The 104340-nt window shown below is 39.6% G+C and overlaps 2 protein-coding genes across 5 annotated transcripts; one reads left to right on the forward strand and one right to left on the reverse strand.

Moving 5' to 3' along the window:
• Positions 1–12565: 12565 nt before the first annotated feature.
• Positions 12566–13895, reverse strand: LOC127619808 (fatty acid-binding protein, heart-like). Its single transcript, XM_052092802.1, has 4 exons — positions 13730–13895; positions 13199–13374; positions 13006–13107; positions 12566–12810 (listed from the first exon to the last, which is right to left on the reverse strand). Exons 1-4 carry the CDS (start codon positions 13800–13802, stop codon positions 12757–12759), a joined length of 405 nt encoding a protein of 134 aa, XP_051948762.1. The 5' UTR covers positions 13803–13895; the 3' UTR covers positions 12566–12756.
• A 7907-nt stretch (positions 13896–21802) lies between these two features.
• On the forward strand, positions 21803–102754 carry LOC127620386 (phosphoprotein associated with glycosphingolipid-enriched microdomains 1-like). Of its 4 annotated transcripts, XM_052093608.1 has the most exons (9): positions 21803–22043; positions 29230–29381; positions 76280–76311; positions 80149–80355; positions 82236–82287; positions 85058–85154; positions 86178–86719; positions 93267–93323; positions 98204–102754. In XM_052093608.1, exons 4-9 carry the CDS (start codon positions 80204–80206, stop codon positions 98495–98497), a joined length of 1194 nt encoding a protein of 397 aa, XP_051949568.1. In that variant the 5' UTR covers positions 21803–22043; positions 29230–29381; positions 76280–76311; positions 80149–80203; the 3' UTR covers positions 98498–102754. The 4 variants fall into 4 exon arrangements, with proteins under 4 accessions (XP_051949568.1, XP_051949570.1, XP_051949569.1 ...); XM_052093610.1 differs by lacking the exon at positions 76280–76311; XM_052093609.1 differs by lacking the exon at positions 29230–29381.
• Positions 102755–104340: the final 1586 nt, after the last annotated feature.

Genomic DNA, 104340 nt, shown 5'->3' on the forward strand with positions numbered 1-104340 from the left:
GTACGACGCAATTCCCCAGGTGAAAAGGGCAGTTGCGCACCATCTATGCCTCGGTAGCCCTACCTCCTGGCGGGGTCGCCCCGTACTCCCATCCAAGCCCTGTAGGACAACATCCTCGCTTAACGCGAAGGCCTATACTACGGCTGGACGCGCTGCCTCCGCCCTGCATGCAATGGCCCTCCTGCAAGTCCACCAGGCCAAAGCTCTCAGAAACATGCACGGGGGTGGACCTGATCCTGATGTGCTGCAGGAACTGCGCTCAGCGACTGACCTCGCCCTGAGAGCGACGAAGGCCACAGCGCAGGCACTCGGACAGACGATGGCCACCCTAGTGGTCCAGGAACACCATCTTTGGCTCAACCTGGTCGAGATGCGTGAGGCTGACAAAAACCGCTTCCTGGACGCACCTGTCTCCCAGATTGGCCTTTTCGGTGACACCGTCGAGGACTTCAGCCCAACAGTTCTCCGCGGTGAAGAAGCAGGCGGAGGCCATTTAAGCACATCATGCCCGCCGCCAGACCTGCCGCTACGGGCCCTGCCCCATCTGCCCGCCGAGGGCATCCCCCTGCGAGGAAACCAGCTCCTGCTCAACCTCAACCAGGGCCCAGCTCTCAGCCGGCGGCGCACGCCCCGTCTCACGAACCCCCTCCAGGACCCGGAAGGCTCCCAAGCGTTCCTGAGACAGCCGACCCAGAGCCGAAGACGTTAGCTCCGGAGGTGGTAAGACCGCTCCGTCCCCGGTGGAGGGCCGAGAGGAGAATCCTTTGTTTTTCATTTGCCACACCCCTGACGGGGCTGTGGTACCCACATTCTCAATAAAGAGCTATTTCCTTTGCCTCTGGGTCACCTGGCCCGCAAATGCCGTTCTCACGGCAATGTGCTTTCAGATCACAACAGTCCGGTACACGGACGCGGCGATCCGCCTTCCGCCTGCCCACGACTGTCCCCGGCTGGCCGGTTCAGGCGAGTCCAGAGGGCGCCAACATCAGACCTCCTCCTCAGTCAAGAACCCGCCCCCTGCGGTGCGCGAGCAAGGTAAGTGCTTTGAGTCTATTCTCAGCACCTCAGCCTCAGGCCGCAACGAAGCCGCCCGATGCTGCATTACCTGTTCCGCCCGCTCGCGAGGCCCCACCGGTACGTCCAAAATACTCGTCCCTTTGGTGCCCCTAAGCGCAGAGCTGGGAAGCGTGGCTTTAAGCTTCCCAATGCATCACGCTGGCTGCACCGGACCATTCGACTTCGATTACGCAAATCAGTTTGCCCGGCTCCGCCCCCTTCAGGAGCGTCCGCTTTCCGCAGTACACGGCGAGCACGCCAATTCCTGCGCACAGAAATTGCGACCCTCTTAGCCAAGAGCGCAGTAGAGCCCGTCCCTCCAACCGAAATGAGGAAGGGTTTCTACAGCCCTTACTTCATTGTACCCAAGAAAGGCGTGACTTATGACCAATCCTGGACTTGCGAGTTTTCAATCGGGCCTTGTTAAAACTCCCGTTCAAAATGCTTACGCACAGAAATATTCTGGCTGGCGTTCAGCATCTAGATTGGTTCGCAGCGGTGGACCTGAAGGGCGCGTACTTCCACGTCTCAATTTTGCCACGACACCGACCCTTCCCTACGGTTGGCGTTCGACGGCCAGGCGTTTCAGTACAAAGTCCTCCCCTTCGGCCTGTCTCTGTCCCTCGGCGTCTTCACGAAGGTCGCAGAGGCGGCCCTTGCCCCGCTACGAGTAGCCGGCATCCGCATTCTCAACTACCTCGACGAGTGGCTCATCCTAGCACACTCTCGAGAGTTACTATGCACACACAGAGACCAGGTGCTCCGGCACCTCAGCGGCTGGGGCTTCAGGTCAACTGGGAAAAGAGCAAGCTCACTCCGGTTCAGAGCATCTCTTTTCTCGGGTTGGAGTTAGACTCAGTCTCAATGACAGCACGTCTCCGCGGCGGCGTGCTCAGTCGGTGCTGGACTGCCTCGCTTCCTTCAAGCCAGGCACAGTGGTCCCTCTAAAATTTTCCAGAGGCTCCTGGGGCATATGGCGTCCTCCTGGCGGTCGCGCGCTGGGGTTGATGCATATGAGACCACTCCAGCACTGGCTCCAGACTCGAGTCCCGAGACAAGCATGGCACCGCGGCACGCATCGGGTAAGGATCACCCCGCCTGCCTCAAAACACTCCGACCCTGGACAGACCTCTGCTTTTTACGGGCAGGAGTGCCCCTGCAGCAGGTGTCCCGACGCGTCCTGGTCACAACTGGCGCCTCCGGTCGGGTGGGGTGCCGTGTGCAGCGGGCGCGCAGCAGTGGGCCGTTGGAAAGGGGCCCCGCTGCGTTGGCACATCAATTGCCTGGAGTTGCTGACCGTCCTTCTTGCTCTCAGGAAGTTCCTCCCGTTAGTTCAGGACAAACATGTCCTCGTGAGATCGGACAGCACCACGGTGGTGGCGTACATAAATCGCCAAGGCGTGCGCTCCTGCCACATGTCACAACTTCGCCGCCGTCTCCTCCTATGGAGCCAGCAGCGACTCAAGTCGCTGCGTGCCACTCACATCCCTGCAAGCTCAGCGTCGTAGCGGACACGCTATCACGACAACGCCTGCCGGCGGGAGTGGAGGCTTCACCCCAGTCGGTCCAGCTGATTTGGGAGCGGTTTGGCAAGGCCCAGGTAGACCTGTTAGCCGCCCAGGAAACCTCCCACTGCCCGCTCTGGTATGCCCTAACAGAGGCTCCCCTCGGGACAGGCAGCTAGCACACAGCTGGCCCTCGGGGCTGCGCAAGTACGCATTTCCCCAGTGAGCCTTCTTGCACGGTGCTGTGCAAGGTCAGGGAGGACGAGGAGCAAGTCACGTTGGTGGCCCCCTACTGGCCCACTCGGACTTGGTTCTCGGAACTCAGGCTCCTCGCGACAGCTCCGCCCTGGCGAATTCCCTGAGAAAGGACCTCCTCTCTCAGGGGCCGGGGCACGCTCTGGCACCCGCCCAGATCTCTGGAACCTCCACGTCTGGTCCCTGGGCGGGCGCGGAAGAGCTAGCCGGCTTACGGCGACCGTTGTGAATACCATCAACCAAGCCAGAGCCCCTCTACCAGGCACATTTACGCCCTAAAGTGGTGCTTGTTACGCAGATTGGTGTTCTTCCGAGGCGAAGACCGCAGAGATCTTGCGATTAGGTCAGTGCTTCTGTTCCTACAGGAGAGGCTGGACAGGAGGCTGTCCCGTCCACCCTCAATGTGTATGTTGCGCTATCGCCGCCCACCCGCGATCCTGTAGGCGGCAAGTCTTTGGGTAAGCACGACCTGATCCTCAGGTTCCTGAGAGACGCCGGAGGTTGAATCCCTCCCGGCCAGGCCTAGTTCCCTCCTGGGATCTCTCGGTAGTCTTGGCAGGACTCCAGAGACCTCCCTTCGAGCCGCTCGAATCAGTTGGACTCAGGGCCCTCTCTCTTAAGAGCGGCTCTGCTGATCGGCTTCGCCTCCATTAAGAGGGTCGGGGACCTGCAAGCGTTCTCTGTCAGGGACACTTGCCTGGAGTTAGGTCCGGCAGATCGTCTGTGATCCTAAGACCGCTGACGGGCTATGTGCCCAAGGTTCCTACCACACCATTCGAGATCAGGTAGTGAACCTGCAAGCGCTGCCCGGGAGGAGGCAGACCCAGCCCTTTCGTTGCTGTGTCCAGTGCGCGCCCTGCGCATTTACCTGGACCGCACACAGAGCACCAGATGCTCTGAGCAGCTCTTTGTCTGCTTTGAGGGACGGCAGAAAGGGAATGTCGTCTCCAAACAGAGGCTCGCCCACTGGGTTGTCGATGCCATCACACTGGCTTATCACACCCAGGCCATGCCCCTACCCTTACGGGTCCGAGCTCACTCAACAAGGGGTGTTGCGTCCTCGTGGGCACTGGCCAAGGGCACCTCCCTAGCAGAAATCTGTAGAGCCGCGGGTTGGGCAACACCCAACACCTTCGCGAGGTTTTACAACCTCCGCGTTGAGTTGGTTGCGTCTCGTGTTCGGGTGGATCGCTTGCGCCCAGCGCCCTTTTCCTGACATCAAGGTAAAGTAGTGCGCCTTCTTCCCAGGGCGCCCCACTCCGAGTCGGGCCCCTGGTCGATTCCTCCCCAGCCCTCCGGGTCCAGCGGTTCAGCGGAGGAACTTCGCTGACCCAAGCCACTGCGGGTACCCTGATGGCCACCCCGTACTGGTATAGGGGCTCCACAGGTAAAATAAGAAGGCCTCCTGTTCGGACTCCCCTGTGTGTAATTCCACGGTTCTGTCCCCTTACGAGCGGACCCCGTGTCTCCCTTAGGCAGTTACAGCTGCCTCGGTCGCCGTGCTGTAGCAACTCCCCCCTTTCAAGGCTGGATCTACCACCGCACCATACTTTCCACACGAGCCCTAAGACGGCCGTGTGACGTGTCTACCACTTTTCCTAAGGGCAGGTGTGGTCTCTGCAGGGTCTGGGTAAGACCCCCTTCCCTATATGCGTGTAAGGGCCCCGGCCGTGATTGCTCTATCGCGAGAAACATAGAGAGAAATGAGGCTCAGCCAGGCTGGCCCGTTCCCATGTTGGAAAACATCGCCTTGTTCCCTCCCAGGGTAACTAGAAGGACTCCGATGTTCTTATGGGGCATTGGGGAAGAGTGCGTGCAGCCAGGTACAGATGATGCGTGGCACTGGATGAAATCCCTGCCGCCTCTGTATCGGCGGTCCACGTACAAGGTTCAGCGCATGGCAAGATTGGAATGGGTCCCCTAGTGTCGCTTCTCCGACACAAGCGTGGAGAGAGCGACAGAAGGAGAACGTTTGGTTACGTATGTAACCTCCGTTCCCCGAGGGAGGGAACGACACGTTGTGTCTTTCCTCCGCCATGTCACTGAACCGAGCCACTGTTGTGGCGGACCATTTCGGCTTTTCAGAAAAATCCTGAATGAACTCCCGTATTTGCGCCGCTTAAATACCCGTATGTCCGGGGGCGGGACATGCAAATACTGGCTGCCAACTCTCATTGGCCTTTTTTCATAGATCAGAGGTGAATATCGGCGCTCAAGAGAGACCCCTAGTGTCGCTTCTCCGACACAACGTGTCGTTCCCTCCCTCGGGGAACGGAGGTTACATACGTAACCAAACGTTCTTCCCGTGGCCAGGTGTAAATTTAGGAGGGAATTTAGGGTCTCGAAATATGTGACCTATGATCTAAATTAAACTGTCCTTATTAGGTAAGGAAATGTATAATGGAATTAGTCGTGTTCGACAACCATTATAAATTAGATAAATTACAAATATATACATATATACATGAGACAGGTTGGTAAGAATGTGAAATAACTGATCAATACAGTGAAGATGAACACTACGGAGTCTGTTGACAATACCTTAAGAACCATTTCATCCTTCTTTGGGGGCCGATTTGCTATCGGATTACCCCAAATATTTAATTTCATTTATGTTGCTCGGTTCTTGGTCAAAAATTTGTTACGTTGATTTTTTGATCTCTGTGTGAACTAATTTATTGTCTGTATGAATGGTGGGGTTAGCTGTGAGGCGAGGCCTTCTCACTCCTTCTCGGGACGTCGAGTTCCAAGTTTCCTTGGATCTCACATGGGAGGACCTGGCTGTCAGCGGAGTGACCAGACGAAGCACGTGCAGGCCGAAGGAGAGCAAGAGCAATAGGACAAGAGAGAGGTGTTCTTCCTGTTTGGAACTATTTGAACTGAAATTGGCCGCATCCCCAAAGGTGTCCTGCGCCAATCAGAAGTGACTTTTCAGAGTCACATGATCAACTGGGCTGTCTTTTCTGACAGTTGAGTTATGGTCCTTTGTTTCAGACTCTTAAGAATTTCCCGCTCAAAAATAGTGCATATTTAATCATGAGCTTTCTATCTTGAGAATGATACAAGAGGAATGATATTCATTGTCATTAGATTTTTCTTCATACACAAACAAAGTTTTACATACTAAACATGACATGTTTTTATGGATGTTATACGTGTAGGTAATAAAACATGAAATTTTCTGGTTACAAAATCATATTGGTTTTATACATCATTGCAATTTATCAAGTTAAACCTTATAGTTACCATTCTTAGTCAAATTAGATTAATCATACAAAATTAAAGATTATATTTATCAATTAGAGGTGATTGCACATCGCTACACACATTTTAGAGTTCACATTCAGTCTATAGTCCTTCATTTGTGTACAAACGTTACCACAGTTCAAAGTGATTTCAGCATTATCTAGCAAGGCTATATTAATATGAAATGTCTTAGAGTTCTTAGTCGTCCTTGTAACCTTACAAAAGAGAAGTCTGCTTTAACTGTGTGTGGAAGATCAGGTTGTAGATGGTCCTTTCTGACCAATTAGGATGCCTGGGCTGTTTGATTTTGTTTGATGATGGTGAAACATTCCAAACTGAAAGGTTGTTTTTTTTCCCCTAGATCCAGATATATGTTGTTTCAATTCTTCTGCATATACACTCACCTAAAGGATTATTAGGAACACATACTAATACTGTGTTTGACCCCCTTTCGCCTTCAGAACTGCCTTAATTCACGTGGCATTGATTCAACAAGGTGCTGAAAGCATTCTTTAGAAATGTTGGCCCATATTGATAGGATAGCATCTTGCAGTTGATGGAGATTTGTGGGATGCACATCCAGGGCACGAAGCTCCCATTCCACCACATCCCAAAGATGCTCTATTGGGTTGAGATCTGGTGACTGTGGGGGCCATTTTAGTACAGTGAACTCATTGTCATGTTCAAGAAACCAATTTGAAATGATTCGAGCTTTGTGACATGGTGCATTATCCTGCTGGAAGTAGCCATCAGAGGATGGGTACATGGTGGCCATAAAGGGATGGACATGGTCAGAAACAATGCTCAGGTAGGCCGTGGCATTTAAACGATGCCCAATTGGCACTAAGGGGCCTAAAGTGTGCCAAGAAAACATCCCCCACACCATTACACCACTACCACCAGCCTGCACAGTGGTAACAAGGCATGATGGATCCATGTTCTCATTCTGTTTACGCCAAATTCTGACTCGACCATCTGAATGTCTCAACAGAAATCGAGACTCATCAGACCAGGCAACATTTTTCCAGTCTTCAACTGTCCAATTTTGGTGAGCTCTTGCAAATTGTAGCCTCTTTTTCCTATTTGTAGTGGAGATGAGTGGTACCCAGTGGGGTCTTCTGCTGTTGTAGCCCATCCGCCTCAAGGTTGTGCGTGTTGTGGCTTCACAAATGCTTTGCTGCATACCTCGGCTGTAACGAGTGGTTATTTCAGGCAAAGTTGCTCTTCTATCAGCTTGAATCAGTCGGCCCATTCTCCTCTGACCTCTAGCATCAACAAGGCATTTTCAGCCCACAGGACTGCCGCATACTGGATGTTATTCCTTTTCACACCATTCTTTGTAAACCCTAGAAATGGTTGTGTGTGAAAATCCCAGTAACTGAGCAGATTGTGAAATACTCAGACCGGCCCGTCTGGCACCAACAACCATGCCATGCTCAAAATTGCTTAAATCACCTTTCTTTCCCATTCTGACATTCAGTTTGGAGTTCAGGAGATTGTCTTGACCAGGACCACACCCCTAAATGCATTGAAGCAACTGCCATGTGATTGGTTGATTAGATAATTGCATTAATGAGAAATTGAACAGGTGTTCCTAATAATCCTTTAGGTGAGTGTATAATCTTACAGAAACAATAACAAAGCCACATGCTTTCACAAGCAGGCAAAACAACCGATTGGCATGAGCCCACATCGCAAAGACAATGAGGTGATATACATTCATGCCAATCGACAACCAAGACGAGAACAGACACTTGTGTGAGAGTTAGGCAACACACACACCCGACACTTTACCGAAGTGACCGAACCTTTGCACAAACAAGAAGACAGCTCGCTCCCGGGGCGCAAATCGAGCGTAATACACATCCGCGGATGCAAGAGACAGACAAGGATTATTGACGCTAGTGCATGCAGCCAAGAAGAATAAATAATTACATAATTTTTAAGTGAACCATTCCTTTTTACTGAACTTTTTTCATCCAACATGAATCATCTCAATATCCTATGTCTTTCTTGCCACACAGACTTTCTCTTTTACTTTACATCATTTATTTTTTTTAGACAAAATAGAAAGATTTTTTATTTATTACATTTTTTGGGGGATTTCAGGACATTTCCAAAGACTGATACTGTGATAATGGATTATTTGGCACACAGATGTCCTTTAGTGTCTCTTTCAGCTTTTTATGTTCCAAGCTGGATTTGGAGTCCTAAAGGATTGTTGCATAGCAACGGGCCTCCCAGAAACTCCTGCTGATAACTGAAACATAGCAACACTGATTCCCATCAGGCATCTGAGGGAATGTGAACTCAAAACCCCTTTCCTGGCTTTGTCGACAGATTGATTTGTAAATTTAAAGCATTGTGCAACAACATTCAATCACTGAGCACTTTATTAAGAACACCTGTACACCTACTTATTCATGCGATTATCTAATCAGACAATCGTGTGGCAGGAGTGCAATGCATACAATGTTTTATCATGGTTCAGGAGATCAGAATCAAGAATCAACCGTCAGAATGGGTAAAAATGTGATCTCACTGATTTGGACCGTGGCATGATTGTTGGTGCCAGACCGGCTGGTTTGAGTATTTCTGTAACTGCTGGTCTCCTGGGATTTTCATGTGCAACAGTCTCTAGAGTTTACTCAGAATGGTGTCAAAAACAAGCGGCAGTTCTGCAGACAGAAACGTCTTGTTGATGAGAGAGGTCAACGGAGAATGGCTAGAATTGTTTGAGCTGACAGAAAGTCTATGTTAACTCAGATAACCACTCTGTACAATTGTAGTGAGCAGAATAGCAGCTCAGAATGCACAACATGCCAAACCTTGGGGCGGATGGGCTACAAGAGCAGAAGACCACATCAGACACTTTATTAGAACCATAGTGTTCTTAAAGTGTTCAGTGATGGTATGACTACTGTTATAAAGTAATAAATTGACAAATTAAAACACATAAGTCATTGGTAGGCTTTGTTAAGACTATATCCCTGATAAATTGACAATAACATTTCATAAATTCATATCCAGCCAGTCAAACATGTTATACTATAGTGCATGCATTACTTATAAGGCAACACATTTTATCATTTGCATTGTATTACCAACAACATTTACAAGCTTATTCAGGCATGATCATGATTTTTTTTTTAACTCAATAGACTCAATAGTTAATCTTTAAAAACACAATCTGTCTGGGAGAAAATTGAACTCGCTTTTAGAGCCACTGAGTGACATTTCACATCAGAACTGCCACAATATGTGTAATGAACCACCCAAAATGTCAAAAATGTGGCTACAGTCACATAACTTTGTTAGTGACTCATAGCCAAGGTCCATATGTAATACTCCCCAAGCATCAAATCCAAGAAAAAAATTGGTTTTGGTTTGTAAATAAAAGTTACACATCAGGCTGATAACTTTATAAGGAATTGCAATAAAAAAAAATTAAATGATTGTATTAACAATAATCTGAACCTCGCTGGTGTAAGCAATGCAAGGTTTTATATTAAAACCCTAAAAACGATCTACAAAAGAAACATCCATTAACTTTTACCTCAAAAGTTTATTAGAATGCCTTTATTTTTTTTCTGCAGAACTCCATGTGGCAACACATATGTGTAATATTCACCACAGAACAAATATCAGGGATAAAATGAGGATGTGTCTTCACATTTCTGTGGTAGGTATTTTACTGAGAGATGAAGACCAATATTGTATACGAAGCTGTGAGTGACACATTGCCCACTTTCTTTGTTAGAAATATACAATGGAAAACAGCTAAATTTTTCAGTTGTAACAAGGACAAAAATATACTTTTGTAATATAAGTAATACAAAATACATTTTCTCAATTCATTCACCATCGAGGATGGTTTGAAATGTTGGACCCTGCTAATAACAATGTTATGATGTGAAAACTCTGCAGGTTATATAACCTTCATGATGTGTAAAATAATTACTATATTTGTATATTAGAGGAAGCTTCTTTATTGCAGTGTGAGGGACTGTAACCTTGGCCCTGATCTCAGACACAGACCGATATGGTTGTGCAACAGCATTATCTGTTCCAGTGTGAAGAAAGGTTCGGAAGGGTGCAATCGATGTCCTGCTGTGCAGCTTTCCAGATGTTACCCAAAGGATGTGATTTAATTCCTGTAGTGTTATCTGTGCAAGCAAAACAGTCCCTAGGTCAACACACTTTGACAGGACCCCTTTGAATCCGCCTGACACACAATACTAAGCCATCCCGCAAGTTGTGCACACCCATAATGCAATACACAGACTCTGTATCTGTGCTGCCAGCATTGCTCCACCAATATGGAATTCTCAGATGCTGGCATCTATTGCTACTGTGTATTATAAACATGAAAAATTTGGCACAACATAAATCAGCCTCAAGCCATATTATTATCACTTTTAACTTTTTAAATGTGTTTTGTCCTTATAAATCTTTAATAATCTTCAGTCCAAACAGTATGACAAGTCCCCCAGAAGCACCTTATCAGAGGCAGAGATTCCAGACATTTAGGGCATTTAAAAGTGATAATCCTTAGAAATTTGGTGGGAATATAGCAGATGGCGTATCATTACTCTACACTAAGTTGTTAATGTCAGTCTTATCATTTTTCTTAAGCATCTGGGCCAAAGGCAATTTCCAAACATACAACCTATTGCTTGTAATCTAACTTCCCTGAGCTTTAGCTTCTTTGTTATGATAATAAACACCTTTTTATTAAGTAAATCATTCCATATGTTCTGCACTTCTGATCTCAGCATGGCCATAGGAGGTGCATCAGTCAAAACTATTTTAAATGGGGTAGGAAATGTCTATGTTTCAAAAATGTTGGAAAATTGAGAATGATAGAATTAAAATTCAACTTTATACATTCAAAACAACATTTCCAGTAGGCCTACCACCTTCCAACTTGCAAACTTTGTAAGGGAAAGGGTAATAGGAAAGTGCATTGTTTTTATTGAATAGGTTGTACAGAGAGAGCTGGCCCATTACCCACCTGTTTCAGCTGTTTTTGCAGTCAATTACAATCAGTGTATCTCTACACTTTCCTGTCCTGGGAACGTAGCCACTGGTGGAACATTCTCTGCTCTTTGTGTAGGTCAAAGGAATGACTCTGTGGGGACTCTGTGTGTGCCAGTTTCATTACGCATGCTAAAAATATGTTCAAAAAAGGAAATGTTTTACTAAAAGAAGGAAAGATATGCATATCCTCTGTAACCTTCAGCATAGTCAACTTTGTCATCAGTTCCTTGCATAACTCCCCTGCTTTCTTAAACTTAGGGCTGAGGGGAAGGGCCAAACTGTAGTCTGAACATGGACTCGCTAGAACCATTTTGATCACTATATGGTAATTTGTTGACAGTTAAAATGGAATGATGACACGATCTGTACATCAAGCAGTTAATTCATTACCCTCAAGGATTCTTGAATTTCCCAGCAATTTAACTTGCATCTCTTACAGTAAGATGTTAGGAATTGCATTACTAGTTCATTTGGGACTAGTTAATAAAGGTTAAGCTCAATCGACAGCATTTGTGGCATAATATTGATTACCACAAAAACAAATTTTGACTGGCTCCTCCTTTAAAAACTAAAAACACACAAAAATCTAGGTTTCAGTGAAACACTTACAATGTAAGTGAATGGGACAATACTTAAATGTTAAAATACTCACTGTTTCAAAAGTATAGCCACAAGATATAAACAATATGTGTTAATATGATTTTAGTGTGATAAAATCCCTTACTAACCTTTTCTGTGTAAAGTATTAGACAGTTTTACAAATTCCTTGCATTAACGATGTAATGTCAACAAAGCTAAAACCATCAAATGACTGTAAATATTATGATTTATATATTTCCAGCACAAATACATGAATTTTAACAGAAGAATTAATCTGTGCTTTTATCAAATTATAAACTTCACATTTCTTCCTTTAGACCCTCCAAAAATGAACCCCATTCACTTCTGTTTTATTTGCCTCAATGTATCCCAGACTTTTGCGCCTTTTTTTTTTTTAAAGAAAAGGAGGGAGTCAACATTATTTTTTGTGGTAATCAACATGCTTAATTAACTTGTATTGAACCCAGAATATTCCTTTAATTAGTTAGTCAGTTTGAGTTAGCATTGAGAATAACTTTCGAGAAACAATCATGAAATAATTTTGCACAAGATGAAAGAAAATTAAAACACAAATAATTATGACTTTTAATGGGAAAGTAGTTAATTTTGTGATTTTTGAGACGTTGATAGCATTTGACAGCTCTGTCAACAAAGTATCATTCTGTATTATTTAGTCTTTGTTGGCAATATCTTTGAGCCCTCCTCTTATGTGATATATTTAGTATTGTGCACATGTAGGATTCACATTACTGTGATTGGAAGCTACAGTAAGCCTATGGCTTAATTTTAAAAAAAAACGTTAACACTTTTATTTTGACTAAGCCGACCTTAAAGCAACAAGGATCAACAAACCACAACTCATCTGAAAGCAAATAAAAACAACTTTATTCAAAGCACCATGAAGACTTATAATAAATGCATTTTAAAATGGTCAGCCCACATTTGCTTTGGTGTCAAAAACAAAATTAGATTTTTGGTAAAAGCAATAATGTGTCACTTTGGCTTTTTGCTCATTGAACTGAGCCTGGCATCTTCAAATCCAGAATGGATAACCTCATGCCTCCTTCACATATGTCCGTACAGCCACAACATCGCCCATAGTGCATTTCTGGCAAAAAAAAGATGGTAAAAATAAATAAATAATCAAACTTGAGTACAAACATGTTCATTCAAATATTAATATGAAAATAAAAGAATCAAAATTCACAAATGTACTATAATATGTCTATGTTATTTTTTTATTAATGAAACTATTACGAAGTTATTTACAATTTCTTATTTTAAAATGAAATAGCATACTTACAGCTACTAATTTTCCATCTGTCACCTCCCTCTCTATCGTGGACTCTTTGCCATCCCAGTTCTGTTTTTGCACAAGTTTGCCATTCTCAATGGTCACGACGGTCTGGAGATAAAAATAAGAGAGGAATCCGTTAACTTATTATGTTAAAGAGCTTCAATACCGTTGAGGATATTCCAGTTATGCCATTACAAACCGTAGTCTTTCTATCATCTGCAGTGGTCTCCTCGAATGACTCGTTCAGTTTGAATTTCATCTCCGTAGTTTTGAAGGCGCTCTGTGATTTCATGCATATGAACCCTTCATCATCCAGACACACGACCAGATTCGGTTTGGTTCTGTTTCCCACCTGACGAGTAGCGAAACCCACACCTGAAAATGGAAAATAAACATCTTTATCACCACAACCATGGCCAAAAAGCCTCATATTAAAATCTGTTTCATGTGAAATTAACAAATCACATGTTAAAACCATGTCAGATTTTTGATAACTTTTTGGCAACACTGTTGTGCACATAAGCCATGTAAAAGCAAACCTCAGCAAACACAGAACGTTTGGATGGTTCTTCGGGAACCAATTCCTAACGTTCTAGAAACGTTCTTTTTTTATTATTACAATAACATGCAGCTTTATATAGTCGTAAACAGCTATGCATTTTCGTTATTAGTATTATTATTAAACTTTGATTTGAATTCTTGGTAGCGGTCTTAATTATTCAAAGCATACCTATTGCCTTCATGTACTCGTCAAAGTTTTCGCTGGTGGTCATCTTCCATGTTCCCACGAATTTATCAACCATTTTTCCTAATGATAACGTTCCGTTTCAACAAACTTTAAGTTCACAGCGCAAGTTTAATCTGATTTTCCGCTGAAAGACTGCAGCATTTTTCAACCATTTCTCCAGCACGTGCATGATCACGCAAGCCAATAGAATCATGAAACGTCACTTTCGTAGAGACCCTTAACCTTCTACTCCCAAAACGCAATTCAGAATTAGGGGAGGGTTCGCATTTTTTGGACCACAAATCACTTACTGGGCCAGAGGATAACAATCACAAGTGGTCATTCAGATAGACTGACTCATTTTAGAATGAAGGGACCCACTGTATATTAGGTGACCTTATGTACTTAATCATTTGATACAATGTACTTATTATGTACATACATGTTGTTGTATTGTAATTACATTTAAAGTACTTGCATTTAATTGCATTTGTAGTTACACTGTTAACTTTACCCCTAACCATACCGTTACCCCAAAACCGAACTCTAACCCTTAATCCTAAACATACCCTTACTCCTAAACCTGCCCCGTACCTCAACCTCAGTAGCAGCAAATGTGGGAATTTTGCAGAACAGCATGTAGTTACACAGTATATACATAGTCTTGTATGTATTTAATGTTAGTACACAGTAGTTAAGGGCTCCTAATATAAAGTGTGACAAAAAGAAGTGTTTGACAAACTATGGGACTTTCCTAACTGAAAATACATTTTGCAGATGATATTCTGGAATGTAAAGCACAAAATAGTACCAACCAGTTTATAGTTTTACTGGAAAATACCACATACACAAGAAAGCATAGGCTCGCTGTAAACCTAAATTCTTTCATTTGATTAATTACTTTGAATTGTATAACCTTTTGGAAAAAACTAATAATAACAAAAAAGCAACGCCTGGGCAGCTCAGCTATTATTGACATTCCACTCCTGGAGTGGCGAGTTCGAATCCAGGGCATGCTGAGTGAATCCAGCCAGGTCTCCTGAGCAACAAATTTGGACCAGTTGCTAGGGAGGGTAGAGTCACATGGGATAACCTCCTCATGGTCACTATAATGTGGTTATTGCCCTCAATGGGGCACGTAGTGAGATGTGCGTGGATGCCATGGAGAATAGCGTGTGCCTCCACATGCGCTACATCTCTGTGGTAACACAATCAATAAGCCACGTGATAAGATGCATGGATTGACGGTCTCAGACATGGAGGCAACTGAGATTCCTCCTCCAACACCCGGATTGGGGTGGGTCACTACACCACCAGAACACTTAGAGTGCATTGGAAATTGAAAAGAAAAAAAAAAAAAAAAAAAAGCAATGAAAAATTGTAAAGTTTATTAATTGGCAATGTTAATTATGTAATTAAAGTGCAGAAATGTGGCACTGAATGAATAATAATAAAATAATAGTAAATAGATAAACTGAAAAAATATTCCCTCACTGTCTGCTTTACCCCATCGTTCTGGATAGGTTAGTTTATGGTAAAAAAAAATTAAAAATTACTGGAAAAAAAAAACAAATGACAAAAAAACATTAGAGAACGTTCTGTGAGTCTATTTAGTTTGTCACACAAAAAAACAGCAATGTTCTGGGAAGGTTATTTTATGGTTTAAAAACAATAAAACCTAAAATAACCATTAGAGAACATTCTGTGTTGGTTCTTATTATGTTGTCACACAAAAATCTCCCTGCAATGTTCTGGGAACGCTAATTTAGGGTTACAAAAATAGAACCTAAATAGAATGTTCGTAATTGGTTCCTAAAAAATTACCTGACGGGAACCAAATTCGAACATTAGGGGAATGTTCTGTGTTTGCTGGGTATTAGCATAGACATAATAAAATAGGTTCATATATGTGTAATAACATACTTTTAGCCATGACTACAGACACGTATACTTTAATAATAGGGTACGTACAATTATCCAGCATGTAATAATGCACCTTTAGCCATGAAATAACTCATATAAGTGCATATACAATAAAATGAGTTAGTACATGTGTAATAACGCACTTTTAGCCATGAATATACACAATAACTCTTAATTTCCCTTATCAGATTCTATGACCATAAAGAATAATAATGCACAGCTATATTTGTAGTTGTAAATTTTTTGAGGAACATTTGAGTGCTCCTTGTCCACCACAATGTTTGGTTGATTAGGATGTTGCTAAAGTCTTCTGTGTGGTTGCTAGGTGATTGCTAACTGGTCCAAGTCAAAAGAGCCTGATTAGTATTCTGGTCACTAGATTAAAAAAAATAAAATAACATATGGACTTGGACCATATGTTTTAACATATGTTAATAATGTTAATTAAAAAAAACCTCCAATAAATATTTCAGCACCAAATGACAACAAAAATTCATGTTTTGTTTTGTTAGGTCTAATTAGATTCCCATGTTCATATAAGTGTTTGTCACTTAAACTGATCAGGATAGTGCATAAGAAGGGTCAGGCCTAGTTAGTTTCATAAGAATCCCACTAAAACCATGAGGACAAAAATGACCAAAAATCATATAAAGACATATACATTTTATTGTTTACGTACATAAATACACAACAGAAACACACAAAAATAGGCTACTTCTTGTCCCCTGCTTTAGCATTCCAGCGGGTCTGGAGCGCTGGGAGCATTTCTTGAGTGGTTAGTTTGGATCCTTTCATCACCACCCTCTCTCAATCCACTGCAAAAGACCACACTATGCATTATACTGAATATAATGTCAATCATAGGGTCTGACCGGCCATGCTTTACTCCTGTTATAATTTCACAATTCATATTTGTGGATGTGGCCTTTTCAGACTTAACCATGACGAGAAAATCTCTGTGGGACAGGAGCAGACATAAGATGTGAAAGAACACGAAGGAATGTATTGCTTGTTAATATGGACCTGACAGTTATGCAGTGCGGCTAACATAAGACTTATGAAGATTTCATTGAAAACACTTTTGATATGCAACATATTAAAAGACACACCTGAGGAATATCAGACAGGAATCCCTGTCATTACAGAGAAAGTAGCGGCTCATAATAAAGATGTCATGTACAAGGAGTGGACACTTTGTCTTTAAATGACAGAGTGAAGACAAATTCTAATACTTTCACCAACCTTCGGGAGTACATTTATGGCAAATGATAACAGAGACATTATTTAAACTGAGGTGAGACAACACCTTTCAACTGAGAGGGGCGCCAGAGTTGGCTAGAGCATCATTAAAATACCTACTAAGCCATGTTAAAAGCAGGGTAGTAAATTCACTTATTTTAGCTGTACAATGTGACAATGGCCAGCCCACAATAGTTCACTCTGGTATGAAGTTATATGTCAAATCTGGACAAGTAGGTATAGCTGCAGATTTGAGGGCAGAATCTCTCTCTGTGTCACTCACAGTTAAGGTTAGGGAAAGGATTTGGTTAGGGGCTCCCTATATCTTCAATGGCGATTTGCTTTGCTTGCAGCAATATCCTTCTCAATCTGGACTGGAGAACAGTCCAAGTGTCCAGAACTGCAAAGTACGGAGAAACGTACAGTTTTATCTAAATAAATACATGAAATATCTTACCATACACTTCGGATATCTGACTGATATTAAAGGACGACTAAAGGCTGCACACTGTTAACAAATGTACGTTTTCATACAGGACCGTTCAACATTCCAGACCATCATTTAAAGTGAATCAAGGTATATATAGTGTTCTTAGCTTGTAGAGCGGACATTAGATTCAAAGGGGCAAAACTGTACAATCATTTTTTTAACCGTCTTAAACACCACTTCTCCCATGGACGCGGCCATCTTGCTCTAAATTACCCTTGACCTGCTGATGACGTATGCAGCACGGGATTGCCAACATAAACTTTTATTCTTATAAAATAAAAAATATCAATGTATTGGTGCTTATTTGTTTCAAATCAAATGTGTTAAATTAGCTTAATTAAATGAGTTGTAAGGACAGTATGAATCACTGTCAGTCATCATGACTGCGCTGGATTGAGTATTTGCGAGAAAACACACTGGACACTGCCTCGTTTGTAGAACTAATAGCTAAATATATATATATAAAAAATAAATACAACATATTGAAAATTTCCGTAAAATTTCCGACAAAACGCGTATACATGTAACATTAGGCCTACGATTTGAATAATTTCCAAAAGCGTTTTATTGTCGAAATAAGCAACTTATCCAGTAGATGGCGTGAGTTAATAATGTAAAATGAGATACCCCACTTTTTGAGGCAGACTTTTGAAAGCTTTTAGTTTTTAGTTGACTGCCAACGTTCACGCATTGAGCGTGAGACTCACACAATTTACACTGTTCTCACGCTCTTACGCTACACGTCTCTTTCTCACACAGTGATAACGTCGCAGAGCAAAGAGGACACTGAAAGCGCACGGACAGACAAGACAGAGCAGATAGAAGCGAGTTATTCAGACCAATCCCATGCCAAGATGAACTCGTACTCCAAACTTAACTCAAAAGTTGGCAGCCCTGACTAAAGACAGTTCCATAGATTCAGCTTGTACACTTTTTCCTTTCCCTTACGCACAGATAAGGTCTACACCGTATATTAACTACTGAGATTCATTTTATTTGTTTGTTTTGGACTTTTGGTTAACATGCTTCCAATATTTTTTTGAATGGATGCTTAACATACCATATTATCTTTTACAGTTATATGTAAAATGTAATGTTAAGAACTATATTTCTCAAGTAGATCACAAGACCCCTAAGTTACGAATATTGCAAATATACTCATAGTATTGAGCAGTCTGAATTAAATGTAGTACAATATTTAAACTATTGCAGATAACTTTTTTTTTTTAAAAACAAATTGATGTATAGAAATAATTTTGATACAAATCCTTTGGCTGGCAAAGTTGTGTACAGTCTTAAAAGGCCTATATAAAAAGGCCTATACAGCTTGAGAAGTATCTTGAAAAACATCAAGATTTTGTGCCTTAGCATTATTAATTTATTATTATTATAACATTGTGGAGCACTTCTATTGCTAAATAAATACAAGCACAAGTCAGCACTTCAAGAGAAATGTGCTAACAATTTCCAACATTTATAGTGCAGTTTCTATCATATCAAATCATAATGTTTTGAGGAACTAATAAGTGGACTATTTTTGATGGTGTGAAAAGTTGTTAAAAGTTTCCTGCCACGTACACTTGCAGTGGTGTTTCGACAACACCCAGTTCTCTTAAGTTCAGATAACCAAAGAAGCCTGAACAACAAAACAAATTAGATCTATATTTAGACAGCAAGCTTGAAGTGTGAACTTCCTATATTCCTTCTCTTCTAAAAACAGTTTCTCTCTTCCTTACTGAAACAATGACAGTAAATTCTACAGGGAATAACTTAATTTAAATCACAATTTTTTTTTATCACAAAACAATGAGGGGGAACCCTCAAGGGATAAGGTCAGTATTTCAGAATATGGTTTGAAAGTTCTATTTTAGAATTGCTGTCAGTGCCTACTGTTTGTATAATTTTGTGTGCTCACCAGGAAGTTAGAGACCAAGCTGAGTACTCAATTTAGAAAGCAAGTGCTGTGTAGCTCAGCAGGGTGGGACATGCCACTGAAATTCTCAGTAATATCAATTACATTGCATACTGTTCCTAAGGTTCGCTGGGTAGTGCATTGCAAATTGTAGATTTGTGTAAATTTAAACTGTATTCCTGAGTTTTTAGTATTTGCCATTGTATAGTGAATAAAAAGAAAATGGGCAGATAATCTGGTGACACTTTTAAGGTTCTGCCATAATTAAAATATTTTGTAATTTATTTTACCATAAATGTTATATTTTCAGTTGAACTAAATTATAGCCAGAATTATAGTCAGCTTTTCAGTATGGCATGTTTAAGGTCTGTGTTAAAAAAAAACTATTGTTTAAAAAAAAAAAAAAAAAGGATAGCTAATTGCATAATTTGATTTAAAAGAAAAATCCTAAAATATGATAATGGGATCAAATAGGAATCCATTAAACTGGATAAACTGATATTTTTATTTTTCATTTTATGTTTTCAGAATTTGAGTTTATCAAAATTATAATATTTGAAATTATTATTAGTATTTAAGCCTCAGAGACCCACTGTACCAAAATTGCAAAACTTATGTACTTATAAATATATGGACTGTCAGTGATAAAATTATGGAGTAAGGAGCTCTTGGCTCTGTATGATGTACAAAACTAGCTCAGATGGGACTTGTATAGCACATTTTAATTACCACAGAGTCAAGTCTTAACTATCACCAAAACAGAACGAGACATTTTTGTCTGGAAGCACTTTTCATGGTGAGTTCAAAACTTGCCGCTGGTGTTGACGCTCTGATGCAAATCATTAACACAGCTTCATGTTTGCTGTAACAAAGTAGATAGCCACAGTCTACAGGCAGATTAACATTGCGGATGATGAGAGTTTAAGAGATTTAATGTGCATTGCAATGAAAATGCAACCGATGGGTAAACTAGTTCTTTCAATTTAACCTCCCACTTAAACTTTTGGAAACATTTAATGCTACTTGATTTGGTGATATATTAGTGCATTTCTTCTGGAAGGCTTTGCTTGGAAAATGTTAATAAAGCATTATATTGTTACATATTGTATTGTTTTCTTTCCTAAGATGTAAATAAAATGCATTTTGACAAGAAAATAAGCATATATAGTGTCAAATTTCAGCACTTTCAAAATCTGTGATTAATCACACTTAACTACAAAAAATTATACGTTCAATCGCAAATAAAATTTGTAATCGACTGACAGCACTCTATATGTATACACCAATTAGCCACAACATTAAAACCACCTGCCTAATATTGTGTAGGTCCCCCCATGCTGCCAAAACAACGCCAACCCACATCTCAGAATAGCATTCTGAAATGATAGTCTTCTCACCACAATTGTACAGAGTGGTTATCTGAGTTACCGTAGACTTTGTCAGTTCAAACTAGTCTGGATGTTTTCTGTTGACCTCTCTCATCAACAAAGTCCACAGAACTGACGCTCGCTGGATTTTTATTTTTAAGTTTTTTTGGCATCATTCTGAATAAATTCTAGTGACTGTTGTGTATAAAAATCCTAGGAGATCAGCAGTTACAGAAATACTCAAATCATTCAGATACAGGTCAGGAGCTTCAATTAATGTTCACATCAACCATCAGAATAGGGAAAATGTGATCTCAATGATTTGGAGAGTGGCATGATTGTTGGTGCCAGATGGGCTGGATTGAGTATCTCCTGGGATTTTCACACACAGTCAAAAATTTTTACTCAGAATGGTGCCAAAAACAAAAAACATCCAGTGAGCTGCAGTTCTGTGGATGAAAACACTATGTTGATGAGAGAGATCAGACTGATTTGAACTGACAAAGTCTAACTCAGATAACCGCTCTGTACAGTTGTAGTGAGAAGAATATAACTCAGAATGCTATTCTGAGATGCGGGTTGCTGCTGCTTTGGTGGCATGAGGGGGATCTACACAATATTAGCAGGTAGTTTTAAAGTTGAGGCTGATTGGTGTGTGTGTATATAGCATTAAGAATGGCTAAATACTAGGAAGATCCTTTAAAGACCCTCAGGCAATATTTGTAAAGTGCAACTGTGTGTGTGTGTATATATATATATATATATATATATATATATATATATATATATATATATATATATATATATATATTGAAGAAAATACATAATAAACATCAATGACTGTGTAAAAAATATATATTACAAATCTCATTCCCATCCATCCTTTTCACAATCTTTTGCGATTTTCATTAGGTTTATAAGTATACCCCATCACGAGAAAGATTTTTCTCTGACTAAAAATAAAAAAGGATTATTTAAAAAACATCTGTAAAAGCAGCCACCTGAAAACACCCAGCATGCTTTGTTGCAGAGGCATAACGACATTGCGAAAGCAAAACTACACATCCCGTGACACACTGCGGTGCTGCGATCTGTCACTCCACCCCTCCTCATGTTTGAAGTGCAGCGGAGGACAGAGAGGGGGCTGGAGGGAGTCACAGCAGTAGCCTACCGGACCGGTGTGTTGTGTCTGGCACACTGTGCGCACTGCAGCTCTCAAGCTTCACAGAAACCAACATCGCAGTCTTTTCTTTATTATATTTGAAATACGGCATGTTGCTCGGGTCATTTGTTTGAGCGCGAGTGCTGTTTTGTGCTTACGGAACCTGCTCGCATCATATAAACTCGCAATTGGAGAAACAGCTGATCTACGGATGCTCGTCTCAGGTAAGCGCTCTAATAACAACACAGCCCACTACATGACTGGAAAAGTCATCTCTGTAATAAGAACACATTAAGATTGCCATTACGTAGTACAGTACACAAAACTTCTGTCAAAGCTTTATATGCCGCAGCATGTGAGAGAGGAGCACATATACTGTGTATATATATATATATCAAGGCCTATATGAGTATAATATTTATATATGAATATATATTAGCATACTCATCCTTTAATGTAACACTACAATAAGGTTTCATTTGACTTTCATAACTAGCTAACAAAGTTTAAATCTGTAATCTTACAGACCTGATCTGGTAACACAAGCATTATTACAAGACAGCGAAGAATCAAAGGCAAATGAAATTGATCTGTGTAATAAGTACTAGATTTGATTAAATGTGTTAAATACAAAATAGACAGCATGCGCTTCCTGAACTGTATCTTTTCTCTCTTGCATACTCATTGTTTGTAATTGATCTTTTACTTTTATTGTGTTTAATATTTCCTGCTAAGAATGATTGGTTATTGTCCATGGTTTGTTCCATGAGGTATGTAATAAAGGCTAAACACATATCGCGAATAACTCATCATTATGGTTAATAAGATTATCTGCCAGATGGTTATCAGCAAGTCAGCAAACTGAAAATGTTCCCTCTCAGCACAAATAAAGGCCATTGCGACATAACAGCAACATGACAGCTCTGTACGCAGACAACATAGCAGGTTTAAGTGATCACGATGTATTGTCTTAAATCCATTGGTTTCCCCAGATCAAAGAAGCATCTAGAAACAAAAACAGTTTGATTGAGGTCAGACAAAGTGTTGCGCTTGACAGAAAGCCTAGCCCTGCACGTTTATTAGACAGATAGTATTTTCCTGGTTAGCTGAGTGTAGCTTCAGGTTGTGTTCCATGCTTTGCACTGGCACTCACTGCTTTGCAGACAGCAATGGCATTCTTTATAATCACAGTGTCTGCACCTGTACTTAACATTGGAATTTCCCCAGATTAATTGTTATTATAAAGTGATACGTTCACCCAAAACTGAAAATTCATGACAGAATTTTAATTTCCAGTGAACCATTCCTTCAAGGTTCCACATCGCAGAACCCAGATTTCACAGTTTGGTATTCTTAGATGACCACAGCGCATTGTCATTTAAAGTTTTCTTTTGTTAGAAGGTTGGACTTTGTTCTGGCCTTAGGGGTGTTTCTCAAAACCAATGCAGATGAGCACCAGTGGAAGAAGGCTTTTGAATTTTGGAGATATCATTTACCACAGCTCTAGGGCTTTATAGAGTTTTGCTCATGAATGTCAAAAGAAAGGGTGGGAGTGGAAGATCTAAGTTTTCCTCAAAGGGTTGGAAACTTTAACGGAACAGAGCTGAGAACTAGTTTGAACTGTGCAGTTTGAAGCTGTTTTTCCTATTCAGAAGAAGTCTGATTGGATTTAGGGATGTTTCTACAGCTGTGGCTGGTATGCATTACCAGGGACACTTCGTCTGTAGGTCTCTTCTCAATTGGGGGGAAGCTAAATCCTGCCTAATAGGACACAAATGGGGTACCATGCCCTAATGGAATATAAATCCCCATAAATGGATATTCCTTATAGGATTGTTGGGCTTAATGTTATTGTTCAGCACTAGCCACTGCGTATCACTTCATTGCTAAGATACACAGCAGCAGAAGGCAAGATGTGCCATTCAATGCCTGCAAGTTGAATAGAACCAGATGTTCTGTTTTTGATCATTGAGGAACAAACAAGAATGCAACAATCTCAGGTGCTTTCGTTCTCTCTCAGTGTTTTTTTTTAAACAGTAAAAGTGGAGAACAAACATAAAGAAGGTCAGTGATAGGTTATGTCAGCGACCTGAGTATATCTGTAGTCAAGGAAACAGGATGTGCTCAGATTTATTTAAAATTCTGTGTTTTTACACTTACACTCAAACTCAAGAAAAAGTTTGTAGACTGAGATTCAAATAATTTTTTTTTTATAGCAAATGCAGATCCATTAAAAAACCTGAATACTTTTAAATCTGAAATGCTACTTCAAATGACAGAGTACTCTCATATTACTCAAGTGGTCTGTTTAATCAGCAGTTTAATCTATCTATGAGTCACAGGTAATAAATCTGTAATATCATATAATTAATTAACAAGTTAGTTGGCAATAGAACTACTTGAGAAAAAGAATACTCATTAAGAATGATTTAATGGTGTTGATGAGCTATTGATTTACTTTACCTTTGCATTGACTGTACACTTTTATACATACGGTAAGTCATTTTTTAAAAGCTTTTGAAATTATTGATCTTTTGGTAATTCATTGTTGATTTTCATTGACATGTTTACATGCACATCATTTTCCAATTAAGGCTCATATTCTGGTTAAGCCTTAAAGGGTTGGTTCACCCAAAATGAAAATTCTCTCATCATTTACTCACTCTTATGCATCCCAAACAAAGATTTTTAGGAGATCTTTTCAGCTCTGTGGGTCCTTACAATACAAGTTAATGGTTTACCAAGACTTTGAAGCTCCAAAAAGCACATAAAGGCAGCATGAAAGTGGTTTAAGCAATGTCTTCAGAAGCAATTCAGTTGGTTTTGCATGAAAACAGAAAAAAATATCACTTTTTTTCTGCTATAAATCTTGACATCAGCAGTCTCCTTGGCGATAATGATGACTCTAACACCATCTAGTGCTCTGTCTATGCATCAAACCCTAGGAAGTGTAATCAAGCTTGAAATAATGGTCGTGCCTAGAGACTGCAATGGCAAGATGTACAGTGAAAAGGGAGTTATATTTTGGACTGATCTCACCCAAAATTGATGGATCACTTCAGAAGACATTGATTAAACCACTGGAGTCTTATGGATTACTTTTATGCTGCTTTTTTGTGATTTTTGGACCTTCAACATTCTGGTCACCATTCACTTGCATTGTATGGACCTACAGATCTGAAATGTTCTTCTTAAAATCTTAATTTTTGTTCAGCAGAAGACAGAAATTAATTCACATCTAGGATGGCATGAGGGTGAGTAAATGATGAGGAACTTTCATTTTTGGGTAAACTATCCCTTTAATTCTGATAAATACATTTACATGCTCCAGTGCTAATGGAAGATTCCTGTGTAATGCATGTCATCAGCATGTTCTGAAAAAAACTTATTTTCCTGCCATTCTCTTGAGGAGCCACCACAACATTAAAATCACCTGCATAATATCGTGTAGGTCCCCCTCGTTCCGCCAAAACAGCTCTGACCCATCGAGGCATGGACTCCACAAGACCTCTTAAGGTGTCCTGGGTTATCTGACACAAAGGCATTAGCAGCAGATCCTTCAAGTCTTGTAAGTTGCGAGGTTGAACCTCCGTGGATTGGACTTCTTTGTCCAACACATCCCATAGATGCTCAGTCGGATTTACGTCTGGGGAATTTGGAGGCCAAGTCAACACATTGAACTCTTTGTCAAGTTCCTCAAACCATTCCTGATCAATTTTTGCAGTGTGACAGGGCGCATTATCCTGATGAAAGCGGCCACTGCCATCAGGGAATACCATTGCCATGAAGAGATGTACGTGGTCTGCAACAATCTTTAGGTTGGTAGTAACATCCACATGAATGCCAGGACCCAAGGTTTCTCAGCAGAACATTGCCCAGAGCATCACACTGCATCCGGCGGCCTGCCTTCTTCCCATAATGTATTCTGCTGCCATCTTTTCCCCAGGTAAACGGTACACACAAACCCATCCGTCCACATGATCTAAATGAAAATGCATCAGACCAGGCCACTTTCTTCCATTGCTCCATGGTCCAGTTCTGACGCTCACATGCCCTTTGTAGGCACTTTCGGTGGTGCACAGGGGTCAGCATGGGCACTCTGACCGCTCTGCAGCTACGCAACCCCATATTCATCAAGCTGCGATGCACTGTGTGTTCTGACACCTTTCTGTCATGACAACATTAAGTTTTCAGCTATTTATGCTACAGTAGCTCTTCTGTGGGATCGGACCAGATGGGCTAGCGTTTGCTCCCCATGCATATCAATGAGCCTTGGATGCCCTTGACCCTGTCGCCAGTTCACAGGTTGCCATTCCTTGGACCACTTTTGGTAGGTACTAACCACTGTATACCAGGAACACCTACAAGACCTCCCGTTTTGGAGATGCTCTGACCCAGTCATCTAGCCATCACAATTCGGCCCTTGTCAAAGTCGCTCAGATCCTTACTCTTGCCCATTTTTCCGGCTTCCAAAACATGAAATTCAAGAACTCACTGTTCACTTGCTGCCTAATATATCCCATTCCTTGACAGGTGCAATTGTAATGAGATAATCTATGTTATTAATTTCACCTGTCAGTGGTTTTAATGTTGTGGCTGATCAGTGTATAAGAGATGCTCACTCTGGCCATTTATATGATGCTTTTTTGTAATTTTATCAACAAATTAATTCTAATTCAAAAATGATGCTTGAAAAATGATGACAAAAATATTCAGTTTCTTCCTTACTCTTTTGAGTATTTATCGATTCTTTTGAAGCTTCAACTATCTTCGTCTCTGAAATACCTCAATTTGAGCATGCACTGATATAAATCAATATGGGGTTTAATTTGATATTCCGAATACAGTGTTTGCTGGGTTGCCAAAACAAAATTAATTATATTCATCTTGTGTTCAGCACTTTGTACGTGCTAAATATTTATCATGCGTTTGTGCAGCGTGACTGAAGCCTGGTTTTCCCGCTAGTGTGCTCAGAGTGATGCAACTTGAAATAAATGATAGAAATAAGGTGTTAATTAAATAAGTTTAGTTTGATTAAAAATAGCTCATATCCAATGTAAACATGAAATTAAATCATGTTATATATTAATTAAATGCAATTGTATAATAAACCAACTTCGAGCATGTGGATGACTGCATTCGTCACTGACCACCGAATACCATTTTTGACCCAGTAAAACCCTGTTATATGAGACAGAACTCTGATTGATACAGTCATATGCCAGATGTCTCTTTCAGATTTCTGGAAACTGGAATATTGGCTTAATCTGTTGAATGCCTTTATATGACGCATACATAATGCCAAATGTAAAATTCAGTCATTTGATGTGAAAACTGTAAAAGGTAGACTGGGGTTGTTTTGAAATCACAGATCCTGTAAAGGACATTGTGTGTAGTATGTCTAATGTTGTGTTTGACTTTGGAATCTCTATATTTCAATATTTTATACAGAGATGCTGTAAATCGTCACAACTGATAGCCCGTCAGAGACAGAGAGAGAATGATTACTAAGGATGTTACTTTGACTAAACTGTAACCTAGTCAGTCAGATAAGCAAATGATAAAAGCCCATTCAAATTTTGGAATTCACCAACAGAAGACAGCTTCCTGATGACATTATGAGATATTTCTGTGAAGAGCAAATCTACACAGGCTCAAATAATTCCTCGAGTTACAAGATAACTTTGATGAGAGGAGTTTTGCATACTAGATACTAATCTACAGAAACACAAAGAGGCTTAGTGTTCCAGCACTAAATAAGTACCAAAACATTAATGGGTGCATGTTCATTTCACAGAGAACAAATTAGGTAAAAGCGTTAAGTACTGTAACTGTGTTAAATAAATGTGATGCCATTAAACATATTGAAATAATAAAATTTATTTTAAATATGATAAATATTCATTATTCTAGAAACCTCAAAGTGAGTGTATATTGAAGGGTTTATGCTTCAACAATACAAAAGCAAATATGTATGTATGACCAATATCTCACTGAGTTACTCAAATGTAATTCTGAAATGTTAAGTCTCTGCTTCTGTCCGTTTTATGTGGAGCTGATAATGTGGCATGTCAGACATGTTTGTCATGTCATGACATGTCTGGTCCCAGACATTGCTTGCTCTGTTATCAAATGAGGGGGCAATAGTAATTTTACATTTACATTTTATGCATTTGGCAGACGCTTTTATCCAAAGCGACTTACAGTGCATTTATTACAGGGACAATCCCCCAGAGCAACCTGGAGTTAGGTGCCTTGCTCAAGGGCACAATAGTGGTGGCTGTGGGGATCGAACCAGCGACCTTCTGATAGACAGTTATGCGCTTTAGCCCACTACGCCAATACCACTAATATTCTCAGGATAACAGCGAGGTTTGTTTGATTGTTGTTTTGTTGACTCCACTCACTCACTCTACACTGCTTAAATAGAACTAGCTTCCATGCCGAGGAGGAAGTGTCTGGTTCATTCACATAAACAGAGCAAATTTAATTGAACTAAATGAGTGGTGCTGGGAAGAAATGAGTGGTTCTGGTAAGAAAAAAAAAGCTTCTGTAGAGCATGCATAAAGTGACACATCAAGATCACCCTGTGTATCATTTGCCCCTTCCCCTGGTGTGCGGTCATGCTGGAGATAACTGGCCTCTTACAATAATCTCACATGTACTCATGACTTCAGTGGGCTGACTTACAAAGCCACAGACAAACATGTTGCTGCTTTTTATGGATTTACATGCCGAGTCTCCTTTATTAAGCTTAAAAAATATAATATATTACATTCTGTTTTGATGCTCATCTTCTTTTGTGAATAACACAAATTCAATATCAATATTAGCTGAGAAAAGCCCAAATAAAGATAATTCTAAGACTACATTATTGTGGCATAGGAGAAAAGCATTGATTAGGCAGTATAAAAGTGGCTTTAGTAGTCAATATATTATTATTTTCATATAATTGAAAATTAGAGTATCACTACCCTCCAGGCCACGACAATCCATTTTACAACAGTGTTGACTTAGGGGCTGTTCATTCACTCATTCCATCAGCAGTACTTTTTTTTTAATTGTTGGTTTATGTACACATGCCTCACATGGATGTCAATCGCTGTCGTATATTGCTGTTTTTACAGTACTTCGCATGAACGCCACATTTTTAAGGTACTACAGGCTACAGAGGGCATGAATTTACATTATATGTTCCATTTTTATTGTGCTGTATTGTAATTAATAGTACTAAATAGAGGTACAGCAAGACAAAATGTATGTGCCAATACCGATTTCAACAGTTTGGTTGTTAGCTTTAACAAATTTGTATTTTTCCTTGCAGTGTCAAGCTTTACTTTACATTTACATTACATTTATGCATTTGGCAGACGCTTTTATCCAAAGCGACTTACAGTGCACTTATTACAGGGACAATCCCCCCGGAGCAACCTGGAGTTAAGTGCCTTGCTCAAGGGCCCAACAGTGGCATTTTGGTGGTGCTGGGGCTTGAACCCCCGACCTTCTGGTCAGTAACCCTGAACCTCAACCACTGAGCCACCACTGCCCCATTAAGCTTTAAGGTGAGTAATCAAATTAGTTGTCTCCAAAGTATACTTCATGCATCATTGTTGCTGATTGCTCAGCATACAGTATGGATGATGAAAATTGTGTCATCAAAACAGCCGCGTGACTTGCTAGATTTTCTTGACTCGCGCACGCGGTCCTCGTCTGTGTGCATTGTCTGCGCATGCACTGGCCATCGAGTTTTAAGTGTTTTAGATAGTTTCTCATCACGTGAGCACATGTGATACAGTGAGCACTGCCGGGATGAGACTTTTTAGCATGAGAGTGAATCTGCACTTCGTTTACTGATGATTGTATGTGGCAGGGCGGAGGGCGGGACCGGGTGTGTATGATCACGACCCGGCCCCGCCCACCGCCCTGCCACATTGTACTATTCTAAACTGTATATAATGCTGAAAATAATGTATAATAATGCTAAGGGTCCTGATATTTGATAGTCCTGATAATGCCAAATGTAATGTCTGATTACTGAAAAAATAACATGAATCATAATAAAACCTACTACTTCACTCAATAACATTTCGGAATTTATTATATATTTTATTATATATTTATTAGTATTATAACCCATATTTTTTTTATTAATGACCAGTTTGACATTATAATATGACACAGTATTATTATTATTTTGAGGATTTGTTGTATACAATAGTAAGATACTGTATATCTGTCTTATTTATTTCACCTAATATTAATTTCACCTTATATTCTGACATTGCAGTGCATTGCTCATCATTTTGCAGAAGGTTGTATTTTTTGTAAGCATCATAGGCAACATTCGTAACAGTATTGTAACAGTGAACATACAATGCACGGTGGCCCCTCAACACACTAGAGAAACATTGCTGTTTATCAAGTGCTGAAACTTGACTTGGTGCACAACAATTCGGAATGATGTTAAACATTGTATCAGTCACTTCTTTGGAACCTGGACTTATAGAAACATAAGAAAACAATGGAAAAACAGAGCAGATGCATGCAAAACACATTTGGTTTGAACGGCCCCTAATCCGTTCACACGTGGGCAAAACAAGTCCAGGGCCCAACGCAATTGTGTGCAATTGTGGCAAAACCTTATTTTACTGGATAAGCATACACAAAAATTTTAAATGTATTTTTGAAAAGGATACTTTAGAAACATGTAACCAGTGACAATAATATTGGAAGTTTTGTGAGAGCATAGAATTGTGGATTCAGTACCGTAAACTAAATCAATTAAATGACATTTTATCCCCTTTTTCTCCAAATTTGGCATGCCCAATTCCCACTACTTAGTAGGTCCTCATGGTGTAGTGGTTACTCACCTGGTGGTGGAGGACAAGTCTCAGTTACCTCCGCTTCTGAGATGGTCAATCTGTGCATCTTATCACGTGGCTCGTTGTGCGCGACCCTGCGAAGACTCACAGCATGGGAGGCTCATGCTATTCTCCACGATCCACGCACAACTTACCATGCGCCCCATTGAGAGCGAGAACCACTCTTCGCGACGACGGCGAGGTTACCCCACTTCCCTAGCAACTGGGCCAATTTGGTTGCTTAGGAGACCTGGCTGGAGTCACTAACCACACCCTGGATTCGAACTTGCAACTCTAGGGGTGGTAGTAGTAGTAATTTAAAAAAATATATTTATTTATCTGATTAATCGAAGAAATAATCGAAGATTAATCAATTATCAAAATAATCGTTAGTTGCAGCAGGACACAGCAGCACACATACACTGTAATATATTCATCACACTGTGACCACACGACCACCACACCTGACACTGCAATGAAATCATAAGCATAATGTTGGGAGAAAAGCATGTACACATAGTTTTTCATTTCTAAAAAAACAGATAGGCTTTATTCTGTGACTGTTCTGAAGCAGGCAGCATGTAAGGTCATTGTTTGTCTGTCTCTCTATGTGTATGGCTGAATGGTTAGTTAAGGCAGAGAGGCTGAAACCCCTCTGTGTGTCATATAAACCCACTGGCTACATGCCAAACCTGGTCTACAGTGATTCAGACTTCCCACAGACCCAACATTCAGTCTAAAACCCTCTCCGTGAAACTAATCATAAACATAAAGGTAGACAAGGTGCTTAAAACTATTCACAGCAGTTGTTTCAAGACCAAAAGATTGACCTTCCATAAACACTAGTACTTCATGAATAGTATAATCATGGGAAGCGAATCAATGGGTTGGCTCCATAGTAGAGCTGAAATGATTGACAACTTCCAGATGCACTCTGAACTTTCTAAACAGCTTCAGGTGATGTAGATCACCTTTCCACGGATCACGGTAGATCATGGTTGCTGCAACTAGATTATAACGTGATGGCTCGCGACTTATTGTATCATAATATATGTGTCACTGTGCATTTCTTATCCACTTAACCACCGGCGCATCCTGCTGGATATTTTTGCCATTTTGGGGCATACAGATAAGTGTAAGACATACACTCACAATAACAACAAAACCTTGTGCTTTGTAAAATAAAGACAATAAAAAGGGTGAGCTTTCAGCAGACTCTGGGTTTGCGAGCATACGTCACAAAAAAGGAACTGAAACTCTGCGAATACTTATCACACAAACATGAAACATATGTCTAAAGAAAGCTTAAGATTTCTATTATTAAATAAAACAATTCAAATTAAAACAAACATTCTCATGCAATGTAATCTGTATGAAACAAAGCGATGTACATGTTTCAGCTGGGACTACGATGAACATTTGTATTTTGAAGAGAGACTTGATCCAGACGAGGATACAATTTTGGAAGTCATTTAGTTTTCTTTAATTGACATGCTATTTTATATAAACATGTTCATATTTTACTAGTGGGACTGTTTACAGACTTGCCAGACAGGATTCAGAGTATTGACATTTGAAATATGACTTCTAATAAGCAAGATTTAGTTACAGTTAAATGCTGTTTCGGCTAAAGCAGGTATTTAAATTGTATTATGTATAAATGCTGTATGATATAAATATATGATATGTAATATGATATAAAAATAATATGAATGTTTAGAATATATGTTATCTAGTGTTTATGCTGCCTCATTATCATCAACATCAACAACATCATTATCATCAACAAAGCTTGTGCTTGCAAATATGTGTTCAGGTTAAATGAGTAAAATGCACTTTAAATATGACCATATTAGAAAATCAGCATCTTATAATGATTTCTGAAGGATCATGTGACAATGACAACAGCAATAATGATGCTGAAAATTCAGCTTTGATCACAAATTGCATTTTACAATATATTCAAATAGAAAACAGTTCTTTTAAATTGTAAAAATAGTTCACACAATGTTTTTACTGTATTTTGGATTAAAAAAAAAAAGCAGCCTTGGTGAGCAGAAAAGACTTCCTCTAAAACTTTTACATGGTAGTGTAGGTCTAAAATTAAGTAAAGTCTTTATGTAACGAAAATGTATAGTCAGATTACTTCTTTTAACTTAAAACATGATTTTGATCATTAAGTCTCCTCACATTCATTCTCTTTCTGTCACATTCCTCAGTGATAGGACCAGGGGAGGGTCTTTTGTCTCCTCAGGTGTGAATTGCAATCAATATTCATGAGCATTCACGCCTCCTCGCATATTACCATGCGCCTCCTCGCATATTACCTTTCTAACACAAAAATTGTCTTACAAAAGTTAAATTACTATATTGTTTTGTATGAATGAGTGATCAGGATGGTTTTCACAAGCTCTAGGCTACAAGATCCAGTTCTCAAAAGGCTTGTGGATAAATGTTTAGTATGTGTTATATGGCCTTATTTCAATGACTTACAATTTTTTTCAAAAACCACGCATAAAATGTATTTTCCTCTATTTTCCTCTATTAAAACCTCTACATACATGTTGCTCACATATTATTGTTGCCCAGTTTGTGCTGAATACAGTGTTATCAGACTTTAGCCATTAATATGTTTTTAAGCAACTGAAAAAAGCACAAATGACAAGGCGTGTCAAAACTTCTCCAGGGCCCAAAACACCCTCAGAACCCAGAGGGTTAAACACTTAAATACAAAATACACTTATATTTAAGATACATTCTCTTAAAGCAAGTCTAAATATCTTATTTGTTGCTCCTCAAGTAAATGTATCTTGTTTTAAGGATTTTTAGAAAAGGATTTTTGGAAAACAAGACAAAAACATTGATATTGATAACAATAGGATTTTTTGAAGTGAATTTCTTTACTGAATTAAACTTAAAAAATATTTTTTTCCCTTTAAATCAGTGAATGTCATTTAGAGATATTTTTATTAGATTTTGCCCTCTTTATTGTTAGTAAGCTTGTTTAATACAACCTTTTAAGTTTAAGAGGTTAAAAAAGGTTAAGAGCAAATGATTAACCGTTGCAATAATCGTTGAATAATTGTTCTAATATTAGATTAATCGATTATCAAAATAATCATTAGTTGCAGCCCTGCTTGGCAGGTTGTTTTATTGTTGTGGCTGATCGGTGTATGCCTCTATGCAGCCTAGACTTTTTTTTTATTAACAAGCCCTCCCTTTTTCTCTTCCTTACGGAAATGTGCCGTTATCTACAGAGTGCATTTTAATAAAAGGCCTTGAAAAACAATAGCTAGCTAACAGAGAGCTGCCCAAGCCATCTTTACGCCCAAAAGACTTAAAAGAACAACAGTATTTTTATGCCCTGGCCCTTCACTTTGGAGTGACACTGGATCAACAGGACTTTTAAGAACAGGAAGTGGTTGAGAGGTTGGCAGTTGTGCTGTCTGATGGGTGGCTTTGGAACACAGGATACCTTTGCTGGAAATTATGCAAGAAGGCTGCTATGGGTAGGAAATGTAATGTTTAGTGTTTCTGAAATAGCATGCAGAAGTGAAAGACCTTATGAAATAGCTTGACGACTGCAGTAGTATTTCCTGTGTTGACATACTGCACCTTATGGAACAGTCTTTGCATCTGGAGCATGCCTATTATGCCTTAAAATGCTGTCTAGGTAGGTTTTGGAACAGAGTTGCAAATTGCAATCACTTTTAAAAAGATGAAACTGGATTGCAGAATTATGTCAAGTCATTTTTATTCCTATAGAGCTTTTCAAAACACAAATCGTTTAAAAGCAGCTTTACAGAAAATTATGCTGTAATATCTGTACTTTTTTTAAGTTCTCATTGAGCGGTTTAAATGAAAAATGTTTGCTCACAGGGACCCTAAAGACAAATCATTTTTAAAGCATGATTTTCAAGTTTTTCCTTTATTTTCATTTGAATTTTCTGTAAAGCTGCTTTGAAACAATGTGTGTTTTGAAAAGCTCTATAGGAATATAAATGAATTTTACACATTCATTACTCCCAATTTACTCATATATTTACGAAAGTTTCATGAATGAGGCCCAAATATATTAGTTACCTATGTGTAATACAAGTCATGTATTATTTGAGTAAGATGAGTAGACTCAATGTTTAAAACGAAAGGATATTCTTTGGACCATACGATTAATGATTAAGTGTCTTTGAAGTCCATCCCAAATTGTCTGTGGCAGTGCTTGTGTCACTTGCTCTGATAATGGTCCTGTAATATGAATAGGCCACATCATCGCATTTCCCTCATCATTTTGCTTTCAACAGTGTGTGTCACGGCAAGTCAGTAATGGGAGTGAGTAACAGCACATTAAAATGATCCGATTAGGGCCATTACCCATGTTATTTTATTATTTGTGACCGCTGTGCCCATCTCTGGGGTTGTTTTCCAACATAGAGTACAGTAGTGAGTAGGACATTAACTCTCCATTTAAAAGTGTTTGTAAGCAATATGAAAAGCAGGGGCTGGTGGCTTGCCAGAGCTAGACATTATGGAAATGTGCTGTGTTCAGCCTTGGACAATAGCTTGGGGCTCCATTGTGGACCGATTGTGAATCAAAGTACAAGCTTTGGGAAAGGACACCCACTCTAAAAGACCATGTGACTGACATCCCAGTAATGCATTGGCTTTGGTACGAACTGAAGGCATGCTTTGCTAAAATGGAAAACTGTATTTTTCAGTTTGCTCTTTAAAAGTTTAGGAAACCAAAATTGGCTTTCAATTAAATCCCATTGCTGTCTAGCTGAAAAAATTGCTATATCAAAGAGGTCTTTTTTCGGACTTTTCTCTCCAGTGGGTTATTATCTGAAACATGTTCCCGGTCCTACTTTTGAGTCTTGAGGTTCCTTGGTATGTCAAATGTTCCTGTGAGGGGGCTGCCCTCCGGGGAAAAGAGTCCTTTATTGTGTTTTTTTGTATGCACACTAATTAGTGTGACAGCCTTGGTCTACAGCCCATGGGTTAAATTGGGCCAGTACGGTCCGGAACGGTGTTCTGGCACCTTCAATTCCAAAAAAACAAAACAAAATGCTTGTTTGTCAAGCCATCCCATTTATTGTATTCTTTGTTGAGGTTTTTGTTTGATTCATTTGACACATTCCATCTCTATTTATTTATCATACAAGTTAATTATGCTTCACTCTAGTCTGTTGCTGGCTTGTAGAGTCAGCATTTATGGGAGCAGCATGAGACTGCGTGCCCCCGCAAATAGATGCGTGTTTCGCTTCTGTACCATGCCATGGTCCAATCTCTATTTCAAAGAATTGTATCAACTGCTCACCCATTTCATCTTTGATACACTGATATATAGTAACGATTTTGTTTAGTAGTTCAAAATTTGTATACATGAAGGGGTTTTGAATCCAAAATCACTCACATCCAAAGCATCAATAATATTGATCAATATATCATACAACCTAAGATCAAATGACCACTCGACCAACACACATGTGTTAATGTTATGTGTTCTCCATTTTTGCTGATGTGGTTTTTTTTCTTTTGGAAAAAATATTTAGCAAATTTACAGTGGGATTCACTTGTGAAAATGCTTCTTCATGCCACAGTGAAGAATTTTAAACTCTTTTATAATTGAATGCAAATGTTTTCATTACAATATGAGTAAAAGGTAGTTGTGTAGAAGGTGTTTGTTTCCCCCGTTAAGAAAAATGTACTTTTACTTTTAAATTGTTACATAATTAGATTTAAGTTTAGCTTGTTCTATAACAGGGGTGGGCAACTATGTTGGTAAATAAAACATTTTATTCTCAAAAATTATTATTTTATTCTCCATTTACACGCTAAAAGGATCCTGATATGGGCCTTGTCAATGGTTTGACTTTCCATTCAGCACACAACTGATTATAACAGGCTGAGGCTGTATGACTGTGGTAAATGATTACTGCAAGAGTTAGATTAACATACAGGTGCAAAGGGACTTTGTAAATTGAAAATACATATAAATATTTGTCTCTTGCTTGCTTTTGCTAGGGTGTCAATGATTACCCCTTCAAGTGTCAGTGATGCTGAGATCTACTTGCCCTAGGTTGAGGGTTGGTCATCTTATAGAACATACCTGGGCAACTTACAGCCCGCGGGCCGAATCCTGCCCTCCACATGGTTTAATGTGGCCCGTGGCTCTTTTATCCTAAAAGCATTTATTTTTAGAATATGTATTTTACAAAAATACTTTTGTATAATTTTTACATTTTTTTATGGGGGGTTGCGACATCACCCAAATGTAGGATTCCCCCGCCTCCAAAATCCCAATTTAACCTGCTACAGCCATTATTAAAATGATAAAGGCCTCCGTTTCTGATGCTTTCAATACTATTTGCTCTACAAAACAATTACTGGTCATGCTAAAGGATTGGTGGTGAGGATTATGCTAATTCATACCAATGTGATATTGTGAATGAGTAATATTCTATAACTCTTCTGAATTAATCAGTCTCTCTCTCTCTCTCGCTCTCTCTCTCTCACTCACTCTCTCTCATAAGTTCCTTATGCTTGTATGCCTGGATAATCTGTCCAAATGATACCAGTGTTTGTCAGTGATTGCCTAATGGAGCAGCCCCCTCTCTCTTTTTCATTTTTCTGGATCTGATAGATGCAGATGGTCTGAAAGAGCTGCAGTTTTCTCTCTTGCTGGCTTAGTTAAATGAATACAGCAACACATTTTATCAGACCAGACTCCTATAAGATTTTCTGATGCAGTCTTTGCCATTATCTTTAATCATTGTGTCAAAGGTAATGCTGCTATAAAATGCTGTTTTAGAGTTGAACTTTTGATCCAGCCAGTTGGATAATGTGTAACCTTTAATCATATTCCTCAGCTCTCTTAAAGTTCTTCCGCTGTAGCTCCCAAGTCTCCCTTAAGCTTGTGCACCAGTTCAAACGTATTAAAACTTGGCATATCAAGTCATGACAGATTTCTCTCCAATGACACCAAATGTCATCGTTTGTACTTTTTCTCTTAACCAATCAAGTCACATTAAGTTTAAAAATGCGAAGCGCAAATGAGATATGGGCAATATTTAAAGTAAATAATGACAATTTTGGTCTGTTTCTTACACAAAGCTTTTTTATGCCCTCAAAAGACTATAGCAAATGAGTTGTATATACAATTTGTAAGGCCGAAGCATACGCTACGCTAGAACGTGAACTCAAAGGCTTCTAGCTCAGTTTTGTGCGTTGTTGCTATCCGAATTGTGTAAGACTGCAAATTCATAACTCAACTAAAGTGCGTTGCATTCTCTACATTGCCACAAGGGGCGCCATAGTGTACATTTAGTTACAATAGTGTGAACTGTCCATTTCTACAGTGAGTTTTCTCATTCAAGCCAACTATTGTCATGTTTTGGAACAGGTTGAAGAGAATATTGCTGAGCGAGGTCTATGGGCCTCATTCATGAAACTTTTGTAAATATGTTAGTAAATTGGGAGTAATGAATGCCTAAAATGAACCTTTACGAAAACTTTCCTCCCGATTCACAAATGCTGCTTACACCCCAGATTTGTTCGTAAATGCATGTATGTTGGTTAATTCCAAACATTCGTAAATAGGGGGCGTGTTCACGTTCAGTCACAATTATCATAATCCACTGCCATGAAATTGCCATGTAAGGAATGAAACAGGCTCGCTAGTAAATGCTGTTAACATCTATGTGGAACAGGAATGAATGTAGTGCATTCACATCATAACATTTTGATTAAAATAACACAATAGCATCTCAAAGAAAGTGAGGAACTTATTGCGTGTTTTTCTATCCTCGGATGCTCTTTTGTGAACAGTTCAAAAAGTCAATAAAAGTGGTTTGAAATGAGTGTAAAAAATGTTCAGCCCACCTAGGATGTCCACCACCATTAACCTTCTCTGGAGTGCATCGCCTGCACCATTTGTGAAAATTCTGGGGTAAATCATGATGGTGACAGAGATATACTTGCAAATGGAAGAATCTTCAGAGAAATTAATAGAATGCCTGAAGAAGATCTTTGCCCGAAACGGTATATGATTACAGATTTGCAACTTATACGACAATGTGCAATGCACATTTACCATGTTATCGTATCCTCAACAAGTAACGTTAGAGGGGAGTTTTTTTCACATCTTTCCATAAACTCTTCACCCCATGTAAAGCACTTCTTCTGGATATATGATTTAAAATGAATGAAGCAGAGTTGGGAATTAACTATACTTTAAAGAAATAAATGCAAGCATCAAACAAATGTTTCTATTTTAAGTATAGGATATGGTTTAATAAGAAATCAAATCTTTTTTTGTAATAATTTATTTTATTTGTTTAAGGTTAATTTAGCAAATGTAACTTAAATACTTACTGTATTTCATTTCACTTTATCAAAACATAAACATGGCAGCTTGTTTGAAAGAACATAACCTATTCAGATGTCTTACGCATGACTTTGAAGCAAATGTTAATATTGTTCGTACCAACTAATATTTTGAAAATATGAACATTTTCATGATCTGAGACTTTACTTGTGTGAATGAATGTGGCCCAATATATTTAGCTACTTACCTGAATAACAACAACACGTACAGTTTTATGGCAAAAACATACCTCACTTGGGTACTGAAGTTGGTTTCTGCCACAGTAAAGCAAGGACGCATTTTAAGTGTGTTCATTCACCAGTGTTGGCAACGCATTAGCCAAGTGCTCACATTTGCGTATACGTACTTACGCTAAGTATTTTTCTGGTGTTATGGCACTTTTATGGTGCTTTTTTCCTAGTCACTGTATGCTTTAATTGTATAGAAAAGAGCAGCTTGAACATTTTTGTTCTGTGGATGAAAGAATGGCATACAGGTTACAACAATATGATGAAAATGATGACAGATTTTTAATTAACTTTAAGCTTATAGGTGAGCATTTAAGGCAAAGGTCAAATATATGGTTTGGTGAAGGCTAGATCACTGTCTTTTAGATACTACTGATCTCAAAACTGAGCTCCAGTTACCAAGGCTGTGAATTCTCTGGAGCAGAGAGCCCCATTGAGCACTATTTTCAAATAATGAGGAAGCATGTGCTTTTGCAGAACAGAAGAGAAAGCAGAAGACAGCCTGTGGAAAACCTTTGTTTGTACTAATCTAAGGAGAAGTTCAAACCAGGACGTTCCTAGCTGTCATAGTATCCATACTACCTCATGTGAATTTTGATATTTCACAGGTAATTATAATCAAAACATTTAGAGGCTCAGAAAGGAAGAAAGAGGAGGGGGAGGTTGGGTGACTCAGGGCTTTTTTTGATATAGCAGAAAATGGAGAACAAATGCTGGTAGGAAGTAAAAATGGAATGGACTGCTGTTCTGAGGTCAGTGATTCAGGATGAACAGAGGGGAAATCCCAACGATAATAACACACCAGGAGATGACTGAGAGAGACCTTACAAAAGAAAATAGGGTTATGTAGGGCAAGGCATTGGTTTATTATTTTTTCATTTAATGTTTTCAGAGCTTTCCAGAGGGCTTCACTTAACTCAACAATCTCTATGCTAATTTTCATGCGTAGACACATTTTGGGCCAGGCAACACATTTTTGATTTCAGACTTTAAACAGTTTAGGGCTGGCCACTATTTAAAGGTGTATCGTGTCATTTCTACGCCACTGTCAACACCAAATGTCATAGCAAACATAATGGCTGTTTTCAAACAGGTTTCCCCAACACTCCCCCTGTCCTCCATTGAGGAACCAGGTGTAAATGCTTCTTGTTTTACAAACCTAATTGACTGGCAGTATTAAAATAGTCTGCATTTGACTGATACTAAACAGTACTACTGATGTTTATTTAGCTGTTTATTTGATTTTTATTCTTTATTTAAATGGTCATCAATTGACTGATACTAAACATACAGAACTGAGGTTTATTTAGCTATTTATTGTATTTTTGTTTATTATTTTAGTGTTAATTTCTAGAATTTGTTGACAATGTATAATAATAATGTAAAATATTCTTTGATAATAATATTTGTTTAAAAAAAGCAGCTTTCTGAGTACCTTTACATAGTCATATCAGTGCAAAATCGGTGCACAATCCACATAGTTTTCATTCCAGCTCAAAAATTAACTATATCGGGTCAGTCGGTATCGTATTGGTCTAAAAAAATCCCATAACGGTCAAGCTCTAATCACATTACTATACCTACTTTTTGCTAAATTATTTGTAACACTTTCTATAAATTGTAATTGTAACCACAATTATAATACATTATTATACTTACCTATTCATAGTTATACCTTAGAGTATAAAGTATTAGAACACATTCCACTACATAATATTTTATCTGCAGTTAAGTTATAACGTATTATATTTGTAACATATATTAGGTGTGTTTTATAGGTAAAACTATAAAGGCAATGTCTTCCTGGTGAAATTCATATCAGAAGTAAAACAAAGTTTATAAGTTCATAGGCACTGACGTTTTTGCCTTGTTCCCCGCACAATGCTATTTTATGTCATCTAAACAAATGGACCTGAAGAGGACATGAGTTAACATGTGAGCCGAAAGTGAACCTTCGGGCTCACATGTTTTTGTGACACCACAAAAACCAATTACATCAATCAATCTGGTTTTCTGAGAAATCAACCTAGGAATGGCTTACTTATAGTTTACTCCACACATTAAACTGTGATAGGAGAAATTATTTTTACATAAAAAAAATTACACAGCCCCTCAGATTAAGGGGTTGGAAGAGTTTCTCTTACATATCCCCCTCTTTCTCAATCACATTCCTTCAAAATTCAGACAGGCCATTAGAGACCTTCGCTTTTCATTGCCTTCTAGGTTTATAAGTGAAGGAAAGCATAGGCATATAAATCCTCAGCTAACCTGTCTGTCATGTTTTTCTGTGAGAAAATAAAAATTTTCTCTCTTGACCCATTTGTCATTGGACAGGAGCATGAAATAACAGGACCCTATAACACATACACACACTAAATAAATTCACAATAACACACACTCCCCTTGACTTTGAAATTCCACTGCAGCTGTTCTTGCCTTTTAACTGCCGCTTAGCAGAAATAATTGGTTCAGAACGTTCCGGAGAGTGACTTTGCGACCAAATCTCAGTGAGAGCCAAGAGGCCAGCAAGAGGAACAGACCATCAAAACAGATGCCTCATGTTCCCTCCAAAACTACTGTGAATGAGCCTTTATGGTTTGGACTGGTGCTAAAATCTGTCACATTACACTTGCACTTTTTCTTCATTCTGATTTCTCACAAAACACACAGTTCTCCATCATTTAAAGGGATATTTTACCCCTCAAAAATGTATTCTTTGATTATTTACTCACCCTCATGTTTTTCGAAACATGAATTTGGCTATTTTTTTACCGTGGAACACAAAACAACAACAGTTCATAGTGACTACATCTGACAAGCTTAAAAAAATGACCAAAGAACATCATAGAAGTATCAGTTTTTCTATATGCGCCATGCTTTAGTTGAACGTCTTTGTCTGCTGCAGCAAGATCTCGTGCAGAAGCACCATGTTTTTAAGACACTTTGTCAAGTTAAAAAGAACATAAACTTTTAAAAACGTGTCTGGAGACACCTGCGTTCTGCTTTATTCATTACATACATCTAGCTTTTTAGTGCAAGAATGCATTCGATCTGAAGACCCCTTAAGAGTTCAAGGTGAGTCAAATGCTATTAAGTTGTTTTACATGCACTTTAAGTATGTTTTGGTATGATTCATCTGTTGCTAATGGTTCTCACGAACATGCTTGACCCATTGTCTGTTTATTTAATGTGCTTTCTTTTGATCTCTCTAATTACTTAGCCTGTCTGTGCTGGGATTTAAGGAGGATGCAGTTATTTTTTTGATGACATGACCTGTGTGTTTTGCATTTTAATGCAGAGTAATGGAGCTGCTCAGAGATGGGTGGGTAGATAGATGCCCACTGTTTGCCAGATGGGCACTCAGAGTCTCCATTCACCTTTTAATCCCTGAGTTAGCATTCCCGACAGCAATCCCAGAGAGCTATCCAAGTTTGAAATTTTGGCCAAAGTGTTGGAGGGTTTGGGAAACTTTTACCCAAAATAAACTGACTTTTGAATCTGTATGTTTTTTTTTAGGCTGGGAATGTTTCGTAGTTGACAATAATTTGGGTGTACTAGCATGCACCATAAATTTTATGTTCTCTTTTTTGTGGTTAAAGGAATTTCCTGTATTTCCTGTTTCCATTTTATTGAGAAGAAAAGTTTACATTAACATGAAAAAAGGAAATTTTGATTCCCAGAGAAGAATTGTATTACTCAAAGATTCCTCTTTTGTTGCTCATGAGACTCAATTGAGGTATCAACTGACTCCAACTGAACTAATATTCCTTAGGAGATATAGAAAATAGAAAGAAAAAAAGAATTGATGAATACAGAGCTATGACTTTTTTTGAGGCTAGCATAGAGATAATTTGGTCTTGGAAGAATTTTATGAGAAATGTTCATGAGTATGAATGAGTTCATATTGAAATCTTGACTTTTGGTTGCACACTTTGGTACTTTGGCAGATCTGAGCACAGTTTGAGGCATTGTTGAGATTGAAACTCTAGAGGACACATATGTGAGATTACTGATAGTCTCCATTTGATTATATTTAATCGCATTGCTGTCTATGATAAACAATGAAGATATTACAATGATTTGATTTGTGCCCCCTATAGATTTGGTCTCTGATGCTTTCTTTGTACCAGCTCTAGGGTTAATGTTGGCAGCTGTGGCAGCCATAAAGTTAAGGATTATAGGAGAGTAATAAGAAATGAAAAGGGGTGGCCACTCATAGCATGGTACTTCCTTGTCAGTGTCAACTCTTGTTTTTCAAAGGGTTTCAGTGATTGGACACAGATGTAGCAGCTGGAAATAGACCATAGCCAAACTGTGTTTTATACTTCCACATGCCAACATGACACTTTATTTCCACATTCTCTGGTGTATCACTGAGTTACATTGTGTTGCAACATCCATTCAAGGCCCAGTCAAACTTAATTTGAGGCTTAATTAACTGTGTAGTGTGAATTAGTTTTGTATGGGAAGTAAAGTGCCACTGTCTCTCTAACAGTGCAGACCATTATCTCAGAGGGCCAGACAGATGGGAGACAGATTTACATCACCAGCCATAGTCCATCACTAGTGATCACAGCATCACGCAGAACGTTTGCAGGAAGGAGTCAAGAGAAAGAGGATCTAAATGCAGGCTTATTTAATAAAAAGGAAAATAAACACAGGAAACTAAAACATGAAATCAGAACAAAACGTTACATCCATGAAGGGTAACAACTGACAAAGAACACAGGAAAACGTCTCGGGTTATGACTATAACCCTTGTTCCCTGAGAAGGGAACGAGACACTGCGTCGTTGAAAACGACTCTTTGGGGAACGCTCCTTAGCGTGCGCCTCTGAATTATGAATGAAACTATTCCAATCTTGATTGGTGTTGCGTCATGGCGTAACATGTGACGGCATAACCGGATGCATAAAAGTGACGCCGGTACACATACACATTAGCCTAGCGATGAAGCAAGCCGCTCTCAGGCCTTGAGGGCGTGGCAGGGCGACGCAGTGTCTCGTTCCCTTCTCAGGGAACAAGGGTTATAGTCATAACCCGAGGCGTTCCCTTCGAGGGAACTCGCACTGCGTCGTTGAAAACGACTCTTTGGGGAACGAATGCCCACTAGGCCACGCACCGAAAAAAGGCCTGCCCTAGGGTGAAACTGAACTCAGGCACTCAGCTAGGGCGAGAGCACACGTCGCCAGGCGTACTAGGGAGGTGCAGACTGTAAAACCTGATGAAAGTGTGCGGGGTAGCCCAACCGGCTGCCTCACAGATCTCCTGGAGGGGTACTCCCGATAAGAGAGCCCTAGAGGACGCCATGCCTCTAGTTGAATGAGCCCTCACGGCCAAAGGTGAAGGCAAATTAGCACCTTGTAGGCGAGATAATAGCCTGAACAATCCAATTACTAATGGTTTGTTTCGAGGCAGGAGCCCCTTCTTAGGTGACCCAAAGCACACTAACAGTTGGTCCGACCTCCTCCAAGAAGAGGACCTCTCGAGGTAAACACTCAAAGCTCTGACAGGGCAGAGCAAATGGAGCCTCTCTTCTTCTGCCGACACATGAGGTGGAGGATAAAAAGCCTGCAGGACCGTGAGACCGTGCCGTGTTAGGCGGCACCTTAGGCACATAGCCAGGTCTCGGGTGTAAAATGGCTTTAACTCCGCCAGGGGCAAACTCCAAGCAAGCTGGCGTCACTGCCAGGGCTTGAAGATCACCCACCCTCTTTAGAGAGGTAATAGCTAAGAGAAAAGCCATCTTGAGCGTCAGGTCCTTGGGCTGAAGCTGACTGAAGGGGTTCGAAGGGGGCCAGGGATAACCCTTCGAGAACCACCGCCAGGTCCCAGGCAGGAACCCTGGACCTGGTTGTCAGTCTCATCCTCCATGTACCACGGAGAAAACGAATGACCAGCTGGTGCCTCCCAGAGGCCCATCACTCAGTGGTGCATGGAGCGCGAAATGGCAGCCACGTACACCTTAAGTGTGGAAGGGAGAGACCACAGAGAAGCGATCTTGAAGAAACTCCAGAACTGAAGCCACCGGGCAGTTAACTGGATCTAATTCATGTTCTCTACACCAAGTGGAGAACACATTCCACTTGAGGCCATATAATCTCCTAGTAGATGGAGCCCTAGAGCTAAGTATGGTTTCAACCACCCCGCTGATAGACCAGCATTTAGGTACTGAACCCCTCAGGGGCCAGACCCACAGTTTCCACAGCTCTGGGCGAGGGTGGAAGACTGTGCCCCCGCCTGAGACAACAGATCCCTCCTCAGAGGAATCTGCCATGGCGGAGCTATCAGGAGTGAAATTATGTCTGAGAACCATACTCGGGCCGGCCACATGGGGGCAACCAGAAGTAGACTGATGCCCTCTTGGCGGACCCTTTCCAGGACTCCGGGAGCAGAGCGATCGGGAAATGCGTACAGGCTGAAGCCTCGGCCAAGCCTGTACCATGGCGTCCAACCCCAGTGGGGCTGGATGTGAGAGGGAGAACCAAAGTGGACAGTGGGGCGTCTCTCGAGACGCGAATAGATCCACTTCTGATGGTCCAAATTTGTCCCATATCAACTTCACCTCTGGATGAAGTCTCCATTCCCGGGCCTCAGCCCCTGCCTCGACAGGATGTCTGCTCCCTGATTCTGAACCCCGGAATATACATGCTCTGATAGACAGTATTTTCCCTTGGGACCAAAGAATTATCTGATGCGCCAGTCTGCACAGAGGCGCGATCTGAGTCCTCCTTGTCGGTTCAGATAAGCTACCACTGATGTATTGTCCGAGCGTACTAGGACATGGTAACCTTTGATGTCTGGAAGGAAGCTCCTCAGAGCCCTGAACACAGCCAACATCTCTAGACAGTTTATGTGCCAAGAATGATGATGGTCCTGCCACAGACCCCTAGCAAAGCGGCCGTCCATGACCAGCGCCCCAGCCAGTGAGGGAGGCGTCTGTCGAAGCGGTTTTCCGGCGACATGGCGCTCCCAACACTGGCCCTAGGGACAGGAACCAAGGTTTCTTCCATATTAGCAGAGAACGAAGGCATCTGCGCATTACTCTGATTATACTGAAATGGATTCCCCTTGGGGAAAACACCTTGGCTTTCAGCCACCACTGGAGGGGCCTCATGTGTAGAAGGCCCAAAGGTATCAAGTTGGATGCAGCTGCCATGAGGCCCAGCAGTCTTTGAAACTGCTTTACAGTGATGGCCTGGCCTAGTTTTAACCCGGACACCATCGCCAGAACGGACTCGATACGTGCAGGAGACATGCGTGCCTGCATCTTAACAGAGTCCCACACAACACCCAGAAACGTTGTGCACTGGGATGGTTGTAACACACTCTTTTGTGTTGAGTCTCAACCCCAAACTTCGAATATGGCCAAGGGCGACATCTCGATGCCGAACCGCCATTTCTCGAGACTGGGCCAGAATGAGCCAGTCATCGATAAAATTCAGTATCGCGGATGCCCTGAAGTCTCAGAGGAGCAGGAGCTGCATCCATACATTTGGTGAATGTGCGGGGAGAGAGTGCTAGGCGAGCGGAAGAACCCGATATTGGTAAGCTTAGCCCCGAGCGAACCTCAGGAACCTCCTGTGACATGGAAGGATGGGTACATGAAAATAGAGCGTCTTTTAGCTCTATCGTGACAAACCAGTCCTCGGATCTGATCTGACTCACGATGACAGGAATGGTAAGCATTTTGAACCTGAACCTCCTCAAAGGCCGGTTCAAAACTGTGAGATCTAAAATCGGCCTCAACCCCCATCCTTTTTTTTTTTTTTTTTTGGAACTATAAAGTACCGGCTGTAAAGACCGGACTCCCTGTCTGAATGAGGAACACATTCTATGGCCTCCTTCAGCAGCAGAGATTGCACTTCTTGTTCCATCACCTGAGCCTGCTCGGAACCACTGTAGTCTGCACCACCCCAGAGAATTTGGGGGCGGTGCCCGAACTGCAGTTTGTACCCTGATTTTATTATATGCAGGACCCATGCAGATATGTTGGGAAGATGATTCCATGCCTCTACAAAATCTACTACGGGAACCAGCCTCTCGAGGCTGGTCTCGAGTGTTTTCGAGCACTGTTCTCGACTTCCTGAAGCGAGATACCGGCAGGATTTAGTCGATACAGTCCTTGTGACCACAATTGATGTGTGTTTTTTATTTTTGAAATTGATGTGGCCCGAGCGTCAGAGGCGGCGGGAACCGACACCGATTTCCTGAGGACTCCGCTGCGAGAGCAACCTCGGTTGCTCTGCAGCGAGAGGGGACAGCCCTCCGAGGTTCTACCACCTCGGTAGGACCTCTTTCCGAAGCTTCCACTAAGGGAACCAGCCTCTCGGCTGGTCTCGGGTGTTTTTCAAGCACTGTTCTCGACTTCCTGAAGCGAAAGACCGGCAGGATTTAGTCGATCACGGTTTCTGTGACCACCACTGATGCTTGTTTTTTTTTTTGACACGAACGGCGCGGTGTGCGTTCAGCTGGAAATTGATGTGGCCCGAAGCGTCAGAGGCGGCGGAACCGACACCGATTTCCTGAGGACTCCGCTGCAGAGCAACCTCGGTTGCTCTGCAGCGGGGGGGGACAGCCCTCCGAGGTTCTACCACCTCGGTAGGACCTCTTTCCTGAAGCTTCAACTAAGGGAACCACTGTTCCCGACTTCCTGAAGCGGGAAACCGGCAGGATTTAGTCGATACGGTTCTTGTGACCACAATTGATGCTTGTTGTTTTTTTGTTTTTTTTTTGACACGAGCGTTCGCTGTGCGTTCAGCTGGAAATTGATGTGGCCCGAGCGTCAGAGGCGGCGGAAACCAACACCGATTGTGTGCGGCCATGTAAGCCCTACTTATTAAAGCAGATGTATCTCTGCAGGGCTTACTAGGCAGCGCCGGGGTTTTAGCCCATAGACCGTGCCCCCAAAACATCATCTGTAATCAAACACTGGGGCTGGAGATACGGGACGAATGCGGTTTACCCCACGATCTCGTTTTAGATATCTTTGTGGAGATCGGGGATAAGCGGCAAACCCGGCGCTGAGTTTGTGATCTGTGCCGCAGGAAACGCACGTCTAATTGCTTTCAACTTGCGTTCCCTGCTCATTTTGTGGCCAGCTGATATTCAGTCTGGCCACGGCACGCGTCACAACCTCAATCAGCTCCTCATAAGCTTGGCCAAAAACTGGCGTGCTTGGCTCACGGTCGTCCGCATCGATGCTGAGCATATCCACTTCCTCGGAAGCAGTGAGCTCAAGCAAGGGGACCTGATCATGGGCAGAAGATGCCGCGACGCGGGCTTCTGCACCACTCACAGTAGGCTCGGGATCCTCAAACGAAGAATGAGAATCTGCCGCAGCAGTCTCATTCTCATCTGCAAAATCCCGCTGCGAACCCCGCGATTTCAATCGCCGCGCTGCCTCAACAGACGCGGGACCAAAACCGTGGGGAACGCGAGCCTGACCGTGTTCATCGAAGCACGCCAACCGGGAGCGCAGCACTCTCATGGGTAGTGCTTCACAACTTTCACAGGCAGATCCCTCGAGAGCTGCCTGTGCGTGCTATAGCTCCCAAACAGTTCACACATAAAGCGTGTGTGTCCCTACACGTAATGAAACGAGGGCAGGAGTGCACGCACTTCTTGAACTGTTCGGTGGCCATAATATTTTTAAATCAGACAAACAACACCAAATAAGACAAACAATTTCAACATAGGGCGCTTGCTGAAGAGCGAAAGCTAATGTGTATGTGTACCGGCGTCACTTTTATGCATCTGGTTATGCCGTCACATGTTACGTCATGACGCAACACCAATCAAGATTGGAATAGTTTCATTCATAATTCAGAGGCGCATGCTAAGGAGCGTTCCCCAAAGAGTCGTTTTCAACGACGCAGTGCGAGTTCCCTCGGAAGGGAACTAAGGGATTAAATACACAAGGGACAAATGAGGAAACAAGGAACACCTGGGAATAATAAACACAAGAACCAATGAAACAAAGACAAAGATAAGCACTACAAAACCTTTGATCAAAACACAGGACAGGCAGGGAACAATAAACATACATGGCGACCCCTAGTGGTCACCAGAGCTTCAGCGGCTCCTGAAGCTCCTTAACATATAAACACAAAAAACAAGTTAATGGGAGCAGGAGGTGGAGGCTCAAGGGGTGGATCCACTGGGGGCAGAGGCTCAAGGGGCGGAGCCACAGGAGTCTCAGGGAATAGAATCTCAGGAGGCGGAGGATCAAGGGGCGGAGATGGAGCAATGGTAGGCAAGGGCTCAGAGGTTATGGCAGCTGTGGACCCAGAGGACTCAGAGGTCAGAGCTGCTGGGGATTCAGAGGGCTCACAGTTCTGAGCAGCTGGGGACTCAGAAAGCAAGGCACTAGGGAGCAAGTCAATAGGGAGCAAGGCAGCAGGGAACTCAGAGGGCTCAGAGGCCAGGGAAGCTGAGGATTCAAGAGGCAGAGCCATAGGAAAATTGAGAGGCAGAGCCATGAAAGACTTGAAGGTTACTGGGGCCTGGACAGGCTCGTTGACAGCCACAGGGAACTGGACATGCTTGTTGACAGCCTCAGGAAACTGGACTGGCTCGTCGAAAGCCTCAGGGAATGGGACCGAGCCAATGTCTGCAGGAAACAGGACAGGCTCGTCAACAGCCTCAAGGAATAGGACAGAGTCAATGTCTGCAGGGAACAGGACAGACTCGTCAACAGCCTCAGGGAACTGGACAGGCTCATTGACAGCCTCATGGAACGGGACAGGCTCGTCGACAGCCTCAAGGAATAGGACGGGCTCGTTGACAGCCTCAGGGAACTGGACAGGCTTGTTGACAGCCTCTGGGAACTGGACATGCTCGTCAACAGCCTCAGGGAATGGGGTAGGCTCATCAACAGATTCAGGGAAAGGGACAGGCTTGTCGACAGCCTCAGGGAACTGGACAGGATCGTCGACAGCCTCAGGGAAATGGACAGGATCGTCGACAGCTCAGGGAACTGGACAGGCTCGTCGACAGCCTCAGGGAATGGGATAGGCTCGTCGACGCCTCAGGGAACTGGACAGGATCGTCGACAGCCTCAGGGAATGGGACAGGCTTGTCGACAGCCTCACTGAAATGGACAGGATCGTCGACAGACTCAGGAAATGGGACAGGATCGTCGACAGCCTCAGTGAATGGGACAGGATCGTCGACAGCTCAGGGAACTGGACAGGCTCATTGACAGCCTCAGGGAATGGGACAGGCTCGTCGACAGCCTCAGGGAAGGGGAAAGAGTCAATGTCTGCAGGGAACATAACAGGCTCATCGACAACCTCAGGGAACTGGACAGGCTTGTCGACAGCCTCCGTAGTCAGCAGTGCTGACAGTGACAGGGGAACGACCTCCGTGGCCGTGAGCACTGACAGTGGCAGAAACAGGGAAATTACCTCTGAGGCCATGGGCACTGGCAGTGATAGGGAAACGACGTTCATGGCCATGGGCACTGGCACTGGCAGTAACAGGGATGACCTCCGTGGTCGTGAGCACAGGCAGTGACAGAGAAATGGCCTCTGTGGCCATGGGAACTGGCAGTGACAGGGGAACGGCTTCCGTGGGCTTGGGCACTGGCTGTGACAGTGACAGGGGAACAACCTCTGTGGCCATGGGCACTGGTAGTGACAGGAAAATGAACCTACTTGGTCGTGAGCACAGGCAGCGACAAGGGAACAGCCTCCGTGGCCATGGGCACTGGCAGTGACAGGGGAATGACCTCTGTGGTTGTGAGCACAGGCAGTGACAGGGAAACGATCTCCATGGTTGTGAGCACAGGCAGTGACAGGAATGTAGGTTTCAGGCACTGCCACAACCGAGGCTTCTGGGTCTGGGATGGTCGAGGCTTCAGCCGCTGGCTCTGGGACGGTCGAGGCTTCAACCACTGGCTCCTTGACCATGACAGGCATGGGCGCTGGCTCGTGGACCTTGGTAGATGTGGGCGCTGGCTCGTGGACTGCGGGTGCTGCCTCCTGGACCGTGGAAGGCATGGCCGCTGACAGCGGCGAGGGATTACTGTCATACCCCACAGTGTAAGGAGAGAATGTGAGCCTCAAGGCATAATCAATTAATTCCATCAGGGAAAGTTCACATCTGCCTCCAGGCAGACAGGATTTCACAGGCTCTTTAAGTCCAAAATGATAACAGTCTTTTAACGCAATGTCTCCCCAATTGAAATCCTGGGCGAGTCTGCAGAAACGCTCAGTATACTGCTCAATGGTATCATCACCTTGTTTGAGAGACAGTAATGTAAAGCCGATAGATCCATAGTGATGGTCAGTTGTTCTGTAACGTTTGCATGAAGGAGTCAAACAGGAAAACCAATTCCAATAAACAACTAATAAACACAAGAACCAATGAAACAAAGACAATGAAAAGAACTACAAAACCCATAATTAAAACACTAGCTAGGCAGGGAACCATAAACATACATTGTGACCCCTAGTGGATAACAGGGTAATCGTGAAACACTATTGAAAGCTCACCGAAAAAGAGAAAGAGTGAGAAAGAGATGTGGACTGTCTTGACAGTCATAGTCTTTATCTAAAACATAGTCTTTATATCAAAACTTTTTAAATAATTTTTTTTAAACAGGTATTCCAGCTATTACTCAGAGATGAGACTGTTACTGAAGCTCCGTTTTAAAGCCTAGTGTGCTACCTACCTAGACAGCATATTAGGCATTATAGGTGTACAAAGGCTGTTCCAAACGCAGCATAATTATGCAGCCTTAGGAGCCATTCAGAAAGAATGTTTTTTTTTTAATTTTTTTAAATGTTTCATCAAATGAAATAGAATGCATGTGATTCGAGATGTGTTTTTGAAGTTCTTTGAACTCGACATGGCATCTTACAAATGCGGCACTCCTGTGTGAGATGCCGAAATAATAGCGAGATCTACTTACGTAACCATTAATTATTCAAGCCTGGTGCATGCTACGAACACCAGCTTCGAAAAGTTAAGTGAAGTTTACTGTTATTTACCTGTAAAATTTGATCAAATTAACAAATAATTATGACAAGGTTTTCTACTTCAGGATTACATGTGTACATGGTGATACATTGTAGAGATATCTGTCAATCATAAATAATATTTACTTATAAGCTAGAGCATTTATGTTTACATGTTTGAATGTAGAATTTACTTAATACTTCTATGTTCTCACTTAAAATAACTTCACTATCTTGATCTTGAGAGCCCCAATCACCTTTGCTTTATTCACCTGTCATTAGTGAGAGTCTTCTCATTGCCCCATTTGGTCCTCCTTGTCCGAGGCTCCCCGCGGCATGGATGCCCTGGCACACAGCTGGCCTCGGGGGCTGCGCAAGTATGCGTTTCCCCCAATGAGCCTTGCTGCACAGACATTGAGCAAAGTCATGGAGGATGGGCAGCAAGTCCTAGTGGTTGTGCCATACTATTGGTTCTCAGACCTGATGCTCCTTGGTGCATCCCCCTGAGGCAGGACCTTCTCACTCAGGGGCAGGGCACGCTCTGGCACCCGCTGCCAGACCTCTGGAATCTCCATGTCTGGCTCCTGGACAGGATGCGGAAGACCTAGCAGGCCTTCTACCAGCGGTGATAGACATGATCACTCAGGCCAGAGCCCCATCTAAAAGGCTGCTGTATGCTCTGAAATGGCGTCTCTTCTCAAACTGGTGTTCTTCCCGTGGGGAATATCCATGGAGTTGCGCGGTTGGATCTGTGCTGTTCGTCCTACAGGAGTGGCTGGAGAGATGGCTCTCTCCTTCTACCCTGAAGGTGTACATGGCTGCCAAAGCAGCATATCACGATACAATGGATGGGAGGCCTTCATGACAGTATGACGTGATTACCAGGTTCCTCAAGGGTGCGAGGAGATTAAATGTTCCTAGCCAGCACCTAATTCCCTCTTGGGATCTCTCTGTGGTCCTACCTGCCTTACAGAGAATCCCCTATGAGCCCCTGGAGCAGGCCGAAGCACTTTGTCTCTGAAGATGGCCCTCCTGGTGGTGTTCACTTCTATCAAGGGAGTGGGGGATCTACAAGCGCTCTCTATCACCAGCGAATGCCTGGAGTTTGGGCCGGCTCACTCTCACGTGATCTTGAGACCCTGGCGTGGTTACGTGCCCAAAGTTCCCACAACTCCACTGACCAGATGGTGAACTTACAAGTGCTCCCCTCTGAGGAGGAATACCCAGACTTTTCATTCCTATGTCCAGTGCACACCCTGCGCATCTATCTAGACCGCACGCAGAGCTTTAGATGCTCGGAGCAGCTCTTTGTCTGCTTTGAAGGTAGAAGGGGAAAGCTGTGTGGATGCCATTTTCTTGGCTTACCAATCCCAAGACCTGCTGTTCCCCTTGGGAGTCCAGGCGCACTCCACAAGAGGTGTTGTGTCCTCCTGGGCACTGGCGATGGCACCTCTCTAGCGGACATCTTCCCTCTCTCCTGGAGAGGGAAGAGTGCTTCTCCAGCACTATCCTAGCAGGTGCTCAGTGGGAAATTGCTTGATAGAAAAATCAAGAAAGGCCACAGCCTGTAGCCTCCTCGGGTAAGTGCCTCCTCCCACCCTTATCGGGATCCTAAATTCACTGGAAGGACACGACGTGGTCGAGAGCTCAATGCGAGGGACGCAGCAGCTTGCCCGTGTCCACTCCTCCATACTTCGTGACACAGCTCAGCGCCTACGGCATTTCGTATAGGTACCCCTAGTGTCACTTCATCGACACACAGAGCTGAGCCGACCGCTGACATGGCTGGGACTCTCTCTCGGCTTCTCAGCATAAATATGAATGAATGATGAACGACATCTTTTATACATGTTTGTCCGGGGGTGGAGAGTGGCATGCAAATTCCACTCGCCGATTTTCATTGGCCTTTTCTGAATAAAGCAAAGGTGATTGGCACTCTCAAGATCGAACCCCTAGTGTCACTACATCGACACAACATTTCTCCTTCATTCTCTATTTCCTCTCTCTTGCTTCTTTTTTCCGTTGCTTTCTTGCTCTCATCCTAAATGAGCCCTCATCAAAGAACTTGTATATTGCTTGTTGGCAGGTGCAGGGTTTTTATGACTGCTCAGTGATTTTCTGTCATAAAAACACCTCACATGGTATCGATTTGTGAGCTCATAAAGCAATGGGGTGTACCTTTGGGGTGGCTTTTTTAAATGAAAATTCCTAAAAGAAATGCAGGCTAAGAAATTACTCCTTTTGAAGTAAGCACTGACTTTTACAGTCTTGCAGTATTTCACCATTCTGTTTGCCTGCAAAAAATATATATTAAAAGTTATTTATCAGACTTTAACACCAGTTTTTATAAATGTACACCCAAATGTTATGATCAGTTGATTCCTCTACAAAAGAGATAAATTACCTGTTTCAAGTATCAAGTGTATTTGTCACTTTCTCAATACCATACCTGCCAACACTCTGGATTTTACTGGGTTTCTCCCGTTTTTCCACCCCTCCTCCCACTGTACTCCCGATTTTACAATATCTCCTGATAAATTCACGATTTTCCACATCCACACTTTGCTCATGAGAATGTATTAGACCTCCAGGGTTGCCAGCCGTCTCGTTAAATGTGATCGACCCATATTTAAATATGAAATTATTTGTCCTGTAAAGCTAGTCAGATGGCGTCAAGGCAAAATTGTTCCAGATCGTTAATTTAACATTGATATAAGGATAAAGGGTCATCTGAAAAGTCCACACACTGTGCTGAAATGTGCTAAAACTGTGAAAGAAGTGGTAAGGGACCGTCTGAAAAGTCCACACATTGTGCTAAAATGGTGGATATTTTAATTGAAAAACAGGCCGGTACTGCCGCTCCCTATATACATATTACACAGTTTGCATACTGCACCTACTCCCTGCGGGGCCTCCATCTTAATCTAGAGTGGTACCAGGAACCAGAAACTCCACAGGCTGCAGTTTTTTGCACATGTGAACCACATACCCCGACAGAAAGAAAGTGAAAACGAGTGAACTGAATTTTATACAGGTTGAAGGAGTGTATGTCTTTTATGTTTTGGGAAACTCCACTCCATTCAGAATCATGCAAGAGATGAAACCTTAGGCTAGAATTTTGCCTTATTGAACAGACCCTGATTTCTGCACATGTCAAAAGCTAAAATAAATATTTTGAAATCTCTGATGACCACAGCAAAATAATCTAAGGGCTAAATATCTGTAATAGATGCTAAGGTTATTGCTCAAAGCAGTTTTTCTTAGTCATGTTAGAAATTGCAATATGAGGAAACAGAAACTTTTTAAATGAACCACAAAAACGGTTTGAAACCACACAAGAGGAGAGGAAGTTGTAGTTATCATTTTAACTGCAGCTTATGTTCACAACATGCCAGAGTCCATTGTTTCTTTCTTTTGGTTTAAGTGCCTGTTAAGTTTGAATGAGGTCTAAAAATTTGGTCTTAACAGGTTTACCTAACACTGAGATGCTGTATTAATCTCTTATTGACCTTGAAATGCATTGTCCCAAGTAGATTATCAAGCAAGCACAAGAACATTGTCTCTGTCACTCGTCCTTCAAATTAATAAAAAACTTTGAATGCAACAGATGTGTAGATGTGGTCTCTGAAGGAAAGTGGAAGCAACAAACTTATGTCTTCCTTTATTCATCTTCTGCTATTGTTTCTCTTTTGAAGCAGATATGACAGCATATTAATCCACTACAAATTAAGTTCACACATATTTAAAGGTGATGCGTGTAATTTTTACAAATACTTTCTCCTATCCCATGCAGCTTAATATACAAGGGCAACTATACAGTAAGTAAACCACTCATACATTTAGGTCTTTTTCCCAAAAAAGTGTAACACTGTGGTACTTTTAAACATTGCTATGTAGAGCAAAATTTGTGTGGAATTGGAGAAGGACTACCTGTTTGTTTGACCGTTAGAGTGTCCAATTCGTCAAGCACGAAACTTACATCTTTGCAATAGTTGTAATTCTTTTAAGCAACATGCTAGCAAAACTTCATGTTTTATACAACCTGGACTTTAGGACCCTTTGAAATATGTTTTATTTTCTTTCCTAATTTCGTTTAATTTTTTCCCAAATTCGGTGTTTTCCGTTTTATTTTCACTGAATTCCGGGTTTTAAATTTGAATTGCATTTTACTATTTGCATTTTAAAAAAACGGTCTAATCAAATGAATTCATAGGATTTTAATGAGAACAGAACATAAATTGCATTATTTGTATTAAATTAAGTGCATCAGTACTGATCCTCACAGCACAATACAAAACCCAACATTGCAGTTTTTTTAGAGCATCACAGTATTAATGCCAGCAGTGATGAAAATCTTGCTTGTGATATATTGCTTAAATATTATTAAATTATTATTGATGTATTATTATTATCATTACTACTACTACTTCATTGACTATAACATTTTATTATACAGAAGTAATATATTTCTATTAAGTTTTTTAATGTCTAGTCAAAAGGAGCTTTTATTTTGATGGAAAACTGGATGTTTTTGATGGCTTCACTTCTCACCTCTGGAAAAGCAGTATAATATATGGGCTAATGTGCTTATTAAACTGCAAAAGGCAATGATTTAATTATTTAAAATATAGTCTGCATGTGCTGCGCTTCACAGTGAATAAAGTGCTCTGCTCTTTGTCATTAATACACACAAATAGCATGCATGATGTTAATTATGTGTTAATGTACGAGTGACTGGCTTCTTACATTCACTTATTGTTGATGTTCACACAGACCATATATTTGTTTAATTAAATCTCATCCATTTGTGGTTAAATCGTCACACTAGGTCATATCATGTTGTCAATCATTTTAAAAAAACGTCAAATCGATTTAAAAACAGTCATTATTTTTGCAGTTCCGTTTGGTCATGCGAGTGTTGAAGAAATTACACTTCACCTTTTATGTAAGACTGTAAATCTCCAATTTATCACCAAGGACATATTTCCAGAGTCAGGCGTCATTGCACTACTATATTGCTGCTCCATAAGACCATTCCTCCAATGCAATTGGGAATGCTGCTGCGTATTCCTCTTGGATTCCAGTGAGGACTCATGCTGTTTTTTGAAGTCTTGCTCTAATATTTCTGTGCTTCTGAACTTATGTTTCCTGTGGCCTTGTGCTCTGTCTGGTTTATTTCAGGCCTGAGGACAAGGCACTAACCTTGAAAGGGTCCCTTGAAATACCTCATGGTGGTGGCATTAAGACATGGATTTGCTCTCTCTTTAATTATGAGGGGCTGTACGGACTGTTTACAGTGAATGATTTGAAAGGAACTAATCAATCATCCTGTTTGTGAACTCCAGTGGGAGCCTCAACAAGAATTATATTTGCAGGAGCACTAGTGCTTTCTGAGAATACGGTCTAAAGTATGTGAACACCAATCATTGGACTAAATGTCTCTTTTTTAACAGTTCAAGCAGCTTTTGAAAGAAATACTATTTCTTCTACATTATTACTGCATTCTTATTTCCACTGAATAAAAAAAAAAAAGTCTAATGTAACTTGGAAACAGATACACATATCTTGACTTCACTAACAAGGATTACGTCCCTTATTTTCTTATTGGCTTTTGATTTTAAAGGTTGTGTGTGTAATTTTCTCAATATTACAAATTTTCTCCAATCCCAATTGAATATGCAGAGACAGACTCTGTGGCGCTTTTAACACTGACTTAGACAATGGTGTGAGTTTGGGGTGAGATGACCTGTTTGTCCAACAAATGGAAGACAGGAGAATTATTTGGGAAACTGTTTGAAAAATAAAGGCATTATTCTAACATTATAGTTTGATGACAAGTGGCACTGAAATTACACAATTCACCTTTAATGTAAGACCATAAATCTCCAATTTATTATTGGGGCAAAAATAAATAAATAAATAAATATTCCCGAAATTCAAAATTTGAGGGCAAAAAATGCCCTCGTAATTAATTCATATGTTTATTTGTAACTTCGGATTATTCTTAATATAATAGTGCTGTTATAAATATAATGACATAAAATGTGAGTTGATGTTGATTTAATTTTTAAGGTAGGAGGTAAAACATTCTCAAAGTCTTGAACATTTTTATTAATGAATGGCGTGTTTGACTTAAACAACATAAACACAGATGGTTTTAAAGGGTTAAAAAAATATGCCCTTGTAAAGGTAAAAAATGCCCCTGCAAATCAAATCCATAGGGCAAATATTTCTCCTTAATGTAAAAGTTAATTTCTGACAGTGAAAGCCATCTTTCTTGAGTCAGCATCAGTTCCGCTCAATATTCCTCTTGTATTCCTGTGACAGAGAAATTAAACTCTTCACCTTTACATTTGAAAAGAACAGAATAGAATTTACAAGTAACGTTAGAGAGTAAAGTGGGGGGTGGGATCGGAAAACGACCCAAATCAGATACAAACTCAGGTTACCCGCACATCCCCACCAGGCTACATCTCCGACATCATGTCCCTTAATTTCATATTTACTTGATCTCTTCTCAGCCCAGCTTTTTCAGTCATTCAGATGGTTATCGTCAGTACAGGATTGAGGTCAGAACCCCTCGATAGATATGACATTTTCCAGCGTGTGGAAGAAAATACGATAGCTATTACAAAACCATTTGAACAGAATTATTAATGACCCTGTAGGTTTGTGGAAAATATGAAAACCTAGCTGCCGGACAGTGCACTGGGATTTGGGTGCTTTATCATATTTCCCTCTAACAACTTGGGCTTTGAACGGCTGCTCAAATTACATCCTGATAGAGTGATCAGGAAGAATGCCAGACAGACATGATGGGCAATATGTCAACGCTGAAGAATGGTGAAGGAGATAGTGTGTGTGTGTATGTGTGTGAGAGCAAGTTTTACAAGATCTGCTTTAAGTGTTTAGGGAATTAATGCGGTGGTAGAAGACATGAAGGCAGTAAATTGAGATGTAATTGCTGCTAATGGAAGGTGGTTTTTCAAAACCTTCTGGACAACTCCCAGTGACAAAGAGAGCATGTGAAGAGCTTTGGGGCTCTTGGGCCACAGGTGTGGAGTAACACTAGCTTTGTGTCATCACCTGATTACAAATAATCAATAATCAATAAATAAAATAGGTTTGCACTGCCTGAAGAAAAACAAAAACTTGCAAGGCCTGACTACCCCCCCTGGAGTCACGAGTTCGAATCCAGGGTGTACTGAGTGACTCCAGCCAGGTCTCCTAAGCAATAAAATTGGCCCGGTTGCTAGGGAGGGTAGAGTCACATGAGGTAACCTCCTTGTGGTCGCTTTAATGTGGTTCTTGCTCTCTGTGGGGCGCGTGGTGAGTTGTGCGTGGATGACGCGGAGAATAGCATGAAGCCTCCACACGCGCTACATCTCCGTGGTAGTGCACTCAAGCCACGTGATAAGAAGCTCTGATTGACTGTCTCAGACGCGCGGAGGCAAATGAGATTCGTCCTCTGCCACCTGGATTGAGGTGAGTCACTATACCACCATGAGGACTTTGAGTGCATTGGGAAAATTGGAGACAAAAGGGGAGAAAAAAAGAAAAAAAAACTTGCAAGGTTGCAAAATATTTGTGTTAAAGTGTTAAGCAAGTTTAGGTTTCAGGCTTTGGTTCTGTTTATATCCTTTGAACATTATTTGTAATGAATGTATGTGTTTGTATGGCAGTGCTCATAACCCCAAAGACGATGTGAGGTTTTGTTGTTGATGGCAGCAAGATAGATCACTTAGCCTAGCCAATAAAAATAGTCTATCCCATTTTGTTTATTTATTTTTTACATGAAGTCACAATGGTCAAGAAAGAGAAGTCGGAGATTTCAAATTGTAATTATTTTGACAAAGTTGAAGACAAAACCCTGATGGGTGACATCAGAAACTCGTAATTATGGCTATTCTGACATGAAAGTGTCATGAAAAGACATAATAATGGCAAAATCATAAGAAATCGTACAAACTGGCTCATACAAAAACTTGACTAACATAGAGAAAATAAACAAACCAACAAACATTGTTATATATATATATATATATATATATATATATATATATATATATATATATATATATATATATATTAGTTTTTTGCCCTGACGCTTGAATCATGAATGCGGCTTCAAGATCGCTGTAGATTCATATTGTGGAGGTTTAGAGTTTAAGGTATTTAATGTCCATTGCAATGAATATGCAAACTATGTGGAGACTAGTTCTTTCAATTAGTCAACCTCCCACTTATACTTTGGGAAACTTTTAATGTTACTTGAATTGGTGATATATTAGTGCATTTCTATCTATATATTATGGAATTCTTTGTTTGGAAAATGTTAATATAGCATTATGTTGTTACATATTGTTTTGTTTTCTTTCCTCAAAAGGAAATAAATGCATTTTGACAAGAAAATTATTATACATAGGTGAAATTTCAGCTCTTTCAAAATCTGCAATTAATCGTGATAAACTATGTCAAATTATGCAATAAATCACGATTCCATTTTTATTTCGACTAACAGCACTACTAGTGATAGAATATATATAGAATGATATTTGGTTGTTTTGAAATGACTGTTTAACCTTATTTGCTTGGCCAGTAAATAGTATTAACTTTTATTAACTAATTGTTTTTCAAGTAATATTGTATTAAATAAGTGTTTGTTTCACTTTCAAAATTTTGTGTACATCTGATTTGCTCTCGTTAAATTGTATTGTTTATCGGCATTTATATCGGCCATTAGGCATCCTGCTCTTAAGATCTCTGTAATTGATTTTGTTTTAACAGGGGAATACAATAAAACCTGCTTAGAGGATGTGCGTTTATGAAACGCTTTTATAATTTCTTTTTAAAACTCTTTAATTAATATTTAAATAAGTACATTTGACATTCTAACTGCTATGCTAGTTACTGTGACATACTTGAGGAGTGGTTGTTGCAGGGTGGGACTAATCGTGGAGCACTGAAACCTAATCAGATCAGGCTGTAAAAACATCATTTTGTTGACGCTTGTAACCGTTTGAATCAACAGCTTGGGTGTACAATCAAATAGTTGCCACAGAAAGGGAGAGAAGTATGGTAAAGTCCCTCCCCTGCATGTAAAGTGCTTTCTGCTAGATAATCGATTGCTTGCAAATCTGCAGCATTGACTACAACCAACTGAGCACCTAAAAGAGTCAAACTTGGCTAGCTAAAGCTTCACAGCTTGCTAATGTATTCTCCTGCTCAGACTGAGCTCTGATTAGCAGGCAGATTTAATTGGTTAATTTCTATTCTGTTACCAGACATATATGTCACCTCAGTGCAGCTGAATTGCTCCTTATAATGTATTCAGCACAGTTTTGATTCATTTACTCCCATAAAATTCTGCTTTTTAAACAAAGCTGGGGGGCTTTCTTAACATATGCCCTTCTTTAGGATTAAGACCCCAATCAGAGGTAAAATTACTAGTTATATACCGGTACGGGCTGATTAATGGGTCGATATTTGGCCATTTTCCAATTATTGATTTAAAAAAAATTATATTGATGTAATGCAATATCATTTGTTGTCATTAAGTTGTATTTTATCGCTTTTATTGCATTATATCATCCATCGGCCACTATGTTTTATAGAAATCTGCTATTGGAAATCCCATATGGTCGACCACTTTAAATTATACCTTCTAACTAAACATTTCTTAAATCTGATGTGACTCAAAATGGCATGTTTAAAACAGATGTTGCAAATGGTGGTAGAAATGGTTTTCCTCCATTATAATCTTCTTTATCATTCAAATGACCCTTTCATCTATGCTGAGGTCATTCCATTTCCATTTCCCCACCTTTACGGGGTTATTATTTGGTCATGCATATTGTGGAAGCGAAGAACGTGATGAGAGAGTGGGATAGGGAGAAAGAGACATCTAAACAAAAGCAATATGGATTCATATTCTATTGTGGCTCTGTGATAAATGGTGGGCATGAAAGGTCAATGTAAATGTCAGCAGAGTTACAGTATACACTAACCTCCCTTCTACACACACATACATGCACTCATGCAACATACACACACTTGTTTGACCAGCACCCCCACTCTGTGCACCAAATCAAATAAATCAGGCAGAGGGGGGACGATACTGTTCTGAGGTGCTCTGCACAGCCCATCCTCCCCCCACACCTTCCCTCATCCTGCCCTCATCTCAAAGCAAATAAATCATACAGAGGTGCAGCCCAATCCTGCAAACACCCTCTCTCTCCTTTTGTCTCGCATTTCCACAAGAAAGGGCGGTGGACCATTTCTCCAGTTACTTGAATAGCTTGATTGCAAAATATCTTGGTTTATTACATGATTCTCTGCTTGAGAATGCCATGATTGGTCGATCATGGCATTCTGTGGTCAAGTATTTTTCAAATATTTGTAATGACCGCTGAACTGTATAATTGACCGTTGTCCCTGTCAACCAATTTCCAACATAGCTGTACTACATCTTTTCTTTTTGACTAGATAAGATAATAAGATTAAGCTAAAAGCAAAAACTGTAGGTCGAATGTTTTCTAGATGTATTTTTCAATCTTAGATTGGAATTTAATTGTGAATCAAATCAATTTGAATCGTTTTAAGTTTGGAAAATTGTTTTTGAATCTAATCGAAAACCCTTGAATAATGAATCAAATTGATTCACTTTCAACCCAAAAATTCACACCCTAGCAAGATGTACAGTGAAAAAATGAGTTTGGAGCATTTTGATCACAAAACCAATTGGATTGCTTCAGAAGACATGGATTAAACCACTGGAGTCTTATAGATTTTAAGATGCCTTTTTGTGCTTTTTGGAACTACAGAGTTTTCCATTACAATGGTCACCATTCACTGTAATTGTATGGACCTACAGAGTTGAAATATTCTTCTAAAAATCTTTGTGCGTGTTCTGCACAAGAAAAAAAGTAATCCACATCTGTGATGGCATGAATGTGAGTAAATTATGAGAGAATTTTCATTTTTGGGTGAACTAATCCTGTGGATGGGGTCTGTGTTGGGGTTGCAAGATATTGACCTCAGCTAAGTGTAAAGGCAGCTTTTAATAAACCCATTTGCTGCTATTGCCCTTATAAAGAAATATAAAGAAATGTAATTTGTCCAGTGTTTTCATCATCCACTGCATTAAAGCAATTATTGCTCTGCAGTAACCCGTCTGATAGGCTGATGTGTGTCAAAGCATGGCTGGTGATTGGGCGTGGTCCTGATCATGGCTTTGAAGTTGTGACATGTCAATGTGATCTCATATCACATTCATTTTTGTACTTTTGGAAAGACGAACTATATTAATATATTGACAGAATCACATACAAATATTTGATATTGTACATTTCAATGTATATCCAAGTGTACTGTACAATAAAGTGTATGTACATTTTAGGTACAAATACCTTTGAATACTAATGAGATCACACTGGGTATGTGTGTAAAATGATGATGAAGGAATATTCACATGTTCTGTGTGGGCAGCCCTGATGCTCTACATTGTTATTAATTCCTTCAAAGGTGGCATACTTGTACCTTCACTGCAGAGCAGAAGGAAAGCAGGGCAGGAGTTAGTCTCATACTGTGCTCTAATCCCTTTATCTGCACAGCGATGCCTTTCACCAGAGCACCAGTGTAAGACAGCAAAGTTATCGGCATCTCTATCAATCTTAGATGTATAGTCTCTCATTGAGAGGCATGTTCAGCCTGTTAATCTAATATGCTCTGTCTCACTAAGACAACTCTCTCTCTCCCTCTCTCTCCCTCTCTCTCTCTCTCTCTTTCTCTCTCTCTCTGTCTGCCTCTCCTTCTTGCTCTCTTTGTTTCTCAATTAAAGTTTTTTATTTTAGATTAGTGTGGCATGACAAAAAAATACATTTGTATTGCAAAACAGTGAAAAATAAGTAAAAATCTTAAGATAACTTAAGTTAATAGATAGTATTAAAATAAAACAATAATAATAAAAAATAATGCATAGTAAGATTAGACAGCCTATGTCACAAAATAATAAATTATAAATGTCAAATTAATAAAACTAATTAATAAAAATGATAGAGTAAGGATGAAAAAAAATATATTTATTTATTTTTAATTATTGTAAAAAAGTATATACACCTATCAGCCACAACATTAAAACCACCTGCCTAATATTGTGTAGGTCCCACTCATGCTGCCAAAACAGCACCAACCCACATCTCAGAATAGCATTCTTAGATGACCAATTGTGAACACAACTGTGGTGAGCAGATGATATTCTTCTCGCCAGAATTGTACAGAGTGGTTATCTGAGTTACTGTAGAATTTGTCAGTTCAAACCAGTCTGGCCATTCTCTGTTGACCTCTCTCATCAACAAGGTGTTTCCATCCACAGAACTTCCGCTCAGTGGATGTTTTTTGTTTTTGGCACCATTCAGAGTAAATTCTAGAGACTGTTGTGTGTGAAAATCCCAGGAGACCATCAGTTATACTCAATCCAGCCCATCTGGCACCAATAATCATGCCACGCTCCAAATCACTGAGATCACATTTTTTCCCCATTCTGATGGTTGATGTGAACATTAACTGATGCTTCTGGCCCATATCTACATAATTATATGCACTGCACTGCTCCCACACGATTGGCTGATTAGATAATCGCATGGGTGATTGTTGGTGCCAGACGGGCACAACATTTTTTATAAATTTATAAGAAAATGATAAATAGTAACAATAGCTATTGTTACTATTGTTACGTCAAATATTACTACTGCTATTGTTAAAAACTATAATAAAAAAAAAGTTTTTTTGATAATGTTGGTGAAACATACCGTACCAAGTTACCACAGTTTTATTGCAATTACACGTGAACTAACTCCTATTTATATATAATATATATAGTACCTATTGATAAGAGATTCAAATCTCTCATAGTTTTTCTGAAACAAGTGTGGGGAAATACACTTGACTAGCACCTAACTATCTCCCTCCAATGCCTCATTCAACATACACATGCACTTCCAGTATTGTGGGAGCCATTTTGCAGGGTGCTAGTATTGTTTGGCCGCCTGCTGTCAACATTGTTCAGTTGTCCAGTGCTGGTTTAGATGTTTTAAAGGATGAGATAAGGTCAAAAATAAACTGGGACGCTCCCTGAAACTGTGGCAACTTGTCACTGTTCATCTATCACTGCTGAATGTGATTAGCATTTTAAAACATTGCGACTGCTTTGCCAAATCTCTGCAACACACACTGATCATTTTCTTGTTCTGCTTGATCAGCACCTGAGCATTTGTTATCTTTAGCACTATGGCAGGCAAATTTGATGTCTGTTTGTTTGCTTTGAGTATGCTTAGCTTTCATTTAATCTCTCTCATAAATTAGCTGTGTCAAATTCTTTTACATAAAGAAATAATTCACCTAAAAATGTAAATGTTGTCATTAGTTACTCACCCTCATGTCACTCCAAACACAAATTATAATTTTTTCGTCTATGGAGCACAAAAGGAGATGTTAGGCCGAATGTTTGCCTTAGTCACCTTAACTTTCATTTAATTTTTTTTTTCTCCATTTAATGAAAGTGAGTTGTATCATTCTGCTTGAGATCTCCTTTTGTGATCCACAGAAGAAAGAAAGTCATATGGGTTTGAAACAACATGCGGAGAGTGTTGGGTGTAAGGCATTACTAAGTAATTAATTACTGTAATTACATTTTTCATTTCAATTTTCATTTAAAAAATGTAAGTAAGGGATTACTCTTAATTCTTCAGTAATTTAATTACAGTTACTTCTGATGAAATCGTATGAAATACTTTATAGACTATAGAACAAATACAACAATAGTGAATTTAAAATAGAAATGTAGCATCTAATGTTAAAATGTACGTTTTCTAATTTAATGCAGCCCCCTTAAATTCTTTGGCCAGTTCATTAATAATTTATTTAATTTTATATGATTTATTTGAAAGAATTAAAAGAACCATTTCATGTCTATCCTTGTATTTTTCATCTGGTTGAGGTTGATAAGGGTTTTAGAAAGTAATTAGTAATAAGTAATGCAGTTAATTTTCAGACAGAGTAATTAGTAAAGTTTTTAGAAAATGTAATTAGTAATTAATTACTTTTTAAAGTAACTTACCCAACACTGCATGCGGGTGAGTATATAATGACAGAATTTTCATTTTTGGGTGAATTGCAAATGCACAGCTTCTTTTTTATGTTCATTGTGGACTAAAGTGAGTGTGAGATTTGCTTGTGAGAGACAGCATTAAAGCATGTGAATGAGATTTACACTGGCTGTTTTGGACATACAGCCAAGTGAGCAAAGGCCTCACTCATTTGCCTCCAAAAAAGGGGGGATATTGTGAAGAGAGGCTGAATTAGAAAAGACAAAGAGGGAAAAAAAGGAGTCTGTAGGAATCTGCCAAAGACACAAAATCCCAATACAGGGTTCATTTTCACACGCACCCCCTTCCCACCCCCACAAATTCCATGAAATTGCATCATTTACTACACTTGTAAAACACTTTTTGGTTTGTGTTGTATTTTTAGTACTTCAATCTCAAAACACCATTTTTTACAGGTTTAATTTTGTGTGGTTGTGGATGTTTATTGCTTACATTTTCCCCAGATCTTCTACTAGAACATTAACGCTGAGCCTACACCGTTTATTACAAAATAAATGTCATGCCTTAGGTAAACTGTTACAAAATTTTGCATTAAATCAATTTAAATAGTTCCATGGTAGAAAAACATAACATTTAATCTAGTTTGGGTATGTGTTGGTAAGAAGGTTTACAAGCTATGTGTGAATGTGTGGCTTTGTTCGGAGTAGCATAGTGCCTATCATACTATGTGTTACGATCCCCTGTTGTCTGCCCTGTGTCCTCTGTTTCTCTAGTCACGTTCATGTCACGTTTCCTTGTGGTCTGCCCCGTGTTTTCCGTTTCACCCTCGCCAGTCACGTTCCATGTCACTCTTCCTTGTTGTCCGTCCCGTGTTTTCTCTTTCACCAAACACGCTCCCTGTCATGTCTTCCTTGTTGTCCGCCTGTGTTTCACTGTCTCTGTTAAAACTACACTTCCCTTCTTCCTCACTCCTCATCACCGCTGTCACAGCGTTATTGTCCGCACCTGTCGCTTATTTTGTTATTACTGTGTCTGTCTACTTAAACCCCGTCGTTTCCTCTCTCCGTTGTCGATCGTTACCGTTTCATGTTCATGTCTATGCCTATGTGTATTCTCCATTCGTGTTTTCTCCAGGTTTTCCAGCCCTTCGTGGATGTTCTGTCGACTCGCGTTCAGCTTTATGTTAGTTTGTGTTTGTGTTTACTTTTCCCCTCGTGGACTTTTTATTTGTTCCTGAGTTTGTTTATTTTTGTGTAATAATAAAGCCGCATTTGGATCCGCACACCCGTCTGCCTTTCCCTTATTTCCACGCATCATTACACTATGTTACTATTTCTGCAGTAAATAGTGTGTCAAAAGAGTTTGGTTTTGTAAGTAAAAATCCCATTCTTTTTTTTAATTCTGGTATACATTTGATTACCTAATAAGGACAGTTTAATTCAGTCCATAGCTCACATATTTCGAGACTCTAAATTCCCTCCTAAATGTCGCATTTCCTTTATTCCCTACATGTAATGGTGGTAAAATACGTGCAAAATACCCTATACATAACTGACCCTGTCCACATCTCTAAATTATATATCTAATACCCTACAGAGTGATTATCTGAGTTACCGTAGAATTTCTGTCAGCTCGAACTAGTCTGACCACTCTCCGTTGATCTTTCTTATAAACATGGTGTTTCTGTCCGCAGAACTTCCGCTCACTGGATGTTTTTTGTTTTTGGCACCATTCTGAGTAAATTCTAGAGACTGTTGCTTGTGAAAATCCCAGAAGACCAGCAGTTACAGAAATACTCAAACCAGCCCGTCTGGCACCAACAATCATGCCACGGTCAAAATCACAGAGATCACATATTTTTCCCTCTTCTGGTGGTTGATGTGAAAATTTACTGAAGCTCCTCAACTGTATCTGCATGATGTTATGCATTGCACTGCTGCCACATGATTGCCTGATTAGATAATCACATGAATAAGTAGATGGAGAGGTATTCCTAATAAAGTGAGTATACTTTAAATATATTGATTCTGAAATTGTCTTTAATGCGTTACAAAATTTGCAATGCTTTATAGAAATGTAGTTCATTCCCGCATTAAAAATGCTATGTACACAGTCTTGTACCTTTGTCTTTTTGTCTGATTTCCATTTACTTTGGAAAATGGCTGAAAAAGTAAGAAGGCACTGTAATAATATAAGCATCAACTTTCTTGACTCATTATTTTATCGGACTAAGTTACGATTATTTTTACACAAAATAGGATTATAACTAAAAAGGAAAACTAACATAGCTTGCAAAACATGATGAAAAATGTATTAGCGATGTTTCAGTCACAACCTTCATCAGGCTTCCATCTAACCAGACACAATTGGATTAAAATACAAAATAAATTACTAGTCTGCATTGTAATCCAATTATGTATACTAATGTATTAATTACCCAAATTATACTGCACACCACTTGCTAAATTAAAGGAATAGTCCACCCAAGAATCTCAATTCACTGTAATTTACTCATGTGACATGAAATGAGGAAAAGTATATTTGGGTGAACTATTCCTTTAAGCATGCAGTGTGTAAGGTCATGTGACAGTAGTATGGAATACATCTTGAAATATTTATTGTTGCATTATGTGTTCTGTTTCACATACTATTTTTAAAGATAGCTGGCAGGTTACAGTATATACACTGCAAGTATTCAGAAAGCAGTAAGCTTGTATTCCATTCCATAGCATGTGTCTATGTATAATTGCATGTTAGTGTGTGGTTATTGAGTGTAGACATTGAGGGAGGTCGAAGCAGGCCAATGGTACATGCAGTAGGAAATGACAGTGTCTCAAGAGACAGGCAGTAATGGGACAGCCCTCTAGAGTATAATCACTCTGTCTGTGGGAGAACAGCTGATGCTACACACTCAACACACTGCACTGGACACTAGGGTGTTAGTTTCATAACTGATGGACTTTTCTGTCTCATTTCAGAGAAATACATAACATGGCTCCCCTTTCTTATTTTTCTTAATATTTCTCTATTTTTAGTAGAATAGGGTGCACCTTTTTAAAGCCATTGAACACCCATAATGGGATAAATCGATACACCGGGCCCAACACCAGTGCCTGGCCTCACTGATGCAATTGTGTCTGACTTGGAGCAAATCCCAGCAGCTATTTTCAACATTTAGTGGAAAGCTGTTAGGGAGGACCAACTTACTTTTAATGCCAATTGTTTTGCAAATAAATGTTAAACAAGCACATATGAATGGTTTATTCAGGTTTCCACATACCTATATATAGTCTATCTCAAAAGCAAACTTTGTCTTCATCTGTGATAGTGGAAGTGCTCAGCTGACCTTCGCACAGATTGGCTCAGTTATTAGTTGGGACATTTGTATATGCCACTGCAAGGTCCCTTTCTATGCAAACCAATAGGGGATCAATTTCCATGCCAGCTGATTAACCCATTGGATGAGTGCTGTTGCCATAGAGACACAAAGTCGGTTGATCAAATGTGGCTGTTTTAATTAGAAGGGCCCTCTGGCTTGCGCTCGGCTTGGAGCGTGCTGATTGGTTAGTTGGTTGCTGCAAGGCACAAATGACATCCACTGACCCAGGGAAATTGTTTCCTGTTCATCTACCCTCAAGACTACTCATAATGAAACCGTACACTGTTCATTAGCTCTCTGTTATGGCATTATCTTGTCTTGAGGGGCATCCTCTTCTCATAGGAACATGTGAATACTGTGGATCATATTTTTTCTTGTCCAGGACAAACCAGGCTGTCCTCTTCCCTCATCCTATCGATTTTCTCTCAGACACATGGCCTTGTAACCAGACAAGATGGCCAGCAGCCTTGCCTCATCCTCTCTATGATCATGCCTCAGTTGGGTGTGAGCAGGGGGTTGGGGTGAAAACTGCATGCAGATTTAAACATCATATTGGTCAGTTGTGGTAAGCTACATTTATCTAGGGTCGGACTTGCTGTTGCGATAAAATAGAAGAGTCAGGATTTGAGAGTTGGAAGGGGGTTCCCTTTAAAACGAGCACAAACACAAAGTAATCGGATGTATAGATCATTAGATAATTCACATGAAGCACAATGTAAACAAAGCACATAATGTGCTATCTGGCTAAAACACATTAGCTTCCCTGGATCAGATGACTTCATTGGAAATTATGTAGTATGATTTACAGCATCATGGAACGATAAACCAATCTTATTAGGATTCAGATCACTACAACCACAGGTGGAAGCCATTCAAATACAGGCAGAAAGGATCATTTACTCTAATTACATATGGCCACCAGGAGATGGCGCCAAGTACATGACACAGACTTAATGATGGCTCAAATGACACAGAACTGAATTTTTAAATGATGATGAACTAAAAGATGGACTAAAAGTTGCAAAAGCCCAATTGGTGTTGGTATTATAATTTGTATTGTAATGTTCAGTTTCTCTAGGGTCAGACTTGCTGTTGCCTGGGTTTGAGTATTGGAAAAAATTTGTTGCCTGGGTTTGAGTATTGGAAACTTGTCCTGAATCCATTCTTAAAGGGTCTTCTGGCCTGAAGCACACTGAGTTTCTTTATGACATGATGACATGCACCCATGTGTCCAGCATTTCGCCAGAGAGCGAAATATGTCAAATGAGAGAAGCTGTGAAACTGTTGGCTTATTAAAAGGTAATGGCCTTCTGATTGAGCTGCATTATTCTAGTTGGGTCCTAATGCATGTGGGTTGTTGACAAATAACGTCCATTAACCTTTTTAATTCCACATTTTAGGTTAAAACTGTATTAGGGAAAAAGCATATATATTTTAGGTGTTGTAACTGGTCACCATTTCATGGTTTTTAATCATTTTTAATCACCATTTAACCTTTTGTGAACCCTTTTCTGTTTACTTAAAGCTTAAGGCTGCCACTGCTTGACATTTCATGTCAACTACCAAAATATTTGAACATTTTAGGCTTCATAATATCTTGCCCAAAATATCAACTTTTTCCACACATAGTATACTGCAATATACTGCAGTATTACATTGTTCTTTTTTAGGGCAAGCTCCTACCTCCATTACAGATGAGTTATTATCACAGCCTCTGTCAGCAGAAAAACTTATGATAACAGAGCATCTGAAAAAGTCCTTATTGCATTACTGCTGCTCCTATGCAATTATATATTCAAGAGATGCCTCTTGCATTCACATGAGAATCTTTTATTGGATTGGTTTCTTAGGAGAAATCCAGCTATGCTTATACACAAAATACTCACAGCCTCTCTGTGACCCCTGGGGAGGAAAATATTTGCTGTATGGTTGTATAAAGTAACTTCAAGACAAATATACTGTATATAAGTATACTTGTTTTTCACTGCACCTTTTATAGATACAGTGATACAAATGTAGACACATACAGTCAGGTCCATAAATATTGGGACATCGACACAATTCGAATCTTTTTGGCTCTATACACCACCACAATGGATTTGAAATGAAACGAACAAGATGTGCTTTAACTGCAGACTTTCAGCTTTAATTTGAGGGTATTTACATCTAAATCAGGTGAACGGTGTAGGAATTACAACAGTTTGTACTTTTTAAGGGACCAAAAGTAATGGGACAGATTAACAATCATAAATCAAACTTTCACTTTTTAATACTTGGTTGCAAATCCTTTGCAGTCAATTACAGCCTGAAGTCTGGAATGCATAGACATCACCAGACGCTGGGTTTCATCCCTGGTGATGCTCTGCCAGGCCTCTACTGCAACTGTCTTCAGTTCTTGCTTGTTCTTGGGGCATTTTCCCTTCAGTTTTGTCTTCAGCAAGTGAAATGCATGCCCAATCAGATTCAGGTCAGGTGATTGACTTGGCCATTGCATAACATTCCACTTCTTTCCCTTAAAAAACTCTTTGGTTGCTTTCGCAGTATGCTTCGGGTCATTGTCCATCTGTACTGTGAAGCGCCGTCCAATGAGTTCTGAAGCATTTGGCTGAATATGAGCAGATAATATTTCCCGAAACACTTCAGAATTCATCCTGCTGCTTTTGTCAGCAGTCACGTCATCAATAAATACAAGAGAACCAGTTCCATTGGCAGCCATACATGCCCACGCCATGACACTACCACCACCATGCTTCACTGATGAGGTGGTATGCTTTGGATCATGAGCAGTTCCTTTCCTTCTCCATACTACTTCTCTTCCCATCACTCTGGTACAAGTTAATCTTTGTCTCATCTGTCCATAGGATGTTGTTCCAGAACTGTGAAGGCTTTTTTAGATGTTGTTTGGCAAACTCTAATCTGGCCTTCCTGTTTTTGAGGCTCACCAATGGTTTACATCTTGTGGTGAACCCTCTGTATTCACTCTGGTGAAGTCTTCTCTTGATTGATGACTTTGACACACATACACCTACCTCCTGGAGTGTGTTCTTGATCTGGCCAACTGTTGTGAAGGGTGTTTTCTTTACCAGGGAAAGAATTCTTCGGTCATCCACCACAGTTGTATTCTGTGGTCTTCCGGGTGCGTTCTTTCTTTTTAAGAATGTTCCAAACAGTTGATTTGGCCACACCTAATGTTTTTGCTATCTCTCTGATGGGTTTGTTTAGATTTTTCAGCCTAATGATGGCTTGCTTCACTGATAGTGACAGCTCTTTGGATCTCATATTGAGAGTTGACAGCAACAGATTCCAAACGCAAATAGCACACTTGAAATGAACTCTGGACCTTTTATCTGCTCCTTGTAAATGGGATAATGAGGGAATAACACACACCTGGCCATGGAACAGCTGAGCAGCCAATTGTCCCATTACTTTTGGTCCCTTAAAAAGTGGGAGGCACATATACAAACTGTTGTAATTCCTACACCGTTCACCTGATTTGGATGTAAATACCCTCAAATTAAAGCTGAAAGTCTGCAGTTAAAGCACATCTTGTTTGTTTCATTTCAAATCCATTGTGGTGGTGTGTATGAAGCCAAAAAGATTAGAATTGTGTCGATGTTCCAATATTTATGGACCTGACTGTATATGAAGTAGGGGTGGTAATCAGCAAGAACCTGGTGATACAATATATTGTTATCTGGAACCGATATGATAACATTGAGATACATTGAGAAACTGTGATATATTGTTTCTCTCTTGTTTCTCATTCATCTTCATTGTACTTTGCTTAACAAGGGCTGAACTTCCAGCTTCAGTGTAGAGCCATAGAAGTTGTGTTGAACTTGGCCATGTTTGTGTCAGCAACAAATAATAATAATAATAACTGAGGATTATAAATCATTGACCTAATGCCGCTGTAACTTTAATGGTGGTCAATGTCTTTTTTTAAGTAAAATATTGTGATACTTACAAATATTTTATGTTTTTCCCCTACATATATATGCATTTTGTCTGTCTGAATACTAAAGGTAAGGGGTCCAGATGGACTTAGGTCTTGCACTTCAATGCGACTGGCAAAGAAGTGATCAATTGCTTTCTCAAAGCTTGTTGCCAAAGGCCACAGTTGCTCGTTTGGAACTGCAGCCTTTCCAAACACATTCCCCCATCAAATGGCTTTTCCAGTCCCTTATTTTATATGGCATGAAACACACAATCCTAACATTCCTTGTGAAGGAATTGTTTCCTTTTTTACTTCTTCAGTCATACAGTTTGTTGGGAATGGGCCTCACATTCATAAGCTATAGCCATTTTTTAATGGTGCCCGCTAAGGCAAGCATCACTATTACTATTGGTTATATTTACGGTTAGAAACCCCTAAACATAAGTATTAAATTTTGCGTGTAACTGGTCCCATTTTTGTGCTACAGAAATAAATGATACCTCAAATCATATGACTTCTAAGTGACTTCTAAGTGATTGGACTTACAATTTCCACCTGGCGGGCGATAAAACGTGCGAACAATTCCCATAAACTTATATTGAAGGAGGGACCTGAGACTTATCAATAGTCCAGAATATAATAGAAACTTGTTGGTGGGCTATTTTGACTTGAACCAGTAAGCAACCATTCAAAACACCCCAGCAACTACCTAGCAACCAATGAAATGCACTAAGATCACCTTAGCATCCGCATAGCAATACCTTTGCAACCACCCACGACCCCAACACCCCTAGTATTGTGGTGGTGAAATGTAAAAATTTTGATTTCCTCTTATGTCCACCAATCTTCATCTGTGTTAATCTTCTACTCCCTGATGTGCCATGCAGTACATTCATTAGAGTGAATCATCACACAAACTTCAGATCATTGGTTGCTATAGTTACTTTGGAGCAATTTTGTGAGGATCTAGATGATGGTGCATTTTCCTCTGCTCTCCATCTCGAACAAACACACAAACAGATTTGGTAGAGCAGCTGAACGTCACACGCTGGTGCATACATGCATTTCAGCAGATGTTTAAGATGCGCTTATGCTGAGAGACTCATAAGAGCTCTGACACGAGAAAGAGTAGAAAAGACAATGATCCATACTCTTCATCAGAATGTCAATGCACAATTTATTATGCTTCTGAACATTTCTCCTACTTGCTGAGGGCTGCTGATAGGTTCAATAGAAGCTATATTCCAAAACCCAGTGAGCTGCCTCCATAGGAAGTATTTTAAGCATCATAGGTGTGGTCCTGATGCAAAGGCTGTTTCAAAACATAATTATGCTGCTTCCCAAGATACCTTGTTTTGGCCATATTCTAAGGCAGCATCGCAGAGAAGTCCATATTATTTCAATATGGAATTTTTAAATATCATTCAATATGGAAAAGTATTGATAAAAACGGTTTAATTTAATTCAACTACACTGAAAAAAGGGAAAGCAGTACACTTGAAATCAACAATGGTGTTCTCTCAACATGATTTTTACTGCTTGCTCAATTAACCTATTGAAAATGAGCAAATGCAACACAATTCTTAAGCATTTGGTCTCAACCTTATACATTGTGTACAATTAATCAATGTTCACTTGATCCAATTGTGTTGTTGGGACTATGTGAATAATATTTGTTGCATCAATATATTGCTGAAACCATGCAGGGGATATCCAGTTCCCAGCTAATGGTCAGGTCGAGGTTATACATTACTACTGAAAAATCAGTGTGAATTGCTTTTCTCATGAAGCAAATACAGAGGGATCATTTATCCATATAATGACTGATTGGGGCTCTTTAAACTATGAACAGCAGCATACTTGTCATACAGTACAAAATATAGACAGTATATATACAGTATAATATGCTTATGTGTTTGTTGTTAGATTGCAAAAATATTGCAAGGTTCAATAGAGTTATTTGAACAGATCAAATTTAAGTTACATTAACTCAATTCATTTAGGTTATTGCTACACAAAGTATTTGAGTAGAGCCTACATTTCAATTGTATATGAAATAAACTCAGTTTCTTTGTGTGGAACCAATGCCCACAATTTAATTTATTTAAAAATAGTGTATTTTACCCAAAAGTGTTGCCATCTATATTTATGCTTATTAGAGTATTGCTTCATTCAGTACTCTTTAATCACCTGTATTTAAACCATTGCAAGATGAGTCTTCTGTGTGCTTTGCTTGTGGAGTGCTATTTAAGACACACCCAACAAGTTGCTGGATATGTAAAACTTACCAAGTCAGTCACATACAATGGACCGTTTCCGTTAGAATGCTGCCATAGAAGGCAGTAGCCTATACAGGCTGTAGGCAGTGAATTAGCTTACTACTGTAGGATTTGGAACAGAGCTATAGGTTTTGCATAGTATGATGCTTTATGTAACCGAATATAATTTAAGATCAGTCAATTATGAGTTTGAATATACACGTATGTGATAATTCAGGATCACACTTGTCAGCATGTTCTGCACATTGTGTTGTCAAGTACTGTGTTTGAGACCTGTATTCTTGAATGTAATGGCTTGCTCTTTCTCTCTCTTTCCATTTCACTGCAGGCAACAATCACTGGAGTCATACAAGTGTTCAGGTATGACTCGTTTATAATTTTTGGTACAGAGAATTGTGCAAGACTTGATTTTTAATGATGCGTTCTTGTTTTTACAGCGTAACGCTACTTTTGGCCATATAGTGTAAGATATGGTTTCTTACATGTTTTTTTTTAATGCAAAATAGAGGCTTACAGAAAACTGTGAGAAGTCTTTATTTGTAAGACAGGCCTGTACGCACTTTTGAAGAGCTGTTTAACAGAACGTTTTTAGGATTAGTTCTCGAAACCGTTAATATGTAAATGCCTATGCTCAAGTCACATTTGCATAGGATTTCAACAGGCTTTTTCATCATTCACAGTCCTGCACTCTTTATTATGGTATGCATTTTAATAGACTATAGGTTAAGCATATTTGGATTAAAAACAAGACAAAATAATATAAATCCAAAATTTGTCCAGATTTGTTCAGAAGGAATGCCAGGTTACTATACTACTTTTTTTTGTGAGTGAGTGAGGAGGAAAGACTCACCCCTCAGAGAGGGAGCTAAGCTGTCCATCTCCTCTTCCTCCTCTCACACAAAAGATCAGACTGGCTGCCTTGGCCTCAGTCTCCACTGGGATGCCAGTGGATCCGATTGTTATCTGTCTATTCAGCTTGTTGAGGTGGGGCCCTGCATCACACATCATCCTGGACCAGGGCTCTGTTGAATCTGGCTTGCTGTCAAATGAAACTATCCTACATGTTTGGGTTCCTGAGTGAAAAATCCCAAGAGCCATTTGTTCAGAAGAAGGTTGAGTTGACTGCAGTATTGTAGGAGAGTGGTGTATTTGCTTTTGGAATGTCTGGGTTCATCTGCCCCCTTGTGGTTGTTGATTTGCATTGCACATGCACTGATCTTACCCTTGAGATTAGTTTTGTTGGTGTAACCTAATGTATTCAGGTTGAATCAGTGATGGTAAATAACATTTTGACTTGAATAAAACCAGTTCATTTAGATGTTATCACATAATGCACCTTTTTTCAGTTTGGGGACAAAGAATTGTACCAGTTAGGGATGATTGGAAATTTATAACATGACATCTGAGATTTTTATCTAGATAGGATTATCGGTACAATTTATTTTAAAGGTTGGGTCTTGTGACATCATTTTCACTTTACATCCATACAGTAGGAACAATATGGCTATGTTTGTGATAGCATACTAATAACATTTTCTTGCTATTTCTTCACACCTGACTATGTATACTATGCATATTATGCACATTTTCTGCATCTACTGCATTTGCCAAAATGTGCAGTAAACAGCAGACCAAACTGCACAAACTGAGTACTTTTTTTATTAAATATTTTATCAGACTGTCCATTTTTGACTAATGAATTTCCATGATTTTTCAAGTAATTCGTGACTGGATTAAAGGAATTAAAACATATTTTTTAGAGCGATTTCTAGCCAATGAAATATTTTAGAGCCAAGCATACTGAGAAAAAATTATATTCTTTATAGAAATATCCATGAATTTTCCATTCATTCTTGACTGCTGGATAAGTATTTTATTGAAAAACAATAAGCACAAGAGGCTGCAATTTTACTGACTAAATATTTAATCTGCATGTTCACATACATACTATATATACAGTGAGGAAAATAAGTATTTGAACACCCTGCTATTTTGCAAGTTCTCCCACTTGGAAATCATGGGGGGGTCTGAAATTGTCATCGTAGGTGCATGTCCACTGTGAGAGACATAATCTAAAAAAAAAAATCCAGAAATCACAATATATGATTTTTTAACTATTTTTTTGTATGATACAGCTGCAAATAAGTATTTGAACACCTGTCTATCAGCTAGAATTCTGACCCTCAAAGACCTGTTAGTCTGCCTTTAAAATGTCCACCTCCACTCCATTTATTATCCTAAATTAGATGCACTTGTTTGAGGTCGTTAGCTGCATAAAGACACCTGTCCACCCCATACAATCAGTAAGAATCCAACTACTAACATGGCCAAGACCAAAGAGCTGTCCAAAGACACTAGAGACAAAATTGCACACCTCCACAAGGCTGGAAAGGGCTACGGGAAATTGCCAAGCAGCTTGGTGAAAAAAGGTCCACTGTTGGAGCAATCATTAGAAAATGGAAGAAGCTAAACATGACTGTCAATCTCCCTCGGACTGGGGCTCCATGGAAGATCTCACCTCGTGGGGTCTCAATGATCCTAAGAAAGGTGAGAAATCAGCCCAGAACTACACGGGAGGAGCTGGTCAATGACCTGAAAAGAGCTGGGACCACCGTTTCCAAGGTTACTGTTGGTAATACACTAAGACGTCATGGTTTGAAATCATGCATGGCACGGAAGGTTCCCCTGCTTAAACCAGCACATGTCAAGGCCCGTCTTAAGTTTGCCAATGACCATTTGGATGATCCAGGGGAGTCATGGGAGAAAGTCATGTGGTCAGATGAGACCAAAATAGAACTTTTTGGTCATAATTCCACTAACCGTGTTTGGAGGAAGAAGAATGATGAGTACCATCCCAAGAACACCATCCCTACTGTGACGCATGGGGGTGGTAGCATCATGCTTTGGGGGTGTTTTTCTGCACATGGGACAGGGCGACTGCACTGTATTAAGGAGAGGATCACCGGGGCCATGTATTGCGAGATTTTGGGGAACAACCTCCTTCCCTCAGTTAGAGCATTGAAGATGGGTTGAGGCTGGGTCTTCCAACATGACAATGACCCGAAGCACACAGCCAGGATAACCAAGGAGTGGCTCTGTAAGAAGCATATCAAGGTTCTGGCGTGGCCTAGCCAGTCTCCAGACCTAAACCCAATAGAGAATCTTTGGAGGGAGCTCAAACTCCGTGTTTCTCAGCGACAGCCCAGAAACCTGACTGATCTAGAGAAGATCTGTGTGGAGGAGTGGGCCAAAATCCCTCCTGCAGTGTGTGCAAACCTGGTGAAAAACTACAGGAAACGTTTGACCTCTGTAATTGCAAACAAAGGCTACTGTACCAAATATTAACATTGATTTTCTCAGGTGTTCAAATACTTATTTGCAGCTGTATCATACAAATAAATAGTTAAAAAATCATACATTGTGATTTCTGGATTTTTTTTTTTTTAGATTATGTCTCTCACAGTGGACATGCACCTATGACAATTTCAGACCCCTCTATGATTTCTAAGTGGGAGAACTTGCAAAATAGCAGGGTGTTCAAATACTTATTTTCCTCACTGTATATATATCATTAAATTGCAGCCTTTGCTGTTTAGTAATCACACTAGGACACATCTGTGATTTAATTTGTGCACTGAATGTTTACAGAATGACATCTGTCCATCAGATAGTATCATTTTTTGTTCATGAGCACAGTATCGGACCCGATTCCAATACCAGTGTCAATGTCGAGACATCCCTAATATTAACTATAAAAATTCCCATGACTTTCCCATTACTGTTTACCTTTTTTTTATATACTTTTCCAGGCCTGAAACATTCCATTTAAAAATTCCCAGCTATATCCATGTTTTTCACGACCGTGAGAATCCTGTAAGACATTTTTACGCTTTCCAAGATGATTACCGAATGCCACTAACTTGCATCATAATGAAGTCATTTAACAAAAATGAAATGTTTAGCATGGAATAATCTCTATTCTTTCAGTAAGCAGTTAGCTGGTATTCCATTCCAAACACAGCATATGACTTCTTGATTTGGAAGAGAAAGTTCTCAAACGTGATGAGGTTGCAGATTTTTCTAATCCGGCCTACTGATTTCATCAAGTCTTTTATTGAACTGTCATAACGTAAAACTGTTTTTTCTTCTTCTTCTTCTTCTTAACCCCCTACATTCTTTCTCCATTTTTGTGTCCAGCCTATGCAGTGAGGAGTGTTTGGTCCATGAAGGTCACTCATCATTGTGATGCATAATGGCTCCTGCGCTGAGTGCTATGTTGGGGTCAGAGGTTGTGGGCACAGCAGTGCTGGCTACAGGGGAGCTGGCACTTGTTGGCACACTCACGGGACTCTCTGCTTTCCTGCTGCTCTCCATTCTGCTGCTGCTGTGTGCAGGTTGCCAGGGGTGAGTAACATTACACATTAAAACATTTGCATTTATTGATAACTCTGGTATTTGTATTGCACACTCATGGTTTTTAAATAATAATTTCAAAATACTCTTCTAAACCTTACATTTTAGGCGTACGATGCTGATACCTAAATAGCTGATAGAATACCAGTACATATCAAAAATTTAATATAATGGTTGCAAATGTGCAGGCCCACACAGGATCTGTGCCCCCATAATACCGTTCTACAAATCCCTCGCTCTTCTGCTGAACACAAAGATTTTTAGATAGTGATGGACGATACAGCTAAAAAATGTATTACGGTATAATGTTTCATATCATTCAGTATCGATAATTATTGATACATTTTAATAACCTTTTTTAAACAAAGACCAGTAGTACTGATAATCAGTAGTAAAAATTATTGTAGTCAAAAACAAAATACAATTCAAACAAATATCTTCTTTCTTATATCTTATATGAAGATTAAATAAATAAGTGTTGGCAGATGACATGCTGCATATTCCAAAGGGTGGAAGCGGTTAAGGTGATGAAATAAGTTGCTTGTGGTTCTGTACTTGGCCAGGACGTTTTATTTTTGCAAAGCTTACACACAACGGTGTTCTGATGTTGGTCAGACGTAAAGAAACCAAAAAACTGACACACTGGTGAGCTGACGTGTCCTTTTTTTATTCATAATCTCCTCATCGCCAGCAGGCACAGCACTCATTTTCGCAATTCGCATGTGTTCGTGTGTTCTGATGTCACATGGCGATGGCGCAACCAAACCCCACTGCAACGCAACTTGTTATTGGCTGTTTGCTTGTCACTCGTAGCACGCTCCTTTATCAAGCCATATGATAGGCTGTATATGATCTAGGGACGGAAAATGCTTGAAGGTTGTTCATGCAACCAAACTTCATGTTTGTGAAACTTCAAGTGAAACTATCTAGCGTTATATAAAAAAAAAAATTATATCTTTATTGATAAAGGTGTACCGTCGATAAATACCGATACCGTTTTATCGCCCAGCCCTAATTTTAGAAGAATATTTCAGTTCTATAGGTCCATAAAATGTAGAGAGGGTGCTAAACATTGAAGCTCTAAAAGCATATAAAGGCAGCATTAAAGTAAACTATGTGACTCCAGTGGTTAAATCCATATCTTCAAAAGGGATGTGTGGGTGAGAAACATATACATTTGAAGTATTTTTTTTTAACTTTCAAAACAGACCTCCTAAGCACTCTTCTCTCTTAAGAGTTCTTCTTCTTTTGCTTTTAGTGATTTGTATTCTTTATGCATATCGCCACCTACTGGGCAGGGAGGAGAATTTATAGTAAAAAAAGGACTTAAAAATGGATCTGTTTCTCACCCACACCTATCATATCACTTCAGAAGATATGGATTTAACCACTGGAGTCCCATGGATTACTTTTATGCTGCATGTATGTGCTTTTTGGAGCTTCAAAGTTCTGCCAACCATTCACTTGAATTAAATGGACCTACAGATCTGAAATATTCTTTTTTGTTTGTGTTCTGCAAAAGAAAGAAAGGCATACACATATGGGATGGCATGAGGGTGAGTACATTAGAGAATATTTTTTTTTTGGGTGAAATATACCTTTAATACAAGATATGAATTCAACTCATGTAACCCACAGTAAACTCCAAATGTTGGTGTCCTTGATGCAGACAAAACCTAATCCTTGATTCAATGCTATGTTAAGGGTGATTACAAAAAAAGCTATGTTGTCTAGCCTAAGGCTTAATATGTGTCTTGGAATTAGTTGTTTTATGTTGATGTACAAAGACAAGATTACAGGCCGTAGATTCACAGCCAAAGCAACAGACTTAATCAAAATTTCTCAGTAATTCTTTCCCACTGTCTCGACAGGCAGAAAAAAGTGAGCGGGCACCCCGGAGACCATGAAAACCTGATGAATGGGGTATGTAAGCATGTGTTACCGTGATGCTTTTCATCTAAGGGATTTTTACAGAACCCTACAGAGTCCCTGTGAACTAGTCCTCTTTTTATACTTTCAAAAGGCATTTTCAATTACACCAGAGTCCAAAGATTCACACTTCAATAGCTTGGTCCAAACCTGCTTGGTTTACTTCTGCGAGTTAGAAACGTATTACTTTAATACCAATTATGAACCGTTCTAGACTTCACATTAACCCAGGCTACCCTTGGAAAACCACTTTCACAACAACCAAACAAACCAAACTTTGACGTCAGATAGACTCGGGACCACACCAAACGCCCTAGTCTGAAAGTGCCCTCAGAGTGTTTTTGGCATTAGTGTTGTAGAAAGCTGAGGTTTTGTTGTCATGAGAATGTGTGACTGCTGTGCTTAAGGGCCTGATGAAGTCTGGGAAGAGGAGAGGAGAATAGACGGTCATTGTGAGGTCTGGGGTTTGTGGGAGGAAAGCATGAAGCAGACAAATTAACATTTTTCTTTGGCCTCAGGGAGATGAGAAACTTCATGCATGAGTCGCCTTTCTCTCTCTGCGTCTGCCGAAGCTGTACTCTGAGTAGGTGTCTTCTATGAAAATTATCATAAAGAGTTCAAGAGTTTACGAGATGTTTAGGAATCAAGAGATTAGTGTGACCTACTGAGGGCATAATTGACACACTTACCCACATACATATACAGCTGTATAGACAGGACCCATGGGAATGTAACTAACTGGCATTACATGAGAGGAGGGGAGGCTGCCAGCTTGCGTTTATGGTTTGTTGGCTGACTGTTGTGGCTTTTGGAGCACATACAGTGAATGCATGGATCATGAGTGCACATCATAGCCAGATGTTGTGTTTGTTATGTTCATCAGGTTTATGTTTACTGATATGTTTACCACATCTTTATGGTATGATATGCACGCTAAATTTGCATGGTGTGCACTGTGATAATAGCCTCCTGTAAGCTGTAAAATATTATACAAATGGGAAGAATGACAGGCATTGGTTATGCATATGTCGGTAAGGGACTTTTCACAAATAGGATACAAAATAGAGCCCAAACTCTTAAAAAAAAAAAAATTTCATGTAAAATTTAGTTTTCTTTTTCAAAAAGTTGTCAGTGAAAGGAGGTGCTTAACCATCAGAAAATGATGATCGTTAAGCTCAGGATGTCAAATAAAATATAATATTATGTTATGTTATATCATATTATATTTAATCTTGTCAATTGATATTTTTTTTTTTATCAAATTAATTACATGGTATGCTGATGAATTAATCGCATATTTAAATTTTTGCTGAGAACTTATCTCAAATAACAATAATAATGATATAATTATAGTTAAATAATTATAAATATATCCGTTATAAACAAATAATAATTCAGATCTTTTAAATGCATTAAATTATTGTGGCAGAGTTCATCATTGATAAGACAAGACAAGAAGTGGCTTTAGAATACAATATATTGTTTATTTCCAAATTCTTTTACTTAAGACAATCATTGGCCTACAGTTCACAGCAATCCATTTTGCAAATGAATTCATCAGTCAGTTTGAGATATTATATTTAGTAAATAATTGCATAGATCGTATTGCGTTCAGATTTTTAATTTTAGAAATAGTTTCTAAATATGTTTATCAATTTTAAATTGTTCAAAGACAGGTCTTTTTTCTGCCCATTTGACTTTATGTATATAATAACGTGCCATAATAATAATTAAATAACATATAAATAGTAGATTTTATCTTTATCAATTGAGAAACACTTTAGCATCACATCACTTTCTTTAAAATTAACAAGCTTCGTTTTGGAAATAATTTTCTAAATCTCTCCAAAATACTTGTAACTTAGGACTCTCCCAAAATAAATTATTAATAGTTTCAGGGGCACTTTTTCAAAAACACAATAATCTTCCACAAGACTTATAACTTTAACTTTAAACTTTAACTTTAAAGTTGAAGACTTTTAATCTTCAACTTTAAAGCGCTGTACTACCAGTGTCTTAACTGGGTATAATCCCTGCCCTCCATTCAAGGACTGTACACATCCAGAATAACGGAAATGGATGGAGAAATCACCCTGACCCATCTTACCCAGCCCACTAACTTTTTGACCTTCTGGCCTGCGCTACAGAGCACTGAGCACCAGAATTGTCAGGCACAAGAACAGTTTTTTCCCTCAGGCTATCCATCTTATTAACAGTTAAAACTGCCCCATTGAGCAATAATTATGTGCAATACACAGCTTAGTCAATACAGTCTGTTCTGTATTTGTGAAACGTGATACGTATTATTTAAAGCAAGTGTGAACGTTTGCTAAATGCTTATGCAAAGGTCTGACATCATCTCTCTCAGCATATAAAAACTTCTGTCGTTTTGACAGATATCTGGTGGTTAACCTTTTGCAAGATAATGCACACCTCGTCTGTGAATGTATCGAATGTATAGTTCACTTAAATAGCAGTGTCTGTCACAGTCTGACAGGTTAAATAGGGTCTTTGTCTTGCCTTGACAATGTGAGTGGCTCTCAGCTTTAACCTCCTGTATCTGAAGGACTTCATCACCCTGGCAACAGGCTTATTCAAAAGGCTGCCACTAGGTGGTCGCATAGGGCCAACATATAGAGACAAACAAAGAGCTTGAGTGTCTTTGTCTCTGGTCTCCTTACAGCATGCCAGATGAAATGTGATTGCATCACTCAATAGCATTTAGGTGACAATGTGGATAAAATTATAACATGTTTCTTTGTAGGTGTCAGAAAAGGAAACATGTAGCCAGTCAGCAGAGAGTCATGGTACTGACCTGGCCATCAGCAGCTCCCATAATGGGCCTCTTACAAGTGGTACAGGTAACAGACCTCCAAAATATATATTTTGAATTGTAACTTACTATGAAATTTGTTCAAATGTGGTCTCATTCGCTAATTATTGCGTACAAGTTGTGCACTCATGTACGTACACAGAAATGGTTCTCACACAAAATTTCCACCAGATTTATAGCAGGTGTGTACACACATTTTTTTTCCACCCTCGTTCTGGTGTTGTTGAATCTGGATTATTCTAAATGATGGAGTGCATGCCCGTAGTTAGTAATACATTTGCATAAACACTCCCAAACAATCTCCACATAAGGACTTTTCGCACTTCTTTTGTACCGCCATTGGTCACTCTCTGCAAATGCATTCTTTTTTTTCTCTCCCCTTTTCTCCCCAATTTGGAATGCTCAATTCCCAATGCACTCTAAGCCCTCGTAGTAGCATAGTGACTCACCTCAATCCCGGTGGCGGATGAACGAATCTCAGTTGCCACCACAGCTGAGACCGTCACTCTGCGCATCTTATCTCATGGCTTGTTGAGCGCGTTACCGCGGAGACATAGCGCGTGTGGAGGCTTCACACTATTCTCTGCGGCATCCATGCACAACTCACCACGCGCCCCACCGAGAGCGAGAACCACATTATAGCAACCATGAGGAGGTTACCCCATGTGACTCTACCCTCCCTAGTAACCAGGCCAATTTGGTTGCTTAGGAGACCTGGCTGGAGTCACTCAGCAGGTCCTTGATTCAAACTCGTGACTCCAGGGGTGGTAGTCAGCATCTTTACTTGCTGAGCTACCCAGGCCCCCGCAAATGCATTCTTAAGGGTTGTTCACACTGAGCATGTTTTTGCTGCCATCTGCACACTTTCCATTGTTTTTCTATGTAAAAATGTGCCAGACGGACATCTTTGACCATTGTGCCAGGTCTCTATGTTTTTTCGCGTTCAAACACGTCTGGTCTAAACAATGCCTCATATAGGTTTTTAGCACAAATATGTGCATATGCACGACTAATGAATAATGCACATTGTCTCCTTTCACGCTGTCCACAGTACTCACAGACACAATGGACACCAGTCCCCAGCCTTCAGAGGACATGCTGTCCAGCCAATCAGAAATCAGATCCTCAAAGTGCCACCAGGACCGTGAGTTACCCAGCATTCCACCCACCGATGTCCTCAAAGCCACCGTGGTTGATGGTCAGGCTGCCTTAGGGGATGGCACGTATGAGGTGGTGAAGAACAGCGCCTCCCGGGACGTCAGTGTTGAGGACTCACTGTACGAGACGGTGAAAGAGCTGAAGGACAGTGGTCTCCCCAATGGTACGATGAGCCCTGAGGAACCGCCTGCACCCCTTCTTAATGGTCACCCCAGTCCTGCTACATCAGATCGCACTGTCCTGCCCAATGGTGTGGAGTACGCCTCTATCAACCTCAGCAAAAAAAGCAGATATAGCACCGACATGGAGGCCAGGCGCTCAGCTGCCATTGTGGATGCCATTGTGGAGCCAGAGGATGAAAAACCACCTCCCATACCAGATAAAGTGCTTGATGAGAATGACAACCAACAGATTAATGATCTTCCAAATGGTCAGGTGGGGGCTACCAAACAGTTTTTTCACTAGATGCCTCCATTTATAGTAGGTATACTATAGATATACCTACCATACTTCAGTCATGACATTTCTTGGAATGATTTAGCATGTTAATGTGGGTATGACATAGTGATAAGATTTGTTCTTGGTGGAATAGATCTGCTACGCTGCTGCTGCTGCAGAGCTTGTACAAAGACTTGCTACTGCTAGAACATACACAGACATATAATGTTAATATGTGGACATGCTGCTCCTGCATAATTACATAGAAGACATGCTGCATCAAGCATAGAGGACCATGTAATAGATCTAGACAGGTGCAGCTAGGGAGGAGGGTTTCAGAAAAAACTCTTGCAGCGTTTTGCAGTGAAAACGGAAAAACTGAGCAATTTAAATGCTAGTCAAAGAGAGAGTTGATTGGCTAACAGATAACAAGTTCAAAGAACGTAGCTTTCACCATGTAGTTTCATGACTAAACTTCAAGTAATTTGTCCTGTTGAGCAAAGTCCCTTTAAAGGGATAGTTCACCCAAAAATTAAAATTCTCTCATCATTTACTCACTTTCATGCGTCTCTCTTTCCCTGTCTGCCTCTGTCTCCTCTCCTTAAATACTCCCGCTGCCCCTCACTGGAATGCGAGACCGGTGTGGCACACAAGTGGAACTCATTCACCACTTATCTTCACGGCCTCGCTCTGCCCAGACGCCGCTCGGCCCCACCCTGCTCACCACAATGTTTAACCACTGGAGTTGAATGGATTACTTTTATGCTGCCCTTTGTAATTGCTTATAACTGAATGGTGCGACCATTCCTACAGCCTATACTATTTCTCCTTTTCATTGGAGTGGTCTTTCACCTCCTGCTTATAATATCTCCATGTTGAGAAAACACTATCAAAAAAGTACCAAAAAGAACCATTGTATTTTCATGTTATTTTGAACATGATCCTTGTTTACATGATACAAATTATTACCATGGTGATTTGGACATGTGCCATTGTAATACCATGCTGCCTCCTGCAATTATTCAAACTCTAATTTAAAAGTTCACCATTTCCACATACTCTGGAATAATTGCCCCAAAAAAATTTATTTTTTTCACAAATCTCCCAAATAAAAAAAGACTCCAATTATTCATCAATAATACTGTATATGTTTACAATCTTATGATAAATTTAACTTTATTTTTAAATATAAAATTTTTAAGCATTTCATTATGCTCACTCCATCTCCCTCCAAAAAATCTTATTTATTCCACTAGATGGCAGCAAGAACTAGAAAAAATATTTATTTCTCTATCACCTTCCTTCACAAAAGTGGTGTAGGTGGTGCTCTAATTCATTTTACCCCTCAAAGATGTGCTTGTCCATAGACATTCAGTCTAATTTTCTGTTCATGTTCAACCCCCCATTGTTTCATCGCACATCTGGGCCTCTGAGTGGAATAGATGTCATTAGAAAGCTGAGATGCTTCCCTTTGCGATGATATATAAAATAGTCGTTCACATATATTTCTGATGATTTGTTTTGCATACTTTTCCTGTTGGTCCGCATATTTTGTTCTGGACATCTATGTTATAACATTGGATTATTAACATAAGCCAGCTCACAGACAAATAAAAATGGCAATTGTTTTTAGAAAACTGCCTAAGGTAAAAGTAGATATAAACGTTTTAGCTATTTGGGGCTTACAACACCAGTGAAGGGTGCATAAAGAGACATTTGTATTTGATGTATTTGTACTTACTAATATCAAAGTTCACTTAGTGATTTTTTAGAAAATCTTTCAAACTGTGCTATTAGGGCAACAAAATTAACCATAGGGCAAAACAAACTATACAGTCATATTCCTGAGAATGAGAGCTTTCATTTGATATATGATTTGATTAAGTGCTATTTGAAAACTTTTTATATTCATATTAATATTTCTTCCACATGACCTCTAGGTGGTGCAGATTTGCTATGCAAATGCTTTAAGTCCTTATTTCCTTGTTTTCTGGAATATAAATACAAAAGTGATGGTTATCGATGAAAAATTCAGATTCTAAACTTTCAAACGATATGCCTGACTTACAGTATGAATTCGGAGACTTTTTAAGTGTAAACCTTTTTTGAGACATAGTGCCCCCTTTTGGTCCCGATCCCCTTTTGGAGTTGAAGCGGCTAAGGGTTTAAAAAAAAGGATTACAGCACACATCATCAGTTGATATAATTCAGTAATCATGTTCTATGTTCTTCAGAAGTGATGCGACCTATAGCACATATAGCAGAAAATAAACAGAAATCATCTTATAAGCAGACTGAAGGGACTTCGCTACTGTTCCTGCAATCCAAACTAAGAGAATACAGGAGATCAATAACAAACAGAATGTTTTCTGTTTTATTACAATCTTTTAAAATGTGTGCTCCGTATATATATATGTGCCTGTAGCATACTAATGAAGCCATCTGTAGAGAGCAAACAGGCTGCTGCTGCACCCGCAACATTACTGTGTCGCCATTGTCGAGGTAGCCCTGCTCCTCCTTTGTTCATCACTCCCTCTTGCACTCTCACTCTGTCAGTCTCTCTCTCTCATACACCATTCGCTCTCTGTACTTCTGTTGTTATCATTTAGCATTTTTTAGTTTGTTTTTTGCGCTCTGTCTTTCTGCTCCCTTATACTCAAAATCAGTTAAATCAGGCTAAGTGCCAAATACATGTCTGTTTATACACAGTTCAGTTATAAATGATTGACAACTGCATTTTATAACTCTCAACTGGTTGGACGGGAACCATAAATGGGCTGCAAATCTGTTCTGATAGCAGGATAAACAATGCTAGATGGAAGTAATAAAATGAAACTAAAAATCTAATGCCTAGTTAGTATGAGATGATCAAATTTATAAAATTCAGTGTTTGCAATGCAATAGCTGCTGTCTTCTGCACACACACAGCTTGTCTTGTGTATGTTGCGTTGTTTCATGTGGTGTTTTTGGTGGTGTGGTGTTTTTGATGTACAAGTGTAATGGGGCAGCAGTGATTTATTGTATCGGCCACACGTGTTCATCTGTAATATATACGCACAGACATCAGTGTGTTTCAGCTGCCCACTATCTGACAGCTCACCTTCATGATGAATTATAAAATAGTTTGTGTTTACAGGTACATCAGTCTGTGTTTGAGCAAGACACACTGTCAAGTGAAGCCAGGACACCCACGGTGACACACACAAGCTGTATAAACATGCATGCACATGTGAGACTGTCATACAGACATCAGACGCAATGCATAATTAGTTTACTGTGCAGATCATTACATTTTTCATTGTCTATTTGGTTATTTGAGCTTTATTTGGCTGAGCAGTGCCATTTATTTGGCTGAGCAGTGTCATTATGTATTAGTGTCCATGTCACCGCTAGTGCGATTGAGGGCAGCTGTCTTAGATAAACTGTGATATCAGCACATCAACACTCAAAAGTCTCTTGCTAAAGGGAAAGACTTTTATTGTTAGCGCTGAAGCCTTGTTTGAGGATGCATGGGTGCACGCTGATATTTGTGAAAACAAATACTAATTGACACGATTGAATGCAACACTACAGGCAACTGTCTCATGTCCGCTTCCTTCTGTCAGCAACCTGTCACACACACTGTCCTCTCTGTCATTTCTGTCTCCCTCTCTGGCTATCTTTAATCAGTGTTATTATTGTAATCAAAAACCAAAACAAAGACTAAATGTAAACATTTATCTATTTTTGCTAACAATAAGCTAACAATTTAAAAACTCAAACTAAACTGAAACGAATTGTCATGGCGCCACAGCTGAGTCAAATAAATTGACCACTTATTATTTACAGTATCACTTTTTGATGTACAATATTTTATTACATTTAACATTTAACTCTTTAAGCTCTGAGGGTGTTTTTAAAGATGTCCTGTTTCAGTGGCATATCCAAAATTAAAGGCTTATAACTCGGCAAAAAAAAAGGAGGTTCAAGTGTTTGATATCATTTTAAATAAAACTTAAAAAACAAATTATGATATAGATTATATTTAAATTCTGTGACCCTCAAACTGCTAAAATATTTTTTTCTTATTTTTCTGATTTTACATTATATATTTCAGGGTGTAAATAAGGTAGCTCTTGTTTTCTTCCGAATTATATCACTTGTAACTGAGTAAAGTTTTGTGTTGATATAACAAAGCAATCAAAAGTAATAGCATTATAAAAATAGTTTATCCTAGTGTTCAAAAACATCTCCAAGTTTCCAAAAGGCTCTCCAAAATAAATTAAACATAATAATTGTACATAAGAACTAATGCAAATACAACAATGACTAAAATGCTCTCTCTCCAAAGCATTCAGGCTTGAGTAACAAGATCTCATTCAGTTCCATTTTGTGTCATTTGAGCCACTATTGACTGTACTTGGCACCATCTCCTGGTGGCCATATGCAATTAGAGTGAACAATCCTCTCTGCCCATATTTGAATGACTTTCAGCTCTGGTTGCAATCTGAATCCTATTACGATTGGTTTAGCATTCCGTTACGTTAGACAACATACTACATCATTTCCGATGAAGTCATATGATCAAGGTAAACTAACTAGTTTTTAGCCAGATAGCACATTATATTGTGTGGATTATCTAATGATCTATGTATTCGATGACATTATGTGTTTATTTTAAACATAACCTGTATTGGTATGTGATATTTTATGTTCTGATTATTTTACATGTAGATAAAAGCAAAAACGCGACATATAAGCATAGGGTTGGGGGTTATAATGTTGTATAAAATGTTTTGTAAAACCTGTTTACATTTAACATGTGTTGAAGTCATATACTTAGCTATCACTTGCTATATTTTTGTCTGTGAGTAAAACAAATAGGCTGGTTGTATATTCTACTCTTTGAGAGCTTTCCAACGACATATGACACATTGCTTTTTGATCAGTTTGATGTTTTTAGCGATCACAATAATATGTGCAGTGCATATTTTCTTTTATAAATTATCAAAGCAGGACACTTCTAATTTGTCTGCAAATTTCAAATCACTTGTTAAATTTTGGTTATAATGCCTACATGCATTGTAAAGTACAGCTTCTAAGCTTTAAAACGATACATATTTTGTGTTGATCAAGACTGTAGTCAATAATATTTTGACAATAATGTTTTTATCAGCGCCGGTGGGCCAACCGATCTTAAAGGGTTAAAGCATTTTTTAATCTAACATGAATTACTGTAGTATTGAATTTCTATAAGTCTTTAGAAATCACACAGAACAGAATAAAACAGGTTTAATGTCAAATTAAGTAAATGTGTTGACTGTGTTAAATACATTAAAGGGTATTAAACATATCTAGGTACCTGTATCTCATTTAACCTCTTAAGTTTGGCAGCTCTCAAAAAAGAAATAAGAAAATACTAAAAGGTCGAAAGTTCTGCTACTGAAATCGGTCTGTGCTTTCCAATTTGTATCACTGCCCCCTGTGGCCGAGGCTGTCCACAGAGGGACACCCAAAAATTTTATTTAATTTCAGCTGTAAATGTAATACAGTCAACAGGAATGCACATTTTATTAACCCTACCCACTAACCCAACCCTGAACCTATCCGTTGAAGTAAACATGCAATTGTAGAGAAAATACATAAACTATCGAAAGCAACATGTCAATTTCCATGTGATCATGTTGACTGAAACTAGTAAACACAAAAATCTAAACCAAAACAAAACCTCATATTGTCAAAACTAAATTAAACTAAAGTGAATGGACAAATAGATATAAAAGCTCAATTCAAAATACCCTATCTCAAACCACTGTCTGATAAAGACCAGTACAGGGTTTTAAGGGCGTCCAATGATTGCTAATTTCTTATATGATAAAGTCAATAGAGGAGACCCTTTAATTAATATAGAGGGGCGGACAGAGACAACGGCAAGAGTGAATTAGCAGATAAGCTATATTGAAACATTTGTTAGTTGCGATGAGGTCAGGGGTGTCTTTGTGGAGCTACACGAATGTGCTCAAAGGCTATTAAAATAATTGCTTAGCTAATTAAACCAGTATCAAAGCACATCTGGCGAGCCCCTCCTTGCACATTTTTTGCAATAATATCAAAGCAACACAAACTTTTAAGTTCATGGGGAAAAAGAGGCTTGAACATTTTGCACTAAAACCGCTTATAATTAATCTCAAAGGGGTTATAGCAAATTTCACACTTATTGGTAATCTCTCTGTCAGTGAAGTGACTGGCACAGCGATTGATATTCTTTTTCAACAGCCAAGGTGTCCGTTATTGATCCGCTTTAGGATTTAATTTGTTAATTAATGACTCTGTTATTGATTCTCTTTGTAAATATACAACTACTCTTGCCAAGAGAGGAACTGTACATTTGATTTCAGTCATTAACTCTTAAGTAATGAATGAGCTGCTCTGTTTTGCATCAATCAGTCCTTGACACTAGCATGTGTCAGCTGATGTGAGCCATTTCCTCTGCTGCTGTATCTTTAAATTGATTAAGTAAAGAGTGATTTTAACTAATGATCTTGTTTCAATCATTGTCTTACAGTTACACTCCCCATTGTCGACTCCAGAGCTTCAGGACCATGCATTGCCGGACAGCGAGGTAAGACCTTGTACGATGCCATCATCTCAGAGCCCCTTGAAATGACCAACTTAAAATGTTTTTTTTTGCTTTTTGTTTTTATTTGACCAATTACTAATTAGTTGGGCTGTAAATGTAATATATTATTTTAATACAATAAAAAAAGACATCCAGTTAATGCATATGTCATAGACCAACCATTTAAAAAAATAGCGCAAACGGAATGCGAGAACACATCCTGTGTACACACCCCCTGAGACACAGTGGAGTTAGTTATAGGCTTATATTCAATTATATGGAAATAAAACAAATTATATTGACTTCAAAAAACACTTTTTGTAATGTCAGTTCAGTGCTTAAAGGAATATTCCGGGTTTATTACAAGTTAAGATCAATCAACAGTATTTGTGGCATAATATTGATTACCACATACAGTACATACAGGTGAAACTCGAAAAATTAGAATATCGTGCAAAAGTTCATTAATTTCAGTAATTCAACTTAAAAGGTGAAACTAATATATTATATAGACTCATTACAAGCAAAGTAAGATATTTCAAGCCTTTATTTGATATAATTTTGATGATTATGGCTTACAGCTTATGAAAACCCCAAATTCAGAATCTCAGAAAATTAGAATATTGTGAAAAGGTTCAGTATTGTAGGCTCAAAGTGTCACACTCTAATCAGCTAAACACCTGCAAAGGGTTCCTGAGCCTTTAAATGGTCTCTCAGTCTGGTTCAGTTGAATTCACAATCATGGGGAAGACTGCTGACCTGACAGTTGTGCAGAAAACCATCATTGACACCCTCCACAAGGAGGGAAAGCCTCAAAAGGTAATTGCAAAAGAAGTTGGATGTTCTCAAAGTGCTGTATCAAAGCACATTAATAGAAAGTTAAGTGGAAGGGAAAAGTGTGGAAGAAAAAGGTGCACAAGCAGCAGGGATGACCGTAGCCTGGAGAGGATTGTCAGGAAAAGGCCATTCAAATGTGTGGGGAGCTTCACAAGGAGTGGACTGAGGCTGGAGTTACTGCATCAAGAGCCACCACACACAGACGGGTCCTGGACATGGGCTTCAAATGTCAAACGTCTTACCTGGGCTAAAGAAAAAAGAACTGGTCTGTTGCTCAGTGGTCCAAAGTCCTCTTTTCTGATGAGAGCAAATTTTGCATCTCATTTGGAAACCAAGGTCCCAGAGTCTGGAGGAAGAATGGAGAGGCACACAATCCAAGATGCTTGAAGTCCAGTGTGAAGTTTCCACAGTCTGTGTTGGTTTGGGGAGCCATGTCATCGGCTGGTGTTGGTCCACTGTGCTTTATTAAGTCCAGAGTCAACGCAGCCATCTACCGGGACATTTTAGAGCACTTCATGCTTCCTTCAGCAGACAAGCTTTATGGAGATGCTGACTTCATTTTCCAGCAGGACTTGGCACCTGCCCACACTGCCAAAAGTACCAAAACCATACTGTGCTTGATTGGCCAGCAAACTCGCCTGACCTGAACCCCATAGAGAATCTATGGGGCATTGTCAAGAGAAAGATGAGAGACATGAGATCAAACAATTGAAGCATCTTGGTCTTCCATAACACCTCAGCAGTGCCACAGGCTGATAGCATCCATGCCACGCCACATTGAGGCAGTAATTACATTTACATTTACATTTATGCATTTGGCAGACGCTTTTATCCAAAGCGACTTACAGAGCCCTTATTACAGGGACAATCCCCCCGGAGCAACCTGGAGTTAAGTGCCTTGCTCAAGGACACAATGGTGGTGGCTGTGGGGCTCGAACCAATGTCCTTCTGATAACCAGATTACCAGTTATGTGCTTAGACCACTACACCACCACCACTACTCCACCATTAATCCTGTTGTAATTCCTACACTGTTCACCTGATTTAGATGTAAATACCCTCAAATTAAAGCTGAAAGTCTGCAGTTAAAGCACATCTTGTTCGTTTCATTTCAAATCCATTGTGGTGGTGTATAGAGCCAAAAAGATTAGAATTGTGTCGATGTCCCAATATTTATGGACCTGACTGTACAATATATATTATGTACAAAAATAATACACAACTATTAACAGAAGAATTAATGCAAGTGCTATTACAAAATTATAAGCTTAACCTTTATAAGCTGCCTTTAAACAAAAATTTCCAAAAATTGGCTCCATTCACTTCCATTATAAGTGCCTCACTGGAACCCCCATTTTTGCTTTTTTAAAGAAAAGGTAATCAATTTTCATTACTGGTAATCAATATAATGCCACAAATTCTGTTGAATTAGCTTAACTTGTATTGAACCCAGAATATTACTTCAACTGACCTGTCACAGAATTTGAACTATCTTCTTTTTAATCCTTTTAGCTCTGAAAGTGTTTCTAAAGATTTCCTGTTTAAGTGGCATACCCAAAATTAAAGACTTATAACTTGACCAAAAACTAAAATCAACAACAAGGAGGGTCAAGTGCTTGGTAATATTGTAAATAAAACTTTTCAAATGATTTATTGATATAGATTATGATACGTTCTGAGACTCTCAGCCTAAGAAACTGCTGAAAAGTCACAAAAACAACTGAGCTTCTTATTATTCTTATTTTACATTATATATCTCTGGGTGTAAAAAAGGTGGCGCCAAAAAACTGGTTCCCCGTCTGTCGCTTACTCGACGTTGTGTCAAATTAAAAGACACTAGGGGTCTTTCTTGAAGGCCTTGGTTACCTCTGAACTGTAGCAAAGGCCAATGAGAAATGGGCAGACAGAATTTGCATGTCCCTCCCCCAGACATACGGGTATAAAAGGAGGGAACTCCACCTTTGGAGTATGCAGCAACTAAGGTCGCTGCGCACCACTCATATCCCGGGCAACCTCAACACGGCAATGGACGCGCTGTCGCGACAGGGCACGCTCAGTGGAGAGTGTAGGCTCCACCCCCAGGCAGTCTAGCTGATTTAGGAGCGGTTCGGCAAAGCACAGGTAGACCTGTTTGCTTCCCAAGAGACCTCCCGCTGCCCGCTCTGGTACTCCCTAGCGGAGGCTCCCCTTGGGACAGACGCGCTGGCACACAGCTGGCCCCGGGGGCTGCACACGTACGCATTTCCCCCAGTGAGCCTACTTTCATGGGTGCTGTGCAAGGTCAGGGAGGATGAGGAACAAGTCACTTTAGTGGCCCCCTATTGGCCCACGCAGACATTGTTCTCAAATCTCACACTCCTCGCGACAGCCCCTCCCTGCCGATTTCTCCTGAGGAAGGACCTTCTTTCTCAGGGACGGGGAACCCTCTGGCATCCGCACTCAGACTTCTGGAACCTCCACCTCTGGCACCTGGACAGGATGCGGAAGATCTAATTGGTTTACCACCTGCTGTCACGATCAACCAAGCCGATCAACCAAGCCAGGACATTTTACCATGCCATTCAACCATGCCGATCAACCAAGCCAGAGCTCCCTCTACCAGGTGTTTGAAGCAACTCCTTCCTCGCTAGGTAGGATCTACCACCGCGCCACTTCCACATGTGGCCTGAAAACCCATGTGACGTATTCGCCACATTAACCCTCCCCCCAGCCTGGGCAGGATCTCTGCGGGGTCTTTTCCCCCTGAAAGAATAGGAGTTGGAAAAGAACACCTTCCCCGATGTGTGTTATAGCATTAAATGGCCCCAGCTGCTTTAACTCTATACAAGAAACGTAGGGAGAGAAAAGGCACGGTTGCGTGGCCTGCTCCTATGCTTGGCACATTGCTCGTTCCCCCCCTTTGGGATGCTGGGAACCTAAAAAGCTTATGACATTTCAGCAGTTCAGCAGTTCACGTACACGGTTCAGCACATAGTGTGATTGAATAGGGACACCTAGTGTCACTTCATTCGACACAACGTCAAGTGAGTGACAGACGGGGAATGTCTAGGTTATTGTTGTAACCTCTGTTCCCTGATGGAGGTAAGGAGACGTTTCCCCCCGGCCACAATGATGTACCGAACACTGTAACGGCTGAACTTTATTCTCGGCTCCTCAGTGCAAAACATGAATGGACAGATGCATAACTACTAATTAACGAATTATTAATTACTAATTACACATGCAAACACAACAATGACTAAAGGTAGGCATAGCATGGAGGCATGATTTTAGTAATGATATTTCACAGAATGAGTGCCTTTTCACTCAATGTGTCTGCATTATTGAGTCTGTTATTTACTTGGCGCCATCTCCTGGTAGGCTTATGTAAAATCGTGTAGATTATCTATTGATCTATGCATCTGATTACCTTGAATGATGGCACATTCGTGAAGTTATAAGTGAAAACACGGCATATAAGCAACACCAACATAATTATCGAAGACATTTACTTAGCTATTACTTGCTATATTTTTATCTGTGAGTCAAACCTGGTTGTATTCTACCTTTTGAGAGCTTTCCAACAATACATTACACATGGCAATTTGATCAGTTTGATGTTTTTGCTGATTACAATAATATGTAAAGTACACTTTTTTTTTTCAAATAAATGATAAAAATGGACCACTTCTGATTTGTCTGCAAATTGCAAAGCACTTGTTCAGTTTTGGTCATAATGTCTGCGTGCATTGTAAAGTACAGCTTCGGAGCTTTAAAACAATACCTATATTGTGTTTGTCAAGAATGCAGCTAATAATATTTTTGACTATAAGGTTTATTATCATTTTTGTGGGCTTTTCTAAGGCAATATTGAAATGCAATTAATTTAGATTGATTCATTAATCAGTGCTTCATGTAATTAATTCAGTACATTTTTTAAACAGCCCTACTAATATTTTCTTCACATTAATATCACACTTTATGCCAAAAAAAACTTAATAACTTAATAATAAATCTTTGGACTAAAGATAAATGGATCTAAATTACTGTAACATTGCCATTTGCAGTTATCAGACATGTACTCCATCGTACATAAGCCTGTTGTTAAGGAAACAGAGCATGACTACAGCAGCATTGGAGAGATCAAACGAATGGTGACGGAGTCGACCTCCAGTGACATTTATGCCACGGTTAGGGATGAATATCCATTGGCTCCTGGATCTCAGAATGCAGAACCTGGGTATGAGACCATCAAAATCCCCCAAACAGCTGAAGGGGCTCATCATGGAAGTGGGATTTTGGAACCCGACTATGAGAGCATGGCGGAACTTGGTCTAAACAGGGAGATGACCCGTCTCTGACCACACACTCAAACCAGAAACTTTGAGCACTGGGAACTCACTTGTTTGAGGTTTAGAGGTGGACTTTGGGGTGATATCACTAGAGTAATGCGCTTAATCCTACCTGATTGAATGTTTCTGAGGACAGCATTTCAGCACCCTAAAACCGACTGTTCATTGGGTTGACTGAAATGCTAGTCGTATAATCTGTCAAAAGGAAGCCCTGCATAATTAGGTCTTATATAAGATGCATTCTTTCACTGAAAAAAGTTAGATGAAATGCAATCACATGGAACAGATCGCAGGTGTCTCATGACATATTTTTCAAATTTGGACTATTTCTATGTTTTCGCGTCATCTTTAAAGCTCAATGCTCGTGGCATTGTATGAAAAGGTACAAAAAATCCAGATGAACGAATCAACCTCCCACAAACATCTAGTCCAACCGTCGTGACCCATACCCAATAGTGAATGATATTGCGCTGGCCACAGTCAGTGACATCTTTTCAGTGTAAGACCTGTGACCCAGCACAGGTAATGAAACACTGGGTAGCTCAGTAGAAGGTTTGCTTTGCTATTGATGTGAATATTTGTTTCCCCTTTTATATCAGCTTTGCTCTTATGTGAAATATTTTATTCATAAAGTGTACTAGTAGTTTCCTTGTTCTTGCACGCTGCACCTGCTGTGAGCCCCACTTTGCCTCCCCATTTTCACGTGATACTAGTCGAGCAAAGAGCTACTCTGAACTGAGATTCCCCTGAGTAATGGCATATGTAATATGCAGGTACAGTCAACAGCATTACACTTATTTCAATCATTCAGAGTTGCTGGAGCATTTAGTTTCACAAGAGTTCAAGTAAGAAGCTGGAAACATTTACATAATACATATCAAAAGATTAAAGAGGAACATTTAATTGTAGCCATGATTCTTAATCATGTTAGCAAGATGTATTATAATAATTTTGTCAAATCATATGGGTTTGAGGAAGTGACCTTTAAGGTACGCAAAGTTGGTCTATCACACTCATTTGTGAGTGTAACTAACTTTGGTTAATATTTACTCACCTTGTCATATCATTCTAATTCTGTGTGCTGATATGTTTTTCAGTAGAATATTTTTGAGGATCTTCACATCTTTTTTTCATATACTTAAATGGTGACCATGTCTGGCAAGCTCCAAAGAGAGGGGGAAAACCACACACACACACACTCCATAAAAATAGTCCTAAATGACATCAAATCTGGCATGATTTTCTAACACTGTACATGACATTGAATATTCTCATCATTTACTCACCCTCATGCCATCCCAGATGTGTATTTTTTTCTTCTTAATATTTCAGCTCTGTAGGTCCATACAATGCAAGTGAATTGAGGCCAGAACTTTAAATCCCCAAAAAGCACATATAGATGTCTTCAGAAGCTAGTGATTTTAGTAATTCACAGACACCTATCACATTTGTTCTGAAGACATGGCTTTTACCACTGTGTCTTATGGATTATTTTATGATGTTTTTATATGCTTTTTGGACCTTCGAAGTTCTGGCCACCAATAACTTGTGTTGTATGGACCTACAGAGCTGAAATATTCTTCTAAAAATCTTTGTTTGTGTTCAGCAGAAGAAAGAAAGTCATACACATCTGGGATGGCATGAGGGTGAATAAATGATGAGAACATTTTTGGGTGAACTTTTCCAGCTTCGTTGAAGGAGAAGATTATCAGTGAATAACAATTTAGCTTCTAATCTGTTCCTTAAAAAAAATGTTATATGACTTAAGAAGTATTTTAATTAATGCACAAGTTCTATGGACCACTTATAAGGTGATTTTATGGTGTCTTTTTGATTCTTTTGGAGTTTGACATGTGGTTTTTTTGGAACTGTCCTTGTATGGAAATGAGCTGCGTAAAGATTCATAAAAATGTCTACTTTTGTGATACAGACTACAGGTTTGAAAAGAAATGAGGGTGAGTAAATAAATGATGACAGAATTTTCTTATTTTGAGTCAATTTTTCCTTTAATGAAAGGTGGACTGGAGTTATTGCTGATGTGAATCTAACTCCTTTCATTTTCAAACATTGTCCATTAGTAATGTAATTGATTTAAGTTACATCGATATGCATGTGTGAAATTACATTTCGCAAAATGTTTTATTAATGGAGCTTTATTGATGGAATGTATCAAATACATTGTATATTTCAGATATTTTTGGATTTTAATTGGTACACGACATTTCAAAAGACTGAAATGTACAGGGGAAAATGTCATGATGGTACTGCCACACAGAGCTTTGCCTGGCAGCTTAATAAATGTACGCTATTATCAGGTATGCATTCGCTGCTTTTACACATATGTAGCAGTATAATAAAAAAAAGCATAGCTTGTCCAGACACCACATGTGACAATTTCATGCCAAGAGACACTTAATATTTAAAAGACTATTTAGATCTGTTAAATTATGTCATTGTTGAAGTATGGTTTTACACAATATTGTAATCATCGAGTCTGTGGAATACATACTTTCTATATTCATTGTTAATGAAAGTTTAAGATGGGTTTATTAACATTTAAAAAATGCCTCAGTGAAAAGAGTAAGGGACATGCATTGCTTTGAATTGAATTAGCATTAGTCCCAATGTTGTCCATGTGTTTGCTTGTAATAATGGTACATTGTGATGGTACAGGTTCCAAATTGAGAAGGTCCTTGTTGTATTTAATATCATGGTAAACATTGTAGATTTTGTTTCTCCCTCTAACCAAATTGTATCTATTTAGTTGTAAATAAGAGTGAATTTTGCATTTGTTTATTTTTATCATCATCTTTTTATTGTGGTATTTGCTTATTAAACAATGTAGCCTTGCTGGACTAATAATATAACGTGTATGCATGTTTTAATCCACATCAACCATCAACTGACCAATTACTGATTGAAGTGTAATTATGTTTTATGTTACATATTAATCTCAGACAAATATATTTAGAAATGTATACTGCATTTATGCACAAAAACTACATTATAATCTGTTTATATTTAATCTGTCAATAAGTGCAGGAAAACACCCTGCAATGAGGCAGTTTTATTTTGTCAATGTCAATGCATTGGTATTAGGGAACATAAAATAAAGAATATATTTAACTGTACTGCCTGCAAAAGATTGAATCTCTGGTCAAAGCCCCATGCATATGAAATGTGAGCACTCCATAAGCAAAGAGAAGGATGGTAAACATGGACAATGAATAGCTTTTTCATTCTCACTTCACAAGGTAAATGTTTTTAGATACACATTCATTATCTATTTTCAGAGGTTATTCTTATAGACAATTTAATGTAACTGAATGTCTTTAAGCACACTGTAATTATAATATACATAGAGAAGCTATTGTTTTTAAATATGAGCAATAATGTCATAAATTCAGAACACTTTGACAAGGCATGAAAATATAAATTTCCTATTTTTAAAAAAAAAAAAAAAGAACAAATCTCAGTTACAGTGAGGCACTAACAATGGAGGTGAATCATGGAGCCAGTCCATAAAGTTAAAATACATACTGTTTGAAAAGTATAGCCACAAGACATAAATAATATGTGTGTTTACATGATTTTAGTGTGATAAAATCACTAACATACCTTTTCAGTGTAGATATAGCCAATTTTACAACTTAATTGCCATGACAATGCTATGTCAACAAACCCTAAAATAACTGTAAAATTGACGATTTAAACAACTTTACAGCTCAAATAATACATGAGCCATAAAGAATTAATGTGTGCTTTTATAAAATTATATGCTTCGCATTTCTGCCTTTTAAACCCTCCAAAAACTGGCCTCATTCACTTCCACTGTAAGTGCCTCATTGTAACCTTGATGCTTTTTTTTTTTTTTTTTTTAAGAAAAGGAGGGACGTCTTAAAATTGTATATGCATATTTAAGATTATTTAGGCTGTTTGTTTCTTCCAACTTGTTCCAACAACAATCAAGTATTTAATATATATATTATTTTTAGCGTATTCTTGGGTTGAAATCACCAGAATTGTTTCGTTTAATGGCACCAAGACTCTGGAACTCACTTCCACAGATTCATTGTAGATATCTTCTCTGTTAGGTCCCAACTAAAACACCATCTGTTCTCTCAGTATTATCTGTACACCTCTGACTAATGTTGCTATATTATTGTTGCTATTGTTACTGTTGTTGATTCTATTGTTGATTTATGTTAATATGTCTTTGTACAGTGTCCTTTAGCTTGGGAAAGGTGATTTATAAATACAAATATTAGTGCTTGAAAGATATGTTTTCAATGCTTAATTCTTAAATTATTACATTTGGTCCCATCAATAATGAAAATGTGATTATCTTGTGCCTATATATTGAGCAAAAGTGTAGTACACATCAAGTTATTAAAAAGAGCTAAGATTCCTTCCTTGACATTACAAATAATGTTTAACATTATTATTTACATTAGCATTATAGATAAATGTGCATTCAGTAACTTTTGTCTTTGTGTCATCTTACACTGACACCTAGCAGTTTGGATGCAGCATTTTAAAATCAATAGTTTTCCGTTTCAGATGCCATTGGAGAAATGTAGTATTCACAGTCACCCATGATTACTTTAATAATTGAGTGAACGTGTGAAATAACAGGATGGTTACTAAAATTAAGCAAGTAGTATTTGGCTGGTCATGTGATTCTAACATGACCGCCCCCATGTGCGGACACTCTCCACAGGGTTGCCAACTCACACATTTGACAGCACAAGACTAGAATTTTCGGGCAGCTGTAGCAAATTTACCACCACAATGCACATCTGCGTGCCCCAGAGACAGGATAACTAGAGCTCTGGGGTGGCGCAGTGCGAGCAACTCAACAAGCATTCGATATCTCGGCACAGGGACACCACAAAACTAAAGCACTTAATATGAATTCTAAAGAGAATAATCAAATTTGAATCACTGGGGAAGAAAAAAACCTCTCAAACTGTTAGACAAGCCCTGACATTATATACAGCCCTGATAAGGTAAAGGTGAGACAACACCATGCATCAATTAAAAGGATTTGTATAATGCACATCATCACCCTTACTAAAATGTATTGTGTTTATTCTTTAGTAACACAGTGACAAAAAGTTATAGCTGCATATTAAGTCTATTAGGAGGAATCCATTTAACTTCATATTTAGATTATTTTAATATGTTTAGGTTATTAATTTTTTTATTTTAGAAAGACTAGCTACATTGTCAAGTCAAGTCAAGTCAATTTTATTTGTATAGCGCCTTTCACAACACACATCGTTTCAAAGCAGCTTTACAGAATATTAGCATTAACAGACGATAAGAACTGTAATGTCTATAAAGTCGATTAATCATCATTGTGTAATTTAGATAAAATACGAATTTTAATAGTGTTTATAAATAATTAAATGATAATTGTTTTAATAACCCCAGTGAGCAAGCTGTAGGCTGACTGTGGCAAGGAACACAAAACTCCATAAGATGTAGATTAATGGAGAAAAATAACCTTGGGAGAAACCAGACTCACTGTGGGGGCCAGTTCCCTCTGGCTAACATTATGAATGTAATGTAAATATTAATTATGTATAGGTAAAATCATGGTTTAAAATTATTAAACTAAGTGATAAGGGTCATTGATTAAACATAGATTGTGTTTGAACTGTAAGATTAATGACCAAAGTCTTTGAAGTCCATCTTGATTAATTGCAGAAGTTCACATAGATGCAATTGTCCTTGTTAATTGGCTGATGAAGGCTTTTGTTGGCAATTGTTAGTCTAAGCATTTAATTTCAGGATCGTAGTCCATAAATAGACCGAGGTGATGCAGGTTGGAGTTGGCATAATTTCAT

The sequence above is a fragment of the Xyrauchen texanus genome, chromosome 26 (assembly GCF_025860055.1).
Source record: "Xyrauchen texanus isolate HMW12.3.18 chromosome 26, RBS_HiC_50CHRs, whole genome shotgun sequence".
NCBI lineage: Eukaryota > Metazoa > Chordata > Actinopteri > Cypriniformes > Catostomidae > Xyrauchen > Xyrauchen texanus.

What these genes read in the sequence shown, in the direction of transcription:
- LOC127619808 (XM_052092802.1), bottom strand. Translation starts at nt 13,802, where the DNA reads ATGGTTGATAAATTCGTGGGAACATGGAAGATGACCACCAGCGAAAAC. An exon ending in CGAGTACATGAAGGCAATAG is followed by an intron (nt 13,375 to 13,729) that starts GTATGCTTTGAA and finishes TTCCATTTTCAG; the next exon opens with GTGTGGGTTTCGCTACTCGT. An exon ending in CAGATGATAGAAAGACTACG is followed by an intron (nt 13,108 to 13,198) that starts GTTTGTAATGGC and finishes TTTTATCTCCAG; the next exon opens with ACCGTCGTGACCATTGAGAA.
- LOC127620386 (XM_052093608.1), top strand. Translation starts at nt 80,204, where the DNA reads ATGGCTCCTGCGCTGAGTGCTATGTTGGGGTCAGAGGTTGTGGGCACA. An exon ending in CTGTGTGCAGGTTGCCAGGG is followed by an intron (nt 80,356 to 82,235) that starts GTGAGTAACATT and finishes CTGTCTCGACAG; the next exon opens with GCAGAAAAAAGTGAGCGGGC. An exon ending in GCCTCTTACAAGTGGTACAG is followed by an intron (nt 85,155 to 86,177) that starts GTAACAGACCTC and finishes CGCTGTCCACAG; the next exon opens with TACTCACAGACACAATGGAC.